This window comes from Phalacrocorax carbo, chromosome 3, assembly GCF_963921805.1.
Source record: "Phalacrocorax carbo chromosome 3, bPhaCar2.1, whole genome shotgun sequence".
Lineage (NCBI taxonomy): Eukaryota > Metazoa > Chordata > Aves > Suliformes > Phalacrocoracidae > Phalacrocorax > Phalacrocorax carbo.
Window position 1 is genome coordinate 113,767,370 of NC_087515.1, and position 144,179 is coordinate 113,911,548.

Here is a 144,179-nt window from a genome sequence, read left to right on the forward strand (position 1 = left end):
TTGAAGTACATGGAAAATACCAAATCCAATACTATTTTTAGTATTTCAACACCCTATGCTTCTGACATGTCCTAGCAGTAATGGCTGTGAAGCTGGGTTTTCAATTCAGTAGTAATATAGACTCAGTCCAAACTCTGATACCACTCTGTGAAATCAGACAGTTGCAGCGGGAGAATGTGCCTACATGTTAACCTCACCCTGTGCAGGTGTGACTTTAGTCTTAAGTTGTCATCTGGACCTTAGTGACATTCTGAGGCTGAACTATACACACACACACGAAATTCTCCTGTGAGAGTGACAGGAGCTTGCTGGGCTCTTTTTTTCTCACTGAAACCCATTGTATACTGCTTCCTGTTCAAGTGTAATGGTTTGTAAAGACGTCTGCTTAGATATGGCACTATTTACTTGCTGTTATCATCAGCAAACTTTATGTGGATGACACAGAACAATCCATGGAGTAAATAATTGGTTGTGGCTTATACCTTTCAGCTGAAAAAACTATAAAAGGGCAGCTATAATATTCGGTGTAATGAAGAGAAAATGTATACAGTGTGTTGGTGGGGTAAAAACGGAGAAAGTAATAATCTTAAGATAATTTTGAAACAAAGTTTTAAAAGGTAATTTTAAAACAGTGGAAGGGAAATAATATATTTTCATCACAAGAGGTGGACCAACACATTGCTGCATATACCATGTCCTCCCGGAGCGGAAGTGGCCTGCCCAAGTTGCCCTCTAGATGCATGCACTTTGTCCTTCAGGGGAGTCGCTGTACTTCAATAGCAGTCAGGGTACTGGTAAATTATGCAAACATGAAAGGGTTGAGGTAATTCTTTAGTTCTCTTGTAGCATGAGGTGGTCTTCTGGAACATTTTATGAACTTGTATGGATTTTTAAAAGTTCACTGCCTATGTAGAAACTATAACATCAGGAGAGAAAATTCTTGTCTGTGGGCCTGCAACTAGAACCGTGATATAAAATACATTTTCCAAACTAGGTTCCTGCACAGAGAGAACAAAACTGCTGATCATTTAAGCATTTCATTTATGCCAAGGAATATGCAAATACAGGGATATGCAAGCACTGAATATTAATATTTGGTTTCACTACAGCTGCAATTTCCAGATATGTGGAAAAGTAACACGTTGAAAAATGAAAATTTACTTTTGTATTTTCTATTTCATGTATTTACAGATAGGGAAAACAGGTGCCTACCTGCAGTTCCTCAGTATTTTGTCCCGAATGCTGATTAGACTGACAGAAGTGGATGTTTATGATGAGGAAGAAATCAACATTAGTAAGTTCTTGATATAAAAATATTTCTTCTGGAGACTGTAGAAAATTGTTATGTTAATTGAAAAGTAGTTGGCTGTATATTCTATGCCATTCACCTTTGCAATTAATTGACATTATTAAAATCTTTTAAGAAAATTTTGGTGTGATATTCAACTGATACTTAAGAATACTGTATTATTTTATGCATAATTTATAATTTAATCTTCCTCTCAGTAAGAAAATCACATACCTATGTTTTTCTTGGGAAGTAATCAACAGCATTTATGTATATAAAATTATATCCAGCCATTGTTTTTGAGTTTATAATTGGAATGAACTTTTGTGGTGAAGTATATAAAAAGGATCAGTGACATTCTGGCAGATTTATACCATAAGGAGCAATGTCATATTTTCTAAGTACATAAGACTACACGAGGGAGGAAAACAGTTCCTGCTCTCTAATAGCTAACTTTAGTCCAAACTTCCTTTATTTACAGTCTATCACTCCCCTGGGTTTCCAGATTTATTTCTGTAATTAAGGGCTGGAATACATAAAAAATATGGGTGAAATTTTATGGGATATGTCTAATTTTCACTAAAAGCATGCCCACAGTCAGCTGTGGAGAGTATCAGGTGGGTGCTACCTGCCTGCTAGCTGCCTCTGTCAGACCCTGTCTGGAAGCTGTTCAGTGATTTTCCTGTGGGACTGTGCCTCAGCTCTTGTCTCTGAGGGCTTTTTGGGGCAGTACCCAGGAGTCTTCCTCCACACTGAGCTGTGCTGGAGAAAGAGGCAGCTATCCCCCAACGTTTATGGCAAAACCTGTGGAAAATGTGACCAGTCTGCTAGGGGAGAGGTTTGTGCAATCAACCCTTTGTATTTTAGGCAGGATTTTAGAGGTAATTCACAGTCAGGGCATGAAGATTATTTCACCATCTGACTAATTCCACATGAGTTTCATATTTACTTTTGGTGCCAACAGACAGGATCTCACCTTTTGTAAATAATCTTTTAGTCTATATTCATAGACATGGAGTTATGGCTCTTTACAGCAGCTTACAGCTGACCCCCAAACTAAGCTCCTCACTACTGTCCATTTTACTCTTGTCAGATCTTTCATCCTCTTGACAAAGGTATAAAAGTATTTTGTAAGGACTTGTGTACATCTGGGGCTTTACGTCACTTAACCTGTTTCAGAAAAAGGCATGAGTTCACTGCACATTATACCAATACCATTTACTATTTTTCTTTTACCCTAGGGTGACTTATTTTTGATTACTGTGGTCTTATCACTAGAAGGGGCATTTGACTTTTACTCTGCACTGTACTTAATAATGCAATTTCTGAAGCTTTAAAAGGGCTTCTTTCCTGCAGTGAGAATAACACATCTTTCCTCAACTGAGTTCACAAATGTGGTGGTCAGTGGAAAGACTCCAAATGCCTGGATGCAGGTAGATCAGCCTTACCAGAGTCCTGACAGTGTTTTCATCATCACCCCACCAACTGCTCCAGTAAGATTACAGAGGTCTTAAGTTGATAACAAAGGTTTAGAAGCCAGAATTGCACTGAAGTATGAGGTACATTTTTCAAAGGTGCATGTCTTGATGCATAATAATATTGCGTGCTCAGAATGATGAAAGAAAAAATGATGCAGAAATAATAGGCATAGCAAAACCATTTATAGCAATATAAAGAACTTAAAAAATTTTCATCACATGAGTTCTTATTTTTTCAATAATAATACAGACATAAAAGAAGAATCTGATCAATACTACCATCAGCCTGGAGATATGTGGCCAGATTTGGAGAAATTTAAGAAGATGCCTTTTGACTACACTATCCATGACCCAAAATATGAAGATGCAAGTCTGATTTGTTCAAAGCTTCAGACTATAAACAGTGAAGGTTAGAATTTGAAAAATCTGGGTTGGCACACATACATGTATTTATTTTTTTTTTAACATGAGAATCCTGTTAACAATTTAAACAGAGTGAAATTATCAGAATTGCACTTGGCTAAGTAATAGTGAAAAAAGATTTGAAGTTTGCCAGATGAAGGACCAGAGTATGAACCTTATAAATGTTTTATGGAATATTATCTAGGTAGTCTTTCATTAAAAAAAAAGCTCTGATTCCCTAATAAGTTTGTGTATTTGAATGTTTTTATGTAGTGGCATTGTCCTGCTCTGTAGCAATGAAGTGACTTGTGTGGGTAAAGTTATTTATGTACCTAAAAGTGTTTATAGGTTTATTTTTTAGGTTTTGGTTTAGGTTTGGAAAGTGTGAGATGCGTATGTCTAGATCTAGGTTCCTGGAGTGTTGAGGTGTGAATTAGTCCTCTGAATTAGGCAGCTGGACATACACAAGTCCACAGGACTGGGTAGGATGTACCCAAGCATGCTGAGGGAGTTGGCCAACACCATTGTGAGGCTCCTGTCTATTGTTTTTAAAAGATAATGACAATTGGTGCAGGTTCCTGATGGTTGGAAAAAGGAAAATGCCACGCCTTTCCTCTACAGGACAGAGGAGGATCCAAGCAGTTACAGCCTAGTCAGCCTACCCTCAGTCCTCAAAACAGTTATGGAACAAACTCTCCTGTAAGCCATGTCCAGACCCATGAAGGGCAGGAAAGTGACAGCTGGGTATGCATGGCAATACTGAGAGTTATAGTGAGGCAAACGCTGTTTAAGACTGCCATAAATAACCTGGTCAAAGGGGCAGAATGCAACGCCAGCAAGTTCATGAATGATACCAAACTGGGGGTGCAGGCAATATGTAGGAAGGTAGCACTGCCATTCAGAAAGACCTTGACAGACTGGAGAAATGGGACCTCCAGAAACAAACCTCAGGAACCTCATATAGTTGAACAAAGGTAAATGCAAGATCTTGCACTTGGGATGGAATAATTTTTTACAGCTGTACAGGCTTGTGGCCAGCTGTATAGACAGCAACTTTGAGGAAGGTGACCTGATGATCCTGGCAGACAACTATTTGAACATGAGTCACCAGTTCTCCACTGGGTTAATAATGGCTTACTAAAAATCTAGCAAGCAGACCAAGGGAATCTATCATTCTTCTATGCATGGCACCTGTAAGACTGTATCTGGAGTGTTCTGTCAAGTTTTTGACTTCGCAGTACAGGAAAGACATTGACATACAGAAGTGAGTCTAGTGGCTAGCTGCCAAGATGGGTAGAGGCCTGAAGCATGTGATGTACATAGGAAAATGAAGGTAATTGCATTTGTTCGGTTTGGAGAAGTCTCGCAGGGATATCTGATTGCTGTCTTCAACTTCCTAATGGGAACTTACGGACACAAATTGTTAGAGATATACACAGCATAAGGACAAGACCAACAGGCACAAGTTGCAACATGGGAAATTACAATTAGGTACTATGAAAAATATTTCTAGAATGAAAGTGGTCAAACCATGGAGCAGGTTGCCTAGACTGACTGTGGAAACTCCACTCTTAGTGATTTTCACAACCTGACAGGACAAGGAACAACCTGATCTGATGCTGAAAATCTGAGAGAAAGGTTTGCCCAGATGACATAACGGGAGTCCTTTTCAGCAGAAATTGCATCTCATCTTCCTTCAGTCTCCCACAAAGGAGACCCTTTCTTAAAATGTGGATATTCACTAAAAAGCAACATCACTAAATTTGCAAACTTCATTTCACATAATCTACTGTGATGTCCATTGAGGATGGCAAATGTCTGTCATAAGACTATTTTTTACTATTTATTACTTTTGGAAACATTCAATCAATAACAACAACAACAATAATAATTTTAATAATCTGGCTTTGCCTACACCTCAGCCTTACGTGAAATCTGTACGGAATTATCATAATCATGAATTTGCAGATACTTCTTTGTAGTCCTCTTTGCTGCATATAACAATTTATAAAACATATTATGCTCAGAATTAATTCCTTGTTCAATTTCCATATGTTTAATCCTGCCATTGTTCCTAGAAGCTAATTACAGTGACAGAAACAGTTTGTCACAAGGGAATATATTCTGGCCTTAAATGTAACATATGTTATATTTAAGTTGTTTCTTTTTTTAATAGACAGATCAACAAACAGGAGACAGGAGGATATGTATACACGCCGTCAAACAACTAGGATGAGATTGTCCAAGTATGCAGCATATAACACTTACCATCACTGTGAACAGTGTCATCAGTACATGGGTTTCAATCCTAGGTACCAGGTAAAGATTTCCAGATATTACTCTGCAGATCAGAAGCTGAAGCCAACACAATCCAAACACAGTTTTGTGTACATTCGCTGTATTTGAATTGGCTTAGAAGTTGTACGTATGTGTTAAAACCAGCTTATTTACAGATTTTGTTATTTCTTGAGGTTTGCCTGTCTTGACCAGACTGCAGGTTTGGGGACATCAGAGGACTGATCCTTGCCTCATTTACACTGCTTATTCAGTGCTGTAGTCTGCATTCTACATGTATACTACCAGTTAAAACTACTTTCCCAGTAAACTTTTTCCACTGGGACTTGCTTACATTTTCACCTAAGTAACTGCAAAAGATGATACTTCTGATACAGGAATAGTCCAGCGTAGAGTAGTCTACATGTGGCATACAGACTGTTATTACTCAGAGTAACCCTTCAATTTCCTGCCTATTAGAATGTGAGGAAAAAGGCATTAGAAATGCAAATACTGGTTTTTATGTGTCAGTATTTCTGAAAGCCCAGAGTGGCCTGTAAGTATTGCTACCATCTGCAAGACAAAGCTGAAACAAGGGTTTCAGAAGAAGGAAGAGTCTAATTTGTTTTTTCTTTAGTGTATGCTGTATCTTAGGCGGCATTGCTTAACACCTTGTAAATCACAAAGCAAAATCTAATGCAATACAGTAAGTGATTGTAGTCTGTTTGGTAACGTTATAATTGTATTAACTACTCTGAAACCTTGTAGTTTGACTCTAACCACTGGAATTATCTTATTTTTTCCCATCCTCAGCTTTATGAGTCCACTCTTCATGCATTTGCCTTTTCCTATTCTATGCTGGGAGAAGAGATCCAGCTGCATTTTATCATTCCAAAGTCAAAGGAGCATCATTTTGTCTTTAGCCAACCAGGAAGGCAACTGGAAAGCATGAGGCTACCACTAGTCACGGATAAGGTAGATGGATAATTATATCTATGGCCATACATGGGAGAGAGACACCACCAATTTTAAAATTTGTTGAATTAGAATTATTTACATTTCTGGTCCTGCTGTTAAGAGATAATGAAGATGCCCTGATACTGGGGCAAAAGGTCTTTGGTTATGGGTTTAAGATGTTAAAGAAAGAATGGTTTCAGCAACGAGCCTTAGACGTATGATTTTGTTTATCACCTGTTGCATTAATGGTAGGAGTCTGAGGAGTGGCCAGGGAGAGACCCTGCCATTCAGTCATAAGGTTCAGACAGGACCCCCTTGCTTCCTAAACTCCTCCTCCAAGAGAAGTCTAGGTGTGGCTAAGTCCAGTCTTAGTCTCAGACTTGGTCAATGGTTTATTTTCTAAGGGTTGTAGAAGTAACCACTCATCAGAGTATTTGTTGTTAGTAACTAATTTGGCAGATGCCCAGGCTGGTCACGTTCAATGAGAATGACCACAGCTAGATTAATGAATGGTGCAATTTATTAAAGCAACAGATACACGGGTTCTTTGGATTACTGATGATAAGATTGCTGGTTACAAGCCACACATAAATACCAAAGATATGAGTACACTGCTAGGCTACAAGTATGCTAAACAAATATGAAGCGACTCTAATATGAATCAAAGCAACTCTAATACATTAGGGATTTAAAGTGACTCTATAGAGGCTTCCAATCTTACCCAAAGGCATCCCAGTGGAGGGGAAGAGAGGCTCAGCTCATCGACTGGTCCCAGAAGTTAGAGGAGTACGCGATGGTATTCCCTAACACCCTCTTTCTCTTCGCACATTTTATACTATTTTTTATCTTTTGGGTGGAGCTTGAGTGACTCTAGTCATACATACCTTTATTATGACTGGTGTAAAATTTCCTTCACTTTTAAAAGCGTAGACTAGAAGAAATTCAAAGCGCATGCCCAGTGAGGGGTGGTCGCACCTTAGAGGCTGGTAACTTTGGGGATGGAGGTGTGTTTTGGTATTATAATGATATTATAATGAACAAAGTTCACCAAAAGGACAGCATTTGGTCAAAAGTATGATGGACTGTTGGCCTAGGGTAGCAAATATGCAGCATACCAGCTCCATGGTACCTCGAGTTCCCATTTACCACAGAGCCTGGCCATGATGCCTCCACACTGCTCCACCCTCCGGACAACTCCTCTTAGAGTCAGTACACCAAGTTCTCCTGGCATTGCCGGCATCTAAGGTTACTAGGGAACTTCCGTGGAATGGATTCCTCACATATCAGCTGCACTTCGCCCTGACACTTTCTTCAGTGCTGTACCTTTTCTAAAAACATACGTTTGATTTCTAAGTCAACAACAGCACTTATTCCACATCACCCAGTTACTAAGAGGAAGCAATTTTTTACTGTAGAGGAATGCAGTGGATTATCCTGTCTTATTCTACATAAATGCTTGAATATTGTGTTCAGTTTTGGGCCCCTCAGTACAAGAAGGACATTGAGTTGCTGGAGGGTGTCCAGAGAAGGGGAACGAACCTGGTGAAGGGTCTGGAGAGCAAGTCTTGTGAGGAGAGGTTGAGGGAACTGGGGTTGTTTAGCCTGGAGAAGAGGAGGCTGAGGGGAGACATTATTGCTCTCTACAACTACCTGAAAGGAGGTTGTAGCGAGGCGGGTGTTGGTCTCTTCTCCCAAGTTACTAGTGATAGGATGAGAGGAATGGCTTCAAGCTGTGTCAGAGGAGGTTTAGATTGGATGTTAGGAAAAATTTCTTTACTGAAAGAGTGGTCAAGCTTTGGAACAGGCTGCCCAGAGAGGTGGTGGAGTCACCATCCCTGGAGGTATTTATAAGACGTGTAGATGTGGCACTTCAGGGCATGGTTTGGGAGACATGATGGTGCTGCGTTGACGGTTGGGCTTGATGATCCTACAGGTCTTTTCCAACCTTAATGATTCTATGATTCAATATAAAAATGAGGCTTTCAAATAATCTCTGTTGTGGCTTCAAGACTGTCCAAAGAATCACGTCACACTTGTAGAAAACACTTTGTAAGGTCATCCATCTGACAGGCTATGCAAACTCTGCTGTTGGCCTTTACAGTGACTCCTAATATCCATTTCTAAGATGAAGCTGTGCCTTGCTCAGGCCACACTGTTTGGAATATTGAAGCAATCTGTGAAACAGTAGTAAGCAGTATCACTTCCATCCTGGAGAAAATAAGCTACTTCCAATAATCAATCAATACCACACTCTAGTTAAGGCTTTTCTGTCCAGTTCACATTTGAAATGGGAGAACCCAGGCAGCAACACAGCAGCAAGTATGCAATGTGAGGATGAAACTTCCTGCTCTTCCTCACCCAGTAAACTTGTGCTTGGCTATGCAGTCAGAACTGTGCACTGGGTCCTTGTGGATTGTCTTCCTGTTTCTGCCACTGACCTGTTTTGAGGCTTTGCCAAACCCATTTTTTCTTCCTTTGCTTCTTTTTCTGTTTGCTTCCTCCAAGATGGTGCCTGCAATCTTGCTGCAAGCTTGAAAAATGCTGTGGGATATAAACCTGGATTATTAAACCATTATAAAATATTTTTCCTGATCCACTTTAAATTCCTTTTCGTGAACTCTACTGGCGTCAAATCTACTAATTTATGCTTTGGCAGGTTTAGATCTGGAGTACTTAATTGTGAGGGCTTTGGAGGGTCTCTGTAAAGAGGCACACTTCAATTCTGGGTCCTTAATGACCTTAGTAGGAACCAGGCTAAAATCAGTTGCCCAGACTGGAACAGTCCTGGATGTCTGTAGAAAGAGGGCTTTCAGGATCTGTACTATCAAACTTGGAAGCACCTAGAGAGGTTCAATGCATTCAAGACTGGGTGATAGCCAGTCAGAAGGGCTGTACTGCAGTTTTGAAGTAAGGTGTTTCTTATCACCTTATGTCATATGGACCTCAATCCTTTTCCAGATCCAGCATCAAGGTCCCTGTGCACTTGGCATGTCAAGGTTAGTGGTCCTATCCAGTCTACCACACTCTCACCAGTTGAATAAGCTAAGTGATAGAGTTTTCTTTTTCCCAGCTCTTATGAAAGTTGCTTACTTTCCTACAAAGGTGATTTAAGATGTAGCAGTTTGATCAGCGTCAGCGAATCTGATTTATTCTCCTGAGGTGTCTGGTTCTCTTTGTTTAAACATCCTCCAGTTAAAAGTGAAACATTTCTTTTTATTTGCAGAGTGAAGATTACATAAAAAGCCCCACTTTTACTCCCACCACTGGTCGTCATGAACATGGACTTTTCAATTTATATCATGCAATGGATGGAGCCAGTCATTTGCATGTGTTAGTTGTCAAGGAATACGAAATGGCCATTTATAAGAAGTATTGGCCCAACCACATCATGCTTGTTCTTCCAAGCATTTTCAACAGTGCAGGAGTAGGTAAGTATAACAAAAAGTTCTAACAAATGCGGATGCATGACTTGGGCCCTCAAGGTGTTGTTAGTCAACAGTGAAATGTAGACACACACCTTGTAGCTAGCATATATGATCTGGTGATCTGGATTCTCTTTGAAGACAATGTGTCACAGTTGAAGATGCAATTCACTTAATCCAGGTCACCTAAAACAAGCTAGATGAATTGCACCCTAGAAATACTTACTCTCCTCTAATGATTTCAGAGGGAGCTGAGCGTGTTAACTCAGATGGAGTTACTTACTCTGTTTCCTCATGGAAAGAAGTTATGTACTATTTGCATAGGCAGTGATGCCCTGATTAGGTACACCTCCTAGGTCGGTTCTGCTAATATAACATAATATCTGTGAAATATTCAGCACCTTGCTTTTACTGCTGGGACAACTTATGGACAGCAGTAGTGACAAACATTCAAAGTAGATCATCAGGGGAAATCACAGAATCATAGAATTGTTAAGGTTGGAAGAGACCCTTAAGGTCATCGAGTCCAACCACTAACCTAGTACTAAGTCTACCACTAAACCATATCCTCAAGCACCACGTCTACCCTTCTTTTAAATACCTCCAGGGATGGAGACTCAACCACCTCCCTGGGCAGCCTCTTCCAATCCAATGTTTGACAACCCCTTCGGTGAAGAAATTTTTCCTAATACCCAACCTAAACTTCCCTGGCGCAGCTTGAGGCCATTTCCTTTCATCCTATCGCTTGTTACTAGGGAGAAGAGTCTGACCCCCGCCTCGCTAAAACCTCCTTTCAGGTAGCTGTAGAGAGCAATAAGGTCCCCCTCAGCCTCCTCTTCTCCAGACTAAACAACCCCAGCTCCCTCAGCTGCTCCTCATAAGACTTGTTCTCCAGACCCTTCACCAACTTTGTTGCCCTTCTCTGGACACACTCCAACACCTTGATGTCTTTCTTGTAGTGAGGGACCTCACCAGTGCTGAGTACAGGGGCACAATCACCTCCCTGCTCCTGCTGGCCACACTATTCCTGATACAAGCCAGGATGCCATTGGCCTTCTTGGCCACCTGGGCACACTGCTGGCTCACGTTCAGCCAGCACTCCCACGTCCTTTTCCTCCAGGCAGCTCTCCAGCCTGTGGCATTGCATGGGGTTGTTGTGACCTGGCACTTGGCCTTGTTGAATCTCATACCGTTGGCTCCGGCCCAATGATCCAGCCTGTCCAGGTCCCTCTGTAGGGCCTTCCTGCCCTCCAGCAGATCAACACTTCCAGCCAGCTTGGTGTCATCTGCAAACTTACTGAGGGTGCACTCAATCCCCTCATCCAGATCATCAATGAAGACATTGAACAGGACCAGCCCCAACACTGAGCCCAGGGGAACACCACTCGTGACCGGCCACCAGCTGGATTTTACTCCATTCACCACCACTCTCTGGGCTCAGCCGTCCAGCCAGTTTTTAACCCAGCGCAAAGTGCACTTGTCCAAGCCGTGAGCAGCCAGCTTCTCCAGGAGAATGCTGTGGGAGACAGTGTCAAAGGCCTTACTAAAGTCCAAGTAGACAATGTCCACAGCCTTCCCCTCATCCACTAAGTGGGTCACCTTATCATAGAAGGAGACCAGGTTAGTGGGGCAGGACCGCCCTTTCATAAACCCCTGCTGGCTGAGCCCGATCCCCTGGGTGTCCCACATGTGCTGCATAATGGCATTCAAGATGATCTGCTCCATGACCTTTCCTGGCACCGAGGTCAGGCCGACAGGCCTGTGGTTCCCCGGATCCTCCTTCTGACCCTTTTTGTAGAGGGGCATCACATTCACTAGCTTCCAGTCACCTGGGACCTCCCCGGTTGACCATGACTGCTGATAAATGATGGGGAGTGGCTTGGTGAGCTCCTCTGCCAGCTCCCTCAGTATCCTTGGGTGGATCCCATCCGGCCCCATGGACTTGTGAACATCCAGGTGAAGGAGCAGGTCAGTGACTGCCACCTCTTCAACAACGGGGACTTCATTCTGCATACTAGCTCCATCTCCCAGCCCAGGGGCCTGACAACCCTGAGGATGACCAGTCTGACTATTAAAGACTGAGGCAAAGAAAGCATTAAGTACCTCAGCCTTCTCCTCATCTTTCTTGGCAAGGTTACCTTCCGCATCCAACAAAGGAGGGAGATTCTCCCTGGCCCTCCTTTCGTCACTGATGTATTTATAAAAACAGTTTTTGTTATCTTTAACTGTGGTGGCCAGTTTAAGTTCCAGCTGGGCCTCCGCCTTCCTAATCTTTTCCCTGCATAACCTCACAACATCCCTGTAGTCCTCCTGAGTCTCCTGCCCCTTCTTCCAAAGGCAGTAAGCTCTCCTTTTTTTCTTGACCTCCAGCCAAAGCTCCCTATTCGGCCGAGCCGGTCTTCTCCCCCGCCTGCTCAACTTACGGGGACGGCCTGCTCCTGAGCCTTTGAGACTTCCTTCTTTAATAACATCCAGCCTGGCTGGACTCCTTTGCCCTTCAGGACTGCCTCCCAAGGGACTCTGTTAACCAGACTCCTTAACGATCCAAAGTCTGCCCTTCTGAAGTTCAGGGTAGTGGTTTTGCTGACCCTCTTCCTTACTTCTCCATGAATCGAAAACTCTATCATGTCATGGTCGCTGAGCCCAAGACAGCCTCCGACCACCACATCACCCACCAGGCCTTCTCTGTTCGTAAACAGCAGGTCCAGCGGGGCACCTCCCCTGGTTGGCTCGCTCACCAGCTGCATCAGGAAGTTATCATCTCCCACACACCCCAGAAACCTCTGACACTGCTTCCTCTCTGCTGTGTTGTATTTCCAGCAGATATCTGGTAAGTTGAAGTCTCCCACGAGAACTAGGGCTAGAGATTGTGAGACTTCAGCCAACTGCTTGTAGAGTATTTTATCTGTCTCCTCATCCTGGTTGGGTGGTCTATAACAGACCCCCACCAGGATGTCTCCCTTATTGGCCTTCCCCCTGACCCTTACCCGTAAGTACTCAACCTTATCATTACCGTAATTGAGTTCTAGACAGTGAAAATACTCTCTAACATACAAGGCTACCCCTCCACCTCTCCTTCCTTGCCTGTCCCTTCTAAAGAGCTTGTAGCCATCCATTGCAGTGCTCTAGTTGTGCGAGTCATCCCACTATGTTTCCGTGATGGTGACCACATAGTTTCCCTGACGGGCGATGGCTTCCAGCTCCTCCTGTTTATTGCCCATGCTGCGTGCATTGGTATAAATGCACTTCAGTTGATCTGTGGATCTCATCTCCAACACAGGCATGCCACCCCTAGGCTCTTCCCTAGCAAGCCTGGTTTTATCCCCTTCCCCCTTTGTATCTAGTTTAAAGCTCTCTCAGTGAGGCCTGCTAACTCCTGAGCCAGAATCATTTTCCCCCTTTGCGACAGGTGAACCCCATCTGTCTCCAGCAGTCCTGGTGCCATGTCAGCTGCCCCATGATCAAAAAAACCAAAATTCCACCGCTGGCACCAGCCTCTGAGCCACGTGTTAATGAGCTGGGACTTCCTGTTCCTTTCCATATGTCTCCCAGCTACCAAAGGGATGGAGGAAAACACTACCTGCGCTCCTGATCCTTCAAGCAATCACCCCAGTTCTCTAAAGTCCCTTTTGATTGTCTTTGTGCCTCTCTCAGCTACCTCATCACTGCCAACCTGAACAACCACTAGCGGATAATAATCAGATCCTTTTACTAGCCCAGGGAGCTTCCTGGTAATGTCTCTTACCCTTGCCCCAGGGAGGCAGCACACTTCCCTATGGGATGGATCCAGTCGGCATATCAGGCCCTCTGTTCCCCTCAGATGGGAGTCCCCTACGACAATTACCCTTCTTTTTTTCTTACCAGTGGCCGTTGTAATGCGTGGGGCTGACTGGTTCCCTCTAGTCAACCCCTTGGGTGGATCACTGTCTGTATCTGCATCCTCCTGGCCCTCGGGTTCCAGAGCCCCATTCCTATTGTGTAAGGGCACCTGGTGGGCCGAAGTCTGCCGGGAGAGGATTTGCCTACTGTGCCGAGCAGGGATCTGCATCCATCCTCCATCTCTTGGGTCCCCTCCCTCTGCCTGGCCGGCACAAGGGCAGGGGAGCCACTCCTCTTGATGCTTCCATCTGGTGTGCTCCTCCAGTCTATCTCCCTCTTGCATTCCTTGATACTCCTCAGTCTTACAACTTCTGCAGATCCTCCACCTGCTCCCACCTCATGCAGGTCCTGTCTTGGGAGCCCTCCATGACTGGAGCAAGGCTCTGGCACTCCCTGCAGCCAGAGGCCTGGGTGGCTGCATGTTTTAGTGGGAGTTCTGTCTGCGTTGCCACATGCCTCCTGGCGATAGCTCTTGTCCGAGCGGAGACCATGGCTAGGTCTTTTCCAGGAGAGCACCGACCGCAAGGGGAGCTCGCCAGCTGCCTGCTCGCCCTGCCTGCGCGAACTGCCGCGCCCTGTTTGCCCGTCCTGGTCTCCGCGCGCCTGGTCGCTCGCGCTCCCTAGGGAGCTGTTCAAATCTCCCGCCGTTGCCCCAGCAACGCCCAAGCCCCGCCTGCCTCGCTCGCGAGAGCAGCCGGTTGCTTTTGGCGCGAGGGCCCCACCGGGCTCTTCATGGGGTTCCCTGGCACAGGAGACCCCCCTTTTCTACCCCAATCTAGCGCCCAGTCGCAGGACTTACCACTGCTGCCGCCGCGTACCTCGCCGACTGAGTCTGCAGAACTATTGACTTCAAAAGGCTTCCTACTTAAAAGCAAACAATTTGTGCCCCTACTTTGAATCTGATGGTGTATGTCCTCGGTTTCAGGTGCTGCACACTTCCTGATAAAAGAGTTGTCTTATCATAACCTGGAGCTTGAACGAAATCGGCAGGAGGAGCTGGGGATAAAACCCCAGGATATTTGGCCTTTCATTGTAATTTCAGATGACTCCTGCGTTATGTGGAATGCAGTAGAAGTTGATTGTTCAGGAGACAGGAAAAGGTAAATAGAGTAATATATGCTTTTTCAGCTGGTCTCTCTAACCTTTCACTGCATATCAGTTTTGAAATTACATTTGATATACTACAACATTTACCCTGTAGAAGCAGAGAATAATATTTGCTTAACGAGAGAAATGTTTTCCCTAGATAGCTGCCTTTGCATAGCACGTAGTTTAGTGCCTGTTTTTCATTTCTGTCCCCTGAGGGTTTAAGTGACCTGCAGCCTTTGCTGTATGGCTTGACTCCAGTTCATATTAGAGTTACTTGGACTGCGGATTTCACATTCTGTAAACAATCCCTGATGGGCAAGCATAGGCATTCACATGTACATTTTTAAACGGATTTTTCTAAGGAAGCTAAAAGACATTTCTGTGCAAATAGTGCAACTGATTTCCTCTGGCTTTTTTTGTCAGTCCCAGCCTGTATGGCTCCTTTATCAGCTCCCCAAATCCCCAAACAAGTATTTTTGTTTTTATTACTTTAGAACATTGTTTGTACTAGATATTTTTATCTATTCCCAGAACGGTGCTACACAGGATTTACAGCAAACCTTCAAAGAGAACTAAACTCAGTGAAAACTGAGATTTATGGGCTGTAGGGGTGGGCTAGGAGGAGCTTATACTTTGCACTTAAGTTACGGCACAAAGTCGGCAACACTCCCAGAGTAATTTGGAACATTATCCAGGTAACTTTAAAAGTTCACTTATGTGAGTGAATATTTTGAAAGATCCAGACTGTTTCAGATCTGTCCTACCAGTCCCCACCACATAGCACTAGTTAATTTTGAGTAGAGTGAGACACAAAAAGTTGCAGTAAAGTAAGACAACACTGAAGTTACCTACCTGTTACTCATAACTACTTTCAGCTGTTAGGAATTGCTCTTCAGCTGAATGAGATTCTGAATATTCTCTATATACTTTAAAATGAACACATTTTCATAATTATTGTAGTGACTATACTTGGACTGAAAGGAATGTTTCCTTGAAGCAAATTCTGCAACATATTGAAGCAACTCCCAATGTCACTCACTATGCCTTAATTGGGATGAGGAAATGGTCCAGTAAAACAAACAGTACTGAGATCAAGGAACCATTCTCCTGCTGCCATGTGCATGATTTCATTATGCTGAACGTCGATCTGACACAGAATGTACAGTACAATCAGAACAGGTAAGTGAATCAGTAGCGCCCTTCAATAGAGATAATGAACCAAACAAAGGAAGTTTTACAAAAGTTCTTGATGGTTTTTGGGGGAGTTTGTTAGCAGAACGCAGACAGATTTTGTTTTCCTGCTGATGGTTCAAATCCTTCCCAAATTGCCAGCAGCTGGAAAAAGACATGAATTTCCATAGTTCCAAATAAAACAGTCACATGTGGGTTACAGGGTAGGCACACTGAGGAGTGTGCCCTGCAGCATTGGTCCCCCAATTGCCTAGTCCAAGTGGCCTTTTGGTAAACACTGTACTTCCCCTCCTGCCCACTTACCTGCACTCCCTTCCAAAGGAAATGGGTGTACGGGTGAATGGTGCATAACCAAGTCTTGTTCTGACATGGAACTGAGATATAGCTGGGCTTTTTACCCTGAGCAGCACAACTGGAACACGCTGCATGTGTGCTCATCAGGACAATCAGAAGAAAGGAATAAATATACCTTGTTAACATTCGTGGGTGTTTCTCACATTCAGCTGTCTCAGAAATCCCACTTTTTCATTTATTGTGCCACATAGGATAGATCTAATAATAACATTGCCATACGCACTATCACCACAGTTACCAGAACTGTATTCATTAGGTACATTATCTCACAGAACTGCACTGATCTGTGTGAAATAAACTTTGGTTTGGGCCCCATTTCTGAGGGATGAGCATTTATTACAACAGAATAAAGTAGATATCACTAGAGGTGGGATTCACTTGTCTAAAGTTGGTCTTTAGGCACCTTGGAATATGCAAGGTGTCCATATGGGACTGACAGGTATGACATAAAATCTGCATGTGTTTTTATGTAAGCTAGGTGGGATGTCCCAGGTAATCTAAAATGGGTCTACACACCTAGACTTATTAGATAACTGCGCATCAGTCACTGTACTTCTCAGAAGAACTCTCCTATCTCAGGAAGATGTCTTCTGAAGTCCAGGTTTACTTATAACTTCAAGGAAGCACTTCTGCTTTCATTATGCTGTGGATAAAAAAATGACGTAAATTTCTGTTGCTACCAGCCTGACACTTTAAAAAAGCCTTTTAAACTTGCTCCTGTGCATCTCCTAGTACAGAACTGTGCTCCCAGGCTGTCTAACCATGTTACCTTATGAAGCATTATGAAGGGCTAATGAAGAGAACAACAATAAAGCAAAACAATATGAGGCAGCAATGTTAAAATGTCAAGAATGCCAGCTCACACCGCCCATTTCCTGCCTGTGTCTTCAGAATCATCGAATCATTAAGGTTGGAAAAGACCTATAAGATCATCAAGTCCAACCATTTAAACCATGCGTGGCTCACCATAATCCTCTGTGTGGGTGCTGTTGAGCCTGAAGTATTGTATGACATTCCAAGCCTGGGCGGGCAAGGAAAAGGATACATCTTAAAACAGAGAGACACTGACATTCAGGAATAACAAATATCCATGTAAATATTACTAAGATCAAAGATAAGATTTTAAAAACATATAATTAAATGCCACATTTCTCACATATAATTAATTGCCATATAACATTAAATGCCAATGTTCACTTGCAGTAATTGCTCAGCTCTCTTAAATCCAGGCCCTGGATGTTAATCCAACAGTTCTGCACATCATCCTGTTTGCTGTGTAGTATCTACATTCAGAATGGAGAACTGACTCTGAATTCTCCCAAGGCCAGAGAATTTTAATTTAGTCAACTTTAGGAGTTTACCTTTTATTCTGCTCCATCTTATTTTTAAAATGGATGAAGTTTAGCCAGGGATGTTTGGCATCATTCCACTTAATTTATTCCTATGTCTCAACAGTTCAGTTTTTGTCTCTAATGCAAAATGACATTATTTCTGTAGAGGAATAGTGAAAAAATTTACTGGATATTTGTATTCTAAGGGAAAAATGAGTAGTCAGAGACCTCTGTGTGGTTGGCAAATCAAATGTAGGGCCTCATCCATTTCCTTCGAAGTCAAAGGAATTAATTTCCTTGACCTGTTTTGGGGTACTAATGTATGTAGCTATTTTCTATGACTGTGTTATTGTAGTAAAAAGCAAAGAAAATATTTTAACTCCTAGGTCTTTTCCCTGGCAATTTCTTACATTCTCCTTCCACTTTCCCCAGTGCTTCTGTTCCCTTCACTCCCTAAGTGGTTTCTTCCCTCATTCTGATCTTCTTGAACTCATCCTAGCCTAGTTTATGATTACAAAGCTGAAGCCTCTTTCCCTGACTGATAGGCACTAGTGGAGGGTCAGTACGTTGGACACCTGTCCTTTCTACAGTGCTGATCAAAGACCCTGCATGCTTGTATTTGTTGATGTGTGATGAGAAGCATGCCTCTGTACTATGATTTTATTTCTTCCAGATTTACGTGTGATGATGTTGACTTCAATTTGCGCGTCCACAGCGCTGGCCTTCTCATCTGTCGGTTCAATCACTTCAGTATCATGAAAAAGCAAATTGCAGTAGGAGGACAGCGATCCTTCCATGTTAAGTCTAAGGTGGGAACTGAGACCTCTGTTTCATTATTGCTAAAATTCTGTTTTCCTTTTTGTACCCTGTAACCAGAAGAGCTGAGGTATTTTGGTGTGCGACCAGTTACCAGTAATGGGGTATGTCTGCCATGTTTGGGGGTTGTTTTTATTTCTTTCTGAAATCCACAATATTCTTGGCATAAATGCACCTTTCCTTAATAGTTTTCCTCTACAATTTTTGAAAACACCTAAAGTGTCTCTTTATGATCCCGGTAACCATTCGCTATCTATAGCTATTGAATTGCTCATCTTCATATGACTTCATATGTAGGCGTACTTTGGGTTCAAACAAGAAAACCCAAAGACTCTATAAATAAAAATATAATCCCAAGAAAGTCTGAAACATTTTTGGTAGAAGATATTTTTGGTTTAATGACTTTGCTTCTTATATAAAACTTAGATTTGAAAGATAGAGATATATTTTATACAAACGAAAAATCAGATAAGTGCAACTTGACTGATCAGGATTGATCTGTACCAGTAATATTTTTCCTCACAGGTATCTGACACTCCAGTTTCAATCTCACCTGCTCAGTACATTTGTGCTCCTGACAGCAAGCATACCTTCTTGGCAGCACCTGCTCAGTTGCTCCTTGAAAAATACCTCCAGTATCACAGCCATCGCTTCTTCCCTCTCTCACTGAAGAATTATAGCCATCCAGTGCTATCTGTGGACTGTTACCTTAATTTAGGACCACAGGTACTGAACAAAATAATCTGCAAGCAACTCTAGAAATGTATAAGCTATGTTTTGGTTGAGTTCATTGATGCATTCCTTAATGATAGTTACACAGCCTTTGAAGAATCAGGTATTAAATCCCTATAATATTAAAATAAAATTCTTAGTCCCATAGAGATATTATTAGAGGCTACAAATAAAGTACATGGAGAACAATACCAGAGTTGTCCTAAACACTAATGTAGTCTGTGAATTATATTAGATTCTGAATTAAGACAGAGCACAGGTTTGTTTAAGAAGTGTTTTCTCAGTCTGCTATAATTTGGCTTTTCCTACAGCAAATTTCTTGCACAAGAGTGTTTTACAAACACTAGCTAGCCCTTAGAAAGCACTTCAAAATACAAATGTTTTAGTTCACTGTTGGCTGATAAGCTGAGGAGAAGAAGCAAATGCCAAGAAAACAGTTAGAATGGGAGATGCTGACATCAGATCGCAGGAGCCGTTGGCTCTCTGATGGGTTTGGATGTAAAGCCAAGGTCATAGTTAAACTCAAATGAAAGTCAGATATAAGTGTGATACTGAGGTGTTGTTCAGGAGAGAGAAACTGGTTTTACTTTTTCACCTGATTTGAATACTAAATGAAATTCGGTTTTGCTGGATTTACTAAACTTCTTTACCAAAATAGCTGTGTAATAACCTTCCCACATATGCTGCTTCCAGAACATTTTGAACTATATCTTTTAATTTCCTTTCTGGCTGAGCTCTTACAGGTCTACGTTCCCACCATGCTTGGAAAAACAAACTCTGTGGAAGGGCACTGTACTGTTACTGTCTTCATCCATTGCATCCTTTCAGCTCTAACCCATTCAGCACATGAAATGAGTTCATTCAATTCTGGAATTGTTACCTGAGCTGGAATATGATGCAATAGGATTGAAGGAACATGGATAAATAGAGGCATCCTGGGCCAGAGTCTCAGTTGCTGTGGGTCAACCTTTCTCCTCTGAATCACACTGATTTATGCTAGATGAGGATCTGCCCCAACTAAGAAGCACAATGCACTTTGGGAAACAAGCCTTGTGTGGAAGATTCCTTAATTTAAATTTATAAGTCCTGAAAGAGGGCTATAAATATTCCTAGTTCCTAGTGGATTTGGGGAGTAACCATAAAAACAAACTAGACGAGGAAACCTTGCACATTCATATTTATGTTCATGCACAACTCTACTAACTTGAGTAATCCTATTGTACTGCAAATTAAATTAGGCATTTCTAAAGGGTTCTTTTTGCATCCAACTGCACAGTTACTATATTTACTCATGTGCAGATAAACTGTGCTGGGCGGGTCACAGCTTTGTGGTTGTGGGGAGCTATTTTTACTGCAGCTTTTAAACCCTATCCTATCTAGACCTCATAAGAAGAATAGTAATGAATAGTAGCAACTAATACCTAGTTATGAATAGTGCTTTTATGTAGATTTTTAATAAGTAGAGCGATGTTTAGGAAGGAACTACAAAGATCACACTATTTGAAGTTGGAAAGCAAGTCTAAATTTGAATCAGGTGCAAATATGAAAAGCTTGATATCAAGCCTTAGCTTTATATAGAAGCTTGAAAAATGTTAATTTTTTTTCCATTCTCCCAATCAGATTGCAATTTGCTACGTGAGCTCTCGACCTCATTCTCTGAATATCAGTTCCTCTGGTTTGACATTCAGTGGTCTCCTGCTGTACCTCTGTGACTCCTTTGTTGTAGCTAGCTTTTTGAAGAAATTTCATTTTCTTAAAGGTGAGCTGCAATAATTTTATTACAGAGAACTATATGTCCTGGTCTCTGGGAACCTAGGGAAAAAAAGTATTTTATATGAAAATATACGTGCATATATATGTATATGCATGTATTCATATTTGTGTTTGTACATCCCATCCATCTTTGATGCTTGATCATGCTGGCTCTGTACTGTAGTAAATTGGTATATAACAGTGTTCTGCAGATTTCTAAGTGGGGATCATTATGTATCATTATGCCTAGTGTATATGCATAACTCCTCACTTTATGTCAGAAAACTGAGTATTTAAGATTGATGTATGAAGCATTTACATATTGTGTTCTTGCAGGTTTTCTAATTTTCTATAGAAAGTGGGATGGACATCAAAAGCCTCCATCAAAATCTAGTTACTATCCTTGGAAACAGAAGCTGGTTCATTTAAAATTTATTCCTAATTACCAGTTTCTTCGTGTAGCCCTTATGACTGTGGATAGCAGTGGAGAAAAACTACCATTTGTATTGCAGGCAGTCACATGGCAAAATTCTTTCGGATTGTTCTGCTACTATCGTAGGCATTTAGCACTCTGGGGATTTGTTTCACTCACAGCTGTAACTGTCTCTGGAGGAGGAACACCATGGCAAATGCCTTCTTGAAACAGGCAGAGTTGTCACGAACTGCTGTGTTCTTTGTTACAGTTAATACAGTTTCATGTAGGTATGTGTAGCAAAGTGCAAATTGGGATCTACAGTGCTTTTACCTGCACATGCCGCTGAAGCCACAGGAATGCCAGTGTCTGTGCTCATTCTGGAGCAGGGTCCACATTTCAGTCAGCCTGTAGTTTCTCTAACAAGGCTATCAGAATAACTGCAAATGAAAGCAGTGCTTTTGTACAGCATTTTCTGAGTGACCAGAGGCTACCAATCAGATTCATTTTGCATAAACCAGACAATTTTTATAGCATGTAGCACAAAGCATATTTGATTTGGGGTTTCTCCATCTCCTTTGGCAGTCTACTTGATTTTCTAACCTGCCACATGAGCAGTAAACACCATGTGACTGTCTTGTTTCTTTTTATTATATTCCTAGCTTTTTTTTGTCTTGGGCATTTCCACTTACCTCACCATCTCTCATTCAGATTATTGAATGCTGGCAAGGTAATTATCTCCTCTTAAATGAGCACTTTTCTCAGAAGCCAGGAAATCATGCATGCAAGTTAAAATGTATCAGCGTGCCAGTCAAGACAGTTGATATTGTTTACTTAAATATGCTATTTCTTACTTTGGCATTCTGGATTTGCCTGTGTCCATAGCAATACACACCAGATTCTTCTTTGCCAGCACATTAGCTTACCAATGTGAAAAGCTAAAGTTTGTCATTGGTTTTAAGAACATGTTTAGACCATTTCTGGTCAGCAAAGCACAAAGAACTTAGTCGGCCATCCTAGTGATTGTCTTGTGGTGTACGTGTTTTGCTGAGTGAGGGTTTAGCTCAACAAGGTAATGATCAGTAGGGCTAGAACAGTAATGGATGTAGGGCTTTATCTTGTTTTCTGCCAGGACCTATCACCACCTCCTTTGACCTGACAGTTTTACCCTTCCTTACCCTAAAGAGTAGGGAACGTATGTTAGTCCTGTTTGCTAGATGAATATTAGATACCTCAAGTTACACAAGAAGACCTTGATAAATCGGGAGCTGAACATAGCTCTCCTCAGTCCTACATGAATGTCTCAATTTTCTCTCAGGCCCATTTGTAACACCTGTTGTGAAAGTGGTGGAGTTCTACATGCTAAGGGGTGGTGGGAGCTGAGTGATCTGAGGACAAAGGGGGCTACTCACGTGGGTTTCTTTTTAACCGTTTGCTTAGGTGCCACTCTGTGTGTGATTTGTCAAGATCGCAACTCTCTTCGCCAGACTGTTGTCCGGCTAGAGCTAGAAGACGAATGGCAGTTCCGACTGCGGGATGAATTCCAGACTGCCAATGCAAAGGAGGACAGACCCCTTTTCTTCCTGACTGGGCGACATATTTAATTGGAAAGAGACACACTTCCTGAATGATAGAAGAGACTAATCGCCACCCTCTCATGAAATGACTTTTGAGAGGCTCTGCTTTCTGAACAGAAATAGGACGGTTTTCTGTTGTTTTCTAGAATGATACCTAATCAGACAATTTATGCTCATATTTCCAAACATTGAAGTGACTTTTCTAATTTAATTGTCTGATGGAAGTCACACCTAATTCCTGGGAGGGATGCAGAAACCTACTACTCCACATGGCGGAAATAATTTTGGATCAGCAGAGAGCTCAATCAGTGCACTTCTGTGACAAAAAAGACCACATGCAAGTTCGGAAGCAAGAGTTTTAGAAAACTTTTTGTACATTCCAAAAATAGAAAATGTAAGTTTAGGAGTAGATTTTGTTTTACAAGTCTTATTTATCTAACAGTTGGCACAAGGCAACAGGAATTGTTACAGTTTTGTAGTATACTGCTACTGATTGATCCAGGTAGGCTTTTCACATGAAGATTTGTAAAGAATATTTCTTAAATAGTGGGAACTCAGTTGGAGCCTTAATTTTTGGAACAGGAGCCACACTGAATAATTTTACCATACAGGAATCTTGGGATAGAGCATAATTATATGTCTGGTTTTATTAGCATAAAGAAGAGAGTCAAGAAAGTACATTTTAAAATGAGATCTGAACATTTAAACCTGAAACTGAAATTACCTTGAGTAACTGAAGAGGCCAAATGGAGAGACTGACCTGCAAGTGACTTATTTCAATTAGAGCAGTGGTGTTTCCTGGTTCCTGATTAAATTGTTGCACTGGCTGCAGACTTTAAGCTGGGTCCAGTGCACTTAAGACAGCGATGAGATGATTCTGAAACATTCCCAATACTCTTTCTGGGGATATTTTCTTGCCAAGGTGCTTCAAACGAGTAAGAAGATGGAGACTACATCTCTGAGGAATTCAGGTGGAAATCTAAAAACATGTTATAGAATGGCACCAGGCATCACAGTATCTTGTACACCCTAAATGTGAAGCAAGTTATCATGGTCTTTAGGCTTTTGGAAATATTCTCTGAGTTGCAAAATTCATGTTTGTCTTTATAGAAACAATGTTAGCTTCACCCAGTCAAGGTGCAGGAAGGATGAGTATAGACATTGTCGGAAGACATCTAGTGTTTGGGCAGTCCTTTCTTGCTGGATACACCAATGGGAGGATCATTGGTCAGTCCATTGCAGAACTGACCTTGAAAGGCAGTCATCAGTATGACTGTGCCAAAGAGCTAATTTAGGTTTATTTACAGGGAAAATGGCAGTTCTGTAAGTTTGAGAGTCTTAGATCACTATTTACAAGATAACTGCTAGAAATCACTGTGTTTCTGTATTTCATTGTCCTAATTTCAGAGTGAGAATTCACTTTGTTTAAGTTTTGGGAATGAAGGTCGGCATTGTCCTATGTAAATATTACCTGTTCAGTTTTCACCAGTTGATTAGTTAACTTAAACTTCTTTAAAGAAGAGTGATATTCATGTCTAATCCATCCTTTATAAATAAAGTTCATGCTGCATGGACACCTGCCTTGGTGATGTACAGGACCATCAGGTATGCTTCTGTAGGGAAAAAAATGGTTGGCTGAAAAGAGCTAATATAATTAAGGAATGCTCTGAACTGATCAAGAGAAAATACAGTACTCTTAATGGCCTGAAGCGTAGTGCAGCCTCAGAGGTGTGTTTTTACAAGAACTCAGAACTAAAGACAGTGGGTTGAAACCTCCTTTCCTGTAACCAAATACTTAACTTATACCAAGTGTCTGTAAACTTTCTCTGTGTTTTTGACCTGAGGTTTGCTTTGCAAGTCTTTAGGCATCCATTTCTCCAAGAAACTGAAAAAAGGCCTAAAGTATATAATAATAAATAAATAAAAATAAATCACATGCTTTCTTAACATTCTCTTTTGCCACAAAGTCTTCAAAACTTTGACAAAATGTAGCCACTAGTGGACTGAAACCGTCATACTCTTGAGTGTTGTTTCACCGTTAACCTTCTGCTCCGTGAGTTACCTACCTGCTCTATCCTGTCTACAGGATAAGGGTCTTGGGGCCTGGCCTCACCAGACCTATGTCTATCGTTGGACCAAGTGCAATCATTCTCCATCATGGAGAACTTACATAAGCACTCAGGTATATGGTGAAACTTGCTTGCACAGCACATTGTCTGATGGAGGACATCCTGCTATAAGACCAGAAATGCACTTATTGTGTGACCAGAATGCAGTTACTTCCCATCGTACAACCAGCTATATACCCAACACAGTAGAGAAATACACCATTGTGTTCACAGGATGCCAAACAGTGATGGTGGATCAGTCAGGGAAAGCTGCTCTCCAGAGCTCCATCCAAAAGTTTCTTCTTCCCTGACCTAGTTTACAAGCTAAGCTCCCTTAGACCATAAGCTTTCTGGTAGAGGGACAACGCAGGGTTCACGTCCAACTAGGACTCTGAGGTGATACAGTAATACAAATAAATAATATTGATAAATAAAAGCAAATCTGTTTGGGTAGGACTGGCATCCTGTGCTGCAGCTTCTTTGTGCTGTAGTTATTTACCACAGGCGCATGTGTTGGGCAGGGAACCCGGGTCCCAGCTCCACCCTTCTCTTGTCTTGCCTTTTGTGGGAGGTAATTACTGGCTTTCAGTCCCAGTAACCTTTGAAAGAAAACTTGGCCCATGCCCATTTTGCACACAGATCTTCTAACTGTTTCCCTTCAGACTTTGGATGTGGCAAGAAGATAGAGTTCTCCATCACATGGATTGACTTGATAATGTACTGGCAAGCAAAATAAAAGGCATTGCCTGCATGCTTTTATGGACTTTTTACAGCCTCTACCTTCTTCTTGAGTGCCTTCCATGCTTGCTGGTTTAGTCATTCACTATTATCACCTGCAGATATTATTGTTAGCATGTTGTGTATTGAGTGTCAGAGAGTGAAGTATTTTATGATTCAGCTTCTGAAAAAGACAGTATCCAAATATAGAGGAGGTTACTGGGAAGGTGACACGATTTTCCTTTTTACCATCCTCTCTCCACTATCAAAGCACTCTTCACAAGCACTTAATCACTGATGTCTGGTATCTAGTCATCTGGGCATTACAGATGATTTGAGCACTAGAGGATGTAAGGGATTTCATCCTTCCCTAGCAAGTGCCTCCCATTGTGATAGGGAATGTACAGAACTTGGCTCCCACTCTGCAGCTAAAAGCAGCTGCTAAATATTGCTTGAGAGGGGGCTGCCTTTCAAAGGCTGTATCTGTGGCGCTCTGTGGTGAAATGTGTCACACAAAAGGAAAGAGGTACAAGTAATAGACAAACAACCCAAAGGAAGGGTGAGGGGAGAGATTTACAGGGTGGAAAATGGAGAGCAAGGGAAGTGGGGGCCATGAGCGGAGGCAGCAGCATGGAAGAAGCTGGGGAGCAAGTAAGGCTCCCGGCTGCGGTAGGCAGTGTTTGCTGGGGCACAAGGACCCTGCGCAGGGGCTGTGCACAGTGCAAAAGAATCAGGATTTCCATGGCAGGGGGAGTTCAAGGGGGTGGGGGAGTTCAGGGGGGTGGCATGAGCGCCCAGCTCAACAGGCTCTGGCCATCTGCCATGGGCTGCTGGGCTGGGCTGGCTGTGGGGCTTGGTGGGGGATGACAGGTCACTCCTTCCTGGGGTCTGTTCCCCAGCCGCTGCCTCAGCGCCTGTAGCAGAAATGACCGTGCCAGAGCCATTTCTCAGAGTGGTAGTCACTGCAATTATCTTAAAGACCAGCCTCCGCTTGCACCCCTCTGCCACGTGCCGCTTACCCAGCGAGCGCAGTCCCGCGCACTGGCAGGCACCCGCACGCCCGCTACCTAGCCTTTCACCGCACCTCGCGCAACCCACCGCCCTGCCTTTCCGTTCTCCCACCGGAGTCCTCCGCTCACCCATCGTCCCCCCGGCTCAGCAACCAGTCTTAATATTTCATCAGCTGTCACTGAAATACGGTGGCTATGCTGGTGTGGAATAAAATCTGTATTCTTTCCTTCTCCTACTTCTGTAAGGACGCAGCTCTTCGGCAAAAAGTAGAACTTGTGCCACACATCCCCTTCCTGTTGACTGTCTTCTACACCTTATCCAGTCTTCGGCTGAAGAAATACTCAGTGGTTCTGGGCATTTGCAAATGCTTTCGTAACATCTCCAGTCCTGTTTTGACAGCCCCCAAAATAACCATTGACGACTGTGGGGGACACGACTCCAGGAGTTTTGAGGCAACGGTCCAGTCATTGGCATTGCCCACTGCTGAAATATTTTTTGGTAAGGGAGTGATGGGGTGTCAGATATAACAGCAAGACTCCTGCTCAGTGAGAAAAAGACGTTTGGAACCAACTGCCTTGATTTTAAGAAGGGCTTCATAAAGCTGCTTCACATGTAAATGTGGCTTTGATTAAAATCCTCAAGAAAATGGAAATGTTTGATTTAGATTTACATAGTAATATAAACAGAAGGAAATTTCTTCACATTTGCTGCATGAGCGATGTGTTGATTATGCACTTAAACACTACTAATAATACTAAGGAGTATTATTCTGGCAGTGTGTGCTGAGGTGCTGTAGAAAATGTTGAGTGGCACTGGTAACAGCAACGTAACAATTTTCTTCATACTTAGCAACAACAGGATTGACAAGAAATTGAGTTTTCACTTTTACTACCTACAGGGACCAGTAACAGTTTGGAGAACTGGGTGTTGCGGTAACCACTGGATTAATTTGTGCATCATATGATACCTATGCAGAACGGGCTTTTGCAAACACACAGAACCTGGATTTTGGTGATGGTGTGATTTCTTTCTCTTTGAACATAAATTATTCTTGTGAATGCTGTTGGCTATCAGCCATAAATCTCATAGATCTGTCCTGGCCAAGACGGCCCTGTGTCGGGGCAGGCTGGCAGCACTCTGTACCAGTCTGAAATTCCCCACTAGGCTCGTGTTTGGGCTGAACATGCAGCATCTTGAGTCTTCCCTCTGCGGCAGATGCAAAACAGGAGAGTTACAACTCAGCAGCTGTGTAAGGTAGATTTTATTCTTGCTTTCTTCATATAGCCCCATTTCAGGTACCAAGGTGCTACAAATTGCCGTGGGTGTCTATGAGACAAAAGCCCTTACAGAAAGGAAATAGAGAAGAGCGCTTCCACACGCTTTGTCCACGGCTACTGCACTAATGTGAAAAAGCTGGAGAAAGTTAAACTATTTTATGTGAGCTATGCCGTCCCAGTACAGTAGAGTTGTGCTTGTATTTAAAAATATCTTAAATTAATCTTTAAGGTGAACAATTACTCTATTAAAAATAAGATGACATAATCTTGTAATTACAGCAAAATAAAGTTCACATGAAGGTCACCATGAGCTAATATTACTATATTACTATATTTAAATATTCTGGGATGATTACGAATGTTTTTTTCCTTCTCATGATACAGCACTCACAAATGCTGTTTATAAAAAGAAGTTGGCTCCTGTTTACCCCATGTCGTCATGCAGTGAAATCATAAGGCACTGTTTAAAACTGACATCAAGATTTCTGTTTACGCTGCATAATTGTGGAATGAAACTCATTGCCACAGGATCTCACAGAGGCTACGAGCTGAGCAGGAGTCCAAACACGGTTGTGAAGCTTGTGTGAACTGTGAGTCTGAGCGTACCTTGTGTGAATTTTGTGTCAGCCCCCGTGTTCCATGTGTGCCTTTGGTTGAAAACACCAACCGGGGAAGTAGCAGCAAAGCCATGAAGTCCTGAAAGTAGGGAAATCAGAAGGGAGTGAGGGAAAAGCAGCTGCTGGGGTCATGGGGGAGCACTGGGAAGGAGGCAAAGAGCCAGTGGCCTGGCTGTGTGGGCATGGCAGCAGAGGAGGGGCGAAGGGGAGCAGGTGGTGGGAACGGCTGCCTTGGGAAAAGGCTGGGAACCACTGTTCTGATTTATGAAAATTATGGGAAAAGGACTTTTATATCTGGTTATTATTCCATTTCTGGATATCTTGATCAGAAGTGTTTGCTGATGGTCACCCTTGGACACAGGACAACAGACTATCAGGTGCATTGATCTAGGAACAGCAGTCGTTGGGTTCATATATGCTGCACGGAAGAAATGCTCATACTTGTTAGAGCTTCCTGGTGAAAGCAGAAAGGTCCTGAAGTTGGACGGTGCAGAATACGACAAAGGCTTCAGAAATACAGTGTGCTGGGAAAGATGCACAGCCACTTCCTGAAGAATTTTATAAATAAACATTGCAACGTAGTACAATGATTTAAACAGTATTTCTGATGGATTTTTGTACTTACCCATCACAGCTTGAAAGCGAATTTAACAGAAGAAATGGGTGGGACAGTGGAAAATTACTCCAACAAACAGTGGTTCCAGTCTTTTAAGTTTAGTGAATAGACCTTTCAGCAGGAGCAGGAATGCCATTGAAATTCATTAGGTGTGGCATTTCCCTGTTTAGCTGAAATGAGAGGAATTGTATTGAATTTCCTTCCCTGAAATTGTTCCAGAAAGAAAATGTGATTTGTCAGATAGCTAATAAATGGGTTTCTGTGCTTAGTCTTAATATTTGGTGTATAACAAAAACAAGTAACTTGAGCATCTTGGTAACTTAAGTGCGGTGCTGTTTTCTCTTGGAAGCGTTAGCTTAGAACTTGAGAATGACTTGGCTGTTGGGGCACTTCAGATTCTGAGTTTCTGATGTGAAACATTAAGGACTCTACATAAGAACCAATTTTTCTGAAAATTAGGTCTCTTCCAGATGTCTGTCAAGTCAATGTCCTGTGATCCTAACTCACCCGTCAGGAGGGATGTCCATTGGGGACTGGCACCAGTGGGCCAAAGTGGCAGGGTTTCAGGGGCAGGAGCAGGTCAGGGATGGCAGCACGAGGCTGCCTGCCAGCGCAGGAGGGATGCTGAGGGCAGCCCAGCACACTCCCACAGGCCCAGTGAGACACTGGAGTGAGCTGAGAGTGTGTTGCTTCCACGTGATGCCTGTCCTGGGCTGCCAGCTGCCAGCCCCTTTGCCATGTCAGACATTTGCAGCAGTTTGGCAGCTGTGTTAGTTTGGTTTATGCACAGGAATAACACCTCGTTCCCAACACTCTCAAAGCTTAAAGGCAACTCCACACCGCAGTGAGCTCCCCTCTCATCTGGGATGTCACAACTCTTCTTGACACCCCAGGGTAAATTGTTTTATGAAACTGTTTCAGACTTTAAAAGGTCCTGCATGTTGTAATTTGGGATAAGGAGGATGATGGAGGCAAGTACAGCTGATGCTGATGTTGCTGTTGAAAACAACACACAAACCACAGCATGTGCGACTGTGATACCTAATCCTCAAGCTGACAATGCCTGGTGGGCTGCCAGCTATCAGAGAGGGCTGTCACTTTTTAGTCCTCTCTGTCTTTACATGGTGCCCAGCTTAGTGACACTCACAGTGAGAGAGCACGCACTGGCAACGGGCCATTTCTCTACTCAGTGCTCCATTTCCAAAGCTTCTTTTTCCACCACTTAATTATTTTCCTACTTACTGAATTTTCATGTAGCTTAAGGTTATATATGAAACATATTTGGGCATATTTGTTCATCTGATTATCAGCTCACAGCTAACACTAAGACTCTCCTGCAGCAGTGTGCTATAAATAGCCCGTTTTGTTATATAACTCAGTGGAAAGATTTTGAAGCCTTTGCCCAAAGTCAGCGATGTATCAGAAGGGTTCAGGGTTTTTGATAGCAATTTTATTTCACCAGCTACTCCAATCGGATGCCTTACAAGCAGAGGGATAATAAATAATAAAATTCAAGCTAAAGGTTGTAAATTTGAAAGCGTACCGTAGCTGTGAATCAGGGGTCAGTTCAGGCAGAAAGCCTTCCCTAGGCCTGACCTTGGAGACAAAGCTGCCATTCCTGCCAGCTGCCAGAAGTGATTCCAAGATGCTGGACTCGGCAGTCCCCTCTTACAGAGCCAGAAGTCTCACAGGTATCAGGGCAAGTTTGGCTGAAGTCACATAGGGTGAGCTCTGTAACAACTGGATTCTACACTCTGGTACTGAACCCAGTGGAAACAGAAGACCAAAAGGAACAAATGGAAACAAAATGGCCCTCTTTCAAACTTGATTGCACAGAAGAACAGAAAAGCTGTGCTGCCTTCACGTCCAAGGCTGTGGAGTTGTGTGGCTGTGCAGAATGGCAGAAGATTATTTTGACACTAAGAACCTGTCCTGAAAACAAACTTAGACCATTAAAATCCATACTAAATATGATTAATGATGGCAATAAAATGTTGGCAGTGTAAATTGCTTATATTCTCTTCACAGAACGTATAACTCAGCATTTCGTCTGACCATAAAAATCTCATATGAAAGTAGGGATACCGACTGTTTGGAAGTGAGTTTGTGTTGTCAGGTTCTGATTCTTCACTGAACCTGATGATTTAATTAGGATACTTGAGGAGTCAGTTGCAAGGAAAGTGTGCTCTAGTTTACTGAGCTCAGGTTTCTTGCTCTGACTGTGCTTCCAAGAACTTCAGCAGGTAAAATTAGCAAGCAAATATGATCGCTGGGAAATTATATTCTCTGGAGCTTTGTTGTCAACAGCTAAAACTTGAAGGCAGAATTTTTGTATATGGCCAAAACCAAGAGTGGTTTTAGTAGCATCTGCGAAGAATGGGGGAAAACGACCAGCTCAGGATGTCGTCCGAGGAGGAGGACCAGCCAGAGACCCCTACCGGCTCCCCTTGGTCGTGGGTAAGAGCTTACGCCCCAAGGCTGCATAAATCACACCTAAAGCCCTAGAAAAAAGTAACAAGCTGTGCTGTGTGAACCTAGATAGACCTGAGTATCATCAGCTTTTTCACTCTCCTGTTGAAGTTTGTGATTCATTAACGGTTAGACTGTTCTAGTTCTACCTGAATCTGAATGGGGAAAATGTTTGTATGTTGTTTTGCTTCTGTTGCGTATGTCAGATGCTACAAGAAGAGCTGGCTGATTCGGTATTGTTTGCTTTGCTGTGTCACTGGCTGTGTGAAGCAGCACTGTTGAAAGATACCTTTTAGGTATAATGGAGGGAAAATGATGTAAACAATAGTGTAAATGTTTGCTCTGAAGGTCTGCATTAAGAAAAGGCCAGTGAAACTCCTATTACAAATACAGAAATGTCTTGCCATAATTTTTTTAGTAAGATAGAAGCTGTCGTAATGAAAGACAATCTGCACTGATGGTCCCCTAACAGTTGTTGCACGGTCCTGAGTTTTAAGATCTGGGCTTGATGCCTAATGCTGCTAGAGAGGATGTGGGCCAGTATGGTTTTCTGATGGAAGGATAGAGGATGCATTCACTCCAAAAGGGCTTTGAGTGGAAATAGGAACAGCCTTACTGAATGGTCTGGGAATTCTCTAGCTCTGAAAGAAGAGCGGGGGGTACAGTCAAGGTTTTCAATTACTTTAAAAGAAGCATTAAAGTGATTAAAAAACAATTATATGTCTTTAAATTAGTATCACAGAATCACGGAATCACAGAATGGCAGGGGTTGGAAGGGACCTCTGGAGATCAGCTTGTCCAACCCCCTGCTTGAGCAGGCACACCCAGAGCAGGGGGCACAGCACCGCATCCAGGCGGGTTTTGAATGCCTCCAGGGAAGGGACCCCACAGCCTCCCTGGGCAGCCTGTGCCACTGCTCTGGCACCCGCACAGGGAAGGAGTTTTTTCTCATTTTTGGTATTTATGGTTTAATTTCATAACCTTAAATTTCCATATCTTTTATAGACATACACATTTATGATTTTTCTGGAAATGTCAATGTTTGAAATGGTTTCTAAGTGTTTGTTGTCAGGCATGAATGGGTGTGTAAGCATGGAACTGGTAGTTCCTGCAGGTACCCAAGGAGTTATCAGAGACAATTGCTTTTTGAAGGTAAAAGGCATAGATCAAATCAATTTAGCTGATGACAGGAATGTGGATTTAAAATACTCTCATCTTTGGAGGAACACGCAGGGAGGATGAAAAAGAGTACCAGTTGTTCTCACTATCAGGACACGGGTTTCCTGGCGAGCAGCAGTATTTGTGTGTTGGTGAATGTCTATTTTTGATCGGTAGGAAGAGAATTTACAGATGGTGATTTCTTAACCAAATGTAAGTGGAAACTTTCTATTTCATCTGAAAATCCCCTACAGACTACGCAGATTGGAGTCTGGGTGTGGAGAGACAGGTACTGAATAGTTAGCAGGTGGTTGGAGTGCTAAGGAACAGCCAAACTACATTCAAAATAAACCAAGCTGTGAGTGTAGGCAAAAAAGGCAGGGATATATTTCTTTAAAAACTTCAGATGTCAGTGGATTTCTGGCTATCAGTTTTATTAAAAATTAAGATGTCCTACACAACATTTTGACTATTGCATTTTTATGATGTGTACTTTAGCTTAAATTTCCTTCTGGGAATTTCCTTCACATAGAAGTCTCTTAAATTGCCAAGGGAAATCATGGGTCCCACTGCTCCATGGAACAATCTGTTCTGCCACAAATGTGTAAGTTTCATTACAAGTTAAATAAACAGTGTTATTCAGCAGATAAAGCATACTGGACTGCTGATAGAAATAGATGTGCTAAAGATCAGCTGAAATTGTTGCTATTGACCTTTAGGTGTTGCTGGCTCTGGGCTTCTACTAAGGTCCTTCTTCAGAAAAGAAGAACCATTTGCCTCCATGTATTTATGGAAGTGCTTCTGCATGTCGGTATATCGCAGAGTACAGAGAAGATTGTGGTCCTTGGAGAAGATGACAGAATTTTAAAAGCTCATAATAGACAGTTCTTTGATAAAAAGATTCCTTAGGTATGCAAAGATAAACATGTGAGCCCTAGGCTTTGACATGTAGCATGTGATTAAAAAATTACATGCTTCCAGACGCAAAGTTGTTTTTGTAAACATCGAGACCTCGAAACACTTCCTCTGATTTACCATCATGTTGCAAAAGGGCCATACAAATGTGATTTCATACAGACATTTTCTTTCCCTAAGGATATGAATGAGATTGTACACTTCTGTCCTTTTCAAAGGAGGAATAAACTAAAAATATCAAATAAATTATGCACCACTGAGAGAAGCAGATATAACGCGGTGGGGTTGGTGGTACTAGAATTTAAACACAAGTGCCCTTAGACTTGAAACAGAAAGATACTTAGGAAGGCAGATTTACAGTAGCTACACAAATTAAGCAGAAAGAAAAAATTACCTTAAAACCCTGCATGATCACTTCACTTTCTTTTCCATTTTTGACCAGTCATTGGCAATGCGACAGCATGTGAGGTTTCAACAGAAAAATGTGACTAACTTGTGTTGTTGGAAATGGGAATGTTCGGAAGGAAGGACTCTGCCGGAGCAGCGTGACCTAAAGCCCAGGTTGCTGCTGGATATTTATGGTATCTTATCCTTAAGTATTTGCCTTTTTAGAACTCCTGTGAAAGTAAGGTAATTATAAATCCTCTGCAATTGTTGCAGCGCATTGTCACAACTTCATATGGATAACGCAAAGGTGGATACCTCTAGCCCATTCTTGCACCAATTCAGCCCATATCTAAATTGGGGGGAGGCTGCTACATGCTACAGTGCTCTCTCATGTTGGCGAAAGCTTATTTCACAGTTCTGGGTAGCTTTGGGAAGGGCAGACTAAAGCCTCACTAGTCCATCTCTGTCCCTGAGAGCACTGTACCAACAATATCCCCAGACTGCACCCTGCAAAGGTGGGAGCAGGTGATGGCTGGGAGGTAAGAAGGCCGTGATATACTGAAAGAGGGGTAGAAGACAACGTGTACCTCGGGGTAACGGTCTGGTTGTGATGGAGGAGTCAAACGTGGGAGGGCTGTGCCACCAGCATTTTGACAAGGCTGGCTCTTCTCCACTCCCCTCTTCCCACTGGTGACAAACCCTCAGTGACAGACTCTACCAGTGACAGTGACAGTGTCTGCAAGTGTCTGACAAGCTGGGCCACGTGTTACTGGTGAGGAACTCGTCCCAGCCTCACCATTAGCGTAGGGCTGGCACTGGGACTGGCAACTGCATTTGAGCATATTTGCCAAATGAGGTGGGCTGGGAGAACTGGAGAGAGCAGGGACCGTTCCTGCCCTCACCTCTGCCTCCCTGCAACCACGCTCGCCCCTGGGCCCAGTGGTCAGACACTGCTGCGTTGCAGGGTGACCCCATGTGCTGCTGTGGTTGCTCTGCTCTGCTGGGGCAACCCAGCAAGGTGGTGGAGCCACTATGGCTTGTACCCACACAGCACCAAAAAGCCAAGCCGGGCCATAAACAACAGCAGCAAAGGGGTGCTGCGGTCGGGACGGCTGTGTGCTGGGCACGGAAACCTGGTTTCCCATTTTGTGACTGGGACAGGCGCACATGGGGCATGTGGTGGCAGCTGGGCTTGTGTCACATGCTGTTGTTGGCAGCCGGGCGTGAGCGTGATGTGTGGGGATGAGGCTGGTGGCGGAGGCACGGGGGAAGGCCCTTTATTCCAGTGATTGGTTTGTTTGGATTCCAGCTTTTTCATTGTTTTGCCAGTTCAGTCAGGTGTTATTTATTTTATTTTTAAGCATGTGCTTGAAATCCCCATGCTCTGGGTCAGGCAGCTGTCTTGCCAGCGAAGGATGGTGTGAGGCTGCTCTGGGGGAGACACGTCAGGCTGTACGGCTGCTGCTTTGCAGGGATGGCTGCCAGCTGCAGCGGAGGAGTCCCAGGGTGGCTGTGGAGCTTCCCTTCCAACCAAATACTGCCCAAAACTGCCACTTCTGGGCCATGTGTGGAGAACATTTTTGCTCCTCCAGCCTGGGGCAAAGAGCAGTCCTATTCAGCAGGGCAACGGGACTGTCTCGGATGGAGACACGGCACCTGGCCTGACTTGCCCCTGGCATCTCTGGGTGTTGCTGCCCGCCTGCTGTGTCACCCCAGCAGCTGAGCCATGGTGGGATCTTCTGAGTTACACTTTGCAGTGGGCACTGAAAACCAGTAACACATTTAGCAAAAAAAAAAAACATTGGAGAAAAGAGAATATTATTAAAACATCACCAAGCTCTCCACATGGTGGCATTTCTTTCAATTTGATCCCATAAAGATTTTTTTTTTACCTGATAACTAATAAAATACTGTGGGCTGTGTAGTTCAGCTAACAGATGCTGCTCATGCTTAATTACAGAAATAGCTAGGAGGGACATTGAAAGTACTCACCCACCCTCATTATCGCCAGATTTTTAGAGGAGGAGAGGGCCTGTCAAAGCATTGTGGACACAGGGAGATCTGTGCAAATTCCTAAATCAAGTACAAGCTTCGCATATGGCCCTAGGCAAAATTCAGGTTTTATATCCCAGTGTTTCCACTCACTGTAGGTAGCTCTGCTCTGAGATCCCAGCTGAGACCTTCATGTCCAGAGGAATTTCTACAAATTTCACCTGAACCGCAAGGGCTGAGCATCTGTGAAAATCCCCCCTGAGACACTTGTACTGGGTACCCAAAGTAAATGGGCACACTTGAAAGCTGTAATCTTCATTTCCCTCCTGCCCCAACATTTTTAGGTGAATTTAACCTGAAGCTTATATTGTGTTTTGAGATCCTCTGGGAGAAGCCTTCTAGAAATGCAAAGCCTTGCTGCAGTTAAGTTGCCATCTGCTGCCAGTGCTACAGCTGCTGGTGCTGCTGCCATGGGTGGGGGACTGGCTGGCTTCTCAAGGGCAGGTTTCTATCAGTCTCTGCCCAGTCCCAGGCCAAACCACTGGGTCATTGATAAAACACTGTGATTTCTCCAGGGCTGCAGGTGGTCCTGGATTTACCAAATTCCAGTGGTGATAACAATTTAATTAGTATCAGTTTCTTTGGAAAGCTAAAAACATCTGCCTGTCTCTCACTGTGAGACTTCTACTGCAAGAAAACTGTTATCCTGCGTAAAGTGGAACGAGCAGGCTGGGAGGAGAGGCTGCTCTCACCCCACCGATGCTGTGCTGGCTCAGACCAGCAGGAGATGAGAGCCCGTTTAGCCGGTGGCTCCGCTCACCTCGAGTCTCCTGCACTGTACAGCAAGGGTGTCCCCAGCTACGCTCACAGCAGGACTGTTGCCATCTGTCCCTGCAGGTGGGAATGGTCTGGCTCTGGGACTGCCCCATCCCCAGCAAAGGCTCTCTCACACGGTCCCTGATTCCCCCTGGCTTTCTGACCTGCGGCTGCTCTGTACCACTTCAGGCACAAGGATTCAACTACTGCCCTCCACACAGGGCCCACAGTGTGGGCTCTTGTTCGCTTTCATTTTGGTGGGCCTTTCTGCAGCCATCAGCTGAGCAGACCTCACCCTTTTAAGAGGCAGGAGCTTCTCTTCCCCAGGGCAGCCTTACCGGCCGTGCCCTTACCGGTCAGCAGCTGCAGCCCAGGGAGCAGGTGCTGCCCGGCTGCAGCCCCTTGCTCCCATTTTGGAGGGCTGACACTTCAGCAACTGGAGGATGTATTTTTGCACGCGTAAATAAGTCTCAAAGTTTTCACTGCAGATCTGCTTTCCTTCAGCATCAAGCACATGTGCTGCCTTCCCACCTACTGAAAAACAACCAGTAAATTGAACCCAGAGCCTTCCCCGTGGTTCACCCCGGACCTCCCGGAGCACCTCTCTGGGGAGCTGACTGGAGACTGGGTCCTTTTGCATTTTATTTAGAGCCGACTGCTGGAGGTCAGCAATCCTCTGTATCTGGAGATCATGTCTCACAGAGCCTGCTCTGTCTTAATATAGATTTGAAAGTTCAGCTTGGTCCACGGGGACGAAAGGCTGTGAGGGCAATAAGTGGTAGGCAAACAGTATCAAGGCTGTCAGCTGCTTCGCCCCCCCAGTTCCTGTCGCCTACACTGCCTTTGCCTGATAACCTTTCTTTGCATGATGAGTAATGCTTTAATAACACTTATTTATCTTATGCTGCCGTAAATGCAAATGGAGCGTTAACCTCTCTGTTTCCGATCTCCTACTCCTCGTAGTGGCCTGTGACAGCTGAATCTTACCTGGAGCAGGAGTTTATACCACATCAAGGCCATGGCCTAAGGACTGGTCCGCCCAGGGCTGTGCTTCAGCAGCCCTGACCAAGTGGCTAAGCAAAACCTACACTGAGAACTCAGCTGCAAGTGCAAAACACTCTTAAAACAGGCGTGCATAGGAAAAACCCAGTCCAAACAGGCAGAAAGCACAAACACATCTTTAAGAACTAGGCCTGCCTTAAAATCTGAGATTTTTGAAAGCAGTGATACATATTTGTTTCCTGCTCTCCACTTTCAGACTTTTGCATTTAAAAATTTATCAAGCTCTTATCAGTCATGGCAAAAGTTAAAACTTTGTTCCATTTAAAGTCCCCTGCCTCTGGGAGATAGGAAAAAGCTTCCTGAAAAGCAGCAGAACTCTGGCGCTTACACTGCAGGCTCCCAAAGAACTTCTACTCCAAATCAACGAGCAGATAAGGGCTGGGCTGTCATCGGCTGAGTGTTTCCCACCGCATGAGGCCCCGGGTGCCATAACAGGGTATGCATGAAAAGGGACCATTGTGTTGGTCCCCACACACCCCAGAATGTGCATCCTCTGGTTTCAATGGGGACAAGCTGGGGACATCGTTGGAGAAGAGCATTGATGGCAAAATGGATCAGGAAATGCAGAACTGCCTTCTGCTTTGCTTGAAATTATATATATATTGGGGGGTCTTAAGGAAATGGGAGCAAACGGTCTTGTGGATCTCATTGCTTTTACAGAGCTAGAAATAATTAAGAAATTGAAAACAGAGCTGCATATGTTGAGGGACAGAGATGGGTGTGGAAGTGAGCATAGGAGCAGAAAGCAAAGCCATGCTTGCGTGTGGAGTAAAGGAACAGTGAGGAGAGAAAGGCACATTTTACTACAAAGCCTGTGTATGCCCATCCTGACAGGGCACGCTGCCTTACAGCTCAAGCCCTCACGCTCCCAGTTTAAATGCACCGTGTATTAGAAATGAGGCACATCCCACCTGGGATTGCAGTTCATGAAATGAGGAGGGAAAGTGACCCTGAGACCATCCTCAGAATTAATTTTCTCTCTTTTGGTACCGGTAGCCACCCTCACAGGAAAATCGGCTACCATTTTTTTTGAGAGATTACCGGTATAAAGTTATATATATGAGTGCAGAAGGAAAAAGAAGTTCCTGAAACCATTTCTCATGTAACCTATGGTCTGTGCTTTTCCAACTGAAGCTGGTACCTCTGTTGCACCTTCACTGCCAACCCTGAGCTCTCCGTACACCTGCGCCACTGCCCATCATTGCTGCGTTGGGATGGTTTCCCTGCAAAGCTGATGGCAAAGGAGAGGCTGCAGTCAGCTTTGCAGAGCCTCCTGCATTGTGTCCTGTAGGGGCCTGGCACTCCTCTCATGGGCAGGAATTTTGGGTGCATGCACATGAGTTCTGTCCAGGTTTCAAAAACTGAAGTAAAAAAATATTAAAAATACATACTTTTAATAAGGCCTCCAGGGTGATGAGGTTTCAGTGTCTTGGAAATATCTGCAGCACTGCCATGGCGCACAGGGGCAGGAGTCAAGAGCCTGTTTATCCCTTAGTAGTACCACTTAGAAGTTATAGCTCTTTAAATCTTCAAGTGGCAAGATGTGATTTTTATCTTTCCAGTCTCCCAGGAAGTTCATCATCAAAACAACAGACCACAGCACAAAAGAGTAATCATTTACTCAAACACAGCAGGCACTACATTACAGGTGCTGTTACCAGGCAATAGAGACATGGCCATTCACAATAAATTCTCCATCCTTCCTTCTGAAAGGCCAAGAATAAAATACCTGATGGCTTCTATATTCTCTTGCCCTCTCTTCATTTTTTCTCTTCTACCTTCTGAATTTTGCAAATGCCTTGGTCTGGTCTTGGACAAATGCTGGTTTTGAGGCAATGCTGCTGAAATACACTGCTCTTATGGATGAGCAAATTCTCCTTTGCCCAACAGAGACGGGAGTAGAAGGATGAAAGGATTGCATGGCTGCTCCCAAGCAAGAGAGCCCAGGAAGCAGCACCCTTTCATGAGAGCCTGAGCAAACAAGAAAAACTGCAAAAAGAAAGAGGCTAAACATGGAGGCTGGTCTAGAAAACCTTTTTCATTCAGACACACTGCCTCTGCAGTAAATTGTACCAGTCATCTAAGGATGATCCCCTCAGAGGAGAAAGACTTTGCAGGATTAATCTAGAAATTAATCCAGTACACAGAATATGACTGCTTTTCTATGCTCCTTCTTTACTTCTTCAATGGTAAAAGCCTGAATCTTGGAGCCTTTGAGCTCTGTGGTAGATATCTGATCTACCGATCAGGTGAACGGTTTTAACATATTCTTCTTTTAAGTACAGAGCCAGTAATGCATCTGCATAGCCGCAAAGACAAAAAAAATGTTCTTTTCCATTCTAACCCAATCCTATAGTTGTTGTTTCAATTCATTGATTTAATAAAGTTATTGGCTTTCAGGCCAAAATAGCCTCATTGCAAAACTGTGTAATGTGGAAAAAAATTAATGACAATAGCTGTTTCATGAAGATAATTTGCTATAATTCCCTGAAGCCTTTCTGGGCCACAAAATATAATAAAATGAAATAAATATTTTTTCAATTAATTTTCATGAACAAGTTGCAAACTCCACTTGTGCTCCTTTCTGCTTTTGCAGAAGTTGTATTGCTGCCAAAAGGCCTCTGAAGTGGAGGATTTCTAAACCAAAAGTGACCTCCAGTGGTCACACATATTATTTATAGCTGATGCCTAGTATTTATCTTGTTAGAAACAAGGCAATATGATAATTAATAGCCTGCAGCAAGCATGGTCAATTAAATTGGATGTATCCATTAAAAAAAACCCAAAAAGCAGGCCAGTTAATCTGGATGTATCCTTACATCCAGATTTTTTGTATACCTGCCACCCAGTATGAAGTTTTTATTTATTTACATCAGTGTTTTACAACTCAGGGGTGTTTTTTCTGCATTAAGCTGGTATATAATGCCACATTCTCTTTGCTCACCCTCTGCACGTAGTACAGCTTTGATACAAACATCCTCCATATAGCAATCTGCTACAGGGCGGAGGTGACCTTTTAAAAAACAAATATACCCTCAAGCATCTCAAGGTTAATTTTTACTTACATAAGCAAATAGGATTTCAGCATAGCTTTGCTAATAAAATAATTATTTTTCCTTTAAAATCTGTAAATCATGATGGATTGCCCTATCTTTTCCTAGGTATTTTAGGATCCCATGGACTCATCATTTTTTTGAGACTTGAAGGCAGAGAAACATGAGGCAGAGGTATAAGCTGGGTCTTTGTGGGCTCACCATCCCAGTAAATATCTCTGCGAAATCTCTAGAGTTCAGGGCTCTCCTTTCGTCATGTCTGAGCACCTCCAGTCTGCCAGATTTTGCTTAGAGGTTTTTATGAGTCAAAGGCATCTGCAGGGGGGCTTTCCTGCAGAGGGACACTTAGGAAATTCCATGGAAATATACTCTTTAATAAACAAATAAATTGCAAGAAATATTTGTATGAAAACTTTCTTGAAAAGCTTTCCTTAATTTGTATTAGCCTAATTTAAAATAAAACAGATTAAACTTGAAGGAGATTTTTCCCATAGGTATTTAAATGTCCTTCATCTTTATAGCCTGAGTTAAATTGGATTTACTGGCCGAGCCCTGGCATTTTTTGGAAGGTCAGTGGAAATGCAATGTTCATTGCAATTGAGCTGATTTAAAGCAATACAGACATGACCTTTGGTAAAAATGTTTGGGTACTTATAAATCCCTTGCCCTGGAAATTTTATGTTGTGTGTGCAAGAGAAGCTACAACTTAAATGTAACTCAAGTAAGACTTGGCTCTCAGCTAAGATTGAGAAATAAATTGTAGCTCTTGGCCTAATCAGTGCAGCCCTGGCCCAAGACAGGATGACAAAGCTATTTTCCCTTGTGCTGCTGGATGAGTTTCAATAACCCAGTGCAACTTTCTCAGTTGCTCCATCTGTTAAAAGGCAAGTATGCTAATACTGTCTTTTGTAAGATACTTTGAGATCCATGGAGGCTGTGCCGTATATGAAAGGGGTAATGCATTTAATAAACAGATTACAAATACAATAATACTTTTTCGCCCCTCCCACAGTAACTGAGGGAAGTTAAAATTATGGAAGAAGGAAGTTTGCTTTATTTTTCATTTCTCCTGTCCCTTCTGCTCCCCTCCAGCAGCTGCATTAGACTTGTAAAGCAGGAGCCCATGAAGATGCCCACGGAACATTTCTGCAGCAACACATTTGGATATAAACTGTGCCATAAACCTTACGTCTTCCTCAAAATTAATACTCTTTCCCTCTCTCCCCCCCCCCACCCCTTCTAGGGTGGTAGGTTGTGGATAGTCTGGCCCTAATGGTATAACTGAGAACAAGTAGCTTCCTGCGACTTTTGTTTGTGTGACTAGTTCACTGATTTTGATATTCTTCCTCCTCTTGTAAGCGCTGCACAAATCTCAGTAGATTAGGAAATGGTACAGAAAAGAAAGCTGTGACCTGTGGAACACAAAGAAGATGCATTGTAGAAAGGGAATGGCATTTTATCTCGGCATAACTCTGCGACAGACAAAAAGATGGTTTATTAATAGGGGTTTGGCAGACACACTATACCAACACTTAATGACTGCAAGACCGAAGCAGGTGTCTAGTTTCCTGCTGGCTGTATGTGCCTAATGGGTGACAGGTTAGTGCAGCAGGAGAGGCGATGGTCAAGTTTCCCCACTGTTTTTTCTCAGTGCTTCTGGGCAGGAGAGGGGGTTTTCTGCAATGGCTGAGGCACTATGAAAATGTCCTGGACTAAGTATTAACAGAGTGCTTACAGCAGGACCCAGATTTTTAGCTTTTCCATGGGCTGGGAACTTGTACTGTAGCCCATAAGTAGGAAAGGACAATTAGTGGGACAGCCTGTGGGGACGGAGCTGGGTTTCAAAGAACAGCTGGGCAGAGATGGGGGGTTAAAGGTGAATCAGGGTCAGGGGGTGAGGGATGACAGGTCCAAAGGGACGTGGGCACTAGCTGGTGGGGAAAAGGTTTCCCTTCCGCAGGGCACCTATATAAGATGTATACAAGAGATGGGCTGCATCCAGCCCAGCAATGTTCTCCCTTAGCTTCTGGCAGAAGCTGGAGGGAGCCTTCAGCCTCCACTAAGGAGGACTGCCAAAGGCCAGATACATCAGCCTTTATCCCTTCCTCGCATGGCATCTGGGGAAGGACCCTCAATCCCAGCCACTCCTGGAATTCCCACAGGTTCCCTGGGGCACCGCCCCTCCTGCATTCCCGTGGAATTGTTTCATCTCCACCCACATCAGAGGGAGTGAAATAGGATGCTGCAAGGTTTTTTACCACATTTCCGTTCAGTGGAAGCAGGGGACATCCCTACAGAAGGGCTAGTTTCCCCAGCTAAAGACAACAACCGTGTTGGAGTGAATCAATCCTTGAAATCGTCTCTACCTCTCCACTGCCTACAGAGGGAACTGTAAGCTAACTTAGGCTTTGGCTAAGGTTAGGGAAGATGCTACTCACTGGGGATCTGCACATTTCCACATGGGAGAGAAAGTTCCTCTCTTTAATTGGCTTCTGCCAGTTCACAACTATTGAAAAACTGTGGCCTTAGCTGCTTCGTAATGCCGATGGTTTATTTTCTGCTTTGTAAAAGGCCTTTGTAAATCCCCAGACAAGCAGCCCTGAAACCAGAGCATTGAGAGTGCTGGAGCAGACATACCTCCTGACCTCTCGCTGGCCTCACAGCACCCGGGCAGCACATTCCTCACCTTGCCATACAAATCAAGCAAACTCTGCAGCTCATCCTACACTGCCTACAGTAATGATGTCTTGCTCCTCATTATGTTAATAAAACTGGTGACAAGCAGCAGCCAGTGAATGACTGACAAGACTTTCGAATGTTAATATTTGGAAATCATTCACCTCCTTAAATTAGGGAGGATTGCACAAAAGGGATCTCATGGCACAGCCTTTTTGTTTTGTCCCTGTACAGTGTGTGGCAAAGCGGGCCACAATTAAAGCTTGTAAGCACTGCTAAAGGCCAGCAAACAGCAGCATAAAATGAGTCTCAGAGCACTGTTCTTCTCCTTTGTAACCCCTGGGATAAGTTAATACTGATGAAAATGAAGATCTTTTGACTGCTGTACTGATTTTCAGGATGTATTTGCATTTGTTTGCACTTTTCCACTGCCCAGGAGAGCTTTGCTGAAGAAAAGTTGACTTTGTTTCATGGAGCCACAACCCCTGATGGAAGCAGTATGCTTTAGGCAAGGTAAAAAGCAGATCTATCCTGTGGGGATAAAGGGTGAAAAATGTAAAGGAAAAAGAATAGTGGATGGTTACAGAAATGGTCTTCCCAAGACAATTTACAGAAAACAGGCTATACCTGAGTGCTCCGTGTTGTGCCGTCTTACGGTAGGTCAGATGGATCATGGTCTAGCAATGCTACCCTTCCTGTTGATTAGGAAGGGAATCTGGACGTAGCCATCTTTGTTATGGATGTCTAAGGTAAGGGGCAGCCCCTGGATCTGGTCCCACTTAAGAAAGGTGGCCTTGAAGTCAGGGGGGCTAATCTATGTCCTTAAAGTCAGATAGGGGCATCTGAGCTGAATATAGGAGGGTTCTTACATTAAACCTCTTTGCATTGTATACCACGGGGTCTTCAAATCTAATGTTATCTTACTAAAATTAACACTAACAAACCAACTGATGGCACATGATGGAAACTATGACCTGGGTGAGAAAGGCTCTGACAAGGCAGAGTCCTGTTTTGCCACCTCAAGCAAAACAAGAACAGCTGGACCTGTGTGCTTGCATCTGCAGGAATCCCTTCACATGAGAATAATTACATTATCGGCATTGCATAATGAAGAGAAAATAAGTAAATCTGCTGGAGCCTGCTACAGTGAACAGATTGTCTCTTGTTACTTCCTAAGCTGTGAAGTTAATTTAAAAATGGGGCCTGCTAGCCTGGAGTATCAGGTGGTGTTCATTTTTCACAGAGCAGTTAATAATCCTTCATTCATCTGAATGGAGGAGTACCTCTAAAATCCAATATACTCAATAAATATGAACCAAAAAATGGAGCTCTGAATTCCTTGACTTCACTTCTGGGGAAAACCAGCCCCGTGTAGGTAACAGAAATACCAGTCAGGCTCCTCCACTGACAGAGGTGGATCTCTGATGTCCTCAGCCATGTCACTGGACTCTGGGAGAGGTTTCTCACTCAGGTGTTGAGACCTGTCTCTCCATATTGTTCTTAAGCTACAAATCCAGAAAACAGATAGCCCCAAGACATTCCTGAGGGCAGCTGGTTGTTGCTGCTTCACCACCAGCCAAACAGCAATGGGATCTTCAGGACTGTAAAATAGACACTTGTAGTTAATGCTGGGACCTGTTGCTCTATTCTGGGGTCAGCCAGCCCTGTGTGGAGCATCCACTGGTGACGTAAACTGCATTCTCTACAGCCGGGACTCTGTAAATCTTCACCTGTAGCATTGTGCTGTGTGGAGAAAAACTATATGACATTTAATAAAAGAGAGCAATAAATGCCAAGCCACTAAGCCTGGTTTAGGCAAAATACTGAGACAAGTAGGATGAGAGGCAGGGAACCTCTAAAAGTGTGATATTGTTACACGGTGGAACAATTTCAAAGTCAATCCAATTATTTTAGTATTACTAAAGCCCAGTTAAGCCCAAGCATTTATTAACATGGTCTGAAATATTTCTAAAGACTTTTAAAGCTTTTTATATGAACAAATACTAAACTTGTTCCACAGGAATAAATATACTTCTGCCCCATTTTATTCTGTGATGCTTCTCCCCAAGAATTTGAGTTAAAAACTTCCTCTTGTTCTGCATGTGCTGTTTATCTACTAGTCAGCAAATCTGTAGCTTATTTTGATTGGTTTTTATGACTGCCTCCTTCTTCCTAGAAATAGTCCTGAACAGCATGTAGCGTTAGTGAGAAAAACAAATCACGTGCAATGAAAGGCACACTTAGCTTTCCCCTCCTCCTTATTCTCTGATCTCCTGGGTAAAATCCAGCAGGGAACTGCTTCCAAAGCGTATTTTCAAACTTATGTTTATGTACACATAATCTTTACTACATGTGTACCCTATGTACTGACCCAAGGAACTCAGAGCCTTTGTGAACACTGAGAAATTCCGTTTCGTAACAGTAGTCTGAGGTTGATACTGTTTTCTCCATTTTATGTTTAAAAAAACAGAAGCTGGGTTGCGCAGCAGAGCACAGAAAGCCTGCGATAGTGCCAGCCACAATGGACGTTTCCAAAGTTCCTGACCCACCCCCCAGAGGTGGGATTGTTTTTCCTCTCCTGATGTTTCCACTTCAGAAATCTGATCTTGGGACAGAAGTTCTGTCCTCTCCATATTACAAACATACCCATGTTCCATGAAATGACCTAAACTTACTCCCTAAAAGCCTGTGGCTAGCAAATCCCTTTAAAAAAACCTATGAAGACTACATATAAGGCAATGATACTTTTTTCCTGCAGTTACTAATGAGTATGTGAAGCTTTAAGATTTGACTGCATGAAAGGATTGAAGGAATCACAACAAACCTATCTGTATTTTTTTCCCCAGGTAGACAGAGAAAGGTGAAACCCTCCATGTATATTTTAATTAACTTGCACTTTAATGCAGGGTTGTTATCACTCTTTCAAACCTGTCATGAAGCTGTATCTTGAAATCTGATGTGCACATTACTCTGTCGGTACACTTGCTGGCTCTGGATGGTAACATACATAAATACTTAGATATAAGTACTGACTCAAAGCAACTTCAGTCTGTGGCAAAATTTAATCTCCTCTGAATAAATTGCATTCTGATGGGAGGCTTCACCGCAAATCAATGGGCAGGGAGAGGGGAAGCTTCACCTCCAGTCTAAAATAGGTATGATACCCACAGGGAAGACCTCTGAGTAAAAGCCTACAAGAAAACAAAGCAAGTAAACAGAGAGGATAAAAAGCCCAGCTGATTTTTAAAGGTCAGCCCCAGATGTGGCCATTACCTCCCACTCGCTGCAGCGACATTTATGCCACGCTACAGAGGCAGCTGCCTTAGACAAATGGACAAAGGGTTCAATTCACAACATGAAAGGCTCGTCCAGCTTTTTAGCATGCAGCACCCACTTTTGTGCCTGTCATCTTCCTAACCCCATCCCCACTCCTGAAACTCATGCCCAGACCTACACAGAAAACAAAAGGGATCAGAGAAACGCTCATTTCTGAAAGTGCCCCACAGACTTCTGTAAGGTATTTGTATGTGACCTATGGCAAAATTTACTAGCAAGTGAAACACACACAAACTGTGCCTTGTATTATTTAAAGAACAGGCAGCAGCTCAGCAGTTATAGCAGTTTTTATTCCTGTGTACTTCTGGGTGCTGCAGAGCCTGGGAATCCAGTGTGTGTCACAAACCCAGTTTCTCAAGCTTGTAAACAGGACCACTCCGGGTTTAGCTCCACTGCCATACCTGTTTGACCAGAGTATGTTTGAAGCCAAGAGCTTCTTAATAGCTCCTGCCTTGTTTTCTTCCTGAGGGTCCCCTGTGTACATGACTAAGCACATATCTGGTGTCTCAGTATGAAAACCAATGGGGCAGGCATCAACTTGGTCTGTTCTTGATTTATCATGCAAAACCCAAAGTTTCCAGATTTTTCATGGGTGCAAATCCTATATTCTGCTGGGTCTAGCTCTGAACTCCTCTGCCTCATACTTAAGAGCAAGGGTCTGGATGACCCAAAGCTTGTCACAAGGCCAAGCCCAACATGCAAGGGCATGAATGTATAACACAGATACCACAGTCGTGCAGCTTCCTGCCCCTGACTGTGAGGAGAGGCAGTCATTTTAACCCCCCTCTGGAGATTGGCGTGTACAGCCTTCCTCAGTGGTCCGGTGGAGAGCTGTAGCCAGTGGCCCCCATTTCCAGGCATGAGGGTGAGGCTGCCCTGTAAAGGAGAGGGCTGGGAGGTCCCCAGGTCGATGATCGGGTGATGTGGAAACATCACCTCATGAAACACCTTTTGGTAGCCTGAGGCAATTCGTAAGAGGAACATTCCCAGGTGCAGTGTTAACAGCAGTCATTAAAATACCTGCCAAAAGCAAGCAGCAGGCGTGGCGGTGGGGCCACCATGCCAGCCAATGGAGGTGGCGGTCAAACACGCTCCCAGAGCTGAATGGTTTGGTGGAGATGAGGAAATGGCCTTTATCAGCTGTCAATAGATGTGTCATAAGATTTTAGATAAACATCTGATAATTTTTACGGTGACTAATGTGGGGTTAAGAAATGTGAGGAGCTCAGCAGAAAGAATTCAGACCTGGCCTAAGGCATCTGGACAGGTATATTTCAAAGACCTGTGCTAGAGCGTCATATGTTAACCCAGTGCTGAGATGTACTCAGTAAGGTGCATGGCTAAATAATATAACTGCCCTGTAGTGTTCTTCCTACCTTTGCTTGAACTCACTTTCAGATGTGGTCAGCAAACCACTGTGCCTGGGCTGTGCTGGAGATTGCAGCAGTCCAGCTGTTCCTCTTCTCCCACTGACACTTAGCAAGAAGGTTGGAGCTCCATGACAGAAATGCCATGGATGCTGGATTATTAAAAATCATTCAGGATAGGTCTATATTTTAAAATAATTGAGTAACCTGAGCTAGTGCAAAATGCAGCTATCCGTATTTTCAGCGGTGTTGGGGCAGGGAGGACATCGTGCTCGTGCTGCAGGAGCTGCCCTGGCTCCTATGCTGTCCTTGGAGCAATGCAGGCTGTGAGGGCTGGGCAAGTAAGGAGGCTCCAAGCTGCTTAGGATCTTCCCTACACCTGGTGCCTCTCTCCCCATGTGATGCCTTGGGACCCTAGAACTACCAAAATGCTTGAGCATAATGGCTCCTTTGACTTGAAAGAAATTATGCAGGCCAAGCTTGAGAGAGGTGCTGAAGCAGAACTGGCATATTGTTGGGCCTCTCCGCTCCATATGACAAAGCTTGACTATGGTTCCCGTGTTTCAAAGTACTTAAACTGTGCTGTGCTGATCTTCATGTGCTGCAGCCCCCCATGCGGCCTCCCACAGACCAGTGGCTATATTTTGGTGGCCTTCTTATAGAAAGTGAATATAGACAGCAATTCTTTGGCTTGGTGGGTTAAGATGTCAGGCCGTTTGACTAGGAACTCACTACTGCAGTTTCTGACACACCTCTCTCCAGTTACATTTCTTTGACATTATTTACTGATGTCCCAAGCTTCACCTGACTCTAGCTACACCTCTCCAGGAAAAAAATAATGTTGTCAGTCAAATCTGACTGTTCTAGATACTGGGATGTGGTTTTCTTCCTTAAGGTCATTTAGAAAGGTAATTTGGTCATGGTGCTCAATTTATCTTATCTTAAAAGAAGGCAGTCCGCCTTCCTCTTTGTTGCTTAAAAGATGGTCTGTAGTGGAGATAGCATCCTCTCATCAAAGGTACTGGCTCTGAGTCTCTGTGAAAGAACAGACCAGCTGCTCTGCACTAGGCACCCACACTACAGAGAAAACGTAAGTCACGTCTGGGCATCAGAGGTGGGTTTTATAATTGCTTTTTAAAATCAGATGCTCCGCAAGTGAAGAAATAGTATGTTGCTGTCTGGTATTAGCAGCAATGAAGCACACATACAGTGTGTACTTAACCACATTAAGGAAACAGATTAAAATTACCTGAGTAATTCACAAATGAGTAGCTTTGTTTACAGCATCTGTTGCATCAGTGTGATGAGTTAAACACCAGTCAGGTGATGTCGTGAGACTGAGTCAGAAGTTTGAGACAGAAGAGCCTTGTAGGTCACCCAGCCCATTCCTTGGCTACTCTGCCATGCTTCCCTACAGCTTTTCTGCACTATTTTCTCAGCCAGATTCAAAACATCTCATGTAACACAGTTTTCACCACCAGTTTCTGACTTTTTTCCACTGTGAGATTTCATTGCTAGGAAAGAGCTCCTGAAAATGCAGCCTCATCCTGCCGTGTCACTTTGTCATAGAATAATAGAATACACAGCTGGAAGAGGCTCAGAGATCATCCAGTTCAATTCTATGCCTACAGGCAAATTTGACTATAATTAAAACATTTCTGACAAATGTGTGTTCAGCCTGCTCTGAAAGATCTCAGCCTCTTCCGGCAAGCCATACCAGAGCTTGCCTGCTCCTGGTATTATAATGTTTTCCTAATGCCTAAATGTTCCCTGATGCATTTCATACTTATTGCTTCTCCATATCTCTCCCAAGGGGCGATGGATTACAGTTACCACCTTTTCATTTTTTCCTTGCAATATTTGTATATATTTTTCACTCTAGTGAGAGTATGAAGTATAGACAATCTGTTCTCCTGCAGATATCACACCACAATATCTGTTACCTCTGAATCTTCTTTTGTTTTACTCCACCTTCTATCAGCTATATGAAATCTCTCAACTCTTAAACACTTCTCATTTAGCTGGGAATAGTACAGCTTGGCTTAATGCTGCTAGACTGGCCAAGATAGGGTCATAAAGCCTCTCTTAGGGGTTAAAAGGCAAATTTTTCTTTGCACCACAAGTTGCAGTTCTCTTATGAATATTAATGAATTTGCCCTGACAATTTAGGAGGCTATTATTCCTGTTAGACATCAGGAGAACTGAGCAACAGGGCTTGTGATATGCCCACCCTCCTGGAAGGAAGCAAGCTCAGGTAGCTCCAGAGGAGATCTGGAGCTCTTGGCTGCACTGGTGCTAGTGAACTCAACAGTGACAGTTCCCATCCTCCGGCTTTGATGCTACCTGGTGTGATCTAGTCACCTCCATGCTATTAAGCTCCTTCAACCCTGAAAACTGGTTGTCCCCATTCAGATGCCTGCTGGAAATGCTCTGTGCTCATTCCCAAGCTGGGTGCTGGTTGCTGGCCGGGGCTGCAGCCGTGCCAAGCGCTGTTCTTCCAGCGTCAGGGCACAGACCAGCATGTCCCAGTGCCTCCCCCTGTGCCTTGACTTTGTTTAGTTTTCTGGTACAGGAATAGCCCTTGTGTCCTATTTCACGAGCTTAAGTGCAAGGTCCTCTTTTCCCTACGTTAGCTTTATTCTCTGAGGTCAGCAGGTAACCACAGAGACTGGCACAGCTGAAGAAAAGATTTGATGCATTGTGTCTGCTTTAAAATAATTTTTACTGATGTCAGTTTGCATTTCCAAGCCTACTAAACAAGAAAGGCAGATGGTTGATTTATAACAGTCACTCTAAACAATTGACAAAATACCTTTCAATAAATACTAATATTTTCCATTAATTGCAGGGCTGAATGAAAGCTCCTTAGGGTTGTTTTTCAAATATGAGAAGGAGCAGAGATTAGACAACTCTAAAGATCAAATACTTAACTGCAACATTAACTGTACTTTTAAACTGCTGGCAGGGATCCTGGAGAGTCGCGTGGTTGTTACACTAGTACACAAAGAATGTTTTACAGGACTGTCTCTGATCACTGTTTTTCAGAGGAACTGTTGTACAATTATCAACTCTGTTGCAACAGGCTGTTGACTTTTCTGCTAATGAAACGTACTGTTTTCCTGTGGCAGTTCCTATTATTGTTTCTAAGATTTATTTCTTTAATCACGTATGTGATTTAACAGGAACTTTGATTGTTTTTAAGAAAGAAAGAAAAGGAATGAGAGAGGGAACAAAAGTGCAGGAAAGAGAGAGAGAAGGAGAACAAAAAAGAAAAAGAATTAGGGTCAGTCTAATCCTTTAATCAATATAGATATTTGAAAAGAAATCTACTCATATGAGCTGTTTTCTAGCTAGATGGGCTCCAGAACAGACTGCAGATGTTGGGGAAAGAGGAAGAAGGGATGAATTAATACAGAAAACCCTTGATCCCCTCTGCCAGCATGTCCCTGATGTTTGGAGTAAGAAGGTGGCACTTCCTAGTGTACTGCCTGCCTTCACAGCTGCTCCTTCCAGCCCATCCCAAAGCAGCTATTCTGGACCCAGCCGTGTGCGCACAGGTGGCACACTGGTACCCTAATGGGTTCTTGTTTTGCACAGCTGATTTCCTTTGGGAAACCCAGAGGCTACAGCCCAGCTGTGGGGCGGGCATTTTCCAGGGAATGAAGCCAGTTGTGCCCCAAACACTGCATCCAGCCGACACATCTGGGTTTCCTTCTCACATGGTCAAGACACGGATGGGGCTGGCACCTCTCCCTGGGAGGTGGAAGTGCTCCTAGAACTCAAAAAGTGACAAAGACTAAAGATAGGCACTAAGACCCACACCTCAGACTGTGTAAAATGGGATGAAACTTACCCTAGCAAAATATAGAACACATATACCATACGTATTTTATATGCGCCAGAAATACAAACATCAAATATATAAACATTTACTGTGAATTTGATCTGATATTTCCTGTTCTAAATATTTAATGTTATCCCTGAGCAGACAATTGCTATGTCTTCAAGCCACCATCTTGGTCAACAAAGCAGCAAGATGCATCTCAAAGCCAAACAGGCACATACAGCAGGAAAATGTAATTGTATTAAACCCAGCATTTGCATGCAACACACATCTGTATTTCAATTAATAGTTTAGCCTGCAAGATTATTTCTGTCATTTAATTATCAGTGCAATAACACCAGTATTTTTGTTCTGCTTCTGAGAATACAAAGAAAGGATAGACTTGTTAAAACAATGGACCATATGGAAACAGATCTGTTTCTAATTCTGATGCTAGACTTACTTTGTAACACAGAGTAAGTAATTTAATCAGGGCGTATCTCAGTTTCTTCATTTGGAAAATGGAATTAATAATACCTCCTGGCCCATAAGGTTGTTGAGATACTTTGTAAATTGTGTTTGAATAGTGTGGTGCAATCCCTAATGGAATGCTCAAGTGCAAGGTTTAATTGTGAACAGAGAAGGGCTACGTGCCAGATCTCTGCTCTCTTCTCCTGATGGTGCCACCCCAAACTTATGTTTCTCATCACCTACATGAAATGTTATTCTAATTATACATATAACAGTGTAAGTGAGTGTAATGAACATTAATGGAACACTTAAGAGCCACACCTACCAGAGGGGAAACTGGGTGAATTTATTTCTGCAATGCTTGTTTTTCTATTTCTGATTCCTCCTTATTTGTTATTGTTTCACTAGCTGTATTTAAATGAGAGTTCAGAAAAGGGATCATTTCATGCCTCTTCTATTTGCTCAGTAAGGTTCCATAGAGTATGCTGGGTGTCACATAACTTGATAATGATAGAGAGTTGAATGAGTGTTTTTTTCTGGTTAACATTTGTGCTTGAAAAATTTTGAGATTTTATTATGAGGAAATACGAATGTTTTCACAACACACACCACCAGCAAACCTGGCCATATTTGATTTTTAATTTTTCTACACACTGAAGGGAAATCTTTCAAACATTTTGTTCATATAATCATATTTATCAATGGTGTAGAATTAGTCCTTTCAGTGTAAACTTTCACTATGGAATAAAAAACACATTATAATATGCAGTACAGAACTTCTCTTCAATAACTTTTCCTTTTATTCTAAACATGAATCCCATCATGTCCAGCAACCCTGGAAGATTACCTTTTTTACTAGGTATTAATTTATTTCAATGTGTCTTGCAACTGTGATTTCTTTAAAAATGAAGTCACCAGTCATTCTTAGTTCTATGTATTCAGAAAGAGATTGTCACTGTAATTGTGTGCCACCTCAGCTTTGGGGCTCTGGCTCTGAAAGCACAGCCACTCTGTTGCAGCTCCTGCGCCACCTGTCAGGAGGACTCAGGGACTCAGGACTCAGGGAATGAAGTCCTGGCTCTGCTATGTAGCCCCTGAACTCCAGATTGTTTCAAAGGGGCTGCATATGCTCTTCATGTCCTACAGATTTCCTTTTCCTGTCCTACTGGGTATTAGAAGTCTTCCTGTACCACAAACAGATCTAGGGATGCTGCTGTATGGAAAGATCTTTTCCCTAAGGCAGCACGGTGGGATTGCAGCTCTGCCTCTGTCCTTTGCATTGGGCAATCCCATCCTGTGAAAGAATAAAGAGAGCTTGTTGTGGTCCATGCTTCTTCAGAGCTCACAGGGATCCCCTGCTCCCAAGCTGTCTCTGGCTGATGATATAGACCCTACTAGCAGAGGATTAAATCCTTCTGCAAAATCCCTGAAAACTGAGATGATGAAAAGAGAGAATCAAGAACACCTCTCAGTACAGATAAAAAGAGAGGATGGCACAAGGGCAGTGTGGCTTACCAAGGAATCACAGGAGAGGTTTTCATTAGAGCAGTAGGGTTTCAAGGACCATAATTGAGGCCTGGATAAATTAACTTCTGTCCATAGTTAATGAACTGTATTATTCCTCATTATTCTTTGTTTCTTTCAGATTCCATTGATGAAAGATCCCGGCTGGATTCGAAACGTCTGGACTCGCAATCTAAATGTAGGAATTAAATTGTTCATTTGCTTTTTAACTCCAGTGCCTTAGGGCAGGCCTAGCTTGAAGCCTGGTGGGTCTTTGGGAAAACAGGGTAAGGCAGTAGTTAACTCCTGTCCACCTTCTGGTACCCAGCATGGCACGTCCAAGTGTCACCCTTTGGACACTGTGTCACTCTATGTCCACTGTGGTATTATTATTGGTGTGACAGGTTGGGTGGCTCTGTGAAACTGGTGGCCCTCACATGTGGCTGGTACTAGCCGGACAAGGATGGAAACAGCACAAAAATGTTGAAATTTGGCACTTGACCTGTGCAATAAGCACAGAACCAGCAAACCTGTGGTGAATGTGAGATGTGAGACATGTCCCAAGCCAGGGAAAACGTATGCAGACACCCCTGCTGCTGCTCTCCTGGAAGGCAGAGAGCACATCTGTGAGGTGGTGGTCTTGGGACACAGCCATGAACTGGACAGAAGAACCACTCAGGAGAAGTAATGAGAGAGGGAGAAGGGTGCTTCCCACTCCAGTTACACAACTGCCACTGCTGAATCACTGGTGAGGGAGGGAAAAAAGGCAGATCCAGGCAACAACCTGGTGATTTCCTGAGTGACTCTGGACTGTATTCCTCAGAGTGACCTACTCATACAGTGATGGTGGGGCAGAATATTTAGTGGCTAACATGTTTGAAATCACAGGTAGGACAACAGCATTTCTACCCAGCACCAAGCAGAGCCATGTTGACACATCCACAAAGCTGAACTATTGGAGTCACCGTATAGCTCTGCATGGGTTTCACAGGAGACATATTAGCCTGGGTGGAGTATAATGTTAGCATAGATGTACTGCTTCCTCATGTAGATCCCACTCAGGTGCTTCCACACAACCGACAGTGCAGTGTACGACATACTCTATGGTTTATGGGGAACCTTCCTGATCCAGGACTCTATGGTGACTTGCATGTAGCTCCTTGGTGTGCTAGCTAGTTGGTAGAGCCTGGCAGCTTTTTGGTTTGGGTCTGGCAGATGTAAGTCAAGATTTCCATGAAGGTATATCAACTTTTACACACTGAGGATCTAATTTTTATGATGAATTTGATATTAGCAATGTCATGTAAACTGGACAGGTGGGTAAGTCAAACAGGCAGTCTGAAATAAGGGTGAGGTTGGTTGCTGTTGGCAAGGGTTGGGTTTGGACACCCAATTCAGTAGCTGAACTATGCAGACAGAAAGGTACCTGGGAATTCAAAATGCCAGTAAAATAAACAGGGAAGGACTCCAATTAGCAAAGGACAGCATAAAATCTGAAAATTAAACACATGTAAAGCAATACTACAGATGTGAACTTTTAACTTTGGGAACACTTGGATCTGCATTCAGGTGAGATTCTGAACTTGGCAAGAGAAGGGCAAGGAAGCTGGTGAAGGGTCTAGAGAGCAGGTCTCATGAGGAGAGGTTCAGGGAACTGGGGTTATTTAGCCTGGAGAAGAGGAGGCAAAGGGGAGACCTTATTGCTCTCTACAACTGCCTGAAAGGAGGTTGTAGCGAGGTGGGTGTTGGTCTCTTCTCCCCAAGTAACAAGTGATAAGTTAAGAAGGAACATCCACAAGTTGTGCCAAGGGAGATTTAGATTGGGTATTAGGAAAAAACTCTTTACTTAAAGAGTGGTCAGGCATTGGAAAAGGCTGCCCAGAGAGGTGGTTGAGTCTCCATCCCTGGAGGTATTTAAAAAACGCGAAGATGTGGCACTTTGGGGCATGGTTTAGGAGGCATGGTGGTGTTGGGTAAATGGTTGGGCTTGATGATCCTAGAGGTCATTTCCAACTTTAATGATTCTATGAATCTATGATTCTATGATCTCCTGGGTAACCAAAACATGTCACATGGACTTGTACTGTAACTTTGAAAGAACTGAGGATAACACATTAGTACAGTAAGATTATACTTTAAGAATCATCAGTTTATGTTTTATTTGGGCAAAATTTTGAATTCATTTTTACATATCATTACCACGCTGTTCATCCTAGATGTCTCATAACATAGTAAAGAAATACATGAAGAAGAGGAGGAGGAAGAATTTTGTAACATGGATGTGCTATATTTAAAACATGCTACACAGAAGGGAGATTATGGGAAATTAGCAAACTACTAACAATAAAGAAATCCCAAAGATGTTGCAAACAAAAGACATGTTTACACTAAGCCATGCCTATGTCTGTACCGACACGTTAGCAGTATGAAACAGAAAGTGAAAAAACCATATCAAACTGTATCTGCCACAGGAAACAATTACACAGGGTAATTTCCATCTGAGCTGGACAAAGTAGATGAGAAATAAGCACAATCCCAACCCCATGCAAGCAACATGCAAAACATGCAGGGTGAATGAGCTGGGCTGCAGAGGAGGGGCATCTGATATCACTGGGATGACTGCACAGGGAGGCTTTTTTATTTGTGCCCAGATTGCAGCGTGGGGGTGGGGGTGGGATAAAACAGGGTGTCTGAAGGATTCAGATCAGAAGCAGACATGTACCTTGAGATGACTCTGAGCTACCTGTGGGTATGACTCTGGGTTTTATTTTGTTAAATAGGATTATTTTCTGTATTTTCTGACTAGGCCTTCGTCTCTTCTTGTACTATGGCAGAACTTAATCCAAAGCACTGTCTGGTTGCCTGCTCCTAGTCTTGCTTTATAAAAAAAAAATTTCCACCTGTTTGAAACAATGAGCAAGACCCTTTGCTTGTGCAATACAGAGTTCACTGACTCGAATGGGATTATGTTGCTTTGTGTGAACTGAGCATCAGGCCTGATACTTTTCAGACTCTAAACTCACTGGGATGGGAACTGTCTTTGTGCATGATAGGCTGACCACAGTGTTGCCGACGTGAGAAATAGTAAAACAAGCTTACGTTGCTTTTGTGGGCAGAAGCTGCCAGGTTTGAGAGACTGTTCAAGGTATGCAGATTTGTCTGCACTAGACAATCTGTATGGTAGATTGTGACAAGGGTAGCTGGAATGGGGCAAAGTCTTTTATGAATTCTCCAGTTTGCATAATGGAATATGTAAAGCATACAGCCTGCCAGAACAAAGGCTTTCTACCCCAGAACATGCTAGACCTAACAATATTGATTCTACTAATTTCACTAAAGTACATGATTTCCATAGACAAATGCAAAATTCTTGTTTTAAGGAACACCTCTGCCATATTTATGGAACAGGGATAAATGATTTTCACAGCTTGACAACTCTTGAATGCATCCATTTTCTTGCAATAACTCTGAAACATAATTTGTAAAAAAAGTTCTTGTATTTATGTGCAAGTGCTTGTAAGCTTTTGTCAAACTGTGTACAGGAGTACATGGACACAGAGCTGGCTTTTATGTAAGGGCATGATCTAGAGAATGATACATAGGGCAGTCAGAGTGGATTACATATTCATTTGCAGTATGTTAATACCCGACTAACTAAAATTGTTTCAACTCTCTCAGTTTAACATTGAATTAGATTTCCTTATAATGCATTATATCCTCCTGAGAGCCATTCAAATACATCACACTTTCTGGCCAGGTGACATATCCATAATAACCCCACTTTAAGACATGTATTTCACTTGCAAAACCTTTTGTGCATTTTATACTTCAAGACTCTTGGATATTTCAGAGTCTTTGTTCAAATATTAATATCCAAATACTGAAATTTCCCTTTAGGGTAAAATTCCGATTTTTGCTCCACTTTCAACACAACAGCAAAAAATCAGAAAAAAAGAAGTACTTCCTTGCAATCTACGGAATGCTTTTCCTCCATTAAATAGTTCATTTCCCGAATCTGAACTGGCTGATATATTGTTCATCACAGCAAACCTAAGTTTAGTTTTCTGAATAATTATTTTTGAACTGATGGAAATGAATCACAGAATCACAGAATCACAGGTTGGAAGGGACCTCAGGGATCATCTAGTCCAACCTTTCCAGGAAGAGCACAGTCTAGACAAGATGGCCCAGCACCCTGTCCAGCCAACTCTTAAAGGTGTCCAACGTGGCCCAGTCAACCACTTCCCTGGGGAGATTATTCCAATGGTGACTGTCCTCAGTGTGAAAAATTTTCCTCTCGTGTCCAATCGGAATCTCCCCAAGAGCAACTTGTGTCCATTCCCCCTTGTCCTCTCCATGTGACTCCGTGTACAAAGGGAGTCTCCATCTTCTTTGTAGCTACCCCTTAAGTACCGGTACATGGTGATGAGATCTCCTCTGAGCCTCCTTTTCTCAAGGCTGAACAAACCCAGCTCTCCCAGCCTATCCTCATATGGCAGCTTCCCAGTCCTCTGATCATCTTGGTGGCCCTTCTCTGGACCCCTTCCAGCCTGTCCACATCCTTTTTGTACAGCGGGGACCAGAACTGTACACAGTACTCCAGGTGTGAAATGTTGTTTAATCGTACCTCTAACAACCCATTCATTACTGTGTTCAGGTATTGCAGTCCTGTAACACTTCTGGAGAGACTGCACTCATAAAGACATAAAGACTATTTTGGGGGAAGGATTTACTACTGCGTTACCAGGGACACTTCTCTCACTCATAGATATTTGAACATGAAACAGAAATAATAATAAAAAAGGTACTATCTTCATGAATTTGCCAAGCTCATCACATCTATTAACTATATAAGTGCTCCAGATGCAGGAATCATAAAAATGAAGCAAGTTCCTCACATAAAGTCACATAGACACGCATGTTCTTACAGAAGATCTAAAGAAAGATGGCAGGTGCAAAACTGAAATAAATGACAATGTTCCTGCTTTAAAATACCGGACTTAGAGGCACCAGTGAGAGTTTTAGCTAAGCCCTCAGCCTAAACCAGGAGAGTAAACTGCTTAGGTAAGAGAAAGACTGCAATAAACAATGTTATCTACTGAGAAATTGCTCAGACTTGATGCAAGTAATTAAAGAGAATTTATTGTCCTGTGACTGCATGCACAGGATTTAATTCTGTGCCTCAACTTGCTTCTAGGATTTCAGTACAATCTTGGTCATTATATCTTTATCAATAACAATATATTTATGAGAATAAACCATCCTGGAAGCAGTAAGATTAAGTCAGATCTGACAGCAAGCAAGACTGAAAAGATCATTTGTTTAAGTCAAATATACTTTTAAACATTATCATTGTTCCACACAGCTCAAATTTTGCCTGAAGAAATTATTATTACAAGCATTTGAAGGATGACTGTATTTTAAATGCAGAACAAGCACAGTCCTTGGCATAAACTGTAATCACTAAAATCTCCAAGAATGGAATTGCAAAGACAATGCCTCTAAGACAGATTATCCCAAAACGGTATCTCACCTGTCCCCTCAAATCACCTGATACTAGGTCTAGAGGTTAAAGATCAGAGAGATCTGAAATATGTCCTGCCAGATCAAGGTGTCCTCACAGCTCAGCACACGAGAAGCAACGAGAAGAAAGTGTGGAAAGACCTGGGGGCCAAAGCTCTTGAACAGACTTGCACCCTTGTGCCTGCCTCGCTGTTACAGAAAGCGCTGTGGAGGGAAAGCGGGCGCCCTTCAGGCAGGGGCGCAGGATCCACGCCTGCTGCACAGGCTGAACTGGGAGAAGTAGAAAATTGCCCTTTTAAATGATACACACAGACCTTTAAAAAAAATGCCCTAACCTGGTTACACTCTACCCCTTCAAATAATCAAGAAAGTTGAGTCTCAGTGAGGGGGAAAAATAAAAAAGTAAAATAGTAGCAAGGGGTTGGTTTACCTCACTTGTTTTCAGTAAAATTAATAAGGTGGGGCTGAAGAGGGGAACTTTATGGCAGAGCTTGCAGATGCTTCCCACACCAGTTCACTGGCAATGGAGAAAGCAGCCAGGGCTGGCCTCTCCTCCTGACGGCCTGCTCACAATCCTCCATCTGCCTCTTTCTTGAGAGGAGATTAAAACCCTTTTCATCCAGTTTATATGACTGCCTGAACTAATGGCAGTACCTGAGATAGCACAGAATTTTCTGACTTCAAAGCCAAGTAAAGCTGCTCCTTGTAACTACAAGGATGGTGCAGAGTGCCCCTTCATTCACCAGGAGAACCACTTTTATACCCTGGTCTGAACAGAAGTGAAGAATTTTTCTGTCACAGTGAGAAGCACCAAATGTTGTTACTTTTACTGTAAAACTAATTTTACAGGCTTCACTCTCTCAGGGGAGTTACAGAATGAACTTCAGGCTGAGCTCTATTAGGACTTAATGCTTAGCCTACTGAAAGAAAAAGCTTTATACAAAATACCTCTCTATCTTGCTGTTATCTTAAGTTGGCTATAGCTGTTACATCTTTACATCTGCTTACATCGGCTACAGGAAAGAGGGATTAGTTTGCGTAGTAAGGAGGTAACAATACAGTGAACTAATCAAGTTGTGTTACTTTACAACCCCCAAGCAATAACTTTCCGAACCCGTTTGTGAGGATAATTCAATATTGGGAGACAGTCTGATGTAGACATTGCAGATGTGAGGCTGAGAAGAAAGCAACAAACATCTCAACAGAAGGAGCTGGTTTCCAAATATCTTTTCCTCTTCAGGATTAAGACTGGTATTGTAGTTTGCAAGACACGCAGGAATAGTAAAGAAAAGATTATACCTTGGGAAGCAGAGCAGCTTTGTTTGAAGTTCTCAGAGTGTGTTTCGTACTATTTTGTTCTAAACAAATAATACTGATGAGCTTGCTTTTGATTTGCTGTGCTTTCAAAACAGGATTCTGGGCAAAAGCTTTGCCAGTCATGCATAGATTTACTGGACTGATGAAAAGTCAGCTTTTGGGCTGGAAATCATTTCAGTGCAAAACAGGACGGTAAGGCTTTCCATGGAGTTGTGTATGATCTCTCATTTCTTGAACGTGTGTGCATTGAAACATCAGAATGCATTTTGCCTGAGCAGAGTACAGGTCTCTGGACATGCCTATGCAGCAATTCTGGGCTTTGGCTGAAGAACGAACATGTTGATGATTTCATTGTTATATCCTTAATCTCGTACACTGTGATTGCTTTGCTTTATCAGGGCTCAAAATATTCTGATCTTTCTAAGATTATATTTAGAGAGCTCGAGCTTGGTTATTTACAGATTTGGAGCTAAATAACTTTTAGATGAGATTGGACTGGGTCAGGTGGACCTCCAGCAGGGTTGATATATTTAGCCTCTTGTTCCTAATTTATGTATTCTTACACTCTTTTGCTTTGGCCATGTTTGGATCACAGGAGTCAGTAGATGCCTCTGCTCTGTAGCAGAGAACTTGAGTTGTGACTGTAAAAAGAGCTCACAGGGTATAAAGGAAGCACTGAGGTTTTCATGGTTTTGCAAGGCTGGATGTGGAACTAGAGGAAAAAGAAAGGCTCTTTTGAGAACTTCCATCATCAAGACTTGTTATACTCTGAGAAGGAAAAAAAAAACCCTGTCTGGTAGCTCATCGGCCACAGGTCCCCTTTTTGGGACTGTATTTTCAGTCAGGGGGGAAAAACAGTGTATCTGTCACAAAACAAGTTCAAAAATACTTGGTTCAAAATCAAGTTAAGTTACGCAATGCAGGCCCTGACAGCATGAGAGCTGATAAGGGTGTTATTGTTACAGATGAGCATTTTGGTACGTGACCTCCTGCCCTGCCTCTAATTCCATCTGCGACAGCTGCTGGAAAATTACAGTCCCACATTTTATCATTTGACCAAAAAATCCTCTCAGTTTCCCTTTTCTCCTGTCACTCCCTCACCTCAGTGTTGACTTAAACTTCATAGTACTTCTGATGACATCACAGTCCTCCTGAGGATGATGTCATCATCTCACCTCTTAACAATGAGGCCAAAGAAGGAAGGTAAGAAGTGACATCAGAAGTGTATTGGCTAGCATGTGCGACTGTCAGCAGACAGTTGCAATACTCGGGAACTTTGATCATTGGAAAGCAAAACCCCAAAGCTAAAGTTGGTGCAGTGGAAGGAGCTCAGGTGGGACAGACTAGGTGGCTGGTGCAGGCCAGAAGCATCCGCCTAAACGTGACAGATTAAACACACTGCCAAAGCAAGATGGGTTCATATGGAATGTAGCCTGTCCTGTATGGCATTTAGTTGGATGAGGACGGCACTCTTTCACTTTTCAAAGCAAGTTGTCTACTACTCAGATTTTCAAGCGCCTGATACTGAAACAGCGGGAACAGTTGATCCCAGGCGTAGAGACAAAGCAAAACCATCAGGACAGACAAAACTGGCAACAAGTTAAAGTCAAGTGAGGGCAAATGTTTTAGAAATCTCTGCAAGTAAATAACATCTACTTACACTTTTATAAAAAAGTTCTCAAATAAATCAAGCACTAAGAGGCAGATTAAATGCCAGGATTTACATGCTACAAAAACAAGCACTACTGTGCCTTTAAACGAAGGACAAAATGAAGTACTAGATCATTGGACTTGAAGGAAAAAGAAAAAGAAAGGGAAAAAATAATGTGAATCAGACAGAGAATTCAGCACATTATCACAGGTAACTGTAGGTACTGTATAAAGATACCCACTTACGTTAGGAGAATCATTCCTGTGTTAAGGTGGTGGGACATTTAATTAGGTAATTACCGAATCAGAGTCCAACTACTTTCCGATGTTTACACTGGAATAAAACTAGACCAACTCTTAATTTATATTGCCTGAGCTACTGGGTCTAATACTAATACAGAGAATGTCAGCACCAGACTCCAGAGCCATCCTTGCTTATGAGTTCATTACAAATTAAAAGCTAAAAGCTCAACGTTTCTGTTTACTGAATCTCTTTTACACGCAGTGTGCATGCATTAACAATTGCAGTCACTCATAACCCAGGTACTATGTGCCTGAACATGAACTCCAGAAATGCCAGACATTACTGATAATGCATTAAATAATTAACTTGTTCGTTTGAGTGGTTATTTTGCTCATTGGCAACATACTTGCCAGGAAAATCTAGTGTCCCAAGCTAGAATTGAAGGCCTTTTTTTTTTCTCCCTGTGTGAACTTATGTAATGCTTTCAAGGAATCTGTTCCTGAGTTTTATTAAACCCTTCTGTGCTTGTAGAGTTTTTTTTTTCAACCCAGTTTTATTAATTTACAGAAGACTACACAGCTCAACTTTCTTCTTACTTGTATTCTCATAGTAACTAGGGCCCAGGTCATAGGCTGGAACTCCACTGTTCCAGAACTGTACGAACACAGAGTGAATATGTAATCTATAAACTCTTTGGGACAGGAATCAAGAATTAGGTAACAGTTGATGGATATACACAGACCAGGAAAGGAGTGGAAATAAAAACTTTCATGAGCAGGTCCTTCGATAGTTTGTGGGCTGTTTTAATTCAAACCTTGAGAAACAAACTTATGTTTCCCAACACAATGCCTCCAGAAAGAAACCTGTCAAGGGGAAAGTGTTACAGGAAGAAAACAGTAATAGTTCAGAATGTCATCGTTCCTGAGTGTGTTTTGGAGATGACACCGCCAGGGACTGTTCCCTTGCAAGGGCAGAGCATGCCCCCTGACCGTACTCCCTCAGCCATCCAGTTCTGTGGGTAACTCTGGATTACTTTCCCTGACCCTGACCATACCATCCTCCAAACTCTGCACTGGGCTGAGCCAAGAGCACAGCCATGACTGTGCGAAGGCTTGGATGGTATAGAAGATTCTCTGTTAGTGCTTGGTCCTCTATATAGATGTAACTGGTGAGAGTAGTTCTGAGCTGGAGTGTGGCACAAGGCAAGTAAGGATTTCAGAATCAGTTTGCAGAGGTTGTTGCAGAGAAGTAATCTGAGGAGCACCACCCTGCACCGTGGTCACACCATCAGTAAGGACAGAGTTAAAAAGCACAGAAGGACCAAGAGGGGGCCCTGCTGTTAACGGAAGCTTACTGTTGCTGTGCAAGCATTTGGCACTTTCCACAGCATCGTGTGTGTATCATGGCTATATTTACACTGCTCTGTAGGAAGAGAAAACATGACCTCGCACATGGAACCATTAAAAATGTAGAGCATCATTCCATGGGTTATTTTAGGTCAAGCAGCAGATGGTTGGACATGACAAATAACTAAACACAATACAGTACTTCCAAAGCTGAGGCTCGAGCTTCTGGATTTCTGAAAGAAGTACAGAAGGGTGGGTGTGGCTGAGGCTGTGGAAAAACAGTGGGTTTGATTCAGCGTGTTACAATCATGTTTTTATTTTAGCATAGTATGGAAGACTGTAGTGGAACAATATGTCAGAGCAGTCCTGGCTGGTGATGGCTGGGGGATACAGCCGCCTCAGAGGGAACACAATACGGGATCGTGCTCCACAGGAATGGGGCGGGCAGGGGACTGGTCAGGACCCACAGCCAGTGCAGGCACGGCTTCTTTTATTTACATCAGGGATGGGATTATTTACCAGCACGTCTTGTTGCCTACTGGCTGCCCACTGATGAGGGATTAGGTACGATATTCCTGGGAAAGGAAACTGCAGGTATTTCTGGGCTCGATTGCATATTGTTTCTCTTTGGGATTAAGTAAACACCCTTGTTTGTTGTGCCAAGGCAGAAACTGTCTTCACTGACTTTTTTGTCCTAAAACTGAGGTGAACTCATTAGCATAGCTGGGTGACTGGGAATGGAGGAGAAAAAGACACAGGGATTCAAACCGGTGAGCGTGCACCAGGCCCCGTCCCCCAGTGGCTGTCTCATTGTGCACAACATTGTACAAATGCGTGCCAACATGGAGACAGACTTGACAGAACTACAGGAGGAAGACATGCTGGAGAAAAACAGTTTGAAGGATTACAATCAGGTGACAACCTAGAAGAGACTGCATTGAGATTGTTTTACAGTATAACTGGAAAGTTAACAGAAAACTGAAGGCTCAAGTGCTAATTACTAGACAAGGATCTCTTCCCAGGCTTCAGCTGTGTGTACATTTTGGGGACTAGAACACATAGATGCACAAAATCCAGCTCTGGAGAACTTGTTTTCAAGCCTAAAATTAGCAGGCTCTTCTTCACCTACTGAACTTTAATCCTTTCCTTTTTGTGCATATTCTTTGTCCTTTTTTTCCCCATGTTCCTCTTTTTCCTGCTCATTTGTTATGCACTTAGCACCGCCCTCTTCTGCCTTCTGTAAACAGACTTGAAAGATCCCTCTATCAGGTAGTTTCTATCACGGACGCCCACTTCCCTATTTAATTGCGCAAGGCACTCGGTGTAAAAGGAAGTTGCAATATGATTTTAAAGGAAGGGAACCACTGGTGGAATAACTTTATTTCACCGCGTTTATTTACAGCAATAAAGCATATGTTACTGAAAGAAGCGCTTCCTATGGCAACGGGCGCTGTGCTCCGGGAACTGAACTTCCATCACCGCCTTTCCAGGACCTGCCCATCAGTCCGGGCTGAGCGATTCGCTTTTCCGCTCTGGTTTTCCCATCTACAAACCTGAATAAAGATGTCTTCCTTGCTAAACGTTTTTAACATCGGCCGAAATGAGCCGGTAAAAAAAAGAAAAAGGTATTTCTGTGATTATCGCTACAAGTTGAGTATAAAGCTTGAAGCAAACCAACCAAAATACCGCCCAGAGCTGCCGAAGCCAGCCCCCAGCTCCCCTCAGTCCGTCGGCCCCCGCGCTGACTCAGGGGCGCAACGGCCGCCGCGCGAGGGGCCCGCCCAATCAACCGCCGCTCCGCCCCCGGGGCGGGGCCCTCCCGGGGCCGGCCTGGCCACCTTCACGCCATCGCCCGGCTGCTGGCCCCGGGGGCACGGGGCGGGGGCACGGGGCGGGGGGCGGCGGGGGGCAGGAGGGGCCTGGGCTGGTGGGGCTTGGCGGCGCCGCCGCCGGGAGGCGGGTCAGGCAGAGACAGTTCCAGCTGCAGCACCGGGTCGGGGCGGTCGCCCCTCCTCTCCCCGCCGCGCCTTGCCTTCCCCGGGTGCACTGTCCCTCCCTCCGGGGCAGGACCTGTCGCCGCGGCGGGCGGCGCGCACAAAGGCGGCGGCGGCGGCAGCGGCGGCGGCGAGCGGATCCTGCGGGAGGTGGCGGGCGGCAGAGGTGGGTTCGGGGTTTGGGGCGGCCGCGGCGCGGGGAGGGGGAGGAAGGGGAGCCACTGGTCCCCGGCGCTGGGCTGAGCTGAGCTGGGCAAGGAAGGCCAGGCTTGCCCCGCCGAGCGTCGGAGCCGCTGGAGGCAGCGGGTCCCTCCGGCCTGGGCATCCCGCCGGTAGCGGCGGCGCCCCGCAGCGCCCGCTGCGCCCTTCCCGAGCGATCTGGCTTTCGGGAGTGACAGCGAGCGGCGGAGCTGTCGGGTCCGCCTGGGGTTGGCGGCGCGTTGTGTTAGAGGGAAGGGGGCACTCGATGCCTGGTTACCCCCTGGGGGAGGTGCCCGGAGCCGGGCGGCTGCGGGAGGGCTCGGTGTGGGGTCCCTGCTCCTGCCGAGCTGCCCGGGCTTGTGCAGGCCGGTGCCCCTCCGTGTGCCACTTCTCCCTTTACGTTAGAGGTGGTGTTTTGCCTCCCTTTGGCTGGTAACCGCTGATGCGGAGTGCTGCGTTAGTACCGCTGCTTCGATGAGGCTTTTCCCTGGGATGCAATACTGAAAGCGGTAACAGACCAAATGGCATAGCAGAGCCAGGCTGGTGGTAGCGCACATGGAACTAAACTTCCATATATTTTGGGTTTTTTTTGTGTGATTTCCAACCCCGCTGTAGAGCAGTTACTAGGGTTTTTTTTCCTGTTGATTAGTGTTATTTCCCCTACCCTCAGGAAGAGAAAGTAGAAGAGAAGGTATTTTGCAGAGAGTGGGGAGGAGACAAAACAGCAATATTTTTATCTCTGTCAAAAAGAGGAATTCTGAAGAGGCCTGTACCAACAACAGGATCTCAGCGCTGATGTTGCAGAATAACTAGCAGATCAGCTTCCCTTTCACATGTAAAGTCATCGACCTTGATAAATCTATTGACTTCTAAATTGGTTTGCAGTCTGGAGTGTGTTTTGGAGTGGTTTGTTTTATTTCCTGGGTGGCTTTATCTGTGTCTGTGCTGTCTTAGGAAACAAATATTGGCAAAGTTTTAGTGAACGTAGATAAGGTTTTGCTGTCATCAGTGTACCCAGTTAGAAGTTGGATATGCTCCTATTGCAGTAAAGTGAGCCTTCTTCCATGAAAAGAAATGAAGAAAAAGCAGGGTGACAGTGAAGGAGGTAAGATGGGGAGGACTCAGCATAATTATGTTATGAGTTTAGGCATGAAGCCATGAATATAGCTTATAATAGTTTTAGATGCTTTCTGTTTTCCTGCTCCATTTCACTAATTTGGAGTATAGACCACTTGATAATACCTACTTACCTGACTCAGTGTGGTCTGTCTGTAAGGGAGCTGGGCAAGTTTTAGTGTTTGTCCCTTTTCCATACCTGTGGATATGTAGGTGCACACATTTGATTATCTGTGAACACGCATACACTCAGCAATCATCAAAAGCAGTTGAAATATAGTAAGAGTTTACTTTAAGCTCTGAAAATGCAGAAAATGTAAAGTTGTAGCCTAAGGAACAATTTTTTTCCCCGATCCCACTGAAAGAATGGACACCAAGTCACGTGAGGTATCGGCAGAGTAGAGCTACTGCTGTGCTTCCACTGTGATTTATGTTCCTCTTCTGACATCAGAACAGTAGCACAGGGCAGCACAGTACGTGATCAGGCATCAGTTTGTACTTTTCAATTTGTTCTAAAGTTTGATCCTATTTATGCAGCGTCAGTCCAAAGGGTTGTCAGCCCTTGTGTGTGTTCCCTCAAAGCGTCTCTGTGAGGAGGATAGCAGTGTACAGCTGGGAGGCTGAAACACAGAGAGATTATGGGAAATGTAGGAGGTCTTTGGGCAAGGAAGAGAAAAGGCTTGAGAGGTGATTTCAAGATTGCCTGAAATGCCAAAAGAGGTGTCCCTCGTACTACTACCCACCACCGATTCTTTCTCAGCTTCTCTGTTTAGTTGATACCAGCAATCATATGGGTATGCGGTGAGTCAGATCATCCCCTTGATCCAACTGAAAATTGTTTTTGGATGGTTTTAGTGGTGTTAGTTTTCAGTGCTGACACTAGGACAAGATTTGGGAGAGCTGAGAATGTATGGTTGGGAGGTTGGTGTGGGGATCATGGTTGTACACTTGAACTGGCCATGAAATAGTTCTCTTGGACTCCTGTGTGCCAGTCCGATACCATGACTGTGGGACTATAGGCCAGTCCTCCCTTCGCTTGAACACGAGGATTCATTACAGGCAAATTTTGAGTCTTCAATTTGAAATTTTGATTTCAGGTACTCTGAAGAAAACACTGTCATTTACAGGGACTTTATAAAGTATTGGACTAACTAATGTTTCAGATATTTGAAAGGTAGTCAATACAAGCACCAAGTGAATAGTCATCTCGTAGTCAAAGTCTGTCTGTGAGTGAGTGGGTTCTGGGAGGGACCGGCAGCTTGGAAGATAAAGCTTGACATTTGATCTGTTTGACACTCTGGTCATAAGAAGTCACAGTTTTTGGCACTGGCCTTGGCTGACTTGGAATATAAGCCAAATAGTTCCTAATAGAATTAAGCCCAGAATAATCCCAACTCTAAAATATTTCTGGAGATTTGGCTGGCAGGAAGCAAAACAGTCTTGTTGTGGTATAGAGCCATCCACGTGCTGCATGTTGCTTTCAGATTTGGGACATCCTAGTGAATTGCACCTGTCTCCTGATTGACCAGAATTATTGCAAATCGCCTGCAGGAACATGGTCTGTCCCATGCTGCTGCAGCTCGGGGTGGGGTCCTGGAAAAAATGTACATGTAATCAGGTTTGGACAGAGTTTGCCCTTGTATTTACAGAACAACCAGAATCACGCTGCTCAGCAGAGTGCTCTGGAGTTCTCCCCCAACAACTTGTCCAACATGCCTGTCCGTGGTACAGACATGAAGGGCTAAGCTTAATTTTGAAAAAAGCCATCTAGGGAATCTTCATCTGAAATACATCCTTCTCTACCCTACATTTTTGTCATAAATCTTTTTTTTAGCGTGTAACCTCTGATACTCTTTTTTATGGTGAAGAATATGTCAATGATAGATTCTGCTAACTGCTGTAGAGGGAGTTGGTGTTCAGTATTGCAAACAGAACTGAATTGCTTCAGTGTCAAGAAAACAAGTGTTTGATATGTAATAAAAGAGTGGCAGTAAGCACTTACCTAGCAGTCATTGAAATATTGTCATCTGCTTTTTTTTGTAAATGAGGATTAATTCTCTTGAAGGAGCCACAGTCTGATTCCCAAATATAGGCTGGTCTGTCTCAAGCTTCACATCTTCAAAACGGAAGCCAAGGGCAGATCAGGGGACCAAACACATCAAGTTTGTAAAATTGTCATTGTTTCATTGTCAGCAGCAGAGCTGCAGCGACTTGTTCTAACTGAATGCCAGCCCATCGGTTTTTGGCTCCCTTTCACCATTTTGCAAGCTGTGTGGAGAAGTTCTTAGGAGAGTCGATTTGTTTTGTGCTTATGCCCATCACTTTGCTCGTGGACCAGGGGCTCATCAGATATTAGAAGCACAACCAAAAGAGGTGTCTATGTGTTGTTCTTTGTGCTAAACATTTGGATTGTGTTACATTTGCCATTGCTGCCAATCTTCCTCTCACAGCCTACAAAACTAGTGCAGTCATAACTGCAGAACCTGAGAAAAGGGGCTGAAAGGGACCCAAATGTTACATCCCTGCGAGTGAATGAAATGTCCATTCTTGGCAGCCAGGCCAGACAGCACCATCTGTTCAAATCTCTCTACCTTTAAAAGAAGGTGACTGCATCTAAGCTGGCTGTGGGAGTAGTCTCCAGTCTGTCTTATCCACTGTGCCTGGGAATTTCTGGGAGAGTGCATATTGATCTGCACCTAAAATGTACCAGAAGCAGATTTAGTTTAAATAGATTCATTGTAGATGACCACATTGTAATGGTCAGGTCTGTGATGTGATAAGGTTTGGCTTACTGCTTTGGACGCAGGCACAATGACAACATCTGTCCCAAAGATTACAATTGCCTATTCCTAAACTAGCCCTACAGACATTTGTCCCACTCTTCAAAATTTTCTGCACTGGAGATTTCATATCTTCCAGAGGAAGTGTGTTCCAGTTTTTAATTACACTTAGAGCATGCTACCTAAATCACAGTGGGTTTTTTTTGTGTGTGTGTCTTTAGAGCATGTTGAATAGCACTTGTATCCCTAAGTAATTTGAATGTGTGTGGATATATAATCTGTTATTCACTGTGTTGTGGCACCTGAGGAGACACTGGGCCTTGCAAAAGGAAATGAGGCTTTTAATTCCTGCATCTTTCGGTATTTTATTCTATGAAATGTGGTGCAGAAAGAAAAAATGGTATGGGGAAGAAGTGGGCTGTAAAAAACAGGCCATGAAGGATACAGTTACCAGTTTTTACAGTGGTATTAGGACATAGTTTGGTTTATCTGCATGAAAGAGGCGGATTATCCAGACGACAGTGCATTTGATCTTACTGTGGCATTCAGTAGAGTGGGACTTTAAAGAATTAACTACGTTAGTTCAGTCTTTGGTAAGTTAATAAATCAGGTAATAAGGTAACACCTATATATTTACTTATTCTTCAACGAGATGATCAAGTCTGAAAAATGACTACTGCGTTTAACAATCAAGAGTTGGAAATTCTCTGAGTCTCCTGGCAAGTGATGCTAGTTAAATTGACATTAAAAATTGTGCTAGAAAATACTTTTCATAATAGATGCATAACGTAGTGTTGTGAGTTGTCTCCTGGCAAAGAACAAAACTCAAGCCATTTGAAAATCGTGACAGAAGCAGTACAGACTGTTCTCACTTGCTATAAGCTTAAAAGGATTCTCAATTTTCCCAGCAGCAAAAAATATTATGTGCTATGTCCACGAGCATGGTATGAGAACAAGAGTTCTATTAAATTCAGTATAATTAACAGGCAGGCACTGGGGGTTTAACCCATGACGTAAACTCGTGTTTACTGCTGAGGTTGCTGCTGTCTGGTTAGTAGGTGAAAGACTTCTTGGAGTGGCCAGGGTAAAATGTTGCTCTAAAACCACACGCAGTCTCTCTGGGGTTTGAGGAATGTTGATTTCCTGGAGCACTGGCATAGTATGGACTGAGTTTAGATTCAGAGTATATTTACAATCTCAGTTTTGCTTGGCATGTATAGAAGTTAGGATGAAAGGCCTACATCCACTGGAGTCCAATTTCTGAACTCTCCCCCATTTTAACTACAGCATCTTTTGTTCCCTACATTTGAAATATAAAACCATTTTTTTTTTGTCTGGTTTCCTGAGGAAGTGGGGTTTATGTGACTAGTCTGCCAGTCTGTCTTAATTCTGCAGTGATTTTGTTGCACAGGCCAGGTTCAACCCAGCTTGAAAGGAGTGTTCATCACCTGCTGACAGTTTGAATGTGGCACTTTCTTTTTAAGGGATAAGAGATTTTGACTGTATGGAAGCAAGCTGTTCTGTGCTAGTTGGCCTCAGAGCTTGAGGATAATGTGCAACTTCTTAAATTCATGAGTATAAAAATAATCTCTGTGTCCTAAGACAGGGCAGGCAGTGCAGCTGTGATTTGTTGGGAACAAGAGTAGTTGCAAAAGTCTGAGTTTAGGAGATGTGTGAGGCCTCATATTTGGGTTGTTTGCCTATAACTCTCCCGGGCATTGGGGGTACATACAGTCCCAGGAACTTCTTCGCCACCAAGGAAGTAGTGGCTGTTTTGCGCCTAGAAATTTTTTTGCTTAAGCAGACCAACCATTAACTGGGGTGAACTGCACCATGCAATTTTGAGTCTAATTGTAGCCATCTTAAATGTAAACTTAGTTCAGTAAGAAATGTATTTAGCTTTAGGTTAGAAAAACACCAATAGAAACTGAAATATTTTTCCAAAGCAAAGGGATAATGTAAAAGTTTGCTTATGTCTGTCACCCTGGAGGCTCACTTCTGAACTTAGGTCTGTGCCTTTGCTAATTTTTAAAGAGCTCAGATGAAGATAATTATGGGGCTAAGAGTTTATGACTTGAGAGACTGCGAGGGCTAGTTTTGTTCAGTTTTCAGGGTATTCAGTTACCTGTTGCAGGGTATAGAGGAAACAGCAACAGAATCTTAGAGGTGCACAGTGATAGGACAAGAGGCAACAGGCACAAGTTGCAATGAGGGAAATTCTGACTAGATATTGAGAAGAAAATTTTTGCTATGAGGACAGTCAAACATGGGAACAGGAGCCCAGGGAGGCTAAGAAATCTCTGTCCCTGAAGATGCTGAGAACCCAAGGGACCAAGGTCATGGGCAACCTGGTCCAAGTTGGCCCTCCTTTGGGCAGACTTTTGGGCCAGGTGACCTCTAGAAGTCTGGTCTGTTCCAAGCTGTTGTTCTGTGGCACAGCATAGGGTGCAGTAGGAGGTTAAAGCGCAGTTTCCTATGAAACAGTTTACCACTAGATTTGCATTCAGGAAGCCATGTTTCTAATGCATAATAGGAGCCCAGAAGTGCTGATACCAGTTGAATGCCAGAGAGCTGAATATCATTGCTCTTTCTGCCATGACTTCATGTGTTGACTTTTCAGTAGATGGCACTTTCTAGATGGCTGAATTAAGGGATGTGCAGAAATGCTTCTCCAAACAGTATTAAGGGATTGTTCTTTCATTAGTTAACAACTTAGTATACTAAATACTTCAAAAAGGTCTGTTTGGTTTCCAAAGTTAGTGCCTAGTTTTAATCTTAATTTTTTTGTGATTCAGCTCCCCAGTTGTCAGATGGGGAGAGCATCATTGCTTTTCAGGGGCAATCTAGTGATGACTATCATAAAGCCCAAAAGAACATAAACAATTCTTCAGAGCATGGTCTGTGTCCTCATACCCACATATTGCAACAGAAACAGAGAAGAAAGCAAAGTCCATCCTATGTGAAGGGAATATCAGGTCAAAAAACACAGGTGATCATTAATTAGAGAACATGAAGATACCAGCCTTAATTATAGCATTTCCTAACTTTCCAGTTTTTTACTGTAATACCTTCACTGTATTTTGATAGCTTTTTGTTTCTAAGTATAAATCATGTTTAAAAATTGGAGCTGTTTTTACAGCATTTCACACTTGCATCTTTTTGTTGTTGAACACAGCTGAAAGAGAGTCTCTGTTGCAGCAGATGATGCTGGTTAACACATGCCACGCAGCTCAGTGCAGTGACTGTCTCTCAGACTCTGAGCTCAGTTCTGTTCTCATCACCATCAGTGGGAGTTTTACTGTTGCCTACCCTGCAAGTGTCTCTTATTGATGTCCAGGTGATGTTGTCCTAGTACGGAACTAGCAAAGAACTTGTATGTGAGGCCTGTGCTTTATGCTGAGTGCACAAAGACTTTCCTGAAATCAGTGTCTTAGAATCTGTAAGAGGTGCTGGAAAAATAATGAAAACAATAAATGTTGGAAGTCCTTGAAATCTCTACTCTTCAGGAAAGTATCTACTTAAATTCATTCATACTCTGAGAGCCCCTGAAAGACTTTTTGAGTTTTTGAGCATGTCTAAGTATGTATGCCATCCTGTCTAGGAGGCTAATTGTATTAATGGAACATAAACAGAGTAGACACAGGAAACTAAATGCTAAATAAGTCCAGAAGCAGGGGAAATAGAGCCAAACACTTCAGCCATCAACACATGCCTAATTTTTAATAAACCTGCTGATACTAAAAGGCTGTTTTTGAAACAAGAATGGTAAAGTTGCATTAGGAAGCACTCTGAAGTTCAGACACTCTGGACTGAAGGTTGCTTGTCAAACCTTAATGCATATCTATTGTGCGTATGCATTATTATAATCTTTTAATGGGAGAAATCCCTGTAAAGTGGGAAAACAGTCTTTGACTTCAGTCTAGTGGAAAATTAGATCTGCTTAAAACCATTAACTCGCCCTGCCCTTAAAAGCCTGTAGAAATACATGGGAAAAGTATATTTGTTTTTGAGGGCAAATAAATGAAGGGAGGAGATATTATTTTGGAAGTAATGCTTTTCTCTTCAAGATAATTGGAGCCATTTATGAGCTGCAGAGTCAAAAGCCTGACAGTGGTTTTGAATGCAGCTTGCTCTAACAACTTATAAAAGTTTGTAAAATTCTGACTTGCAAGGTCTCATTTGCTTCTGTCTTTTAATAGCTCCCTACAAACATGCATCAGATATAAATAAATTAGGTGGGAAATCCTGATTTTGTGTGAAGCTGTTGATTTGTGAAACAGGAGAATATACCACTGCTGGAATCCCAGTCTCTCAAATGTCTCTACAATATAAAGTAGGGATCAAAATCCTGTTGCTCTATCTTTTGCCTTTCAGGTCCAAACCATGAATTACGTTGGACAGTTAGCAGGGCAAGTGTTTGTAACTGTGAAGGAACTCTATAAGGGACTAAATCCAGCCACATTGTCGGGATGCATAGATATAATTGTTGTACGTCAGCCAGATGGAAATCTTCAGTGTTCTCCTTTCCATGTACGCTTTGGGAAAATGGGAGTCCTACGTTCTAGGGAGAAAGTGGTAAGAAAATTGACAATTTTTATATGTTCTGTCTGTGGGGTAATTCTATCAGCGTGAAAGTTACTGAATGTTATGTGGTGTGCTAGCCAAGATTTCCTTTAGACACTCTTTACAAAGTGCCCAAACTGAGGCTAGATTAAATTAAAACGGTTGTTACTGATCCTTGCATTTCAAAGCAGAATTTTTAAGATGTTGACTACAGTAAACACAAAACAAACCATGAAATCTGTAACATTTATTTTCAATAGAGCAAAATTTTGAATGTTCTCATTTGGGCTTATAATAAACTTCATTAGTGACTGTGTATTAAGACCCCTTTGTTTAGCATGTCCATTGATACTTACCAGAAGAGTTAATAATGAAGTAATATTTTCAGATAACAGAATATTGAGGTTAATTGAAGCTAGAAGAAGCAGTGAGGACCTTTATCTAAGTGTAACCAAGCGGAATGACCTGGCAATATGATATCAGATGTGAAGTTGAGTAGGTAATGCACAACAGATTATTTTGGGAAATAGTTTGTAACTACATATAGTCTAGGTTCTAATGTAGCTATAATTGTTTCAGCAGAAAGATTCTAATGTGACCATGGACATTGCTCAATTCTTACTTGAATCAGAAAAGAATACCAATATTTAGGAATGAGTAAAAGTTGAAAATGTTACTGTGCCGATAGTATACTGTGTCCTGAAATATAACACAGATGTAGGCTTGTTGAAGTCTCAAAAAAACCCCATAAAAGCAAAACCCCACCAGTGAAAATGGAGTTGGTGGCAAGAACGGTTATAAGCAGAGAGAAAGATCTTCCTGAGAAGAAATGGAAATAGTTGAGGCTGTATAGTGGTGAGATAAATGTGCAGAAGAAATAGACAATTTTTCTTATTTGTCTTGTCATTGTGTAAAGAGAAGTCTGTTTAAAGAATTTGAAAGACGGCATATTAAGAATTTGCATATGGAAGTACTTCTTGCACAATGTAAAATTTGGCTATGAATTAAAAGAGCAAAAAGCATTTGTGTGGTGAGTGTAGCGTTTAGAATTACATTTAAAAAGATTCAGGACTTTATATAATGGCTGTAAACCTTCCTAGGTAGACGAGTAAGACAGCAATGAGCTGAATGAGTTAGAAAAACGTTCTGATGATGGCCTTGTGAAGGCATAGGGTGAAAAGCAGAAGTTCATTTTTTTGTGCTTATTATAAGGTTTTCTACGCTTCCCTGAGAAGCATTTGCCCAGTGGCAGTGGTAGGGTAGCTGAACAGGAACTGTGTACCTAAAATAACTTTCTTTTAATTTGAGAATATATTTATTTTCTTCCAGGTTGACATAGAAATTAATGGAGAGGCTGTAGATCTGCACATGAAACTAGGAGACAATGGAGAGGCCTTTTTTGTGCAGGAAATGGATAATCATCAGGTAAGAGTCAAACTAATTTTAATTTGTTAAAAATTCAATGCCTGCTCTTTAGAGTCAGGTTTGAATTTAGGAATTTTGTTGAAAAACATACCTTTACCTGTTTTATAGCTTTAAAAGTTTCTGGACAATTTTCTGCTATGGAAATTTAATACTATGCAGTTACTTTGTTTTCTGAGTTGCTGAGATAGGAAAAGAAAACTAAAGAAGGTAACCACATACCTAAAAAATAAATCAGAGTTTGTGTGTGCCAGTGTGTGAACAGAAATAACATGTACACAGCTCACATGCTCTGAAGATGTGTACAACAGAGGGTAATATGTCCATGGACCTGTTTTTTGCAGAAACCTTTACTTTGAACATACGTACTCAGCAGACTGCCAGTAAAAGTGCACGTGCCCTGTAAACATCTTTGCATGCTGTATTTCTGGGCCTTACCAAAGATGGGATCTTGCAGCTATTATTCATGTGGAATTATATTTAAATGAGAATGCCTGCTGTTGAGCTGTGGTTAAATACTAGTCTATTTAAGTTACGGTCATGCTAGTTTTGAATAGTCCATACGGAATTTAACATAAGAAAAGCTTTTTACAGGCTCTTCTCTTTAGATATCCCCAATAATTTTTTGTCCATGTCTGGAGTGGGATGACTTTTCAAATTCTTATATTAAGTATGATACTACTATTTCTCTCTGTATCTTTATGTTTAAATTTTATGATCTCAGTATCAAAATCTTGTGTGGTAACAGTTATTTGGTGACTGAGAATTGCTAGAAATATGTCTATGAATGTCTAGAAATATGTATATATATGATTGACCTAGTTATCAACCACTGACCTGCCTGACTATTGTCTGTCATCTGAGCTGTGAAGGAGAATTGGATTTTACAAAATGTTCAGGTTATAAACTAGTTTTTTGTTTCTGGCCTGTATCTAGCATCAGGTGGATAGAGACTCATGCCATAACCTGACCAATATTAGATGCTCAGAGGATCCTCTTAAGAGAGAGTATTGTTCCTGGCTTGTCTAAGGAGATGCAGCTATGGAACAATTTCAATATACTGTAAGATCATACTGAGCACCCAGACGTCTAATCTTTCTAACTTTTCTGGGGTATAAATGACTTAGATTTTGGCAACTATACACAGATTTTAGAACAAACCTTGACTGGCAGAGTAATATGTTGCACGGCTTCCATTTTTTTCTTTCTCAGGAGGTAATTCCTTATCATCTCTCCACATCTCCCATTCTGTCTGAGGGAACTGCTTTAATGGAAGCTCAGCTGAAGAGGAACTCCATAGACAGGATAAGAAACCTGGACACCAGTGCATCCTCACAAGTAGCACCCCAAGCCCATGGATCCCAGCCTTCTACTGAAACCTCTCTAGTCTCTAGCTCTGTGAAAAAAAGGAGGAAAAAGAGGAGGAAGTCTACCCATAAAATAGACAGCTTAAAAAGAGAAGACAATGGAGACACGTCAGAAGATGAAGACATGTTTCCTATAGAGATTAGCTCAGAGGAAGAAAAAGAACCATTGGACAGTTTGAGGTATCACAGTGAAATTGAGATATATAATGGAAACCTAATGCTGCATTAATGTTCCATTTCATACCTTCTAACAGTAATTTCTGAGTCAGTACATATGGTTGATGAACATGTTTCTTTAAGAACCACCTTTAGGATGGAAAGCTATTGAGAATGTTACTATCAAAAATAATGAAAATGACACTGAAAACATGAGAACAATCCTCCTCCGTGCTGTGAACTAGGTGTGAATCAGATAACATTTCCCTGTCTCTTTTTTGTTCAGGTTATACTAATTCTTCTCCACAGTAGGGTTTTTTGTTATCTGGAGTGTATGACCGTTCAGTAATCAAGTATGGTTTTTAAATTTCACATCTTTCCCTGTACCTAGGATCCCTGTTCCAGATGTGTTTGTAGATGAAGTATCTGATATAAAGGCTCCTGCAGTTTCTACGTTTTCTCAGTCCGCATCTTACCCCCATTCAGATGGAGAATGGTCACCTCCTCAAAGGTACTTTTAATAGTACAGTTCTAAATAACCTTCCTTTAGCTTCTTATATGCTAGTGCTATATGAAGTCTTACTAAATATTTTGGTATCAAACACAGTCACTGTCAACTACTAGATGAATGCTTTCTATATTTGAAATCAGGTAGCGTACACAAAATTCAGGCTAGGTTTTTCCTTGATTCAACAAATGCATGCATGCAAATTCTGAAGAACATTTCTGTCTGTTAATGTTGCTGCATATACTGTAGAGAGGATGAACATTTTGTGAAATCTGAATCTTTGCCTGATGCACACACCTTGTAAGGATATCAGTGAATGCAGGTATATAAATCTTTAGTAATTCAGGTGTAATCATTTTAAGAACTTGCAAGATTGGAACTGATGTACTCTCATTCATTAAAAAAAAATCTTATTTTATATTAGCTTCTTGAGTCCCTTTCAAAGCTAATCTGTTGAATTGCACAGCTAGATAGACATGGAATATTTATTGTGTGAAAAGAACACATACAGTACTTCCCTTACTTTGTCCTATATATGTATTTGTGTGCATGTGTATACATTTGATGTCAGAGCAGATTAGTTTGGACCTCATTTCTTGGGTCTGTGGAACACTGTCAAAAAGGGACAATTTTTTGCTTGATGTGCATTGCATTATAATTCCAACGAAGTCTGCGCATGTGTGTCTGTGCACACGTGCCCCACATCCTCTATGCAGACTATTGGAGTGGGGCAGTATTAACGAGACCTTATTCTAAGTTGTCTCATCTCAGTAGACTGCCTCTGTAGTTGAGGGATGGAGGAAAGGAGAGTAAGGAGATTATTTCAGAGTGAGGGCTTAATTTGAATTGCGTTCTGGAAGAAACTTTCTCTACTGACTATAGGGTTTAATGCAGTTAGCAACACCAGTCTGGTGATCGCATATGTCAATACCCTTCCCCTTCGGTGGCTTTTTGAACTGTGTTCTGTTTGGTTCTTGATTGCAGTATTCTGGTCTTTGAAAATTCTGGATGTAAATTCAGCATTTATGTAGCTAATGCACAAAGAGCTTATGTTAATCAGCACTTGTGAATAATGACACCCTGTTCTTCTTTCTACCAACACGCTATGCTGTCCAGTAAGCCTATAGATTGCACAGGGCAATCCTCTCTTCTCGCTGTTCCAGCAGATGGAGGCCTATCTAACTCTTGTCCTCAACAATCTTCTCACTTTTCTCCTCCAGACAGGTAGAACAGTTGTCCTCCCTCTTTTCTGGGCTGCTTTTTAATCCTTTTAACGCATTAATACACTTCTAACACATTAATAGTATGTGAACTTTTTTGAACTTATAAATGTACTTAATGCTAATGCAGACACTTTGAAAGAAAGTGACACTGAAAACCACTTCCTCTGCTTACTGCTTTGTGGGCATTGAGTGGAGGTAAGTTGCCTTGATGAATCATCCATTGAATTAGGATGGCTAGTATAAAATCAGGCCAATGAAAACCTGGGTTAAAACTGAAGTTGATTAAGGTCATAACAAACAAAAAGGGAAGAGCTTAGTGAAAACTCATCCCTCTGAAAATTGACATTTCCTTGTGGCTTTTCTACAGTCAGTGTGTATTTTAATGACATCTTTATCCCATGGTTTTCTTGAGTTGTTTGCTTGTGTCTAGATTGCGAAAGTAAAAGCAGAACAAAGGCCTCAGAGATGAGGTGAGCGATAAGGAGTGAAAAACTTGTAATGGGAAGGAGCCCAGTACCAAAAGAGAATTTCTCTTCCCTTGTTCCCTGGTCTGGGGGAGGGGAAGACTTTCTCTGTGTTGGATTGCAATGGGGAGCATCTTACAGAGTAAAGGTGACACAATAGATAAGGTATCTTGCCTAAGGTTTAGGAGACCCTGACTTAAGCCTTTGCTGTAGTGTAGAAGAGTCCAGTCAGAGAAATCCTACAGAGCTGAAAATGGGTACGGACCCTTTTTCTTTGACATTGTATTACATTAGGTGCAGTCATAGCTGTTAGGGAATACATAGGTCTGTGACACAAATATTCAGCGTTTATGGGTTGTGAATCAAATATGCTGATCTAGATGACTGAACTGAGATTTCCCTTCCTTGTAAAGTGTTGACAGGATGGGTGGCTCTAGTCTGATCTGCAATATCTGCAGCACTCTGTGTAACAGAAGTGAATTTCAGCAGGACTGGGTGAGCACATAATTTAAGGACAGGGGAATGGCAAGGCATAGTTCAGCCCAAGACAAACATCTTGGTGTAAGGAGCAAAGAACCTCTTTTGAGTCTGATCCATGCATGCATTTGCAGGATACTATCGCTAGATTATAAATCCTATGCAGTCTTGGTATTTAGCCTTATTGACACCTAGTGCAAATATAACATTAATCCAGGATTTTATTTGACTTAACTGAGCTAAAAAAAATTTTAAGAAATGTGATTGTGAGCTTTATTAGTCTTCAGTCTCGTTTTACTTTGGTAGCAATAGTATGAAGTGAATAGCAGCCAAAATAGTCCCAGTGTGGGTAAAGGAGAAGACATCTGGCATTACATATGGAAGCAGAACTATACAAACAGGAAGTATACAAACAAGACCCTAGTAGGCATAATTGCCATCTGTGTCCATAAACTACAGAGATTATTGTTGCTGTTTCAGAAGGATATTAGTTGGAGAGAAGTAGCTATTGAGTTTTAACAAATTGGCATATGAAGAAAAAATTAAAGGTATTTCTCTGTAATGGAAAACCAGCTCTCATTGGGAGGCCACCAACCCTGTATTAGTATTTGTGCCTTACAATTAAAGAGCAGAACTAGTTTGGATAGTCAGTTTATCCAGAAGAAGGGCAAGAATAAATCAAACATGAAGTATTTATACTACACATAGGAAGCATTTTGTTTTTGAGAGCGAAGGTAACTCAGTTTGGACCTTTGATTTAGGAACGTGTGGATTCTTTTGTTGCTTGTAGTATTTAAATCCGGATTGCATGAGGTATACCAAAGTCATGCTGTGTCTCAGACAAAGAGTAATGGGCTTTGTTCAAAGGGTTCCGACTGCAATTCTATGACTTACATTATGCAGAAAGGCGGAGTAGATGATCAGAATTTTTCCTTTTGTCCTTGAAATCAATGAATTTATTAATGGCTCACTTGACTTCACCTTATTGACTTTACCACTTTAAAAATACGCTACAAACTGATAATTTACTGATTAATTATAAAATATTTTATATTGAGTAGTCAGCAAAGCAAACAGTTAAATATTTTTGCACTGGAAGGGCTCAGATTCTTCATATAGCTCTCCTGCTGGTTTTTCTATAAACATGCATCCAAGGATAGAACTGAACAAGTTAGCAGAAGGAAGTAATCAACTGGATTCCTTAGACTAATTTCTTTCTTACTCAGGATAAAGTGTCTTGTTGATGTGAGTGAGTCATTTCTGTACTTCATATCCATTATAACAATACTAACATCTATTCATCTCCTGCTGGTGGTACCCTCCCTATTCTTTTTCCACACAGAAACCCAAAAATAGTCCTGAAATGTTCAGGTCCAGTGCTCTTGTTATGCCTCTTTCAGCTTCTCAAATACCACTTCTGTGCTGGCACTTACTAAAAAAATGGATGAGGCCTCTGACTGCCAGTCTAAGAGGATCCTAAACTGTTTAAACTGTTTTCCCATATTTTCACACTTTCAATTGGCTCATAATTATTTAGATTTTCAGTGCTTTGGGTTGGTGGATATCAGTGTGTGCATTGTGGTTACTTCTGGTTTTGTAATGTTGTTGTAATAAGTAGTGTTTTTGTTTGTTTTTCTTCAGCCCATCAGGTTCACGCCCTCCTACTCCTAAAAGTGACTCAGAATTAGTCAGTAAACCTATGGACAGAAGTGGACTGAAGAATAATCCCCACATGCACTGGGCCTGGGGAGAACTACCCCAGGCTGCAAAGGTATCCAGTGTAATTTGTTTAATTCTTGCTAGCATCTACTGTGCTTTAATGGGGCAAAAGTGCCTATTGTATTGCAGTCTGCTGAAGAGGGAATGGATCCTCTTTTTACATAAAATTGCAACATTTTATGTAAGAGAATTGCATTTTACTCCTTAGGAGGTACAGGAAAGTACCTTGTGCCATGGATGTTCTTAATGCTGATGATACACAGTAGAAAATGAGGAAGTGTCTGAGACCTACTCTTGTAAAAACTAGAAGCTTAAATAACACATAAAATCAAACCCAATGTCCTTTGATAAATCATTGAAATTTATAAATGGTCTTAGAAAAAAATTAGGTGCTTGGTCTTAGCAGTGTGATTCACAAGAATTAAAACTGGTTGCTTGAGTACATAAACATCCAGAAACACCTGCAGTTCTGTATCACCGCACGCCCAGACATGCTGTTCTCTTGGCTGAGCTGACTGGCTTGGTGCCCGCCTCCTGCCTGAAGCCATTTGGCCCAGTTAGATGGCAGGATCTGTAGCGTGCCAGCAGCATTGTCTCCCATGCTGCACAGTAGCTACGTGCGGCTGAGTACACTGCAGTTCGGTCAGGTGCTGGCCGGCTCCTTATAATAACTGTGGAATCAGAGCATTCACACAGGAAAAGGGGAGACTTAGGGCTTATGCCTGCCTCAGGGTATGAGGAAATAAAAGTCAGGTTCCAGTGGTATACTGCAACTATGGCAGCAGGGATGGTGCTGGTTTTGGCCCCTTCCTCTGAAGGCTGGGCTTCTCTGCAGAAAAGGCTGCAGGAGTAATGGGGTCAGGAATAGAAAATGGAAAGTAATTCCTGCTTTGCAGGCCAGGGAAGTGGGTATCCTGCTCAGAAGTAAGACTTCTGCGTTCTGGTGGTGCACTGTTATAATTTATCTTTAATTCACTGTTGGTAGCTAGTGACAGAAGCAGGGACAGGAATCCAGAATTCTTACTTCCTTCAGAAGACCTCTGGCTTCTTCTTTAGTAGGCCAAAGATGAGCTGTCCCATCACCTCTGCATTATTCTCCTCCTAATGTATATTATAAGAAAACTGGGAGCTATTTTCTGTACCTAGAGAACTGATTTAAGTGCACATGTCCAGGTAGGAGTTTCAAATTGGCATTTCCAGTCTAGAATTTAGAGTTTCCTGATAGTATATTTGGGTGTTCGATTTTTATCCCAGTCACACAGCCTGGCTTGTATTTCTTTTTAATATTCTTTTGACGAGAATAAGATTGCAAATCTTATTCCTGGAGGCTTTTTCCTCTGTAGTCCCAGTCTGTCTCCCTAGTGAAGCTATTCAGAGTTGACCTGGCCATACCTGAACTGGGAGTTATGCTTCGGATGCCGTGACCTTCTTGTGTAAGAGTTTGTTTGCTATGACTTGAAGATTATAGCAGTTATACAGCTGCTGCTGTAGGAGTTCAGCTCCCCTCTGTGAGAACACCTCCTGCCCCACACTCAGATTATCCAGAATTGTTCCTATAAAGTGATTTAAAATCTAAATCTGGGGTATAGATGAATGATAGCATACCTGTGTCCTGGTCCTTGAGAGCGTCCTGATTGTGTAAGGACTCCAGTTTGTGCTTCTCGTGTTTGTTGGGGTTACCTTCTGAAGAAAAGCTAGGATTTCTGCAGGAAGGGAGGAGAGTGGGGTGGGAGCTCTGACATGCTCCCAGGCAGGTGAGTGGGAAATGACTGTAGAGCACGTTGCAGAACAAATCTTTCCTGGCTTCAAGGTACAGATTAATTTTGCACAAGCAAATGCACGGCAGAGAGTTCTTTTGTACACTGTAGTCTCCACCTCAGTTAGTGGTGGCTTTCTGCTGTGGTTGGTTACCTTGAGAATCTGATCTCACTGGAGTGAACAGGACAGGTTGAACTCTGGCTGATGCATTTTTTTTAAAGAGCTTTTCTTTATAGCAATCTGTTTGGTTTTTTTTTCACAGGTCAGTTCTCCGCTCAAAGCAAAGGAGCCCAGTGTGGTAGATGTAAATCCTTCTGAAAGCACTCACTTTCGGGTCATCCAAAGTTCTCCTATAGAGGAATTTAACACTGTGTCTCCTCTGCCTGCCCTTGGAGAAGCAGATGCAGCAACTGCTGCTGAAAGTGAGCCCTTACCAGCTGAGACAAATAAACCAGAGGTAGAGTCTCCAGGAGCAGCTGTGCCACCATTGCCTGCCAATGAAGAAATAAAACAAGCTGCAGCTTGCTCAGCCCAACAAGCTGGCAAGACAGATTCTCCTTCCAGAAAGAAAGGTAAAGCTGTTGATTCTGCACTTTTATATGTGTGATTTTGTCTTTAAATTCCATGGTGATAAAGCACCTCATTGTCATATAAATTAATCTGTGCCCTGAAGGCACTTTCAGATATGGAAAGAAATAAGCTTTGGAAAGAAACTTCAAAATCTGAGCTGTGCAGCAGGCTGTTCACAGGAGCTGTGTAGTAAGACAGAAGATGCTCCTTGGTCTGGGATTTTTGGCAGCTCTGTGCATGTGAGCAAGACTGCAATACTTGCTCAAAATTCATCCATATTTGACAGATTTAGAGATTTCACTTTCTGGTGCAAGCACACTGCAGATCTGCTGGTTCACCTGCTCCGACTACTTTCTGAGTTGTTATGTGTTGCTGGTAATTGTGGAACATCTCTGCTCTTTTGCACAAACAACAGATTTGCCATAAAATAAGGTGCTTTTGTTTCACATGAGCAATTTCAGTTCTGAGTGGTACACGTCCTATCCTGAATTTGTGAAATATAACTGCATCTGCTGTTCTGCTTCTTAATTTCTAGGGTCTATATCCATTGCATTTTATAAGTGTTACAATCTTCACATGAAATTTGTTTGCTTACAAATGTTATATTTTAGAGCTCTGATTATTCTATAATTACCTAAGTCCTATAGAAGCCTAGTTTGTGCAGCTGCTTTTTAATCACTAAACGTAAAAGTTTCTTAGCCACTTCCCCATGCATTCCACTGTCTTTGAAGACCAAAAATGAGAAGATACTCTCCTTGCTATTCAGTCTTTATGTAACTTTTTTTTCTGATCGCTTTTCTGATGTTTGATGTTGGAAATTGGGACAGTGAGAAGTCGTGGATTTTAGAATGAATTCCATATTAGGTTTTGGCTTACACTGGCTACTTGCCTAGATGTACCAGCAATGTACAGTGTACACTGTACAGATGTACAGTGGTGACTCTGTGTTGGTACTAGCGAAAGACCGAGGAGGGTTGTCTTGTCCCCTGCAATGGTGCATGTGCACACACAGTACATCAGTTGTATGTGCTGAACAGTGAGTTGCCTCCATAAGAAGCCAGTTATAGTGTATTAGTGGCAGTAGTGTAGTCTGTGTTATTTTACTTCTGCAAGGGGGATAGAAGATTAGTTCTTTGAGATTAAATGCTCTGATTGCCTTACTGTGATAATAGGTATGTGCAAGTACTCAGAAAATTTTTGTTCTGCAGTTTTCCTGCAGTGACCACTGGCTTCTAGTTCCAAGTGGTTTTATTTGGGATAGGGAGGCTTCAGCATATCTCAAAACTAGTCCTCTGCTGTCCCATTTTGTGTATTTAAAGTCTGAACAATATATGTGAGCAACTTGTCTTGAAACTTTTGGTAGTACCAATTTATAAAAATACAGTTTACAAACTTTTATAATGTCTGGTTTATCAATCTTAAAATGAACAGTTAGACACTAATAACAGTTCTGCCCTGTTGCTCAGAAATGCTCATTAACAGGCTTATTTGTGCCATCCCTTACAGACAAACGAAGCCGGCATCTTGGTGCTGATGGTGTCTATTTAGATGACCTCACTGACATGGATCCAGAAGTTGCTGCACTTTATTTCCCCAAGAAGTATAAGTCCTTTGCTTATATTTTTACTATTTAAAGAGCTCTTGTCACCTTCCAGATATAGATCAAACTCTTAATTGCCAACCAGATAAGACCTCTTTTTCCGGGTCCAAGCAGAGGTGAAGGCAGAAGGAAAATAAAACTCTGTAGAGAGGAATATTAGAGCTTTTGGAAGGCTCTGTATTTGGGCCTGAGACGTGTGCTTGAAACTGACTTCCTATTTTGGTCAATTAAGCATCATATATTGATTGTTATGTAATGTACACTGGTGTTTGTGAGTGTTACTCACATGCCCTGGGAGAGCAGTTGACCTTAGGATATATTTATCTCCATGTCCTTGCTTATTACCGTGAAGAACATATCTTACTGTTAACAGTATTAGCACAAAAGTATTGCTCTAATGCTGTTCTACCATGGGTGATCACCTATAAATATGAATGTTAGAAAACAACTTTTGGAAGGCACATGACCGATCTATTTATGAAAATATTGCACCCTGAATGTACAATTTCCAACTTGTTCTGATCTTTATTAGAGCCTCTTATAACATTTATAGCCCTCTTTCCACATCATACTCTAGTCATTTGACTAAAGTCATTGAGCGACAACTAAAGTAGCTTGAATATTTTATTTTTCTTTCTTGCTTGCTTAAACTCAGCTTTTGTAATTTTAGCATTTCCATAAAACTGAAAAAGATTAGTAATACGGAGGTTGAAAGGAATTTTCAATAGATTGAGAAAATTCCTTTCTCAAATGCATTCATATAAATCTGGAACAGAAAGCAGAGTTTAAGCCTGCAATTTGTAATAACAGTCTCATCTGTACACAGATTTTAAAGTGGGTATAATGATTTATTGCCTCTTAAAATTTTAATCCTAGTAGTGTATATGTAGAGTATTTTATTTATATATACATGACATAAACACACAAACATACACATCCTTTTTTTTGGGTTTAGCTATGAATTTATAGAATTCCTATAATAAATGAATATGTTTGTTCTTGTTCCTGTGTGGGAATAGTTCTACTGGTATAAGCCCTGCTTATAGTAATATCATCTTGTCTACTAAGATTGTACAGTTTATTGTCTTGTCTTTCCTATCTCTTATAAATAAGTGATCCTATAATTATACATGCCTAGTTTAGGTGAGTAAGTAGAAGCAATCTAACATTTGAGGGTACATGAGGCCTGTACTACTTTGTTTAAAACTTCAGGCAAATTTTGTCTTTTCTCTTCTTTTCTTTCCCTAAGCGTTTGCCAGATGTAAACTGGGCTTGTTGAAGGGAGCAAATCTCGGAATGAATGCATGAAGGCTGAATTTATGATTTTTCTTTTCCAGTGGGGATAATGTCCAAAGCAAGAACACGAACGACACGGGGCCACGGTCTGCCAGCCAGTCCCCGCAGTCTGTCGGGAGCTCAGGTGTTGACAGTGGAGTTGAAAGCACCTCGGATGGAATTCGAGATTTGCCCTCCATTGCCATTTCTCTCTGCGGAGGCCTTACAGACAACAAAGAAATAACCAAAGGTACAGAATGACTTTCTGAATTATGTGTTAGCCAAGTTTTAGCATCCTGGACTGACGAAGCAGTGCCCTCCTGTGGCTGTACTCAAGAATGTGTTGAGAAGATAAGTACTGCTTGTAATGGTGTTTCCTAGAATTTTTCATATTTAAAATAGTAGATTTACATAGGACTTATGATTTTTAACACATTTAAATAATCTACTAGGTACTACATTTTTTTGAAGTATTTTATTGGTATTTTTATTTCCTGATAGTACTATATTTTGTATCACAATAGCGTTAATGGTACTTCTGCCACTTGGTACAGTATATAGCTAGGAAATTCACAGCTGTTGCGTGTCAGGAATGAAAAAGGTGGTCTGTAAATGGGGACACTAGGAGGGGGAATTGGAAACTTTAACCTGAGTTCCTGCTCTACCTCCAAGTTCTTGTGTGACTTTTTAGATAAAACATTTACATTACAAATGCTCTGTGCCTTAAACTTCCAGCTTCCTAACGTGAAGATGTGTTAAGACTTGCACTTCATGCAGTATTATGGCATCATAAAATCATGAGCCTCATGCTACACTGATTGCTGTTCAGAAGCTAGTTATGAAAACATTTCAGATATACTGTGATTTACTGGAGTTGTGTTGTTACCTGAATCACTTGTGAGTTTACATAGATTTTGTGAAAGGAGTCACAGCCAGTGGAAGGGGTGTTTGGTCATAGACATTTTCAGTTTGCTGTAGGCCTTACAAGTGATCGTTAAGTTTCTGGCTGCGGGTTTACATGTATATTGAGCCCATCAGTTCCTGCTCTTAACTTGGACAGAGGATCAGTGAAAGGCATGATAAAGTACTTCCTTGCCTTGTTTAGAAGCCTCATTTTCCTCCCTCACAGTTCCATCCCTGAGCTTTCGCTTAGCTTGTATTTTGAACAGGAAAGACACCCAGCAGCTAACAAATAAACCCTCAGCATCTTCTGAGATTGAGAGTCTCTGAACATCTTTCTTCAATATTGCTACTCATCTCAGCACCCTAGTAATGAAGGGCTGAGCCTGAATGTGAAACCTACGTGTCTGAGATGCAAAAACGTTTTAGGGTGGGCCCACCTGAAGCATCTATAAATGCTTGCTTTACAAATGTAATTTTTTCTCCCCCACAGAAGAATTCTTAGAGCACGCAGTAACATATCAGCAGTTTGTGGACAATCCTGCTATTATTGACGACCCTAACCTTGTGGTTAAGATTGGAAATAAGTAAGTATATTTCAGGAGAAAAATGTTTTACTGTTGTAACAAATATACTTCTGTAGCACTTCAGTGCATTAGATCAGTTTAACTGTAGCTGAAAAATAGGTTTTGAATGTTCGTAGCTTAGATTAATTCAGAAAGAATCAACCCTCTAGTGAATTCAGGCTCTTCTAGTTACCTTTCCTCCTTTAAATTGAAAGTAAAGAGCAGTTTCAGGTGACCTGTTCCAGCTAACTGACACAATCTGAATTTCAAGAAGCTATTATTAAATGCTAATAGTGTTCACACTCAAGTAAAAATGAAATAGGATGTGAACTTGCTAAGGCTTGCCCTGAGCCAGTTTGAATAATTAATATTTACAGGGCTATGGCAGTCTGCTTGCAAGCACTCTGTACCCAGCAGTTTGTCTGTATATGCTGAATATTTTGCTAATATGCCTCTATGGAGGCATTGCTTTTCAAGACTTGTCAGACTTCACCCACCAAATATGAGACTTCTGCAAGGCTAAGACATTATTTCGTACATTTATATTGCTGGCAGCAGTGCAGCACTATGGTCTGTGCCAGATGCAGCTTTTTGGAGGATGTTTTAACTTGAGAGCTCCTTGCACCTGGCATACAGTGTTATGGAGTAGAGGTCATGGCACTATGCTGCACCTAGAGGTTAGGCTACCTTTAGTTATAGACATTGCTCATACAAATCCAGCATGTCATTTGTATCGCATACATTATGGCCTCATACCTGACCCTCTCTGTGGTCTGAGGTGAGTCACTTATTGCTTCCCTATTGTAGTTCTCTGAATTTGATGGTAATGTTAACCTGCCTATTGATATGTTGGGAAGAGAGGAGTACTTAGGATCTTAGTGTCATATTCTTTGGATGTCATGTGAGCTTCAGCTTCCCTAGGCAGATGGATGATAATACTGTATTTGTCCTACTGTCTGTAACAAGAGTTAACCCACGTTCAGTGCATAATAGCAAAAGCTTGACATCCTGCAGACTACAGCCCCTAACTTTCATGTAGTTCTTTGGTGGAAAAACAGTGAAAACAGCTTGTAAAAAAATGTAGCTCATACTGTGATAATGGGGTATAGTAAGGACATGAGTAATGTATGACAAATACCCATTCTACTTAAGGACCAGCTTCTCTTGCATACCTTGAAAAGTATATGCTGTAAATACCTGTGAACATACTGTGGAATGAGGTGGATTTGCTATTACTGGTGCAGGCCAGAGTTTGACCTGTGCTAAAGAGGCTTCATGGCTTTAACCTGCCAGATAATAAATACCAAGTAGATTGTGAATTGGAATATTGGGATTACTAAATGCAGTAATCGTCTCTCTTGCGTGCCCAGGTACTACAACTGGACAACAGCTGGTCCCCTTCTGCTGGCAATGCAGGCGTTCCAGAAACCTTTGCCAAAGGTGAGATTGAACATGAAGGTTCAAAGGAGGAGGTGTGACATTCTGCTATTTATTAAGGCAGGGAAGAGGGTGGTTGTACAAGAGAACCTGCCCATCAATAATATCTATCCACACATAACCATTCATCTAGCTTAATCTAAGGGCTGAATAAACAGGACTAAATTTGGTCTGTGAGTAGTGTTTATTTGGTAGGCTAAGATCATTACAAATATTTTGAAGAAGGGAAAATTCTTCTTCATTAATGTGGATTGTAAACATAAATTATATTGACCCATGTGAGTGCTTGCTGTAGCTGAATGCTTGGTGACTGCTTTCTATTTTATCTGTATACAGTATATATTATCAAATAAAAATAAAGGCCAGGAATTTTAGTGCAGTAAATAAGCTTTAACTACTAGATAAGGAAGGCCTGTAGCTTGCTGGTTTTCTGCTTCTTGTTTGGTTGTTCATGACCAGTGCAGGTAGGTAGTGGCAGATAGCTACAACTATGTGACAGCTATATTAAATGTGTTGATGAACTTAGTCCAGTTCCATGTGACCCAGTGCCACATAGATGCTCAGGACAGAAATACACACTAGTGTAAAGTTATATAAAGAAGTAGTATCAGCATTGGCACTATTTTGCATCCTGGTTAATACATTTTCGAACCTAAACTTTCCTTCTGCCATTTGCAGCACTTCAAATGACTTGAATTAATGTGGATTAAACCCAATGCTGTCTCAATTGCCATGAACGAGGAATAAAAATGTCTTCAAAGCCCAGAATACTCTCTACCACTGTGTTTTCTTAGTAGCACACTGCCTACGTACGCAGTCATGCATACTGCACTGTAGCATCCTACAGTGTAAAGTAAATTGATCCTAAAAGTTCCAAACACCTGGTAAACCTGGCTTGAATTTCAAGGATGGCACAGAGCCAGATGTTTTGTGCTTTACTGCAAATATTTAGATATTCTAGTACTTATCAAAGGTGGGATTGATCCCATGGAACTCAAATGCCTACAGAAGTTATCTATATAGTTATCCTACTCTGTATTTGTCGAGCATTGCACAGAGTGATTCAGACCTCAGTAGGTGCCTATTTGTTCATCAGTGGCAATAAAGGTAATGCAAGGTAACTGCATTTTTAATTAAACACTTTGATACCTCAGCCAGATGTTTTAGGCCTTTCCTAGGATGGGTAAATGGAAATAAGTGGTATGAAATATTTTTGCTGTTAAGGGAAGTGGCAATTCTTTCAACAGCGTTGTGGTTATGCCATTATTCATACAGGTTTTCAGTTAAGAAGAGTCTTCTATGAGTGTGAAATTCAGTGTGTTAATTTCTTTAAATGGTTAACTTATATTCTGAATGCTGATAACTTTCTAGACAGTGTAATTTTACTTTTGTGGAAAAGCCAGTATATATATTGGGAACAATCTGCATGATTGGGAAGGTTTACTTGGCTGAACTGTACCTACCTCTGAATCTAAAATTAGTCATTTATTCTACCAGTCCTCCTGCTGGCTTTCTTAATGACTTTTTAATTAGTTTTGATTTGCTGTAATAATGGTACTAAGGAATTGAAATCCTAAGATACTTTATCAAAACAGGCTTTATGAAGTGTTTGAAGACCGGAGTTTTTGCAAAAAAATCAGTCATGTTCTGCAAAATATACTTAACCACGTGTCTAATTGTAAGCATGTGAATTGCCTCACTAAAAGTCAGTAGGATGTCTGCTTGATGTCCGTGTGTTTGAGAGGCTCCTTGAATTGTAACCATTTTTCTCAACAGTGGCGTTCCATTCCCAGTAGCTCCATCTGCTCCTTGGTTTTCTTATTTTTGTTTAAAAAGTTCTCAACTTACTTGCTCAACTTTATTTCTCTGTCCTTCCTTTCTTTTCTTAGATGCTTTAGATAGTGTAGTGAAGAGAACCTATGGAAAACTGAGCAAAGGGATGCGTTCTCGCATACATTAGCTGAATTCAGCCCTCTCTCTTAACTGCTAAGAGCTTGTGGGATCACTGATTACTTTTTTAAAATCACTAATAAATGTCACAGTTTTATTTGGGTGACTTTGCTTGCAGTGGGGCTGTTGTCTCAGAAAGCCAGTGGCTAAGCTATTCTAGGGCATACCAAACACTGTGGCAACCTTTTACAGTAATATTTTGCTCTTTTGTCTTTTGGTGTGCTATCTTGAGTGAAAGAATTCAGCTCTCCTTGTTACCATGCATAAGGCTCCAGTAATTACGGGTATTGAAAGAAACTTTACTGAGGTCTAGTATATATAACTAATGAAAAGTAGCCAGGGTTTAAAAAAAAACCAGTTTTAACATTGTCAGTCAAATTCATAACATCATACTAAACTCATAAAAGCTAGTAACTTCTTTGCTTTTTTTTCCAAGCTGGTGATTAAATATTAACTTTGTAGTTATTTTTAAATGAGAATAACCATCTTGCATGTCGGTTTGTTACTGTTTTGCATGAGAGCTCCTTCAGGAAGGGATATTTTTCTTTTTTCTAATATAATTTGCATGAAGTAACTTCAACTTAAAACCTGTAGGTCCTCCATTCTAGACATTATACTAATATCTATTTATGCTTTTTTTTTCTTCTTTGATTTTTATCTCTCTTTCATTTTCCTTTTAAAAATACCATAAGTATTCATGCTTAAGTTACTTCAGAGCAGCTCTGGATACCATTAGATTTTGCTTTAGTAGAATTTATGGTCCACAGACAGTATGTTTACTTTTATTCTATTTATTATCAGTTAAAATTGTGTGTTTGGTACTTTCTTTCATTTACATATGTCAGGTTGTCCTTTGTTTTGGGTTTTTTTTATGTTACCATCCATTTATCACAGGCCACTGTGGAATCTATAATGAGGGACAAGATGCCCAAAAAAGGTGGAAGGTGGTGGTTTTCGTGGCGAGGGAGGAACAGCACTATTAAAGAGGTAAGTTCAAGAAGCAAGCGGGGTTTCTTTCTGGGTGCAGTGGGAAGGCTGGATACCTCCATATTCATCCCTCAGAACTCTGCTTCTGAGAGTAACTCAGAAAATCAGACCCTGCCTGAAACATTTGCCTGCAGTGTTTTGGTTCTGTACGTATTCTCATTACACAAACCTGAGGCAGTATTATTTGACAGATGAAATTTGTGTTTGGGAGCCTAGAATCAAAGAGCTGTGCCGCTAATATGATGTTTTCGTGCAGATTACTTACCTTTCTGCAGCTTTCTTTTGATAGTCGAAGAACAGACATATTTGAGTAGCATGAGCTCTAAAATTCAGCAAAACCTAAAATGGAAAACTGCCTATATATTAGTTTTAAAGTTTTTTTTTTTCCTGAGCATTAAAAGTTTGTGGTAACAGTCTTAGCCGTGGATGAACATTAAAGAACAGTGGAAAAAGCAAAACTTTATATGAAATATTGATCTTCTGCCTAGACATATGTAATCTTTAAAGTTGGCTAATAAAACCTCTTCATATTAATGTATACTACTGAAGCTTTAGTACTTGAGGGGAGAAAATGACTTCTAATACAGTTTTATGGTTGTGCCTCAATCGAACTTTTTTAGCTTTGCATGAAATTGTACTGATCTGTGGATATGGACTTAGGAGCATGAAGTTTTTACAGTTTCCTGAAGTTTTTAGAATTTCTCTCTGAGTGAAAGTATTTGGTTATCTCTTGAGCTCTGGCAGCTATAGATGGGTAAGGGGAGCTGTTGTTGTTTGTGAATCTCAAAATCATTCACTATTTAAAAATCTTCTGGGGTGACATTGATAGAACTTAGCATCTACTCAAGGTAAAAGCAGTTTGGGAGGTTCTATTGGATTAAAGATTTTAATGATTCTATTAAAGGTAATTGCATTCTTTTTTTTTTTTTCCTCTTTCTCCAGAGTCATATGTTGCTTTTTCAGGTGAAATCTAGATATTTTAGGTGCTTAAACTGAGTAGTTATGGGATTTATCCCAGAACTTCAACAGTAGTAGATGTGAAATACGATATTTTGGTACTTCTTCGATGCAAAACTAAATCTTAATTCTTCTTCTGAGGTTTATATTTGTGACACTTACTTCTTTGTTCAGCCTTTATTCTTTAAGAAAACCATGAAGTTTTCCTTTGCTTGTAGGCAAAGTAAACAAACATGCTATTGATTTTTACCAAGTCTGTACAAGACAGAATTTGGTTTTCAGGTATTTTTCAAAAAACGGTATTTGCCCAACAGGAGATGCAGAGCTTCTCATATTTGTATTTTTACAGGAAACAAAGCCAGAGCAAGGTATGAGTGGGAGTGAACTTACAGGAGAAGACTCTTCACAGATGAGCATGGCAAACAGGTACCTCAAAAATGATCTGTACCTGAAATGAGCAGGAGTTACCATTTAAAAATGAAAGCAAGCTGCCTCTTATATTTGAACAAAGAAATACTGCACCAGTGAAATATACTAAATTTGTTATTCATTGCCCCAAAGAAGTGTAGATAGGAAGGCTCTACCCATGGTAGGCTTGCAGACCCTGCGAGTGTGCTCTGGCATTTCTGTGGTTTGGCTGGCAGTTCCGTGACAGCCCCTTGAAAACAAACAAGAATTGGAGCAGTTCTCCAAAGCTATATGTGTCTCTGAAATTTTCGGGGGAACCTCATATATGACCCTATGCTGTTGTCAGATCCCAGTTGCTAAAATTTCAGATCTACTTATATTTCTGGCCTGACAACTTAATTTGTTCCTGCAGATTTTGGGAAGTTTAGGGGGCCTAAGACTTCCCCAAGGTTTTTTTCCACAGTCAATAGTCATGGTTTTGTATTACTTCTTTCAGGGATTGCAGAAATCTCTTCCTTCTCATGCTCCAAACTAATCATATCGTATGGCCAGAGTATCTCAGGAGGGTTCCATAACACGAGCCTTAACTTCCTTTTGGGGGGTTGAGTTAGCCAGAGACAGCTCTCCTACCTTGCCCCTTTCTATGTACATACAGATCTTACTGTAAAGACTGTCCATGTGCTGTCTGCACTTAGAGCTGAAAAGGGCCAGAATCACATACACTTTTGCTCATTAAGTTCCAGGATCACATTTATGAAACAAAAAGGCATTATAGCTGTCAGGCTTTCTGGAGGCCAGCAGTTGCAGTCCAGGAGAATGTGCTGGAAGGAGAATTCCTTGTTCTGTATGAGACCAGCTGTTATCTCAGTTGTGCTTCTGAGTTTGAGAGCCACAGAATACATGGAAAGGCTGATTTTCTGTTTAAGGATGACAAGTGACACTTGGGTCTGTTGTTTCTTACATGGCTGTTTAAAGATAAGCTTTAAAGTGGGATTAAGACTTCAAGCAGATTAGATTCTGTAATTGGTGTTCTTTGTTTAAATTTTAACTGACCTTAGAAATCTGTCATTAAGAATTTATTGCTTGCAAGCAGAATGCGACAAGTGGGATGTTGAGTAAAGCTTTTGAGATCCAGTATTACAAAGAATAAGAGAGGCTTTTAAATGTTGCTAGTCATGACATACAGTACCTTGATATTGGGTCAAGACTTCCTAACATCAAACAATATCCAGGTGTGATCGAAATAAGAGCCCAAATGCTGCTGAGAGTTGTAGGATCTGGAAGGATATTTTACCTTCCACCTAAGGTGATAGATTTGTTTACTGTTAGGAAAACTTATTCTCTCTGAAGAAAAATATCCTTGATTAATTTCTGGAAAAAAAAAAAATGGTTGTAGCAGAAAAAAAAAAAAAGAAATTACACTGATGAGTGTTTAAACAAGATTGTGTAAAGGAGCTCAGGTTTTATGACTTCTCATTGTCGTGTCCTGAGTGGAGTAATCCTGGAAATCATGGAGAATAATAATCCACTGATCTAAATTTGCTCATTGAAAGAAATGGTGGAGTTACTTTCTATAATAAAATGTCCACCACCTGGATTTTTTTATTAAAATTCTTCAGGGGAGGGGGGAAAGCAGGGGAAAGCAAGCCAGCATAACAAACTCCTTTTTCTTCATCCTAGCACTGAGGAATTTTTGTAGTTACAGTATCTAATGTTTTGGGGTTTTTTTACCACTATGAGATTTTTGAGACAGTATGGCATATTCCATTTACATCCATTAAATTTAAGTAATGAAAACTAGCTTATAGGCAAGTGAATGGCTAGAACAATCCAAGTATGACTAATGGGGAACGTGTGTGAATGAAAACTCAGCACTTCATTGATATACTTAAACCCATGATGTGAATGAGCTCCTGTGAGGCAGTACTTAGGAGCAGAGAATCAATTACTTACTTGGTGACTCATTGTTAATGCTTTTTTAATGGATACTGAGATGCGTTTACTGACATGTTAGCATCATTTTCTGTGTATGCAATGCTCCAGAATAAAAGATGAATCTTCTTCAAGCGACGAAGACCCTAGAGCTGCCAAACAAAACCTCGGGTCGTTACAAACCAACTCAAATCATCTCCCATTATTGTCTGGAATCAGTTACAAAAAAACACTTCGACTCACTTCTGACCAGCTTGTGAGTTAATTTTACATCCTTGTCCTGAAACATCATTTCTAATACAACATGAACAATACTGTTATTCAGGCTTGCAAAGCTTAATTAGCTGTTATGTCTTGCATTTAAATCTCTCTTATTATATTTTCAGAAAAAATATTTTCCCTTCTCTTTTCAGTATTAAGCATGAATGTTGTACCTTGCAGAAAGTGCTGGGGTTCAGAGATTGGGAGGCATGGGATCCCATTTAGAAAAATATCAAAATTAAATCCCAAAGTATGTATTTGTCACCTGAATAAGTGTACTGGAACAATATCCTTTTTGTATTATGTATAATGTGTATATGTCAACCCACAGGCTGCTCTTCCCACCCCACCCATCCTCTCCTTTCTTTTTGCCTCGTTCACAGGCAGACAGTTGCATTTTGCATAAATATGATTTTCTATTAGTAACTTTTGAAAGAGCTGCTTCAGAGGCCAAGCTATTAATTTCTTGGGAGCCAATTCTCTTCTCTGTGGCAGAGTGTTTTGACTAATGGTGACAAAACTGTTACAGTTTTGTGTTTTGCACATTCTAATTTGATCTGGAAAAATGGGCTAATTTAGGGAAATACTTTTTTGTTGTTTTTATCTACAGCCAATTAGTTTTCTGAAGGAAACCCACACAAGGCATGCGATGTTAAACAGTCCATCGCTCACTGCCTAAATAGTTTCTGAGAAATGTAGAATTTTTCCCAAGAGACAGATGGCCCGTGTTGGTAACTTTGTCTGACAAACAGAAAGTAAGGGTTCCACAAATACACTGATATTTTTCAGATTCAGAAACCTCACAGAAATTAGTAGTTTTAGCTTCAGCTTTTAGATTGGTTTCTTGATGAAACAGTGGGTTAGACTCATCAGTTACCCATCAGTTGTTCTGCACTCCCACCTCCCTTTCACTTCTTAACTAATTGAAAAATTGCAGCAGAATGTAACTAAGAAAAAGAGACACTTAAAGTATTAAACTCCTGCAGGTTTTGTGAAAATGAATGGTTAGGTCCACAAATAGAATCAAATCAGTAGTCTTGCGTCCATCGTGTTGCTAAGTGACACAGGAGACAGTGGGAGGGAAGGGCAGGGAAGTGGGAGAGTTGAGGAAATTTGGTGGAGACTGAAGGGTAATAGGGCATGTGGTATGCGAGACAGGTTATTATAGGAAAGAGATGTAATACCATAGAACACAAATCCCCATATAAACGCTCTCAGAGTTCATGGAACTACTTGTTACCCACATTTCTCTCTGCATATGTATCTATATCTCAGAATGGAAAACCTCCATAGATAGTCCTCATTCCATAATTTTGTTTATGTTTTTTTATATCCCTGATTGTGAAACAGAATTTTGTTTGTTTGTTTTTGTTCTGCTCTATAAATCAGTGCCTAATGTACACAACACAGGGCAAACCTCTGCTATAGTTTAGACAATAGCTCTGCTGAAAGCAATAGGATTCAGTGTGACCAAGGCAATGACCATCTGTGGCTTTGTTTGCACTGTGGCCATTTCACATGCTCAGTTTGTTGATTATCTCGCTGATAATGTCTTGCAGAAAAGCTTAAAGCTCAAGAATGGCCCCAATGATGTGACCTTTAGTGTTACAACGCAGTATCAAGGCACTTGCCGCTGTGAAGGCACCATTTACTTATGGAACTGGGATGATAAAGTTGTTATTTCTGACATTGATGGAACAATCACACGGTGAGTTCATGAGCAGGGAGAGGCTTTATCTGCAAGGACAAGCTGTCCTTGGGACTAAAGGAAAAAGTAATTAACAGGAAATTTTGAGTCACAGAATCATTATATTCTAGTGTTGGGGTGTGTGTGTGTTTTGGCTTGGTCTCTTTTTATTATTAATTTGGCTTTCAATCAATGCAAGAATCATTAGCTGAATTATTAATTTTCATAAAGACACATGCCATATGTGCCCATTTTGTCACCTATTGGTATTTCATGATAAAGTTACAGTAGTATTGGAGGACCTTCTCCAAATCATAACCTTTTTGCTGCATCACACTTATGAAGTACACTGGCCACATTAAAAAGAAGAAACACATTAATTCTGTTTTAAAAGGCATTACTGGGACATTCCAGTGAGAGGCATTATTATTTCGAAGACAAGACTCTGAAATCAATGTCAGAAATTAGAATTTGATGGAAAGTTTTGGATTAGTACTTTAGGTAAAAGCCAGAATTTTGGAGTGACCAAAATGATTGACTCAGTGATTTTTTATTTATTTTAACACTGGGGACAGCAGTTGTGTGTGGAACAGGGAAACACATAATAAAAATATAAACATTTTCTTTTAGCCTTTCAAAATAAAATGCTTAGATTTGTTTCAAAATAAATTTCTTCAAAATCAAACAGCTATATCTAATTAGAAAAAAGAATAAGGAAAATAATTTCCAAGAGCAATCTGGGCTGAATTAAAATACTTAATTTAAACTCAAACTCTTTTCTTCCTTGTTAATTTATCCATTGTAGGGCAAACTTTTTTTAGGTTCCAGCATAAATTAATATTATCCCCTCACCCCTTTGTTTTCTTAAGCTTCAATAAAGTGACTGGGATGTATTTTTCTCTCTGCTGGTGAGCTGAGAGAGTTACTGAATCACTTCACCTTATAATATCATTGCAAACCCATCCTAAGCCACTGCCCAACGTTTTTCCTCTAACTTACAAGATATTCAGGGAGTGGATTCCTTGCTTAGTCAAGTGAGGTGGTGCTTTGTTTCTAGACATTGTTATTTGTAGACATTGTTATAGTGTAAATAATTTTCTCTATGTAAAGCAGGAAATACACTGAAAACAGTGTGTGTGTTTCATAATACTTTTATGTGTGACCAACTGCTGGCTTTACTTGGAGAAGTTGATTTTAAGTAAGCTAGAATGTCACTTGTCGTGCTTGTAATTTCCCATAAACTTCCCTTATGGGTAGCTATGGTTTGTTTAGAAAATATTTAATGTAAATCTCAAAGTATGCTTAGAACTGGCTGGCCTACTACCCAGGTGTGATGGATAGCCTGTATGCTGTAACTTCCATGTTACCTTATGGGTCACGAGCTTACCTGTGAAGACAAGTCCTGTGGCACAAGAGTAATTAAAACAACGTGGCCAAGGATGGGCCTGTCAGTCTATCTCAAAAGAAAAGGGAATAAAATCATCCTCTTCTGATCACAATAAGTACCTTAGACAACCTTATTTTCTGTTGCTGTCAGCCAAATAAGTTAGTGGGTTTTGTATTAGCCCCATCTGGTGTTATAAGTATTGGGGTTTTTTTTTCAATTCATTTATACTGTTTTTCCTTTATTCAGGTCAGATACTTTAGGTCATATTTTGCCAACTCTTGGCAAAGACTGGACGCACCAAGGGATTGCAAAGTTGTACCATAAAGTGAGCCAGTGAGTATTCAGTAAATCTGTTCATGCATCTGTGGCTTGTCTGTGTTTGTTCATTTGCACAGAAAAATTAAAATTTCGCTAGGCTTCTCATAACCTATAAGGGTGACAATTTTATTAATATCTTGTCACTCCAGTGATGCTTACACAGTGTATAATCATACACATGTATGTGTACACATGTACACATCTGCTGTATGATATTGAGCAACACCTGCTTTGTGATGTTAGAAACAAAAGCCCCCTAGCAGTTAAGTACTGATTGCCCTTCCAGATAGCTACAGCTATGTCCAAAAACTCTAGTAGTTTGAATGAGCTGTGCAATGGCGACAAGCTGAACTTTTTTGCAAACTGTGAGTTGCAGCAGCATTAATTCGTAAGATGCTAACATGCTTTCCCTGAGATCCTGCAGAGATTGGGACTGTTTAGCCTAGGGTTGTCACTGTAGGTGGAGTTCTTCCTGCCAAACTTGACTTACCTGGAGTCATGCAGGGATGAGATCTAAAACACTTGGGATGAATCTGTTTGGGGGAGTTCCCTCTCTTTCCAGTGAGTAGAAAGCGAGTTTAGTGAAACAGCTTAGAGTTGAGCTGTCTAAACATTAGGCTTCCAGTCAAGCAAGATAAAGATCACCCTTAAAGCACATCACGATGTTTTATCTTGATTAGAAACAGACCCATTTCAGACGCTCACTACTAATATTGTTGTTGCTCTATTTGTTAAATAAATAATGAGTTACAAAGACATTGTTGATGATCTTTCCTACAGATTATACAATTTATTTTGTTATTTCTGTATGTAAATATATGCTGTTCTGTTATTAAATTGCAAAGTTAGGAAGGATCAATCTTAAAATATTTTTGTGTCATTGGTTAATTTTGAGAGTATGTGATAAGTAAACATTGCTTAAAGTGCAATTTAAAGGCATTGAAGTCAGTAAGGCATTGAAGTGAAGAGCCTGAGGAACTGGCTTTTGCCTGGCAACAGCAGTGTGAGCTGCTGTATTGTAGCTCAGTAGTTGATCTGCACTGGTGCCTGTTGGTCCACAGTAATAAACACCTTCTGTGCCTCTGTGGGTGGAAGAACTTGGTTTTGTCATGTTTGCTTGTGGCTTGTACTCTCTGTGTAATCCATGGAGAAGGCCAGGCATCTTCAAAAAGTAGCTCAATATACCTGGGATCTAATGCCGTTTTGAAAAAAACTGGCTTTTTTCTGTTAGCTATTGAAGAAATATTGGGCAACAGTAGATCAGCTGTGCTTTAGGTCAGTTAGTGACATTAACAGGGAGAATATCCTGGTATGACCTAGAACTATATACTCTAGAAAACTGGGGTTATTTCCACTGATGAATATGAACAGTGGAAAAACAGACTATACCAACTCACATAGGTGATGCATGGGAATGCTTCTAGGTGAGCGAGGCTAATGCAAGAGAGCTGTTGGTTCTATTTTGCAATGTAGTCAAGCTATTGTGTGCACCAAAGAATCAAAGACTGAGAGTATGGTGAATTTTGTGATTAGCAATTGAGAGAAAAGAGGAAATGAGAAAAATTAAGTGATGTCTGAATGGGATCAGATTAAGTATCTGATATATTCTGATGTTATGCATTCAGATTTTAACTTTTACAAGGAGGACTGCTTATAGCTGTCTCCTCAGTTTGATATTGCTGCTTTATGCAAAAAACAAATTTGGTGTTCTTTTATTACATTAAATTCAGCTCTTCTTATATATTCAAATTACCATAAATGTTTGAAGAGCCTCTGGTACACATCATAACTGTCCTCTTACTTAATCTGATTTGTTCTGTGTACTGGGGTTATGCTACGGTTTGTTTATTGCTTTTTGTTTCAAATGGATGATGAATTATAAATAATAGATGACAGAATCTAAATTATGCCAGAGACATTTGTCTGTGCTTTTATTCCGTATAGACATACGTGATCACAGAGAAGACAGGACAGCTTCGGAATTCACATGCTGAGCAGAATTTAGTTCTGTGTATAACCTCTGCATTACATTCGGTGAAAATATTCATTAACTTTTTTAATTGCAGTTGTAATTTCTGTGCCTGCCAGCATTGTCAATTGTTAGGGCTTTGGCGATCACAAACATGGGGGGGAAAATAGATTTGAATCATGTTGTTTTTCAAATTGCTGAGTTAATTATGTAGGGGCTAGATATTACAGCTGAACACCATATAAATGTTCAATAGTTAGATTTAATGACCATGCATGCACTGAATACCGGATTTCTTTATTTTATGAACAATAACTTCTTTATAGGACTTGCAAAGTAAATTGTTATTGAGTTAACATCACTGGACTCTGTTCTGCCATGAACAGAACCAAGGGTAACCTGTGGCTCCTGCCAAAACTTCTATTTCAGTGTCAAATCAAAGATTACTTCTCATGCGGTGTGTTGAAGTTCAAATTTGCTCTGACTTGAAGGAATATGTTACTGCTGCACATAGACTAGTCTTTTTTTTTTGCAGGAGCCCAAGAGACAGGATTACAACATTGTTAATACAGCAAAGGCTAATACACCATTACAAGACAGGTGTTTTCCTCTTAGCAGATGCCATTTCAGTTAATTCTAAGAGTATTTCTATCCACCACTGCAGAGTGGAACCAACCATAAGAAGTCACAAGCCATGAGAAGACCAGAGATAAATGAGCCCTCTTAGGTATAAATCGCTAACTACAGTGGAGTAGACAGATTTTAATTATACGAGTTTCTGGCATAAATGTGTTTATCCCTTTTAAATAAGTCTAGGTTAAACATAAGTCTAAAAGTCATAATTTGGTCTATGTAAAACTAAGCCCACAAATTTATTAATGTCAAAATATCTCCTTTATCTTTACAGTAATTTCTTCATTTATTTATGTTCACAGAAATGGATATAAATTTTTATATTGCTCGGCACGTGCTATTGGAATGGCAGACATGACAAGAGGATACTTGCACTGGGTCAATGAGCGAGGAACTGTGCTCCCACAAGGGCCAGTGTTGCTGAGTCCCAGTAGCTTATTCTCAGCTTTTCACAGGTATTGCAATGTCGCTTTTATATTCTCAGCTTTTTGTTTGGGAGTGTTTGAAATCATTCATAATGGTTTTTTTTTTCCTTACATATTGGTGCAAAACTTAATTAAGAAGGAGTTTTGTTAGAGAGAGACCAAAAACCAAAAGCTAGTCATGTTGCTTAGTTAATCTCTTGGACAGGCCTCAGTATAAATCTGTGTTTGCTGCTTGCCAGTAGGTACTGCCTGTTGACTTCTTGTGTTTAACATGGTGTGTTAATATTTAGCTATGGGAAAAATGTTCATATATTAATAACAATCACTCTTGTCTTGACTTGTAAGGTGTTCCGATTGCCATAAATATTTTTATGGAAGAATATTACTTGGTGGGTTTTGAAGAAATTCATGTAAAAAAAAGAAACTAATTATACTCCTGACTGCACTGTGGTATTCTGTGTGGACAATGTTGTTCTTTCTAGATGTTGAACTGTAATAAGTGAATAATAATAGCACGGATTATGAATATCGTACCTTCTTCCTAATTCAGTGAAGCATGCCAAATGATTACTGAAAATATTTTAAGCTGTTAAAAGCTGCTGTGACAGGATATATTTCACTAGAATTTTTAATGGAAGGTTGTTCAAATGTTCTCCTGATTGAGTGACATGCTACAGGCTGTCTTACTGGTTGTGTTCTAAATATAAGAGACTGTGGAGGTAGTACAGTGCACTTAGCCTGATTAAATAATAAATGTGCAGTGAAAGGGTAGTTACTGTTATCTTACGTTGCTCATATGTAGAAATATATTTACAGTGATACTCTCTTCGGTAGCTTGTTTAGACTAAAGAATGCCCATCTTTCAGTATACACTATTGTAACTGCTGTGATATGTGGGCAATAAATGACTTCATTGTTTTCCATAGATTTAATTATTGTGGTTTTGAGGGCTCTGAGATCAGGTGTATGCAAGAGTGAAGAAAGATGGTTTTATTCCTCTTCTGCACATTCTCAAACTTTGATTTATACATGGAGCTGCTGTTCTGAAGGACAGTATTACTCCTGTGAAGCTTCTGTACTATTCAAATCTTCCTTGACATATGTGTTGGCGCTAGGATGTGGGATCCTGAGGTTCTCGGGTGCTTTTGTGTCATACTGGCGTCCTCCTATGTTATGGGAACTCCAGCTCTGCCACCTGTTCTGCCTCCTTGCCAAGAGAAGCTGTTGGGAAAGGGCTTTTGCCCAGAGATGAGAACTCCTCTGTTTATTAATGAATTCTGTGTTCTGTAAGGAGCAACTGAAGAGAAACAGCTGATTCCTTTATTTCTTAACCTCTGCTGCTTAGCAGTGATGGGGGACCCTGACTGTAGAAGTATCTCAACAGGCTGAGGTGCTTCTAGCACAGATGGTAGTTGCAATCTTTTTTGTTTTTAAAAGAAAAAAGGAGCTATACACAGTGAAGGCTAATATAATCTATAAATCATTCTGCAGTTCGCAGGAAGCAGTTTACTTGAAGACAATTTATGTCTCTTAAGTCTTTATTTAGCAGCTACTCCCCGTAATCAACCCTCTTTGCTCAGTACCATCTTTACAACATAGGTTTCAGTAGAAGTTCCCTTGTTTCAGGGGATTTATTTACTGTGTCCATTATGTAAGCTTGGGAATGAGATTTTTTTTCTTCATGGGCACTGTGATTTCCAAATGAAGATTTACTGGGGAAATATGGGGGCACTATAGGAGTATCCAGCCAGGTGAAAATGTTGAATAAAGAAAATAAAATGGTTTGTACTGTATTTCACGTGTACTTATTCAGCCTCCCTTTTTTATCATTTCAGGGAGGTGATAGAAAAGAAGCCAGAAAAATTCAAAGTTCAGTGTTTGACGGATATAAAAAATTTGTTTTATCCTAACACAGAACCCTTTTATGCTGCTTTTGGAAACAGACCTGCTGTAAGTAATAGCTGAATTTATTTCTATTGCAGAGAACAGAAACCTTGCTGTTGTTTCATGGTTCTGTTCCATTGGAACCTAGAAACTTTAAATGGGAGTTAAGAATATTTTTATTAGGCCCTGTACAAAGGAAAACATAAAGGTTCTTCCACAAGGATCTTGCAGTGTCGGGTGCAGACAAAGATGGAAGATCAGCAAAATAACTATGTTCTATCTGCATAAGTTAGCATAACAGCAAATACCGGTTGAAATACTAACTAAAGAAACCCTTAAGCTTGTGTGAAAACTCTGATCTCATTTTACTCCACACAGATACAGTGTCAGTGAGATACTCATGGACAAATAGAAAATTTTTTTGATGAATATTGGTGGAACGTACTCTTCAAACTCTAAGTACATTCAGAAGAACTTGGATGTCCACTGAAATCAAAAGGTTCTACTGTGCATGGAAGTGATAAGTTGTTTGGCACAGAGAGGGGAAGACAGATCTCTGACTCTTTTTGAAGGCTGTATAATTGGGCAATAGGCTTTTCTTGCTCCTGTCCTAGCCCAAAGAATACTTTTATCCAGAAAAGGAAACATCCTCACGGACTAGGGCAAAGCCAGTGACACTGGCATGTGACTATTCCTCCTTTTAAACTGTTAATGCGATCCAAAAGACTGTTTTGGCACAGGCAGCTAGCAGTCTTCCAGGCAATTTCTGAATATGATTGCTGTGTTAGCTTGGGACATGGAGCCTTCCCAATGGGCATCTGATACAGCTGTAGTGGGGAGGGGAATGGTGTGTGTGGAGAGGTTGGTTTGGTTTTTTTTTTGAGGGGAGTTGTATAGAGAGTTTAATAATTCTGACACAATACGAAGAGACTTCCAAGTCTGAGAATGGGTACTCACACTGTTTAGTTTACTAGTGTAGATAACGTTGCAGGTGCCGCTGAAATCTTTGAAAGCATCCTGCTCTCAGAAGGGTATGTAAAGAAGACCTGCTTCAGATGTTTATAGTTTCACTGGGCACCTAAACTTAGATGCTAGCTCAGTTGGGCCCCTTATTTATGCCCAGGAGCCCCACAGAGCAGTTGGTACTTCCTCCAGCTCTATATTGTCAGGTACTATTTGATGTAGAAACTGATGTGTAGTATAGTAATGTGTAACAAGTAACCTGGTAACACTAGTGTGGGGTCTATGGCTAAGGACCATTGGCATGCAGCTTGGGTGTATGGAAGCTAAACCCACTTAATTGTATGCCTGTACCCTGGCCATGCCATTCGGTCTTCAGAGAATGGTCCTTCACCCTTTGTATTTCCTCGTATGACTACCAAGAGAGCACTTCAGTTGGTTACCTTTCTTTAGTTGGTGGAGAGGAATGGGACGTGTCTGGAGAGTAAGCCAGGTGTTAGGTTACTGGCTCCACGAGACCTAAAGGCTTCTCACTGAAGCGCCTGAGGACCGTGGATCCCCCAGCCCTAGCTGCTCAGTGCTGTAAGAGCTGAGATACGTTCACTAGCAGAAACATTGATAGCTCAGGGAAATTATCAGTAGAAATGTGGACACTGGCCGTTGCCAGCGTGCACGTGAACATTCAGAGACTGGGCTGTTTAGATGCCTAAATGTTGGACAGAGGTGCCTGGCAAGGTAATTTTGGCACTAAAACCATGGATGTTGTAGCTACATTTGAGAGGATTCAGTGTGCCTTTCTGATGGGACTTTGTTTCTACGTTTGTCTCGTATTTTTGTTAGGGTTGCTGACACTTACAAGCAGCAACTTTTTTAGTTTCCTCTTTTAGCAAATTCCAGCAAGAATAAACATTATTGTGAAAAGGCAGATCATGATTTTTTTTTTTTGTACCTTCTTTTTTTCTCTCTTTTCTTTAGGATGTTTATTCATACAAACAGGTGGGAGTTTCTTTAAACAGGATATTTACAGTTAACCCCAAAGGAGAACTTATACAAGAGCATGCAAAGACAAGCATCTCATCGTAAGTAATTTCTTATCCCTAACACCTGATAGACTGAATTAATTTGCTGTTCTAATTTATGACTCAGGTTGCCCAAAGATGCATTTCATTCCTTAAAAGATTTCAAACAAAACATAAAAGATTTTGAGTAAAATAGAGACTTTCCACTTTCCTTCAGTTAAACTGACAAAAAGGAATTAATTGTTTAGTATTTTGTTTAATATATTACGTGAATAAAGTAGATGGAAAGACATTGTCAGTGTACCATTTAGTCAGCATAAAAATGAAATGGGCTAGTTTCCTGAAGCCACCTGCCTTTTCATAGCCTTTTTCAAAATTTCCCTTTCCTGGAGCTCCTATCTAAAAGAGCCAGACAACAAAACCTGAACACAGGGCTGAGGGCTTCCAGCAAGATGTTTAGGGACTGTAGCATCTTAACACTGAATGGGCATGGCCTTCTGTAATGTTAAGAGTGTCCTTAATTGAAGGGGAGCCATATGCGTATAAAATGTGAACAGTCAGTTGAGCACGTAGCTGCTTGAGCGAAGCTGGACAGAAATGGAGAAGCAAAATAGGGGGCTTGAGTATTTTAGCAAGTGATCTGGGTGGAAAATGGCATCTGTTTCTTACTAGATAAGCATTATTGCTTAGAATGAATGGATTTACAGTTCAGATAAGAAATCTTCTCTGGAAGCTAGGCACCAAAATAGTTTAGTTTTACTCATTTGAGGAGGATGACTTATCTCTGTGAAAGAAGCCATGCCTTAGTGGTTGGGGATTTATAAAAATTCAAAGTAAGATGATCTGAAATGTTTCAGCATTCTTTTTATTTGTTTATTTTCCAGCTATGTCAGACTGTGTGAAGTGGTAGATCACATTTTCCCTTTGCTGAAAAGAAGCCATTCTTCAGATTTCCCATGTTCTGATACCTTCAGTCAGTTCACCTACTGGAGAGAACCTCTACCGCCTTTTGAAACTCAGGATGTACATCCAACCTCATCTTAACTGCATCTCCAAACTGTTGGCCTAGGCTCAAAGAATGAGTTAGCTTGTACTGAAAGGACAGCACTTGGCTTTTGCTGCAGACAGTTCAACTGGAATCTGTGTTGTTGTGAGCATTGTATTCTTTTGCTGTGAGCAAATTTAGAAATGCTTTTTCATATTTAGCCACGTTTCCAGGTGATGAGGAGTCTTGCTAGGAATAGGAGTTGCGTTTGTAGCTCTTCACCCAGCTCCTCAAATCGTGCCATACATTTTCATTATTTAAGGTCAAATAAAAGTGATGTTGGAGTTGCAGTTAAATGTGCTATAAGGTTGTAAAGTGCTACTGTATCTTTTCTGCATCACTGAAGTCATCTTTCATCTCATAAGAACCCCCTGCAAGTAAGGGAGCTGAAGGTGCTCACCAGTCCTGACACTGTCTGGTGACACGGACAGGGGTTGCAATCCATATGTCAAAATTCCTTTCTCTGAAGGAGCAAATAATTCTTCCTCTTTCCCCTTGCTTGACCAACAACTGTTTGTTTAAGAGTTAATTACTCTTAGGCCTAGATCCTCAGCTGTTGTAAATCAGTGTAGCTATCAAAGCCACTTGAGCTGTGTTGATTTATTCCAGCCTGTTGTTTTGACATGGTAACACTTTTCTAAGGAAATAAATGATGTGTCATCTAAATAGAAAGCAAGTTAAATAAGATGGCCAGATTCTGGCAGGCTTTCTCCATTTGAGAAGTACCATGCTTCAAGAATAAGTGTTTGGATTAAGGTAAGTGTGCAAGTGGAAGAGAGGCCACTGTGCATAGTGCCCGTCTTCCTGAAGTCGGTAATTTTCAGTAAAGACGTCTTATCTGCCGAATTTGCTGAGTTTCAGGATCGTTACTGAGCCAAGAACACTAAGGATTTTGTCAAAATGTAGTAGTTTTATTTGAAACATTATTTTGGCTAAAATGTGAATTTTGATGCTGTTGAATGATGCATCTCAGGGTTTTTAGCGTATGGAATTTTTTTTTTGGTTTTGTATCATAAAGAATGAATGCTTTTAGTAGAATTTACTCTCCTCCAAGATAATGAAATCTCTTCATCTTTTTTTTTTTCTTTATTTGTCCAGACACAAGCTGTAGATACTGATTTTGCTACCTGCTTTTGATTGCCTTAAGACTTAACTGTGCATGCTAAAAGCAATACTGCAGATCAGTTGATAATGTTTTCCAAATGGTCTGCCTTTACACAATGCGGTACTTTACTTAAAATATAGGCATCAAGTGACTGCATGTCAAATGATCCTAAAATGTGCTTGTAGCTAGGAAAGAAACCTTTTTTTCCCCTTTAAAAATATACTTAAAAGTCTAACTGTTCTCTGAAACACAGAAAATGGCATCATGGGATTCCATGTATATTGTATTTCAATATGGCTAAAACAGTGGTTCACAAGCTGTGGTCTCTGCCAGCCTGTGATCGCTGGGGCTATGGTACATGTTCTGCAGCTGCTTTGTAGTGTTTTCAGTTAAGAGTTTAATAATAGGAAGGCAGAGTGGTCCAGGAGAAATTTTTAGTATGTGATTGTGGTCGGTTAGTACCCAGAAGTTTGGGAGCAGCTGCTCTGCCTCACATTTGTTCTGTTTCAACAAATTCTGGTTTTGCATGTCAAGAGCGATAGCAGCGTAGGTAGGACGGTAACTGTAGTAGGGTTTTTCTAACTTCTAGCACTGCAGACTTTGTGCGATGTCAGGGGCCAATTTACGATTTCCCTGTGCCTTCGATAGTATGAGTGTTAAGTGCAATCCTTTACACAGCTGCGGTGTGCACTGGTGAGCCCTCCCTAAGTCTTCCTTTTCATGTGGACATTGCTGCTTTGGGCAAGGTGCGCGCCCACTTCGGAGTTACCAGGACTAGACAAACACAAAGAGGAAGAACTGTGTGTTTAACAACCCAGACTGCTTATGCTCTCTTGAAAGTTTAAAGAAAATGAAAATATCTTTTTACTTATAGACGGGAGAAATGTGGTATGGATTTTCTGAAAGACAATCAGTGAGGACTGCAAGTTGCCAAACTGAGATGGTTGCATCTCTGAATATAGCCACGCTTTCCTTTAAGTATCTATTAATACTTGTCATTAATGATTGAATTAACGGATGAATATGCTAACTGCATCCTCTTAATTCAGTTTTGGTAAAGGCCTACTTCAATCCATTTCTTATGCAAAATCAAACCAATCCTTCTCTTCAGTAAGAGGCTGTCAGTTTTGTGGTTTTTATTGATACTGGTAGTTGAGGTCTTTTTTCTAAGGTACTGCATACAGTAGCTTCCACCGGAAGAGATGGTCCTTGAAAGTTCTCCACAGTTGAAGCCTGTGATGTGTTTATTTGTAACTTACTAAATAGCTAATCCAGGGTTGTTTGTTTGCCATTAGTATTTCAACCCAAATGATAGTGTGAATGAGTGGTCATTCTAATTCCGTCAGATTTTCAGGCGTAGTGCAGCACGGGCACAGGTAACCCTGAGACGCTGCGGAATCTGTCCCTGTGTTTTTCAAGACAGTTAAAACAGAGTTGTGGCTGACTTGAAGCAGACGATCAAGCGTGAAGTTGGGCTAGATGACCTCCAGGGGTCCCTTCTGACCAACATTTCTGTGATTCTGTGAAGTTAAACGCCTTACTTCTGACATACTGTATACCCCTTTGTATCTGAAAGTTGAAGTAGAGCTGAACAGTGAAATGAATGTCTGTTTTTATAATAAATGTTTATCAAATTTGCTCACAGAAAAGAGACTGACGAAAGTCAAAGTTCTGGCCTGACCTGCTAGAAACATCACCATACTTCTTCAGAGAGTATAAGACATTTTGATTTGGTAGTTGAGTAATTTTATGCATAATATTTAAACTGCTTTATTAATTCATGTAGAAGAAAAAGGGATGTTTAAAAAATTTCTACTCTTTCTGTGAAAGAAAAATTCAACCGTGCTTGCAGTCTAATGCTGGTTTCTGTTACAGAAAGAATATTTGCCTAACATAAATATGCAGACACATTAAATCACAGTATATTCTATTTATACAATACACAAACTAGAATATGCAGCAGTGAGGAGTGACTAATGTTTATTTTCTTGAAGCTGATGACCGTAGTGCTCCAGCTGTGTCATGTGAAGGAAAGAATACCATACTTGTTGTATTAGTGACTGTTGAAGATAAAATGTTACTGTTGTAATTTGGGGAGGGAGGAGAAAGAGGGTATTGGGTATTTTTTATTTCTAGATATGGTTTATTATTTCAAAACCTATTTATATATAGTATTTACTCTGTATATGTATGTGCTACTGCGATGATGAAAATCACTTTAACGCCTCATTTTGATCTGCTGAATGCAACAAGGGTGGAAATATATATTGTAATAAAGGCAAATATAAATTTTTTTCCTGACTTTTCTATTTTTCTATATGTTTTGATAGTGGCAGAGTGCTTTTGCAGAGCTGCTGAAATTCTGTAAAGCCTGGCTTTTGTAGCTCCAGCCTCAATTGCCTGTCCCTGGTTGGGGCTATCTGGTGTAGCTTCCAGTGCTTGCAAAATGTTTGCTCTTCTGCTGCAGCATTTGACCCAGAGCCTTTTCAAATGGGAGGAGTTCCTTGAGGGAGACAGGGCCAGGATCTGGGGGTATGGGAACAGCACCTCGGTGCCAAGAGCAACCAGATGGGAACTGGAGCAAATTGGACCAGTCAGGAATCTTGCCTCACCCCAGAGTTTTTTGTGTGTGTTGGGTTATTTTTTTTTTTGTGGGGTTGGTTTTTCTTATTTTTTTTTGTGTTTTAATGTTTGTTTCATCTAATTCCTAATGTGACCTAAGGAAAAACTAGCCATCTGTTTTGAATGGGAGTGTTGTCATTCATGGCAATGAGACCAGATAGTCTTTTTTTTTTCTTTTTTTTTCTCTCCTCCTCTTTGACATTGGCCATTCTGCTGGTGAGAAGCAAACAGTCTTTCCTTTTGTCCGTGAGAACACAGCGCTGCCTTTTGCTCCCTCTGCCGGGTTTGCTGAGCAAACTGACTGCAGCATAGTGATACTGCCAGGCTTGTGTTAGGTGGTATGAAAACAAAGATGTTTGGGGTTGATAAGGCTCTGCGGCAGCTCAAGTTGTGTGTTAAAAATACAAGAGCCAGCCGTATTTGGGCAGCCTGCAGTCAGTGCTTCTTCAGTCTTCTCTATTTTCTGTATGTCTCTGGCTTGTATAAACATTTACACTGGAGCTCTGGAGACAGGCTTTGAAATGAAGGTGCCCTTTAATTAAAAAGTGGAGAAATGGTGCTTTTGCATCAGCAAACAAAACTTTGTAAGGACATATTCATTGCTCCTGGAATATCCCATTAACACTAGAGGTAGAAAAGTCTGGAGAGCAAACCTCCTGAGGAGCAAAGACAGCAAAGTTGGGTTGTTTTTTTCTTTTTTTTTTTAATGCCATGGGGAAGGTAGGGAATATTCCCAGAATACTACATTAATTTCTTCTTTATAAATAAATAGTCTTAATTCAATATGCATTGCAGATGCCATCAGGTACCTCAGGCGAGATCGTTGCAAGAGGCAGAAGGGTGTTGGCGCTAAGAGCTAGCGCTAAAAATATATCTTTCAACTCTTCTGTGAATGCATAAAAAGGTGAAGTCTGGAGGTTGTTCTTGGTCTGGGTTTTTTTGGGGGTTGGTTTTTTATTTTTTCTTCTCATAAAAGTCCAGCAAAGTACAGCGGTGAGGGGAGTACACTCGCAGTGCCACAACCTCAGCTAGTCCTAGCTTTTTTGCTTGCAGCCGCTGATTTTGTCCTGTAGGATGTTGGAGATATGCAGCGAAAGGGCTAGGTGTAGGTGAGAGACTGGCTTTAAAGAAAACCCGATGGTGGTGTAGAGGGATTACAGTTGTCGGATGCTTTGGGAAAGAGAGCCTCATCGGCACCTTTCCAGCCCTGGGGATGTGAGGGAGAGAAATAAAGGCAAAATGAGAAATCTGTTTTCTTCTAGAAGGAACTGGAGACAGGGAACAAAAACAGAGTTAAGTGGTCAAAAAGCAGCTTCTTTTTTCCATCCCCATGCTGAACCTAGGTGGTACCAGGTCTGGCACTGAGCTCTGCCTTTTGCCTCTTAAACAGTCTTGCCTGAAATCCCGCGTGTCTGCATCGCACAGAGAAGGTGGGAAGGCCATTTTGGCTTCATTTGCCAAACAGAAGAGAATAACATTGACCAAAAGGGAATCTATATTTAAGTGTCCAAGGGGTATTGCTAACAGCACAACAAAGTTGCAATTACAGCTAAATTTTAAGCTTAGTTAAGGACTAGGGCTTTATTTTTTCATGAACTTGGGAAACAAAGCTTTTGCCTGCAGTATGTACACCCTTGTAGTACCATGCGTGCATCCTTGTAATAAGGCTTGCTTCAGAAAAAAAATATAGATGTAACTTATCAGCCTATTTAAGCATGTGCTTAAGTCACACCTCTCTGCACTGACATTTATGCATATTCTTAAGCACTTTGCTGGATTAAACCAACTAATGCCAAGAAGATTGTGTGCTGGGGAGATAGAGTTTCCGAGCTGAAGAATTGATCTGGCTTCTCTAAAGGCTACTCTTGGACTGGTTTTTAGCCTCCAGCACTGTCAGGTGTTCTGCCCGCTGCCAGCAATCTATTTATTGATACAGGAAATCCATTTTGCCTTGCCTTGCTTTTAATGAGTTTTGCAAGCAAGTGGCCCCTTCCTGTGACTCATTCTGTGTTTTCTGAGCAGGGGATTGTGGTTTTAAGTTTCACGTTGGAAAGCAACCGCTGTGTCTGCTTTCCTTGTCTGCTGGAATCTCAACAAGAGGAATACATTTTGGAACAAAGAAATGTAAATGGAGTAGAACAGTTCACGTTTCTTTGCAAAATTGTATAAACATCCTTCGTTTTCAGGATGGTTAAAAAGACTGGTGCAAAGTGAAAATAGATCATGTTTTAAAATAACAGCTTTAGCTTAGAACATTGCTATTAACACGAGCAAAAAAAGACATTTTCCTGATATCTCAATATGTGTTGGCCCTTCGGTTTATAACCAATAAATAGCCAAAAATTAAACAGTGGAGGCCTTTCCCTGATCTTACTGACACAGGAGCAACTCGATGAGCATCTGGATGGCTGCTCAGATATGCACACCTACGACAGCAATCTGAAGTATGAATAGCAAATACTACAGATTTCCATCCAATTCCTGATCCCTCTCGTCCCTTTAGGCGACTGGAGGCAAAGAGGTAGGAGACGTAGACGTATTTGTTTCTGACTTTTGCCAAAAATATGGTGGCGGAAGGAGAGAACCCTCTGCAAGCTTGGACCGTTAGCACTGAAAACTTAGATTTACGTTAAAAGCAGCCATAAATACATCAAAACCAGTGACCGGCACAGTTTCCATTCCCCATTGCTAGATACAACTATTTATATTTCAGGCTCGGTGGCTATGTCTGTACAATTAAATCGCTGCCCAGTAAAGGGCAGGGACCGTTCTTTGGCCCCCTTGCCAACGGGCACGCTTTGGCGAGTGTCCAGCTGCCTGCCTGCCGGCTCGGGGTGATGGCTGGCCTCTGCTGACCCTCAGACTGTGCCCAGGCGTTGCCTGGAGGAGCGCTGGCTGGCCTGCCTGAGGGACCACGCTAGCAGCACACCGAATAGGCGACTGCGTGCCAGGGCCTGGGCTTGCTCCCTGCCGGTTTGCTGACATGCCCGCACTCCACCTGGGAAGAGCCGGGTCTGGGTCCCACGTCTGGGCTGTAGCTCCTTTCCCCACATGTGTCCCAGCTGGCTGGATAATGAAATATTGGGACCTCTCTTTCCAGGGGGCTTGGGATGAGCTGGGCTCTTCCTATGGGCTTGAGGAGGTGCTTCAGTTCTTCTGTAGTTCGGATTGATCTCAAGAGGAGGCACTACCTGGTCCAGAACTGCTTTCACCTCTATCTAGTGCAAGCCTGTGTAATATTAAAGCATGTTAGGGAAGGCTGAGATCATTCCTGCAGTTCTGCAAAAAGGCCAGAAAAGTCTAAAAGCTCTGGTAACACAGGCTTCATAGAGACAAAGTATGGATGGAGATGTACAGAAGATCATATCTGAGAACAAATAAACATGTTGGGAAAGCAGGAATTCAGCACATCGCGTTACCCATCGTAGCTGTCAAGTTCAAGCTGGCAGAGACAGCAATTGGAAGGAAAAATTGTGAGGCTCAGAAACTGAAGCAGCTTTATTGGGAAAGTACTGAGAGGAAAGAAAGGAGACCCAATATTGTCATACTGTTTCCTGTAAGGATCCAGATATCATGTAAAAATGCAATACTCTGTATTGTGGACTTCATTTCTGATGCATGTATTGTGGGAATGGAAATAACATTATAAATGTCTTTATTTCTCAAAGGATGATGGGGTGGGGTGGGTTTTTTTGGGTGGTTGTTCGTTTGGTTTCTCAGTAACTGATTTTATTGAGAAATGGTGACTTAGGGAGCAGTTCAGCTGTTCACACCCACGTTGCTTTCTAATGCACTCTCCACGCAACCTGAGAGCGCGCACAAGTATTACACTTCCCTGCAAGGCTCATTTCTTTTCTTGCTGTGGACTTCTCCTCTGCACATATGATTGGCAGGGTATCACTTCCATTTTCTTTTGACCTCATAAATTCTTGTAAACCAAGGCTGTGGTTTCGTGGGTGGCTGGTCTGATCCACTGGTTTGTTATTGCCTAAAGGAAAAAGTCACTCTCCCTGTCTCCTCCTTTGCTCCTCCTGATTCTTCACCCCACCCCCTCGCTGTACTCCTAGGATAGTTTTGTTCTGCATTAGTGAGTTAAATGGGCTCAGGCGGAAGCAGGACCTTATGCTTCTGCCTATGTCCAATGAAACCGCAACCTAAACTTTTCTGTGTCCATCTTCATCCTACACCTGACCTCTTCATTCTTATAGTAATCATATAATTGTGGGCAGACCTTATCAAGTGATAGGCCTAGTGTCTATCAGTGAACCTGAAAGCATGGACATAACTGCATCCAGATGAGACTATGAGCGGTGACATACCACAAGTAAAAAAATAGCAAGATCAAAACCATCTGCCCAAGATGTAAGGACTGATTGGGAAGAAAAAAACTGCTCCCAAGTCAGGAACAGGATCCAGCCCATGCCCTGACACGGACATCTTGTGTTGTCTGAGGTGAATCCTTCAATGCGCTTTGTGTCTCAGTTCGCTGTGCCCAAGATGAGGATGATGGCAGTTTCTCTGTCCCAGGCATGCTCTGAGGGCAAGGTACCATAATGCCTGTGACATACTGTGTTATGAAACTGAGGAGTTATGCAAGAAAGCTATTTGAACCACCATCAGTGGCTCAGCTTCTGAATGCCCAACAGTCAAGTTTGTCCTCAGTGACCTGTGGGAGGGAGATAAATAGTGTCCCATTTAATGACGGGTAACAAAAGGTCTTGGTAGCCTCAGTAACTTCAACTTGAATTTCCTGAGTCTGATGTCAGTGTCCCAGGTACTGTGTCAGCCTTTGGTGTGTTCAGAAGAAGGACCGAGAAGAAGTGGGGAGCTCAGAGCAGACCCTAATTTATCGAGTAAAAGCTACTGGTCTTCAAACTTTACAAAGCGGCGCTGCTTTGCTAATGGCATCCGGTACTGTGGTGGCCTCTACGAGGTTCATCATGATCCCTGCAGTGAGAGACCCAGAGAGAACCACCTACCAGAAAAACACAGAAAATCGAAATCACATGTATAAGGTTATTTGGAGTCGCTGGAAATGGGCAGAGAGTTAGAGCAGTGCAGAGAAACACCAAATTAGCGTTAGTCATTGTGACAGAGTGGTATGTACCAGGGCAGTCTGGCTTTTGTGGGATAAGTCCAAACAGCTAGGAGATCTGCTCTTGGGGTCACTGCAAAATGTTTGTTTGCTTGCTGGTTATGTCCCAGCAAATTTTGCAATGCCAGTCTAAATCCTTCAACCGCACATCCAATTTGTAATTTAAGCCTGCATAATTTTATCTCTGCTTGCTTACACCCACTGTCTCCTGGTTTACACAGGCCATTGCTGGTTTCTGTAAGAATTGCTGCATTGATTGATAGGCGAAACAGGAAGGTAGGATGTTTTAATGTGGAATGGTATTTAGAGAGATACAGCATCTGTGTCTAAAGTGAGAGATAGTTACAGGGTTAGACAAGTAGGCCATCAATTACAGGAGACTGAGGTTAGGACCATCTGGCTGTTTGAAACAACACCAGGTGTTAGCAGAAGCAAATTTCCTGTGTTGCAACATAGGAGGAGAGTGGCAGGCAAGAAGCAGCACTCCAGAGCGAACCTCAGCCGTGAAGGAGGCAGCTTCTTATTTCCTTTTTAGTTCTGTCTTGTGGGGGGAAAAAAAATCACTCTAAGAGCCTGACACACCTGTCTCCTGCTCGATGCCCCCTGGGGCTGCTCAGGGCGGGAAGCTCTCAGCCGGGGATGGGAACCCCTCCTGCAAGGAGGGCTGAGCAGGACTTGTACCCACGCAGCCCACTCAGCCAGTTCTTGGCTTTCAATCCCAGCTGCATCCTGACCCTTGCTGATGGACCTGAGCACCAATGTCCTGGTTTGTATACCCAGCATCCACGGTCCTTTCGGAGCCCTACCGACCCATGGCGCAAGGTATCTCCAGCCACACGCAGCCCTGCCTCGGTTTCCCTCCCCCCCCCAAACTGCCTCTGCCAGCCAAGGGAGAGGCAGCCAAGGGTGGGCTGGTTGCTGGTGGAGAGGGTCAAGAGGTGCAGAGAGAGGACCATCACCCACAATCTGCTCAGCAGAGGAGCATGTACTGGTAGCCATTTTCAACCATTGAGGGCTACTGGGCCATATTTTTAAATAGTTACTGGCTTGGTGTATGCAGAATATGTTCCCGCATTACCCATATGTGCATTGTTAACTTTGAGCAAGCCTCCTATGCACTTAAGCTGCTTCAAATTTTCTCGTGTATGCTTGATAATACTTTATTATGATTGTTTACATTAAAAAGGGGAATAATGCATAATGCTGAAATTCATCCAGCCTAAAAGTTAGACTGATAAAAATAAATCAGGAAACAATCATGTCTTCCACTAAAGTTGCTCTTACTGTGCTAAACTATAACTGTAGCTAAGACTTGACGGAGACTCTGGCAAGAGGCAGTTTCCAAGGCAGTTGTTCCTGGCGAGCCCCCCAGCTCAGCAGTGTCCTTTCACAACAAGCAGGCAAGAGGTTAAAAATTAGGTAGATGCAATCTCAGTAACTGACAGCAGAACCTTAGATCGGTTTTTCCTAATTTCTATTTCTATAAGTGAGAAACAACCCTCACGGGTTTATTTTAAACTTTAATTATTATACTTTAATTATCTGGTGACAGAGGGAAAAGCCTTTGATTTGGTTATAAATGCCAAACTTACTTACATGAATTCCTCAATAAAACACTTCATTTAGGGAACACAGCTAAGGTTGCTAAGTGACAGCAATGCAGTTCTGTATCAGCACTTCCAAACCCCCATCGCCAACAAGAAAATGAAATACCTGGGGGCACCGGCGTGTGGGCAGGGTGGGGAGGCTGAAGGGCTGTGGCTCATAAGCAAGCCTGTGCCTATGTATTTTTAGCTACCTATTAAATGCAGGCTTGTTTTCAGAAGCTCTGAGCACTTGTGACATCCACTGAATAACCACAACAGTGCGTCGTCCAGGTCACTGCTATCCAGGTACTCTTGTGAAAGAGGATAATAGGGTGTTAGCTCCAGCTGGATTTGAAAACATTGGCTATTATGCAAATCAGAAGGGCTCACACCGTTCATTAAAATGCAGCAACATGAGTACGGAGCCAGGGATAACGTTTCCAAAATGTACCGGTGATGAACACAGAGGTAGAGTTTTGGCTAATCTAAATTTCTAAACTCTGCCTTTGAAGAGAGAGTATTTGGTGGGGAATACTACAGATAACAGCAATAGCAATTCCTGAAAATAATGCTGTGATTGCAATTCTTAATTTAGAAAGAAAAAGGGAAATTTCAGGTATGTGGTCAAACTAGGTACCTACTGATTTACCTGTGAAACTGATTGGTATCTATTAGTAATAAGCACATGCATGGCCTTCCATAGTGATAAGCAAACACTTAGCAAATTCAACAGGTGTAATCACGGAAGTCAAGTAAAACCACTACCTATTTTCTGGAGTGGGACAGTCATTTTCATGTTCCTTTTTTTGCAAAATATTTTGTCCTATGTGAATATTTAATATTTTGCACTTAGGAATGAGAAAAGCAGTGTTTATTATAATGATGGGCTATACAAATGCTTTTCAAAGTTTTTATGTGGCAATTTGTCAGGTGTGGGCTTGTTTTTTTTATCTGGAATCATTTTGTGTTAAAAGAAAGTCTTATTTGCAAAGCAAATGAAACTCCAACTTCTAAAACTAGGTAAAAATGAGACATAGGGTTGGCTTGACTGTTAAATGAATATCTAAAACTAACACATAACCACCGACTTCTAAGATTGGGCTAGAAAGAAAATATCCAGAAAATTGTATTGACTGCATCTATCCAGGATATTTGCTCTGGTGTTTTGGATGGATTATTGCCTATTATGCATTTCTCTCTTCTTTTGCATCCGCCTCTCCATCCTCTTCTCCCGGAGGTTTGTGCTTGCATTTCAGATTATGCTCTTTTCCTAGATGTTTTATTCTTACCTTCCTTAAGAGCTCCCTGTTTTGTGTGCCGGTGTTGGGATCTACTTCTGTTTCAGATGGACTGCGAGACGGGGTTGCCCTGGGCCTGATCCTGCCTACATGCTCATCTGCTTCTCCGTTGTCAGGAGGCTCGGCTGTAGGGTTGTGGCAGGAGTAAAATGATAGCTGCTCGTGGCACCAAGGCTGTCTGCAAAGATTTCACAAAGACTTACTTTATTTATTAACCTCTTGAAAACTGCCAGAGCTGCTATACCTAAATCAACCCTCAGCCTGCCCAGTCCAGCAACCAGTTCTAGCTAGGAGTAACGATGCAATGGGTTTGTGCACAAAAGCTGTATTACAAAAATGCTTACAAAAATACTTATAAAGTGACCTTTATAAGGCCCTCATATAGGAGCCAGATGACTGGCTCCATTTGCAGCTCTAGCCTGGCTTTGCACATACTTTCAATCCCATGTAAGAGTGTTCAGGAAACTTGGCCCCAGACAGCAAGAATGTTGTGGTGAGAGAAGTAGAGCTCAGCGCAACTTAGGCTCAGCTTGGGGCTTATCTAAGCCTCAGGGTGATGGATCTGGCACAGACCTGCTGCACTGGATGAAACGTGGCCGTGCCTGGGCAATCACCACTGCTTTGCCTTTTCTGCTTCAGAGCCCAGTGCCGGTGCTCGCTGGCCATGCAAAGTCGAAACATTTGAATTTGAGAAAGCCGAACCCATCTGCAGTGGCTCCTCTGCTTGATCAGGTCCGTGCCGGCATGCGGTAGCTCAGCGGGCAGTGGGTAGCTCCATGGTAAAAGAAGCCTGGCCATCAGGAACACAATGCTGGCACATCCCGAATGACTCTGTTCCTGCAGCCAAACTATTGGTACCCCAATAAGCACCCTGGGATATTTAAATACCCCAGGCTGAGAGTGGAGCAGAGGATGATTTTGGCCTCTTGACTGTTGAGTCAGTTCCTGTGACTTATGGGCCAGGGGATCATTTCAGGTGCAGCCTTGGGTAAATGGCTAAACCACCGCTCTGCAAGCAGTCCTAGGAAGCACTGTGCATCCACACGCTTCCTCCTGCCTCTTGCCTCTGAAGGGCGGGATGGAAAACCTGATGCTGGGATCTGCGATACAGCCTCCTTCCCTGTGGGTTGGTAGGAGAAACCAAAAGAAACAGAGAAAGAAATAACACCACAACTGTCTTTGATCTGACTGAGAAATGCATTTTCAAGAATAATATGTGAGAAAGGCATCAGAATTTTTGCCTGCTTAAAATTTCCCATTGTCTTCTAAGGAGCAAATACTTTGGTGTATATTTTGTTTAGCTGGATTCTTTTGCTATGATGGTCTGTCTACACTGAATAAATTCTTGTGCTAATGGCTCCACGATGCTGCTTTTAAAGATTATAATACATTTATAGCCTGCTGATTAAAAAAAAAAAAAGCTGTATAAAAGCCAGGTATTAGCTATTATTAAATAAAAATAATTTACAGCTTACCACAGCCACAATGAATGAGATTGACTCACTTATGTGCTTTAGGACATTTTTTTAGTTTTTGTTTTACGAGACTGTACATGAAGGATGTTAGCTCAGTTGGAGATTTTCTCTTTTACTCTATGCCAAGATTTTCAGAAGTGACTAATGACTTTGGGTGCCTAGCTGGAAACATTGTAATAACGCCTGAATTTCAGAATGGCTGAGCACCCATCATCTGAAATTTAAGTCCTTTTATGGTTGTTTAAATTCAGCTCTCAGGACTGAGATCCTCTAATTCATCAGTAACTCTTGAAAAGCTTGCAAGTTATGGAAATGTATTAAAAACTTTAAGATGCAATTTCCTCCTTAAAAGCCTCCCCATACCCAATTTTCCATGTTCCAACATGTGTGGAATTAGAAGAAAAAAAAAAAGGCAATTATTGAATGCAATACGCTTTGATTTTATGATAATGAAAACACTGTGTTCATTTCCTTACTACAGTGTGGTAGCCCTGCTTTTCTGATAAATCGTAATATCCATAACCTCGTTTTCAAAGATCATTGTGTCAGTTTTCTAGATCCTCAGCATAAATCAGTGGCGTGGTTGTGGGAGTTCAGCCTTCATTTTGCAAAGGTAGACACAGCTCTGTTGTCTTTATGTAGGGAGGAATGATTCATGGGACACAGCAAGCGCAAAAGGCTTGGGATACCTGGGGATGAAAGTCCCATGCAAGCGGACACTACTCTTCATTTCACAGGCTTTCTGGTGCTGTGCTGCCACAACCCACAGTTATGGAGTGGACAGATATTATCTTTTACTAACAGTACCTTTGCAGATAACAAGTCAGATCTTTGATATCCACTGGTGCAAACTGCCACCAGTTAAATTATGCCATTTGACACCAGGTGGGCTTAGTATTGGCTTAGAATTTCATTGCTCACTGGGAGGTGAAGCCTTCCCTTAGATAACTGGAGAGCTCTGGCAGATTATCTCATAAAAATCAGCTATTGCATCAGGCACAGAATAGGAGGAAGTTAGTCTCTTAAATGAATTGTAACTGGAAGCTTTTACTCTGTCTAGCCAGGCCGTTACCCACAGCTTATATTAGATCTGATCTTTTTATGCTTCCCTACAGGTTTGCTTTGATTGTCTCCCCATTTTCCAATAAACACTGTAAGACACCACTGGGCAATTACTGAGGAAGTCCCTGGGAACTGTTCCCAGCAAGTCTGATCTGAGGCATGCAGGGTGTAAGGCACTTGCCCAGGATCACATGCCCCCAGATACACGGGGCACATGGATGGCCGTTCCCAGAAGTGGATGCCAAGAAGCAAGCTAGCGAGGGGCATGGGAACAGCTGGGTGACCGTATCCAACGGCAGCGGTGGGAGACTGAGGGCTGCAGTGGGACTGTGTGAAATGAAGCTGTGTGTTTGGTTTTGAAGAAAGAAACCCAAATGCTTCTCTAAAGGACATTGGACATCACTGAGCACCCAGTGGCAGTGCTACGCAGAGGTACTGTGAATCATTTATCACTGCCCAACTGATCATTTCATCACCTGGATGGCCCTGAAAATTTAGCTCCAGGCAAGGACAGAAGAGTAAGTTTATCCTAGCATCTTATACTCTCTTTCTATTAAAAGGTTGTAGCATCTATTTTTTCCTCCAACTATTTTCCCACATCCTACCTCTCTGAGCCTAACCGTAATCCTACACTCATTCCTGTACTGGCATCTTACCTTCCCAGTCTCTGTCTTCATATCACCTGACTGCATCCTCTCCCTGGCTTTAGCCAGGTGACCCACTGGCTCTGTGGAGGACACAGTGGAACCAGCAGCCCCTTGCAACTTTTATTGGAACGGTTTATTTTATTTCTTATTGTTCAGATGAGCCTATTCCAGTCTGTAGTATTGAAATCCAGAAAGACACATGGGTATCCCCCAGTGTGCAACCCCAGCCATGGCCAGGATCTCCAGAACCTTGCTACCCACATCCATCCGTCCTATTGGACAGGGTCCGCTCCTCTCCTCTGGCTGTGAGGCTGCTGACCCCCAGGATTACTCAGGCACAAAGTCTGGCCAAAAGCAGCCACACCTGTTGTGCAGTGAGGGCTACACCATCCATACTTGCAGCATGACAGCCTCTTTTCTGCTGTCCTGCATCCTCTGAATTGCCTGACCGGCAGCTGAAGTCCTCAGCAAGGCAAACACCGTGGTGCCGAGGAAGGCCTAATGCCACATGCCTCTGAATGACTCCTTCTTTTACCTCTCCCTTCGCAGGATGTGATGTGCTGGAAGGGTTTCAGGAAAGGAAATAGAAGAGGAGGGTGGGGAAACCTTCTGGCTGCCCAGCTACCCTTCAGCTGATGATGAGCAGCTTGTCTTCCTAGATGTACCCAGCTGCCTAGACACTTCTGTTCATGGTACCTATGGCATTGTCCTTCAGCTAAAATATGTGACTTCTGTTTTAATAAGAGCAAATAGCAATACATGTATGTCAGACATCAAAGGGCTTGGGACTTACGAGTTTTGCAGGTAAAAAATGGAGCAGATTTTTTTTTTTTAAATGAGTCTAAGAGTTTGGACAACAGCATTGCACAGGGGAGAATAAAAGCCACTCTACCTGTACTCAGGCAAAAGTACGTTATACTGAGTATATACTGGCTAGAAAAGGGAGGGCAATGGACTCTACAAAGAGGGTCTGAGACATGACACTGGAGGCATAACCAAACCAGCAATCTGTTGCCTGGCTCATCAGTAGGGAATAAAATTTAGCCCACTTATAAGGAAATGAACAGGGCCCTGGAGGTATTTCTGAAGAATGAGACACTGTCGTCTGCACTAAGCATGGCTTGATACGACCTCTAAACCTCCAAGGCCACATTTTTCTGCTCATAAGGAAGCAGAGCCTGCCCTGGCAGTACAGTGTCTATAAACACCATGCTGCTACAGCCCCACTGGCAGCAAAGCCACCAGTAGAGGCACAGCTGAAGGGGAGATGCCTGCCACCCCAACTGTGCCCCACCCTGTACCACAGTTGCTGGCAGAGGGATTTTGGTAGCATTTCTGAATTCTCCTGTTCCTATCAGACACAGCCTTGAGGGCTGACCTGCTTGGTGTAGACTGAGAATCACAGATGATGTTTTCATATTTACTTGGCTACTGGTTTCACACGAGCACCTGTATCGCTGAATGATGTGTACAGCACTGCTTGTGTCTTTATGGAATAGGGTCATGTTGGGGCCACCACCTGTCCTTTCCCTGTGCCTTCAGCAGTCTTTTCCATCCATGTGCAAAGCTGGTGAAGCGGCTGTTTGCCGAGCTGGCTTCTTGGCTGGACACTCCTCCTACTCTTGCTGCCTTTGCCCCGCAGCCCTGTGGGATGTCCCAGCTTTCCCCCTTTCCCATCAGGTGACCATGACCAGGGAGGACGACATGTCTGCAGGCTTGTGGGGACTGGGGTTTTTCTCACATGATGCCACAGCGGTGGGGACACAGCACTGCACAGCTCTGAAGCAGAAATTTAGTGTGGCATAGCCAAAACGGCCTGAAGAGCCTAGTGGACACATCAGTGAGCAATGGTGTCCTAATGCCTCTAATTTCTCTTATGAATTTCAGTGTAAGTCACCAGATATGTCTGTATCCAGTATATAAGCCTCATTTTCTTTTCCTCCATAAAATGCATCTAAAATTAAAGTGTATTTTACTCTGAAATTTTCTAGGAGGATATAACTGATCCTGGTTGCCTAAGGAGATGTCAGCTTACTGCTGCCAGCACTGCAACTACTGCAGCAGCAGCAGCGGCAGCAAATCCGGAGGTGGTGGATCGAATCGACCCTCCTTTAGGCCAACAAATACACAGATGTGTCTTTGTCCCTGGAAAATATGGGAAAGCCCAGAGAAGGTAAGAAATGTACTTTGTTCTCTTTGTAATACACTCTTTTTTCCTTCTCCGTCTGTCCAGCGGTGGCTGTGCCGTGCCGAGGAGCGTCTCCCCAGCATCATCCTGTCCCAGCACAGCACCAGCCCCTTCCTTCCAACACCCCTCTCGGGCACACAGGCGCCTGTGCCTAATTGAGGCAGCGGCTGGTTTTAATATGAGGTCTGAACACTGTTCTGTGTTTTTATTTTTTTAGGTCCTAAATTGCTTTCAAAGGGATGGTGCATCGTTCCGCCCCGCTCCAGCCCACCCCGCGCTGCTGCGGGAGCGGCGGGGACGGTCTCTGCAGCCTCCAGAAGATGGTGCCCTGCTGTTAGGAAACAATGCTGCGAGCAGCAGTCATTCCAGTTCACTGGCACAATGTCACACAAAACGCTTTGTGTCTGTCAGCACATTCCTGGAAGGTCACAGTGAGTGATGAATGCTCCTGTGTAGGAGCTGAGGAGGGTGGTTTTTTTTCTTCTTTTTTTTTCTTCCCTTTTTTTTTTTTTTTCTTTTTTCCATGAATTGCATCACTTGGCGGCCTCTTGGCTTCATTCATTTGACTCCTGTGGTTACAAACCTTTCCCAATTGTTGTGAGCCTGCTTCCTCCACAGCCCCTCTGTGGCCAAAGCAGGATATTCATGACTGACTGGCCTGGGGAAGCTGGATAACTTCCAGCTCCTTTCCACAGCAGAGTTGCTCACTTCCCTCCCCCCGAGGTCTGAAATATCCTGTGGTTCTGGTTAGCTTTCTCTCCGGATGCACATCAGCTAAAGCATATGCATCATCATGTAATACCCAAGGTTGTTTCGGTGCAGCTAATTGTGACAGAGGCTTTATTTAGATGCCATGTATAAAAAGATCAGTAACGCGCTCCAATATGAAGTCAGAAGGATATTTGACTTGATCCTGAATGAAAAGCTGATTTTCACTGGCATGTAGCACTGGAGTTCTCCACTGAGCTTTGCACATATGTCTAAGATGTTTAAATAATTCCAATAAACTATGATGTCATCTTTGCAGCTCCGTTGCCATTTCCTATGATTCGGTTCATTATTTCTTTCCCCTCTGAGTTCCTAATTGCTCATGAAGCTTGTGTAATTGCATGGGGCTCTTCTATTTTTTTCATGCTCCCTTCCACCCATACAGAAACCTCAGACCTGTGAGTTTTAATTGGGGAAAAACACCTACAGCCAAATTCAGAGCTACTTCTCAGTGGGAATTTACCAGCACCTGAGCCGCAGTAGTCACTTGACACAACCCATCCAGCCACACTGGAGGGCATTTTGTTGGCACGGGGAGGGTCCGCATGGGGAGAAGGGTTCAGGAAAACCCATGCCAGCATGAAATTGAAAAAGTAAAACCTGCATTTGCAGACAGTGTTCAGGGCCCTGTTCAGAGGCTCTCTTAGGCACACATTCTTCTGAAGGATGGAGACACACTGAGCAGTCAGGACAGGTTAAGGGTCTCCAGTATGCCTGCTTTTGTTCGCACAAATGCAGCAGGGCAGAGGGTCTGAGAAGGGGCTGCTGGGACCCTGACAGCACATCTGCTGAGGTCTCATTCTGTTCCTGAAGCCATCTGGCAATGTCCATACTGTAAAAGTCTATTTGCCTTCAAAACAGGGTTGACTGTATCTAACTTGGCTAGTGAAAGCCCCTGGTCTAGCCTGGTCCCTGCACTGCGTGACCTCCCTAGCTGTGCCCAGGAATGGGTTGGAGGATGCTGGCAGGCCCAGGTCAGAAATGGTCCTGACACTGCTGTGCCCATTATCCGGTTCAGAAATGGGGATCTGTGCTTGTGTCCTGGCTTTACTTAACTTGCTAGTGTGGATGTACCTGGACAAACTCCTGTGGGCTGGCCAGGGTTCACCTGTAGGACTGGGACTCTTCATTTTGAGTAGAAGAAAAATGTCCTTGGGCTGGAGAAACTAGATGGGAAACTGGTGAGAGGGGGAAGATGGTAAGTAAATTCTGAGTGAGAAAGAGAAGTGTCTGGACTTCAGTAAGACACTAAATAAAGCCAGAGAGAAATAATTTCAGAGGCCAAATGCGTCCTTAGGAGTCAAAGTTTGTGGACTAGAGTAGGCGATACTTTCCAGAAAGCCGCAAGGAAAAACATGTTGCTGGCAGTTCATTGGCATGTAGGGAGAAACTACTGAAACTTTAAGGGGTTTTTTCAGCAGCAACAAATAAGGACATTTTGCAAAAGCTTTGGTGAAGACAAGCAAACTGCAAACTGCTATCCAATAATGACTATATGTTGCAAAATGTGGGATGAAAGGAAAAGATCTGTGAAATCTGAGGACATTTAATGCTTTATACATTTCTAGAGAATTCATCAGATCTTTCAGGTTGTTGAAGAAATGCCAGGAAGTGGAATATCAGAGGTTTTGCACAACTTATGGGTAACTTTTAAAAAAAGTTATCCAGTCAGAGAATGTAATTAAAACTTGTTTGATTTTATTTTGATTTCATGAAGTCCCTTGGTGTTATTATTTCTGCATTGACAGGATCAGGTTTCTTTCTCACTTCCCTTTGTACAGACCAAGAGCTGTTCCATATACAGGCACACAAATAGCATCAAAAACCTTCTTTGAGCAAAGGTCACTTCAGATCAGGTGAGCTCTTTGTCAGCATCACTAACAGCTTGATAACAACATGTGAAGCAGGTTTGCCAAGACACCTAACAGGACTGAAGCCACCTTTTTCTTTCCACTTCAGCATTTCTTGGTGTCACTAATGGGAGTTGCTAGCAGGACCCTTATCCTGTGTATTGCTGTACCTGTCCACAGTGTGTTGCCCTGTGTGCCACTTGTGAAAAACACAAGGAAGTACTGATGTCTACAGGGTTTTGGATGAAGAGGTGGAGGCACTGCATGGCATGAAGCTAGGTCTGCAGCACGTTACAGAGATGAGAGAGACATCCATGCAGATGTGCCATAACCAGCTAGAACAGCCCAGCTGTGGTCATGCAGGCCTCGCTAGAGCCTGTACATGCTCACAAAGGGTGCTGGGTTTGCAGTTGGTGGCTGTAAGTCCACTGTGTCTGCTTTTCATGGGTTGCCTATAGCTCTCTCCATTGTGTCTACCTGAGGATGGGAGAACCTCAGATCTCCTTTCCGCATAGGCACCGTACACCCAGTACCTCTCAGGAGGAGATGCCATGCATACAGAGACCAGTAAGAAGGGCAGTAGTGCTGTCTGCACCTGTCTCCAAGGGCTTTCACAGAGGTATTTGTATAATTACTCAGTGATAAGGAGTAGAGTTCATCTGACTACACAGGAGAAGAAAGCCTCCCAGATTTCCCTTTAATGTCTGCCCAAGAGCAAACCTCAGTGTGCCCTGATGCAGCCAGAGCAGCCTGTAACTGAGAAGATAAGGAGAAGCAGACTTCTATCATTCTCAGTGCAACACAGCTTGAGTACTTATGAGTCACAGTTTGCTCTCAGCCCTGACTGAAGGAAAATGCCTGCTGACATGTCAAAGAAACTTCAGAAAAGTAAGTAAGGGCTCTAAGGATCTTCTCAAGGTATTCTGACATGCACACCAAACCATTTGCATCTGAAGAACTGTTATCCAGCATCAGTAGAGTGACACCAGTATGTGCTCATCATTAGAATGGGAGGGAAGGAAGGGTTTTGGCAGATGCGCGCACGTACCTGAGGAAAAAGAATTAGAACTTCTGAAGTTCTTCAAAGGAGGTGATTTGCTGTGCGCTCTGAGGTTTGACCCATGCAAATAAAAACTTCCTGCATATTTTGTCCTCTGCAAATGGCACTTACATACCAACGTGCTGAGCACCTGGAGTTATATGAGAGTGGGACCTCAGTTCCTGTAGACAGTTCAGCTGGAGTTTCCTTGGTTGTCATGATCCACAGCAGCAAAGCTACCTCGGAAAAAACATGGCTTTTTCTGCCATGGCACATAACCAGTGCTGGCAGAGGAAGGCAGCACCATGGCTGTGGGGATTACGGAGGGTGAGGACGAACCTTCTCCACACATGAGATGGCTTGCTCCTGGGTGGTGCAGGACTTCTGTGTCCTGGCCCCTTCATGTGTGTGCCACAGACAAATCCCTTCCTTTCTTTCAATTTTGTTCTTCAGAAGCCCCTGAGAGGGAAAGGCCAGGGTGCTGTGGGGTGGATGTGAAATCCATCAAATGCTATTCTCTATTACCAGTACCACAAGTCTAGGCAAATTCAGCATTGAAGTCAACGGGAGTCTTTTTTGATGGCCTCAGCTAGGCTTGGATTCTTACTCTAATTATGTGCCTGTGCAGGGTTTGAGGACTGGGATTCACCCACCTAAACGTAGGCATTTGATGAAGGTGTCTAAGGTAGATCAGTACAAAGAGACATATGTAGTCAGACAGCGGGTCAGACTGTCTGAGCACATCCCACTCTGTTAACGGTTAAGAGGCATTAGAGGGATTAATATTCTACTTTGGTGCCTTGAATAGTGCCCAAACTTAGCCAGAAGAACATGTTGAAACACCTAAGTACCCAACTGAAACACTGGGAATATTACTGCATGAGTTTCCTGTGCAACACTTACTAAGATTAGGGTGGAAATGTCCACATGTTGCTGGGTCTGACTGAGGGTGAAGAAAGAAGATAATAAATTAGAAAAATGAAAATTAAAGTAAACTTTTATTTTCATGCTTTATCCTAATATAGCTAGAATGTTAAGAATTTATCACCTGAGTTAAAAGACTTAATCATTACTAAACCCTTTGGCAATTGTTTTAATAACATTAATCAAGATGAGCTCATTTAGTGCTAATGGGGGCGTTTTAAGTACTTTTATAGGATTTTCACTGAAATTCAGAATTAAATAATTGGGCCATTATTCTAAAGTGTTTTTGTCATCCCTCAGGGAAGTCCCAGTTTCTTGGTTTTCATCTGCTTGGTTTTATTTCTTCCCAAGCATTAATTCTGATTGTCCTTGAAAATTTTGGAGCACCCCCTCCCAGTTATTAATCTGACCTTCTTGTCAGCAGTCTGAGGCTGGTTGCCCCTGCTAATCTATTTTGTCAATTCAGTCATGGACAGGAAAGGTTTAAAGTATCACTAAATGAGTTGTGGTGATGGATGTTGAGACAGGAAGAGTGGTGATTGCCATTGGCCAAAGGTTCTAGTGAGTTGAGTTTTTCCCAGCACCCAGGCTGGATGAGCAGTTGGTTAATTAATTGCCCAATTCTGCATATAACATTACCTTAGCATGCTTAGGGGCTGTAGTATTTGCAATCTGGAATGCATCGGCACTTGCTGCAGGCATTATGGAAGGAAGGCAAAGGGTTATGGACTTAAGTCAGTTGCCTGAATTTATGTTCTCAGTGCCAGCTGATAGGCCAAAATGTGCTTGAGACACCCCAATAGCTATGGCAGGTGTAATGCAGGACATACGGTAGACCTTTGCCTTTCTTGAAAAGCAGGTAGATGCCGTGAGTGATGCCCTAGGTATCTGAAATGACACTAAATGTTTTGGGCAGCTGTACTGAGCCCTGTGGTTGGGAATCCATTTGAGACTAAGACTCCACATGCCCATGTACACCCATCTACACGTAAACTAGGTATTGTATACTCCTGTTGTACGTGTTAATGGAGTCCCTGACATGCAGCGAGTGATTTGGCTGCTTAGCCACTACCTGTTTATAATCAGGCTAGTTGAATCACCCTCCAGACTCGTGACTGTGTTGAGTAGATCTCTGCTAATACAGTGCAAACTTGGATGCCTCGGGCTCTGTTCAGCTGACTAAACTTTGATGCCTAGTGCCATGATAGATGCTCTGGAGTCTCCTGGCTGGCCTCTAGCTGTGTCTTCAGAAGAAGCAGGTCATCTCTGCCAGCCCAATGAGGATGTCTCAGACATCCTATGACACCTAAAAAAATTACAAGGCAGCTACATCTGGGCACCAAGGCACTGCCTTTTGTCACAGATCATAGGATGCAATACATTAAGTCACTTCAATACAAATACTAAAATTCTCTGAATCATTCATATAATGATATGTTCATTTAGATGATAGTCATTTTAGAAGTTTTTATTTAATCTGCTAGGAAAGCTTGTATCAATCATACCTAGTTTTGATAATCGCAGGAGACATTGCCATTTCAAACTCACCCCAGTGAATTGTCAAGTCCTATTCTACCAGCATGTCCAGTAATTCACATACCTAAGCCCGAAGAATGACAGCAAAAGTTAACTGTAATGCATTTAAACATTAAATAATGCATATTTTTCAATAGTCAACCAACTTTATGACTGCTGTTTTCTATTTTCTTTCAGAATAACTGGAAGTTTCTAATCTCTTACTCCATTATGGTGATTCGAAATAGAACACTAGATCATAGAATCATGGAATTGTTAAGGTTGGAAAAGAGCCTTAAGATCATCGAGTCCAACCGCTAACCTATCACTGCCAAGTCCACCACTAAACCATATCCTCAAGTACCATGTCTACCCTTCTTTTAAATACCTCCAGGGATGGAGACTCAACCACCTCCATGGGCAGCCTGTTCCAATGCCTGACAACCCTTTCGGTGAAGAAGTTTTTCCTAATATCCAACCTAAACTTCCCTGGCACAGTTTGAGGCCATTTCCTCTTGTCCTATCACTTGTTACTAGGGAGAAGAGTCCGACCCCTACCTCGCTACAACCTCCTTTCAGGTAGTTGTACAGAATTATAAGGTCTCCCCTCAGCCTCCTCTTCTCCAGACTAAACAAACCCAGTTCCCTCAACATCTCTTCATAAGACTTGTTCTCCAGACCCTTCACCAACTTTGTTGCCCTTCTCTGGACACGCTCCAGCACCCCAATGTCTTTCTTGTAGTGAGGGGTCCAAAACTATGAGTATGAGGGGAAAAAATGAGGAAGAATATATTTTCACTTTATATCTTGTCTGGAAAATAAGCTCTGAAAATGTCTTTGAAAAGATTATCCTCTGTGCAAAGATCTTTACTCAGATCACTGTATCAAGCACAATAAACAATGTATGTTACATACAGCAAAACTTCAGCTTCATAAATCCCATTTTGCTAGGCTTTGTGTAATAATGAAGATCACATTTTGTAACCAAAGTGCAGCTTGTACATTTTATATGGTTTCAGCTGTGGGCAAATTATTCAACATCTCAGATAGATAGATTTAACAGTTCCTATTTTTTTATTCACAGATGGAAGTTGAACTATTACACTGAGCAGCTAATATGACTGAGAAGAGTTATTTACAGGATAGCTTAATCATTGGGTAGGATTGCTAAGATGTCATATTTTTAAAGTGTGATGGAAGCATGTCTATTTTTGTGTGCTTTGTGTTCCCACAGATGGGTCTCAGGTTTTGAGCGTGCATTGGACATGCCTTCTGGCCATGCCAAATATATGATGAGTGCAGGATCCAAGTAAAAATACATGACATGTATCCTGTTTACACTTACACAATTATAATAATTCAATCCTCTACACAAGAATGGTGCAAGAGAGTTTCCATTTTAGGAGGTTAAACTCTGCCCACATGTGTGATCTTTGTTATTATTCAGCATCCCACAGTTGCAGGCTGCAGCTGACAGACACTTAGATGTCTCCACTACGGCTGTATGTTACCAGTCCAACAAAACTTACTGCACCCAATCCCTGAAATTGCTTATTCAGAGCTTCCAGAGTTCTAACTCGATTTGAGCTTCAGCTAAGCCAGACCTGAGTCAGGATTTCAGCATTCCATTTTCAGCAGGTAACTGATGCAAAAATGAAGCTGAAAGATTGACACCTCTTATGCCTTTAAATCATGGCAGTATAGCACCAAACAACAGTCAAAATAGCCATAAAGAACCATGTCTTGAGAGGCCAATTATTCATGACTAACCCTGCGGGTTAGAGCAGAGGAAAAGCAGCTTGATTAATTGTAACATTTGTTTTCATTTAATAGATTCATAGTTTTCAAGGCCGAAAGGGAGCACTCTGATTATCTAGTCTGACCTCATGCAGAACAGAGGCCACGGAACTTCACCCGGTGATTCCTGCACAGACTGAGCGGTTCTTCCTTGGTCCATAAGGAAACTCTCCCGCCAGCTATATGGGTGAACATTACCTCATGCAATATACTGGGATGTATCCTGAGCTCATTTTACCAGCTTGTAAATCCTGAGGAGTTTCACTTGGCAGCTCAGGGCTTACATGGATGAAAGTGAAATTAGAATTTGGCTCATGCTTCCTCACAATATGGTAGCCAGTGAAAAGTTTTCTTTATACCCCTGTATAAAAAGTGTAAGATACATATCTATGTATTTGCGGTACATTGCTTTATCCTGAAGTGTAATGTTTGGACTGAATCGGTGAATTTGAGGTAACTGGCATATTTGGTCCAATCATGAATTTTAGATTTGGTTAGCTGACAAGGAAGACTCTTCAATACTTTTGCTGCAGTTTATAGGCGTGTCTGACCTTCTGCCTTGTACAAATCAGATTTCATCCCTAGTATCTGCATTGAATCCAGCACTTCTCATGTCATCAGAGTAAATCCTCCAAAAGATTTAATTTAAGAATCCACCGTGTCATTAAGCAGCTCTTTTCAAGCACTTTCAGAAGCTACATGCCTACCTCCAGAGAGGAAAAAAGTGAAAAGAATGACATTATAGACTAAAAATCCCCGAGTGTAGTCAAATTACACATCTATCCTTACTCTTAAAAGCAAACCCAGCATATTTTAAACACAGCTCAATCTTATGTGACAAGAAATGAAACAATTCAAGCACAGTCACTATTCAAGGTAATATTCTGTTGCTCAGAAATATTGTGCATCTAATTTTAGCTAAATAGCAGACAAATACTGTTATAGTTAGTGGAGAAAAAAAGGAGCTAGGACAGCTATGTGTGTCAGTCAGGTTACTAAGTTTTCCGGGTTTTTGCCAGCCAAACTTTTCAAGGCCTATATTTGGCTGAGACTGCACGATTTCTTTGATATGCCCAATTTTTTGCACCTATCATGTGTATGTTGTGCATTGTGTCACAGTCTTTTTCAGAAGAAAATGACATAGTTCCATTAAACCCCAAGTCTAAAGTGAATATATGAAAATGATCCATGATGCTATTATACTAACCACACTTCCCAAGTGTTACTTTCTAATATCAGAAAAATTTGTTGCCATGGTGACTGGCCTGACCTGAAACAGTTCAGCTGACGCTGAGCTTCCTTTCCCTTCCCCAAAAAGGGAACTAAATATAATCTTTTGGAAAGGCAATTCTTTTTTGATTAGGTTACGGCAATCTCTCACAACCTGTTGTTGATGCCATAATGGCTTATTAACACTCTCAGAAGAAATGGAGAGTTAAAGAAAAGTGGGCTTGAAAGTGGACTCCAATTTTAAACTGAAAATTATCCTTGTTCGAGGTTGCTGTGCCCACCTACCTCAGGATGCTATCTAATTTAGTGTCTTCTGAATAGAAATGGAGAGTTCAAATTTTCCATTAAAAATGCAATTCCAGTAGTGGGTGAATTCAGCATTACCTGCCCACCGATAAGGTGGACAGTGGCATGTTAAAACTTCCTTTGATCCTTAGCAACTTAGTTAATTGGCCTCATCATTAATATGTATCTTACTTTAATCCTCTATTGGATTAAAAGGTAATCTCATGATCCCAAAGTGATGAATTTTTTTTGTTGAAAATTTTCCGTTCTTTGAAAAGGATGCTGAGAAGAAGGAAATGTCAAAGAGTGACATCCCTCTGCAGCTCCATTTGCATGCTGGGGCATATTGCATTAATGGTTAAACAAGGCCTGAAATCCACAAAAGGTCACAGGCTCCTAAGAAAGGGCTCAGGTGGCTTATCAGTTTAAACACCAAGTATGAAAATCACAAGGCCCATACTCAGCATGATATGCCTTCACTGTTTAAGTTCTCTAGGCATTTAGTGAAAGGCTCCAACCCCTTTGTGTGATCCAGCTTGCCTAAGCTAAGGTGCACACCTGGGTTTCCTAAGGGCAGTAAATTGAAGAAGTTATGTATATAACCTGGAGGTGAGGGCAGCCTGTCTTTAAAAAGTAGACCAGACTTCTTCCCAGATACCTCAGACTTCCTGTATTTCTCAGAATTTTTAAAATAACTTCAGTTGAGGGATGTGGGCTGTAGTCTGGAGTGGATTTTGGGGGAGGGAGATTGAGACCCTCCTTGTCAGCCCCTCCAGAATGAAGCAGCATCAGCTATTTTAAATAAGCAAGGATATTGGTCCCTGTTTCCTTACTCCTCCAGTAATGTCATCCTTCCCATACCAGCATCCTCCTCCTCCTGGCTGAGTGCTTTCACCACTATACTCCAGACTTAGACTTCCTCTTGCTTCTTTTTCTTTTGGGCCCAGGGCTTTTGCAGGTCTTCTGCACTTAAGGTTCAAATGAGGATTTTACTTTCGGACAGGGTTTCAGGCTGTGAATCTTGGTCTTGCACAGGGTGCCTGTGTTTTGGAGATGGACATACTGGCACTTATTGGTGTGCCTTTTAAGCAACAATTCGTCTAGTGTGTGGACCTCCATGACTGAACAGGGAAATGAGGGACTGACTGCAGCATAGTGAGCTCAAAGAGACATGGGAAGTGTCCCCATGTCTCTTTGTGGGATATGGGGAATACTAAAGGCACGAGAAGCCACTAACTTGCTCTGCATTCTTGGCACATCGTCTCATCTTTCTAAGGTCTCCTTTTACCAAAAAATGAGTGGAGAGGATTCATTAAGAGCCGCTCAGTATATTTCCTCTGAAACAATACCTGACTAGAAAATCAGGTTCTTCGCTAGTTGCCCAAAGGAATTGATGAAGAACTTCTGCATTGTTCTGAATTTTCCCCCTTTTGGTTGGAAAAAACATAAAGTAGAATTGTTTGGCTTTCAGCCATGTTTAGCTTGCAAGATCTTTGCTTTGCTAGAGCTTTTTTCAGGAAAAGATCATTCTGAGCACCAATATTTATACAAGACATTTCAGAAAGTAGCGATGAAAGATGATCTTGAAGTGCAACAAGCAGTGGTGTTGTAACTAGGGACACCAGCAAGACAAGATTTTTAGGGAGAATACTGTCTTTCAGTATATCTACTTACATAATTGGGGAAAAAATGGGCATGCAAGCCCTTCCTTAGATCTCACTGACTTACAGAATGGCCCTCGCTAGTAATAAAAGACAAAGAAGTATGTCTTCAGCTTCTCCAGAATTGCTCTCCAGAGTCTGTAATTGCTCTCTTTCACACATACATACATACACAAACAAGTTTAAAGGCCACTTATCTTACTCAGGTCTGCATCTGCCAAATACCATGTTCTCTGAAAGGTTACAAAGAAACATGGGATTCCTCTTACTTCAACAAACTAACTGACTTTGACAGCTAAATTTCCCCTTAAATATGTTTAGAACTTCCTTTATATAGAAGTGTGAGTCATTCTGACAGGCTTAATTTGTACTGAAAAATGAATGTGTTAAACTTATTAGCCATTCAGGTTAGAAAGACTGTAAACAGTAGATTGATGACATTTGCACTTCATGTCCTCTACACTCGTGCCTACGAAGTGAAAATATAAGAGTTGGTGAAAGGCATGCTGAAGATTTGAGAGAAATTGTATCCTAATCCCTTTCTGCTCTTGACTTGATGTTTCCTTGTTAGTTCATTTTCTGTAATGAGGAGAATATGTATGAAAAGATGGCCCTTTTAACTACATCATATTTATGTCAAGGTATGCATATTTCCAGCAGAACTAAAAAACTAAGAGCAAGTATTGCAGTTTGCTGGAGTTAATAAAACACTGCATGATAGACCAAAAAATCTGTTTGAATTGAAGACCCATCAGTTGATACTTAAGGAGATGTTGAAGTCACACCTTTGTTGAACAGCCTTGAGGATATCTGGGTCTGAACTTCTCTAGCATGGTTTCTGTGCTAAAAGCATGCCTGACTTGTAAATAAGAGTGAGAGGAAGAGAGGGGGTAGTCACAAAGTCAAGCGTGATTTACTTGGGAATTCTCCTAAACTCTCTTCTCAGTGGGAAGAAAAGCTTTTCAGGAGGTGATTCAGAAGTGAAGCTGGACTCAGATGCTCATAAACCACCTTTAGTATTGTCAGATGAGCTCAGGGTGTGAGCTGACACCTGAGCCCAATCTGCACATGCTTCTGTGTTGACCTGTTTGGGGAGAGCTGGCAGGCTATCCAGGCAGGGGTACTCGGGCAGGAGAGTTCATGAGCTTTCACCAAGATCTGAGCCTACTGCCTGTACAGTTGCATCAGGCACGTCAGTCTCAAGCATCGCTATGAAGGGTGATACAGATCTCATCTCAGCATATGTAAATCAGCTTTTTGCTTTGAGCGGTCTTCTAGATGAATGCCTCTTCCTCTGTAGGAACACATAAAACTGGCAAGTTAAGTTAGGACTAGTAATTGTAAGAGTAACTCCTCTGTCCCCTTCATAATCAAAGAGTGGACAAAATACAGTCAGAGAAGACTGCCTTGTATTGTGCTATGATCTTGGCTTTCTTTATGAACTGGCTGATGGGACTTTGGATCCAAATCAGCACCTGTCTCAGTAGGTCAGGCACAGGGTGGTAGCCACAAGCAAAAGTTGAGGCTGATCTTGTCAGCATAGTCCTTTCCCTGTCTCCAATTCTTCAGCAACTAACAGTTCAAGAAGCTTCAAGACTAGCCATATATATAAGGCACAATTTCCTATAGTCAAGTGCTTTAAGTATCAATGGCAGTATAGGGAGACAGTCTCTAAATTAGAGACATTTTAAGGATGTGCTTAGAAATCATAACCTTGTCACTGACACTTGAAAAATATTAATAGCTCATCAAATACAGTGAGTATATCTGTAGTCAGGAAAGAAACACCTGCTGAGGTTACTTTCTGTTCCTGTCCAGACCCTCTGCATCTCTCTGGAGTATATTGTAAGTGTGGAAGAGAAGATAATGAGAATGCAGAATCCCCGTCAAATGATAACTCATAAGAACAAAAGAGGATTAGAGGTGTATGAAACCGAACACTCATCTGATCTGAATGTGCCAGTTCTATGAACCCTTGCACAGCTGACAGCTTTGGTGTGACATACTCTGCAGAGAACTTTTGTTTTTCTTCCTTTGCAGAGAAATTTTCTGCTGGGAATCTATTGCATTATTATCTTTCACAGCAAATGTTTGCAGCCCGATGTAATGGATAATGAAAATATGTGACTCATTTAGGGCATTTTAACCAGTGTATGTGTGTGTCTGTGTGTGTTTGTGTATGCTTTGCATAATAAATCTACCCTGTTTTGGTTGTTTGTAATATCACAACTGTTCTGTAGGTTGTACATCACATTTTCCACCAGGCCAGACTGCATATCTCCAAAATCCTCAAAGATTATGACTCCTGTAAAAGCACACATCAGAAAAAGATACAATTGTATATACAGAGCCAGGACAAGGAAAGAAAGTACGCATAAAAGTACAAACTGAAGATAATCTAGGTCTTTTGAGTATCTTTTTGTTTGGATAACTTTTTGGATAGGACTGCAGTAAATTAGTAGTTTCAGATTTTAAGGTATAGTGAATCTGAAAAGATAAATCCAAATGAATCTCTGTGCTTTTGTTGCCCTGGGATTATAAGGCCAATTCTATGTGGTGCAGTCTAAGATAGGTACCAGAAAACAAAATGAAACAAAAAGCTCCCACCCAACACCTTACAACTCTTAAAAGAACATTTCCAGGGTTGCAGATGCAAAGATCTAAAAATTAACGGAATGCCATGATTAATGTTGTCTGTGATTTTTCATTCACTTTCTTAGGTTACGGTTTTGAATTAAATGATCACATATGATTTCTCTCACCCTGCCAGGGGGATGAATCAGAACTGTGCTGTGAAGGCATCTGTTGTCTGTTAAGTCCCCTGACTCATTTGTTGCACAAGTCGGAAGATGTGAAATGAATGAGGCGGGGGACAGCAGGGAGAAAGCGGGTTGTCTGGTGGCTGAGGTTGATGAATGTCACTCAGGAGAACTGGATTTCATCCCTGACTCTGACACAAAGATCATATGAGGAGCTGTGCAAATAATTTAAACCAGGGTTATTATTTCCAGTCATGAACAAGTGGAAATTTCAATCTGATCTTCCTATTACTCAGATATAGATTTCAATTCCATCATGGATCTCCCTGTTACAGCCAAATGCTTTCTGGCCCTTTTGCTTTGTCCTTGCTTTGGCAAGCCCTCTAGGGAGCTGAGCCCCCTCATGCAGTAGGGACTATGTCAGGACCCTGGCAATTAATCTGAAGTTCTTGTGGCCTGAAAATAACTCAGGACAGGGCAGAAGTACCCTAGGAGAGGTGTGAGTACAGACTGTGTGCTACAATCAATGTAGGACCATCTGACTCACTAACCTTGTGATGTTTTCCTCAGTTTTGAGAACTAAATAGTATCAGATTTTGTTCACATTAAACAGGTTGGAGTTGACCTCCTCTCCCCAGCAGTTCCCCTGTGCTGTCCCACACAGATACCTCACTGCTCATCAGCAGTCCTACAGCTGGCAGAGTTGACTGCTTGATATAACAGGGATGCTGCAGATCTTGCACATGTACACTAGTAGGGCATGGAACATGTAGTCAGGGAAAGGACTGAGCTGAAAGATTTTGGGCTTAGTCTGCAGTTCTGAGGAGGGTTGTGTTCGGCCTTTCTGCCCTTAAGCAGAACTCTTGGGCTGCCTGTTCTTGTTCCAGTCCCATCCCAGCCCCATGCCCAACTCTTCACTAACCACCACAGAAATCTCAGAAAGTCCTGGTATGCCCCATTTAGGGATTCTTATCCCATTCTCACTCTTTACATTTCCCAAAACTCCTTTTCCCTCACCAAACTTTCAGTCAGTCTTGGTCGGCCCTCAAACATCTTCCTGCCAGTGTCATTCCTCTGCACTAGCACTCAGTTTCTGCCCATGGGGTCCTCATCTCATCCCTGGTGTGCTCCTGAGAACAGTTTCTTTGCAGCACACAGTCACACCTCTTCCCTGAGCATGACCATGACCACTGCCTGGACCTATCCCACATGATGCTGTTCCCAGGCTCAGCTCCCTGTTTCTCTTCTAGGTTTCCCAATTTGCTCAGTTCTTTTCTGCTTTAGTCACAGTTTCTCTTCTTTAATGTCATCTAGACCTAGTATTCTCCTTCAGAAAAATCCACCTTTATCTACATAATTCCTTTTTCCCACCATCTTTGATCTACATCTTCTCCTTGTCCAACAGTAGCTCCATTCTCTGCGATGCTCAGTTTCAGTAGCAGGCGGACTGAATGCCAGAGGGGCCAGATCTCTGGTGCCATGTCCAGTGCCCAGGAAGACTCCAGCTCAAGGCATGTGGGGACAGCCATTACAGAGGAAAACTGTTTTCATTCCTATAGCCCTATGCTGCAGAATACTTTTTTTTAAACTTTCTTTTCCCAATGGATGTGAAGCACGTACAATTCAGCCACATGTATAGCTTGTAAGGAACTGGAACATGCTCAGTGAAGACAGACAGCCTGGGGATTTCAGCTATTAAACTCTGGCAAGTCTTTATGAAGCATGGGTAAACTACTACTTGTCAAAGACTTACACATTTTTAGGATGTGGATGTGTTTTTCAGGGGAAAAAAATGAATAAACAAGGTTCATCCTTAACAAAAGCCCCTCTTTTCCTCCACACAGAGTTCCAAAGCTTTGCACCTACATTTTTTTAAATGTTGTGTAGCAGTTTTTCTTTTTTCTTCTGCTTTTTGTTTTTGAAAAGGTCTTAGCAATTTTTAAAAAATAACATAGCATGAGACATGACAAGTGTGAAATCTCAGAAAGTTTCTCCAAGCTGCAAATGAAAACATGGTTATACAGTAAGAAAATGTCAGACAGCCTTAGCTGGGATGAAAGGATAGACACCAAGTCAAAGCACAAATGGACCTGTTATGTATGCCCATACCCACATGTTATTTAGCCAAAAATTTTCTTAGAAGTCAGTTAGATTATTTCTAGCCCTTGTACTCAAGTACCCAGCTAGGATGATAAAGACTTGTAGATACAAAGCAAATGCCTTTCCCCATCCTTCAGCATCTTTTTTAGGAGTCAGATCCAGACTCCCTGGTTCACTGAGGAGTAAACCACTTTAAAAGAAATGGGAAAAGTGGATATATGGGATCCTGCTGGATTCACCACACTGCAACAGTGGTTCAGAGCTTCTAAATGGTAGTGCCTGACCTTGTGACTCCTCATGGAGGAGTGGGGCTGCCTCTCCGGCACGTGCAGCTGAGCGCTGGGAAGCCACAGAGAGGGCTGTTCGCCTCTGTCTGGCTGTGAAGCTTGTCTGAGAGAAGGAGGAGAGGGAGATCTCATAGCTCTACCACTAAGTAATTTTTGTTATGGAAACTTATTTTTAATTTGTTCCATATGAATCTTGGGAAAATGAACCATTTGAGAAGTTTACAATATTTCTAGTCTAGATAAACAGCTCAATAAAGAATGGAAAATATGTATTTTGTCAGAAGGCACCACTAAAAAATGTTCACATATGGCAATGATTTCCTCAGTATTCAACAAAGGATTGGCTCAGGAGTCGTCTTCTGTAGATACAGATCAGATTTATCACTGCAGTAATGTCACCTGACTTGTACGATGTTTAAGCTGTGAGTCAGCAGAGCTGAGAGATGTAGTTCTCCAGCATGTACAGTATTTATGCTGTCCTCTTCCACTCACTGGCGCTCATTTTGTTTTTAACATTATTGAGGAGTGATTCTTCATAGTTAAGGTTACAAATGAGTTTGTCTTAGAAGTTTGTTTTGGCTTTTCCCTACAACCTACCCCGCCACGCTGCTGGAGCAGGACCTTGGAGCCAGTAATCTGAGCTGAGAACAAGATAATGTGTCTTTTCAAAATGTGAAGCGAGTGGAAGGTTTGCTGGATTACAGTTCTCAGAAAATTAAAGTGCTCCCACACCAGAAAAAGAAGTCCTCTCTGTTCTACTGCTTTGTCCACCTTCTCCAAGAAATTAGCAAAGAAATGCTTTACTTCTCTGGGACATTCTAGATGTTTCCCCAACATCGTGAAGGAGAGCTTCTGTTTTACCCATCACAATTTAAGGACAGATAGTGGTTAGAATAAGAAAACAACAATAAAGGATATATATGTCAGCGTTAGCTCTTTGTAATGAGCTGAACAGACTGTGGATTTGAGCACTTAACATGTGTGGGGCAGTGATGTAGGCTTAGGTTCCTGATTTTTAAGATATAAGCAAAGATGATGACCCTAAATAAAAAAATGTGACCCAACTAAATAAGAACTGTCAACCTGAGGCTACTGAGGTTGCAGAGCCCTCTGTTCAGCCAGTGTTGCCCCTAATGCCCTGTCATCACCCATCTGCTCCTGAAACATACTCATGACAGCACCATTATGCCCTCCCTCTCCACTCTACCACACTGTCAAGGGTGGGGATGGCATACTGCCCTTCTCTACCCCACCCTTCTTGCCATACAGAGGGGAAAAGCTGCTTCTGTCTGAGACCTTAAAGCACCTCAGTGCTGAGGAAGGTCTGGAGTTGAAAAGAGCTTAAATACCTCTCTCCCTCTCTTTTTTTTTTTTTAACTTTCCTTTCACCTAGCACTGCTTCTGACAGGCAGTTTGGGAGGGCAATTCTTTTGTGAGGTACCAGTTTTTATATAAAAATTTGGTAGGAATTGTGGAAGCCTAATGCAAGGACATAAATTCCATCCTGTGTGGCATGTACATAAAAATTTGCTGTTGTGCTTGACACATAGGTAACTTTACTGGATTTCTCTCCCCTAACTACAATGCAGAGCATCAAAAAACAGTTTAATGTTCAAATACTTTTGGTTTAGTTTGGTCTGTTATTGCTACTAGCTGCAGCAATCTCAGTCTAGGCTTGCAAAGAGTAGGGTTCTCATATCCAAGGGTTGCTCAATCAGCAACGACCCTTGCATGCACCCACAACACTTGCTCTGTTAGTCCAACATACCTGGGACATGTTCCACTTACCAGGTGTGCAGTTCACAGGCAGCCTGTGCATAGAACTGTAAAGAAGTAGAGCTGAAAGAATCTCAGGAAATCGTATGTTTCAGCCCCCCCATCCCTAGATTGTTGATGTCTGTTTGACTCTTGTGTCTTATTAGGGTAGCCTGTTCCTAAAGGTGCCTCACAGCATTCCAAGGCAATCTATTACACCAGGCTTGCTGCTTCTTTCTTGCTTCTTCTTTAAGTTGTCATTTGAGCTCATTATGCTTTTTTCTTTTCTGCCCCTAGACACACAGAAAAGAATACTACTTTCCTCTTTGCAGCTGCTTTTTTATATCTGAACACTGTTTTTCTGAGGCTACTCACCCTCCTTTCCGGTCTATACAACTCCTTTTCTTTCATTCTTTCCTGCTAAGCCACGTAGACTAGGTCTGACACATCCAGTCTGTTAAAGGCTGTAGATCTGAAGTAGGTCTGATGGAAAGATTTGGAAGCTAGTCCAAAAGAAAATAACAGGGCAACTCCATTGCAATGGGATCAGCTGGACACTACTCAGCCAGAAACCAGCTTTGGTTGACTGCTTTAAATTTAATAGATTTATTGATTTCAAATGAGGCAGCACTACAGATTTTTAGCCCAGAAAATCCCACAGTAGGAGGGTTCCCTTTGCAGATGTGGGAAGTGGATACTAACATCAACATTAGAACTGAAACCACTATAGCCAAAACCGTATCATGAGACAGGCCATCTGAAGGCATGTGACTGGCTTAAAATAGTGAGCTTTAGAAATAAGGAA

The 144,179-nt window shown here is 42.0% G+C and overlaps 2 protein-coding genes across 11 annotated transcripts in view; both read left to right on the forward strand.

Annotated features, from left to right (window-relative positions):
• Positions 1 to 24,528, forward strand: part of GREB1 (growth regulating estrogen receptor binding 1) — a 106,255-nt gene extending 81,727 nt beyond the window's left edge. For 5 of the 6 annotated variants that reach the window (XM_064448057.1, XM_064448059.1, XM_064448058.1 and 2 more), the window contains exons 23-33: positions 1,192 to 1,294; positions 3,017 to 3,175; positions 5,345 to 5,487; positions 6,256 to 6,417; positions 9,623 to 9,827; positions 14,626 to 14,800; positions 15,750 to 15,968; positions 18,339 to 18,474; positions 19,007 to 19,207; positions 20,834 to 20,972; positions 22,818 to 24,528. In XM_064448057.1, coding sequence (XP_064304127.1) covers positions 1,192 to 1,294; positions 3,017 to 3,175; positions 5,345 to 5,487; positions 6,256 to 6,417; positions 9,623 to 9,827; positions 14,626 to 14,800; positions 15,750 to 15,968; positions 18,339 to 18,474; positions 19,007 to 19,207; positions 20,834 to 20,972; positions 22,818 to 22,981 — 1,806 coding nt within the window. In that variant the 3' untranslated portion in view covers positions 22,982 to 24,528. The remainder of the gene's footprint in view (positions 1 to 1,191; positions 1,295 to 3,016; positions 3,176 to 5,344; positions 5,488 to 6,255; positions 6,418 to 9,622; positions 9,828 to 14,625; positions 14,801 to 15,749; positions 15,969 to 18,338; positions 18,475 to 19,006; positions 19,208 to 20,833; positions 20,973 to 22,817) is intronic. The other variant, XM_064448060.1, reaches the window with a different exon arrangement.
• Positions 24,529 to 31,586: 7,058 nt separating this feature from the next.
• LPIN1 (lipin 1) lies at positions 31,587 to 111,724 on the forward strand. 5 transcript variants are annotated; one of them, XM_064448050.1, is made up of 22 exons: positions 31,591 to 31,757; positions 54,471 to 54,527; positions 74,874 to 75,074; positions 76,392 to 76,487; positions 77,697 to 78,031; positions 78,399 to 78,518; positions 79,632 to 79,739; positions 82,321 to 82,450; positions 84,419 to 84,728; positions 86,233 to 86,326; positions 87,664 to 87,851; positions 88,995 to 89,088; positions 90,438 to 90,507; positions 93,349 to 93,441; positions 94,748 to 94,824; positions 96,850 to 96,994; positions 98,559 to 98,707; positions 100,320 to 100,406; positions 103,296 to 103,448; positions 105,254 to 105,368; positions 107,238 to 107,341; positions 108,166 to 111,724. In XM_064448050.1, the coding sequence occupies exons 1-22, from the start codon at positions 31,677 to 31,679 to the stop codon at positions 108,323 to 108,325; spliced, it is 2,967 nt and encodes a 988-aa protein (XP_064304120.1). In that variant the 5' UTR covers positions 31,591 to 31,676; the 3' UTR covers positions 108,326 to 111,724. The 5 variants fall into 5 exon arrangements, 4 of the variants coding, with proteins under 4 accessions (XP_064304124.1, XP_064304120.1, XP_064304122.1 ...); XM_064448052.1 differs by lacking the exon at positions 79,632 to 79,739; XM_064448053.1 differs by lacking the exons at positions 31,591 to 31,757; positions 54,471 to 54,527 and adding an exon at positions 66,433 to 66,568.
• The last annotated feature ends 32,455 nt before the right edge of the window (positions 111,725 to 144,179 follow it).

Bases quoted from the DNA above. Each gene is read 5' to 3' on its own strand.
- LPIN1 (XM_064448050.1), top strand. From the start codon at position 31,677: ATGGGGGAAAACGACCAGCTCAGGATGTCGTCCGAGGAGGAGGACCAG. The intron at 76,488-77,696 runs GTAAGAGTCAAA...TTTCTTTCTCAG, and splicing joins AGGAAATGGATAATCATCAG to GAGGTAATTCCTTATCATCT. The intron at 82,451-84,418 runs GTATCCAGTGTA...TTTTTTTCACAG, and splicing joins AACTACCCCAGGCTGCAAAG to GTCAGTTCTCCGCTCAAAGC.